This window comes from Mangifera indica, chromosome 15 (genome assembly GCF_011075055.1).
Source record: "Mangifera indica cultivar Alphonso chromosome 15, CATAS_Mindica_2.1, whole genome shotgun sequence".
NCBI lineage: Eukaryota > Viridiplantae > Streptophyta > Magnoliopsida > Sapindales > Anacardiaceae > Mangifera > Mangifera indica.
In genome coordinates this window covers 11,189,282-11,333,460 of record NC_058151.1, presented here as the reverse complement: position 1 = coordinate 11,333,460, position 144,179 = coordinate 11,189,282, and the positions used below count along the sequence as shown (strand labels likewise).

The window sequence follows — 144,179 nt, the reverse complement described above, 5'->3', positions numbered from 1 at the left end:
GTACAAGACACCATGAGAAAATCTATTGGAATAGCATTCCTCAGAAGAATGAAGCTAAAGTGGTAAATAAGCAAGAGGTCAAAAAACAATTGTTTGTAACCACATGCTTTGTTGATTACATTTCCAGTGTAAGCTAGCTCATTGACAATGGATGCACTAACCACATGACTAATGATCAGAAAATTTTGAAAGAGCCTGATGAGTCTAAAGTGTCAAAGGGCAAAATTGGTAATATGGAATATATTGTTATCAAAGACAAAGGGACGATAGCTATTAAAAGCTATACAGGCACAAAACTTATCACTGATGTTTTTTTGATATCCAAAATTGATCAAAATTTGTTAAGTGTGGACAACTTTTGGAGAGAGGTTGCAAAGTTATTTTTGAGAAAAAGAAATGTCTAATCAAGTATGCAAATGATCATGATATGTTCAAAATCAAAATGAAGGGTAAAAGCTTCTTATTGGATCTAATGGAGAACGAGCAAGCTGCATTCCCTAGTTTAGTTAATAATATTAAGCTTTGGCATAGGAAGTTAGGGCACTTCAATCATGAAACACTTTTACATATGAAAAAAATGAAATTGGTGCATGGCTTACCTCCATTGGAAAATTTTTTATCAAATTGTAATGTATGTTACTATGACAAGCAATCAAGACTGCCATTTTCACAAATAGCTTGGAGAACATCATAAAAGTTGCAGTTAACTCACATTGATCTTTGTGGACATCTAAAAACTCCATATTTAAAATGGCGTAAATATTATATTGTCTTTATTGATAATCTAACTAGACTGTGTTTGATTTACTATCTAAGATTTAAGTTAGAGGTTGCAAGAGTATTTTGGAGGTTTAAAGCATGGATTGAAAATTAGAGTGGTTGCAAGATTTAAGTTTTAAGATTAGACAATGGTAAGGCGTATAAATCATAACAGGTCAATATATTCTGTGATGAGGCTGGCATTAGGCATCAATTGACAACCCTCTACACTCTTTAGTAAAATAGAGTGAGTGAAGGGAAAAATAGAACCTAAGAGAGATAGCAAGGTGTTTGTTACATGACAAAGGTTTGCCTAAAATATTTTGGGTAGAACCAGCAAATACCACTATTTTTTAAATAGGCTTCCCTTTAAGGCTATAAAAGGGAAAAATCCATTCAAGGCTTGGTATGGCTACAAACCATATTTAGTAAACCTTAAAATTTTTGGTTGCATTTGTTATTCACATGTTCCCTAAGTGAAAAAGGACAAGCTGGATAAGTAGGTAAAACTAGACATTTTTATTGGGTACAACACTGTCTTTAAGACTTATAGAATTTTTCAATCTCAAAATGGGAAAATTCTTTTAAGTAGAGATGTTCAATTTATGGAGGATAAATAATAATGTTAGGAATCAGAAAAAAGGAAATCAAAATATTGTTATCCCATTGAATCATGGAGAAGAAGTTGATCAGCTAGCTATCAGAGGCACTAGATGATGTGTGTATGAAATACATACAAATAGGGTTATAATAGTATAGTTTTAAAGTGAATTTTGGTCCATTTTGTCAAATTCTTTAAGTTTTATTTAATCTTGATGGCTTGATCTTATTTTATTCTTTGAATTATATTTTTAGATGATATGGAGTCATTCAAGCCCTTTTTAGAGTGAAAATGGAAGCTTAAAGAAGCAAATAAGAAGGGTTTACATCAGGAGGCAGAGAGTAATTATGGGCAGTTTTATAGTCACAATTGGTGCTCATAATTACTAGGTGTAAATAAAAAAAACAAAAAATAGGGTTAAATGACAGGTATAAAAAGAAAATTACATCTTCTTCATGGGGGGAACAAAAAAATACAGCAGCCCAAAGGATTTTTAGAGAGAAAAAACTCCAAGAAACAAGTAGAAGAGGGAAGATCTAAGATTAAAGATAGAAGACCCAAGAGAATCAAGATTTGAAAACCTTAGAGTTTTTCTTATCTCTCTTATTATCTTCTTTTATTGATTCAAAATGTCTCTCTCTCCAATTTTATTTTGTAGTTTGAACTTTATAGCCATGAATAGTTAATTTCCTTTGCTAGGGTTTATGATGAATCTATAAATTCTCAAGGATTATGTAATGGGTTTTGATTTTTAATTAATGATGATGAATGTTTGATTTAGTAATTGTGATTTTAACTTCTTGTTTGGTGTTAGAGCCCAATACCATGTTTGTTTGTAAATTGGAGTGTGATATTGAGAAATACATACCTAATTAGTTCATGCCTTTGCTAAACCTAGGGATTTATTTAGAGATGAATATAAATCTTTTGTGGGCAAATTGATTGTCATAGAAATTAATGAGTTTTGATTAATAACATACCACGAAAGTAGGTAAGCTTTTAATCTTAACGCACCTAATTAACCTTGAGAGAGGAATTGGGTAAAATAGGATAATCAACCATCAACAATTCATCTTATCATTGATTTTAATTGGATTCGTTACTGATTTTTGAGTAATTGATAGTGAAAGCATAAACCCTAGGTTTCTCTATAATTAGTATTTCACTTTTAATTTGCTAGGTGATTATTTTCCTTTGTTAATTTTGATTTAGTTAGTTGCTTTATTTTATTATTTTTAATTCAATCCCAATCCATAACATTTCTATTTCTCTAGCTAATTTAAACTACAAAACAAGCTAGTATTCGACAACCAATCTCTATGGGATCAACATCTTTCTATATTACTTGATTGACTCGTATACTTGCGAGCCATTGACAATAAGTTTTTGGCACCGTTGTCGGGGATTGGTGTTTTGTTGATATTAGTATAATTTGTAGTTTAGCTAGACTAGAGTTTAATTTTATTATATTTTTGTTCTATTTGATTTCTAGTTGTCTTTGTTCTTTCTTTGTAGGTACTCTATTGGTTTATGACCAAATCTCAAAATCTAGAATTATTGGATTTTGACCCAGAAATCGAGAGAACCTTTAGAAGATGTAGAAGAGAAAGACGAGTAAGACAAAAAGTTTCAATGGAAGATAACATCAACAATTAGCGAGCTCTTTGTGATTATGTTGTACCTACTACACATGATGGTTATTCTAGTATAGTGAGGCCCACTGTGGTTGCTAACAATTTTGAGATTAAACCTTCTATTGTTCAGATGGTGTAACAAAACCAATTTAGAGGGTTAAAAAATGAAGATCCACATGTCTACCTGTCACATTTCTCTCAGATATGTGACACTTTCAAAATGAATGGAGTTTCTGAAGATGCAATCAAATTGAGGTTATTTCCATTTTCTTTGAAGGATAGGGCAACATCTTGGTTGGATTATAGGGCACCTAGTGCATTCACTACTTAACAAGCACTTTCTGAAGCCTTTCTTGCAAAATATTTTCCACCTGGTAAAATGGTTAAATTGAGAAATGAGATTGCCACCTTTTACCAAAGGGATGATGAGTCTTTATATGAAGCTTGGGAAAGGTTCAAAGATCTATAGAGACAATGTCTCTATCATGGTTTGCCTGACTGGCTAGTTGTTCAAACCTTCTATAATGGTCTTTCTCACTCGTTGAAAAGTATTTTGGATACAGCTGCTAATAGGTCATTAATGGGTAAAACATCCGACGTAGCTTTGCATTTGATTGAAGAAATGACTTCCAATAGTTATTGATGGCCTAATGATAGAGCTAGTTAAAGAAGACATTTGGGAGTACATGAAGTGGATGGAATTACTATGGTGAATGCTAAGTTGGATGCATTAACAAAGAAATTGGAGAGATTAGATATGAAGGTTGTAAGAACTTCTAGTTGTGAGAATTGTGGAGGGGATCATGCGAGCTTTGAATGCCAAATGGGTACCCACTATGCACCTGAGCCTACAAATGAGCAAGTGAATTTTCTTAATTATAACCAAAGGGGACATGGTAATCCTTACTCAAATACATATAACCTAGGTTGGAGGAACCACCTAAACTTTGCATGGTCAAACCAAGCCAATACTTCTAACCCAAACTAGAATTTTAAGCAGCCACCTCCCGGATTCCAAGCTAGAAACATTAACCCCTATCCTTTACATCATCTTCAGCCTCCTCAAGAGCAAAAATCAAATATAGAATTGATGATGGAGAATTTCATTCTTGCCCAAAAACAAAAGGCTGATGCTTAAGATGAAACAATTAGACAACTTACTACTAAGGTGGATCAATTGGCCATACATAATAAGATGCTTGAAGTACAATTGGGCCAACAAGTAAGTACTTCCAATTCTAGGGAAATAGGAAAACTACCTAGCCAACCTCAAAATCCAAGGGAGCATTATAAGGCAATTGTCACCAGAAGTGGTAAACAATTAGGTGAACCTATAGGCAAGGTTGAAAATGAGCTTGATAAGCAAAAGGACGTTGAAAAGTCTAGTGAAGAAGATACGTTGAAGAAAAAGGTTGAGAGAAATATCCAAGAAGCCCCTGAAAAGCAAGTTTCATCCAAAACATATTCAACACCTTTGTCTTTCCCTCAAAGGTTCCAAAAGGCAAAGCTTGATCAACAGTTTGGAAAGTTTTTGGATGTTTTCAAGCAGATACATCTTAATGTTCCTTTTATGGAGGCTATAACTCAAATGTCGGTGTACGCTAAGTTTCTCAAAGATATCCTCTCAAATAAAAGGAAACTTGAAGAATTCGAAATGGTGACTCTCTCAAAGGAATGCAGTGCTATTTTACAAAATAAGCTACCACCAAAGCTTAAGGATCTAGGGAGTTTTTCTATTCCTTGTGTAGTTGGTAAAGAATCTTTTGAAAAAGCTTTATGTGATCTTGGTGCAAGTATAAGTTTAATTCCTTTATCTATTTGCAGGAGATTGGAGCTTGGAGAATTAAAACCTATAACAGTGACCCTGCAATTGGCGGATAGATCCATAAACTATCCTACAGGGATAATGGAAAATGTGCCAATTAAAGTTGGAAAATTTTATATCCCCGTAGACTTTGTGGTTTTGGAAATGGAAGAGGATATTCAAGTTCCTCTTATTCTGGGAAGACCATTCTTAGCCACAACATGAGCAATCATTGACGTTAAAAATGGAAAACTCACTTTTGAGATTGGAGATGAGAAAGTAGAGTTCAATATTTTTCGAATGTCAAAGCAACCTAATATTGTGAATTCTTGTTGTAGGGTTGACATTATTGATGATTGCGTGAAAGAAGTCTTTATCAAGAAATACCCTGAGGATCCACTCGAGTTGTGCATTATTCACAGAGCTTTAGTCAAAGATGAAAATATGGAAATTGCAGCCTGTGCTCAGCTTATGGAAGTAAATCCTAAGGTTGCTCCCATTTTGAATTTCAAGTATGAAGAACTCAAGACAGGTAACCATTCTCTTCCTTCTCTTAAAGCGGAAGATGCACCTAAGGTAGATCTTAAACCACTTCCTGCTAATTTGAGGTATACTTTTCTTGGCCCTAATTCTACTTATCCTGTGATTATAAATGCTGAATTAAATGATGAACAAGAAGATAAATTGCTTAGAGAACTTATAGCATATAGAAAAATCATTGGTTATAACATTCATGATATCAAGGGAATAAGCCCTACTATTTGCATGCATCGCATCCATATGCTTGATGATTTCAAACCTACCATTGAACATCAAAGAAAATTGAATCCTATCATGAAAGAGGTAGTAAGAAATGAAGTCATTAAATTATTAGATGCAGGGATTATTTATCCCATATCTGATAGCTCATGGGTAAGTCCAGTACAAGTGATACCAAAGAAAGGGGGTGTGACTGTTGTCAAGAATGAGAATAATGATTTAATACCAACTAGGACAGTCACAGGGTGAAGGATGTGTATTGATTATAGAAAGCTTAATAGTGCCACCTGTAAGGATCATTTTCCCTTTCCTTTTATTGATCAAGTTTTGGAGAGACTAGCAAACTATTCTTATTTTTGCTATCTATATGGGTATTCGGGATTCTTTCAAATCCCCATTCACCCAGAAGACTAGGAAAAGACCACTTTCACATGCCCTTATGGCACATTTGCCTATAGGCGTATGCCTTTCGGTCTTTACAATGCATCTACTACCTTTCAAAAATGTATGATATCTATATTTTCTGATTTTGTTGAGCGAATTATGGAAGTGTTTATGGATGATTTTTCTGTGTATGGAACATCCTTTGATGATTGTTTGCTTAACTTATCTAAGGTTTTGTAGAGGTGCGAAGAGGTCAATTTAGTGCTTAATTGGGAAAAATGTCATTTTATGGTGAAAGAAGGGATAGTTCTTGGGTATAGAGTCTCACAAAGGGGGATTGAGGTAGATAAAGCAAAAGTAGAAGTAATTGAGAAGATGCCTCCACCAACATCCGTAAAAGGAGTTTTGAGTTTTCTTGGCCATGTTGGGTTCTATAGGTGTTTCCTTAAGGATTTTTCAAAAATTGCTAAACCTTTGTCTAATTTACTTGCTAAAGATGTTCCTTTTAACTTTGACCAACATTGTCTTAATTCTTTTTGCAAGTTAAAGGATGCATTGATTTTAGCTCCCATTATACAACTGCTAGATTAGAGTTTACCTTTTGAAGTAATGTGTGATGCTAGTGACTTTGCTGTAGGGGCAGTTTTGGGGCAAAGGAAAGATAAAAAGATTTATGCAATTTACTATGCCAATCACACTTTGGATGAAGCACAAGTTAACTATGCCACCACTGAGAAAGAATTTCTTGCAGTTGTGTTTGCTTTTGATAAGTTCAGGTCTTATTTAATAGGGTCTAAGGTCATAGTCTACACAGATCATTCAACCATTAAATATCTCTTAAATAAGAAGGATGCAAAACCGAGGTTGATTAGGTGGATATTGCTTTTTCAAGAGTTTGACTTAGAAATAAAGGATAAAAAAGGGATAAAAAATATTGTTGCTGATCATTTGTCCTGTTTGGAGCAAGTTAAGAGTGGAGGTTTTGACAAAAGTCTACCTATTGATGACTCTTTTCCAAATGAACAACTTTTAAAGATATCTCATTGGGTAATACCATGGTATGCAGATTACGTGAATTATCTTATGTGTAGTGTATTACCTCCAGAGATGAATCACCAACAAAAGAAAAAGTTCTTGTGGGAGGTGAAAAACTATTATTGGGAAGAGCCACTGCTTTACAAAAGATGTTTTGATGGGATTGTGCGACGTTGCTTACCACAAGACGAGATGGAAAGTGTTCTAACCCATTGTCATTCTCTTGAATGTGGAGGACATTTTAGCGCCACCAAGACAACAGCTAAGGTGCTCCAAAGTGGGTTCTATTGGCCAACTCTTTTTCAAGATGCGAGAAAATTCGTTTTAACATGTAATAGGTGCCAAAGAACTGGAAACATTTCAAGGAGGAATGAAATGCCTTTAAACAGTATACTTGAAATTGAAATTTTTGATGTGTGGGGCATTGACTACATGGGGCCATTTCCTACGTCTTATGAGAATAAATATATCTTAGTTGTTGTAGATTATGTTTCTAAATGGGTTGAGGCACTAACAAGTCCATCCAATGATGCTAGGGTTGTGGTAAAGTTCTTAAAAAAATATATCTTTGCAAGATTTGGGACTCCAATAGCTATTATTAGTGATGGTGGTTCTCACTTTTGTAATCACCTATTTTAGAAATTATTAAAGAGATACGGAGTTACCCATAAGGTTGCAACACCATACCACCCTCAAACTAGCGGGCAAGTTAAGATTTCTAATAAAGAGATCAAGAGCATACTTGAGAAAACCGTAAGTGCTTCAAGGAAAGATTGGAGTTTGAGATTGGACAATGCACTTTGGGCATACCGCACAACCTTTAAAACTCTCATTGGTACATCCCTTTTCTGCTTTGTCTACGGTAAGTCTTGTCATCTTCTAGTAGAGCTAGAGCATCGAGCTTATTGGGCTGCTAAGTTTTTGAACTTTGATTTAAAGAAAACCGATGAAAAATGTCTCCTCCAACTAGATGAGTTAGAAGAATTTAGATTGGACGTTTATGAGAATGCCAAAATATACAAGGAAAGAACCAAAAGGTGGCATGATAAACATATTTTAAAGAAAGACTTCAAAGAAGGTGATCAAGTGTTGCTTTTCAACTCAAGATTGAAGCTTTTTCCAGGAAAACTTAAGTCAAGGTGGTCCGGTCATTTTAAAATCTTAAAGGTATTTACCCATGGGGCTGTTGAGGTGTGGAGTGAAAATTCTGGAACATTTAAGGTCAATGGGCAGAGGTTGAAGCCATATTTTATTGGTGACCAAGTGGAAGTGGAGGTGTCACAACCATTGTCCAATCCCCCAAATTAAGTCTCACAATCGGTCAAGCTAAGGACCCTAAATTAGCGCTCTTGGAAGGCAACCCAAGTTTTTCTTCTCTTAAAGAATTTTCTTTTAGTTTATTGATAAATAATTTTCCCCACATTTAGTTTAAAATTGTTCTTCTTGTTTATTTTAGGTTGATTTTGGAATGTCTAGCAATTGGAGTACAAGTATGGACATGAGGAGTATTTTCAAGTCAAAAGGGGGGTACAATTAAATCTTGCTCAATTTGATGTTTTCATTGGTTGTGATTTGTTTGATTAATTGTGTTCTTACCATTGATCGCATTAATTGGATTTTGTGATTTCTTTGTGGTGTTGAATTGGTTGATAAAGAATGTGAAATTTGAATTTCCTCATAAATTCTATTTTGAGTTGAAGAGAGCAGTGTTTATAGGCACCAAATATGGGCATAAAAGTGCCCGTAATTGGTCTCTGGAAAAAAAATGAGGAAAAGTGTGTTGGGTTGTTCATCTTTCATTTTTTTTACTTATTTATATTTATATTTTATTTTATTTTAGTTTTATTTTGTCTTTTACTTTATTTTATTTTATTTTATTGTTTTATTTTATTTTCTTTCTATCCATATTATATATATATATATATATATATATATATATATATTCGTATATATACGTATATTTGAAACCTTAGTCTTTGTTTTATTTCTCCCATTTCAACGCCGCACTTTCCTTCTCCGTTCTCCCGACAATGACATTTTCTGCTCTCATCTTCTCTTCCAATTTTCACCACACAACCTCCCTTTCTTACTGAATCACCACGTGTCAGGCCCTCCATTCTTGTTGAATAAAAAATTGTCACTTCCAACCCCACCACTTCACCCATCTGAAGCACGCTGACACGTCAGCCTGCTCTGCACAACACTGTAGGTTCTTTCTCTATTTTATGTTGTTCCAGCTTCATCGCAATTTGTTTCTTCTCTGCGCAGCCCCACCATTTCGCACATTTCAAGTTGACGCGTCAGCCTTCAAATTTTTTTCTTAGCTTTAACAACGGCCTCACATTTCCTCCCCTTCAGAACACGTCACTTGTTCCCTCAAATTTTCAATTTTTCCTCCACAACCCAGCCACGCTAAGGCCACACATCAAATTCCAGTTTTTCACATTTGATTTTTCTTGATGTGGATCAAATTTCAGAATGGATACATGTGAGCAATTTATGTTGATTCAATGTGATGTTTTCCTAGTTTAATGATGATTTAGTGTTCAATTTATTGGGTTGCATGTGGTTTATTAATGTGGAGATTTGATGAAAATTTTGATATACAAATTGTTATAATTGCAATATCAAGCTTATTAGAAAAGTGTTGTTGATTTATTCATTATTTGATTTTTTCGTTGATAGAGATTGTTGCATATGTGGATCCATAATTGTTGATAATGTTATTATCTTTCTCTTTTCATTAGTTGGATGTGATTCTTTAGAACCTCTTTTGCTAGATAGTGCAATTTTGTTCATAATTTACTCATTCTAATTTCAGAGACAATGTTTGCATTTTCATCCAATTTCATCACATGAGCTTATACTGATCTAGGGAGTTTTCATTTTTTTTCTTCTTCTCTTATCCATGCTTAGTTATGTTTTCTTTATTACATGTTGAATAAACATTGAGGACAATGTTTGTCTTAAGTGTGGGGGGGAGTCTTTAATGTTAATTTTGCAATTTTATTTTCAATTCTTAGATTAGGTTTATTTTTTATGCAGTTTTTATTTTCAGTTTTAAATTAAGCCCACATTTGTTTATCCCTTCTTTGATTTTGGACTAAATTTTGCAAATTCACTTTTAGTACCTTGAAAGACACATTTGTGAAAATATTTTCAGGTGATATGAATGATTAGAGCACCTTTGGCAATCGAACCCACTTTTTGTTCATAAAAGGCAAAGAGTGTTGAGACATTCATGATTGGTGATAGAGTTACAATTGTTACATTTGTCGTTCAGAGTTTGTTGTGCATGTGGTCAATTTTTTTCGAAATTGTTTATGCTTACTTAGAGAGGGTTTATCCATGCTTAGACATATTTTCTAGTGTCTCACAAGTCCTAGAACTTGTCACTCAATCTTTCGAGGCGAAATAAAAGTTGCTTGCATTGATAAGGGATATGATATAGGCACTTCTTTGATTCTTTGTATACCCCAAATTGCCTTATTCTCTTAGCTAACCTTTATAAATTTTTAATCTCTTGTTAGCCCTTTGAGCCATTTTCTTTTGTCTTTTATTTACAACCTTTTACATTTTCTTTGTTTTAACCCTTAATCACCCACCTAGCTAATAAATATATTAAACATACCCTTTACATGAGTTATATTATTAATGAGATGAGTGGATTTGCATGTGATTTTTAGATCAATTGAAAAGGAAGAATGAAGAAAAATGAGAAAGTCATGGCATTATCATTCTATATGCCCCATGTACAAAGAAATAAGTTTGGGGGATTTTGAGAGAATTATATATATTCATACATGTAGTAAAAAAGAAAAAAAAAAAAAAGAGATATTTAAAGAGGAAAAGAAAATAGAAAAAAAAATCTTTTCACATATTATTAGTGCAATTTATATTCACATTTCTTCCCTATTCTTTATTTTGTAATCATGTAGATCTTTACTTCCTCATTAATAGTATATTCATGTTCATTTGTTAACTCATTTATCCCTTTATTCTTGAACCCATACCCCTCCCCACGTTACAACCTAAATAAAGACCTATTGATCCTTTTGAAATGCATTACACCTTCATTAGTGGAGATAGGTTGTTTGATTTTGCGTATAGGATTTGGTTGACTTTATTTAGAGATCATGAAGATTGCTAAGTACGTATATGCCTATCTGAAGTGCAACAGTTTTGGTGAGACTGATCACTGCACACATTTTCAGTTTGATTTTTGTGACTCTTGTTTTCTTTGGATCCGAGATAGAGTGTTTCTTGCACTTAGGGCTTTTGAAGAGCAAGTTTTGGCTTTTGATTGCATAAGGTCACTTTAAGAATTCAATTACCTAAACCCTATTGATCCTTTCAATTTTCCCTTTTGTTTCACTTCTGTTCCTTTTTGCTTGAGGACAAGCAAGTTCTTAAGTTTGGAGGAGTTTGATGTGTGTATGAAATACACACAAATAGGGTTATAATAGTATAGTTTTAAAGTGAATTTTGGTCCATTTTGTCAAATTCTTTAAGTTTTATTTAATCTTGATGACTTGATCTTATTTTGTTCTTTGAATTATATTTTTAGATGATATGGAGTCATTCAAGCCCCTTTTAGAGTGAAAATGGAAGCTTAAAGAAACAAATGAGAAGGGTTTACATCAGGAGGCAGAGAGTAATTATGGGTAGTTTTATGGTCATAATCGGTGCCCATAATTACTGGGTGTAAATAAAAAAAAAGAAAATAGGGTTAAGTGACAGGTATAAAAAGAAAATTACGTCTTTTTCATGGGGGGAACAAAAAAATACAGCAGCCCAAAGGATTTTTAGAGAGAAAAAGCTCCAAGAAACAAGTAGAAGAGGGAAGATCCAAGATTAAAGATAGAAGACCCAAGAGAATCAAGATTTGAAGACCTTAGAGTTTTTCTTATCTTTCTTATTATCTTCTTTTATTGATTCAAAATGTCTCTCTCTCTAACTTTATCTTATAGTTTAAACTTTATAGCCATGAATAGCTAATTTCCTTTGCTAGGGTTTATGATGAATCTATAAATTCTCAAGGATTATGTAATGGGTTTTGATTTTTAATTAATGATGATGAATGTTTGATTTAGTATTTGTGATTTTAACTTCTTGCTTGGTGTTAGGGCCCAATACCATGCTTGTTTATAGATTGGAGTGTGATATTGATAAATACATACCTAATTAGTTCATGCCTTTGCTAAACCTAGGGTTTTATTTAGAGATAAATATAAATATTTTGTGGGCAAACTGATTGTCATAGAAATTAATGGGTTTTGATTAACAATATACCACGAAAGTAGGTAAACTTTTAATCTTAACATACCTAATTAACCTTGAGAGAGGAATTGGGTAAAATAGGATAATCAATCATCAACAATTCATCTTATCATTGATTTTAATTGGATTCGTTACTGATTTTTGAGTAATTGATAGTGAAATCATAAACCCGAGGTTTCTCTATAATTGGTATTTCACTTTTAATTTGTTAGGTGATTATTTTCCTTTGTTAATTTCGATTTAGTTAGTTGTTTTATTTTATTATTTTTAATTCAATCCCAATCCATAGCATTTCTATTTCTCTAGCTAATTTAAACTACAAAACAAGCTAGTATTCGAAAACCAATCTCTGTGGGACCGACATCTTTCTATATTACTTGATTGACTCATAAACTTCCTAGTCATTGGCAACACTAGACTATTTTTTTTATGTTTATGAAAGATGCAATGTTGCTATTTTAAAGCTTGCAAGGTATGAGGAACTTGAGATGGATCGAAAATGGATAACTACAATGTAGGAAGAGTTGAGAATGATTGAAAAAAGTCAGACATGGAAGCTGGTTGAAAGGCCTTTGCTCAAAAAGATCATTGGTGTTAAATGGGTATTCAGGCCCAAGCTGAATGCTAATGGTTTCATCAACAAACACAAGACAAGACTTGTGATGAAGGGTTATGCTCAAGTATTTGGTGTTGATTACTCAAAAACTTTTGCTCCTATTGTATGTTTGGATACCATCGATTGTTGCTGGCACACGTTGCTCAGAATCAATTGAAGGTATTCCAACTTGACGTTAAATCAACTTTTTTCAATGGATATCTATAAAAGGAGATTTAAGTTAAGCAACCAGAAGGATTTGCAACAAAAAGATTAAGAAAATAAGGTTTCTCTTTAAGAAGACCTTGTGTGATTTAAAGCAAGCTCTAAGGGTTTGATAATTTTCCACCTAGAGTTTTGAAACTGTTACCGAAGACAACGAAGTTTGTTGTTTCCACTGATTGTTTCAAAACCCTAGTAGGGAAATAATAACTTTTCAAACTTTGTGTAAAGAAAAATTATTAAATTTTTAAACCAAAAGAGAAAAATGTGATAAATTTTTATTTTTTTTAATATTTTAAATTGGGAGAAGGACTATTTCCCACCTAACTTTTGATGCGTTTTCAAAATGCCACCTACGACAGATGAAAATCCACTTTTTCCACCCATGACTAAACTGTCGTCCAATTTTTCAGTTAGGGATAGGGGCAAAATCATCATTTACTATTTAAAACCGTAAAACTTTAAAATTTTACCATTTCCCCCCTTCAGATTTTAAAAACTAATAACTAACCCATCCTCAAAATTTAAAAAGTTTAGATTTCACCCCTAGGGTTTGCTTCTTTCTCTGGCCACCACTGACGGCCGACGCAATCGATCGATCTCTCATCTCCAACTACAAAGGACGACGAAGGACGACCCTTTGTCGCCCAGATTTGGACGACGAAGAGTCGTCCAGATCTGGAAGAACAGACGAAGGACGACGCTTAGTGGTCCTTCGTCGTAGCGTCTGGACGACGCAAAGAGCGACGAAGGACGGCGAAGAGTCGTCCTTCGTCGTCTTTGTCTCTTAGTCGCATCGTGCGACGAAGAGATCTCCGTCTCTTCGTCGCACCATGCGACGAGGAGATGAAGATCTCTTCATCGCACCACCGCCGTCACACCAGGAGGAGGAGGCCGGTGACGACGCCGGAGATGAAGTTGAAGAATAGGGGTGAAACTGTTAGTTTTGAAAGTTATGGGGGGCGCTGTATTTTGAAAAATATGGAAACCCTAGGTTTGGGGTGAAAATGTTAGTTTTCAAAGTTTAAAAACTTTAGGTAAGGTGAAATGTTAGTTTCTAAAACCTAAGATGGATGAATGATAAAACCCTCACATCAATTTTGGGATGAATTGTGCAGACTAAATTGAGGGGTATTTTGGTCATTTCATCTAACAAGGGTAAAATTGACATTTTACCCTTATGCAAACATATATCATCTATATTAACGGCTCATGGGTAGGAAAAGTGGATTTTCATCTACCGTGAGTGGTATTTTGAAAACGCATCAAAAGTTAGGTGGGAAATAGTCTTTCTCCCTTTTAAATTAAATGACATTTTTATCTTTAATTTTAACAGTGAATTTAAATAAGAGGGTGGATATTTTGATTTTTAAAAGTTAATAGGTGAGAATTTAAGATTTCACTAAACCTTGCAGGAGAATAAATTTTTTGGCCTTATAATTATTATAGAAAAATTTCGTCATTCAAAGCACATATTAGGGGGAAAATAAAAGGCGTTGCTTCTTGCTAATCTTTATTGCTCATCATAAATACAAAGTACTACTCTCAATTTGTAATTTATTTCATTGATTGATTGATTATTTATTGTAACAAAATGTATAATATCCTTTTAACTCTTAACGATGCTTAAGGCAAGATAACCATTGCTCCGTTCTCTCCTCCAATTCTTGTTTTTACGACTGAATTTTTATTATTTTCCACTGTGAAATTGCAATTTATTTCAGTTTCATTATATTATATTAACATTTTCAATAGGAAAATTATAATAAATGGCCAAAATTAAGGGGGTCTAAGCGAAATTACCCAAAATAACCGGGTTTAAGTAAAAATACCCAACATTTGTGAAATGACCAAACTGCCCCTATATATAAACAAGGCAAAAATTTGCTATTTTCCATGGTGAAACGCCACGGTCACTATGCAAATCCAAAGAAAAATCGTGCTCTCTCCACTGTCCCACAGTCATCCCACTGTCACGCAGATTTCTGACGATTGTCTTACTTTCCGATGACCGAAAATGGTCAAGAAGGTTAGTATATATTTTGTAATCTTGTTTGAATCAAGTTATTGTTCATATTATTGAGATTTGAGTGAGATTTTGCGGTTTGAAATTTTAGGGTTTCGATTTTGAACAATGCTTAAAATGTTTTGATTCTTGGCTATTTTCGTTGAATTTGCTGAGGGGTTTAGTGTTATAGACTATGTAGATTTGATTTATGTCGAAATTGGAGGCCAAAATGATGGATTTTTAACCGAAAAATCCATTCGAAGCGTTCAGCAGTCTGATCGTGGGAACAGTGGATCCCACGGTCGTGACGAATAATCCCACTGTCAAGAGACATTGACAGTGGGTTAAGGGGGTTAAGTGGTTTTTCAAAACATTAGGGAGCTGACCGTAATAGATTAGTCTACTGTGGGCGCTTCTGAAATTTGCCATGTCACAGTAGGCTGCTACCATGAATACCGTGGATTGGGGGGAAAATTTACTTTTTTGAAACTACAAGAGCGATAAGAGATTCGGAAATTACTGAGGGGACAAGGGATAAATATTGGACCTGTTTGTAATAGAAATTTTCTAGGGGCGAAATTGATAGTTTTTATATCTAGGGTTTCTCAACGTATAGTTTTCGACTTTTATATCCGTTTTTTCTGTTTTAGGGTTTTTCAATATGTAGTTTTCGAATTTGAGATTCAATTTTTTGATTTTTGTGCCTTTCGGACACATTTTCCGATATAATAACCAATTTCACTCAATATTTCAGTTTTTTCGTTTATAGGATATATCGACTCGTATTTTTGAATTTCAATTTCGTTTTTCTGAATTTTGTCGTTTTATGATATATCGATTCGTATTTTCTAGATTTCCTAACAATTTATTCTATTAGTGACATTCTTATGTATTTTATCTGATAGAGTTCGAATTTCAGTTCCGTTTTCTCAATTATTCACATTCTAGGGTATATCAATGTATATAATTCGAATTTCATTTCCGTTTTTTCGAATTTCACCGTTTTAAGATATATCGATTCGTATTTTCCATATTTTGGAACGATTTTTTTATTGTTACCATTCTAAGGTATTTCAACGTTTAGAATTCGAATTTCAGTTTCCTTTTTTTGAATTTCACCGTTTTAGGATATATCGACTCATATTTTGAAGATTTCTGAATGATTTTTTGATTATCGAAATTTTAAGGTATTTCAAAGTATAGAATTGGAATTTCAGTTCCGTTTTTTTCGACTTTTGTCCTTTTAGGATATATCGATTAATATTTTGGCCAAAGGACTATGTCCCACCTAAGGTATGCTGCAATCTCAAGTTTCCACCCTTTAACTATGGAAATACTGTTTACCCACCCATGGCCAGTTAAATTTAACAGAACCCTAACGCCTGAAAATTTTATCTCTTTTTGCCCCCCTAAACTTTAAAAACTAAAATTTTCCCCCAACTTAAGTTTTAAAAAATGACAGTTTCACCCTAGGGTTTTGTTTTGAAATCTCCGACGACATCTCCGGCTCCATTGCTGACAGCCTCTCCCTCCTGAAGCATCCTCTCCTTCTGGCGATTTCTTTCCTCCCATTTGGATGCCCAATCGACGTCGGAAAAACCTTGGGAGATGAAGAACTTCGTCGAAGATTGTTGACATTCTAGGGTATTTCAACGTTTAGAATTAGAATTTCAGTTTCGTTTTTTCAATTTACGCTCTTCCAGGATATATCGACTCGTATTTTCTAATTTTTCAAACGATTTTTTGATTATTGACCTTTTAGGGTATTTCAACATTTAGAGTTCAAATTTCAATTTCATTTTTTCGATTTACGTTCTTTCAGGATACACGACTCGTATTTTTCAGATTTTCAAATGATTTTTTGATTATTGACCTTTTAGGGTATTTCAACGTTCAAAGTTCAAATTTCAATTTCGTTTTTTCGATTTACGTTCTTTCAGGATCACGACTCGTATTTTTCAGATTTTCAAATGATTTTTTGATTATTGACCTTTTAGGGTATTTCAACGTTCAAAGTTCAAATTTCAATTTCATTTTTTCGATTTACGTTCTTTCAGGATACATCGACTCGTATTTTTCAGATTTTCAAATGATTTTTTTATTATTGACCTTTTAGGGTATTTCAACGTTTAGAGTTTGAATTTCAGTTCAGTTTTTCGAATTTCACAGTTTTAGGATATATTGACTCATATTTTTCAGATTTTCAAATGATTTTTTGATTATTGATATTTTAAAGTATTTCAAAGTATAGAATTTGAATTTTAGTTTCGTTTTTTTTTTATTTTCTTCCTTTCAAGATATATTGATTAATATTTTAAGATTTTTGACTGATTTTTTTATTGTTAACATTCTATGGTATATCAATGTACAGAATTCGAGCTTCATTTCTGTTTTTCTGAATTTCACCGTTTTAGGATATATCGATTCGTATTTTTCAGATTTTCGATCGATTTTTCATTTGTTGACATTCTAGGGTATTTCAACGTATAGAATTAGAATTTCAGTTTTATTTTTTTATTTTAACCGTTTTAAGATACTGAAATCTTATTTTTAAAATTTTTTCATTTCCTTTTTGATTGTTTTGTATTTTTGATCTTTTTATGTTTTTTTCATGAAAACATGTGTTTACATATTTGCTATTTATGAATGTCTGACGAATTTTTAAAATTCTTGTAGGATATTTCTCCCAAAAGAAAACATGTTGAAGGCGAGTTGCGAATCCTCGATGAGTCCAGACACTTTCGAGTAGATCTGATATACCGTGCACAGTGTATCGCATTATCTAGGATTATGTCTACACTGACCCCGGATCAACTATGCCTATTTGAGAGGACATGTTTTGGGTATCTCCTTCGTTTACCCGAAACCAAATTCTCTGGGATATTGGTTCATGCATTTTTACTACGACAACTATGTCGATCCTCTGTCAGAGACGAGTTTTGGTTTAGGGTTAGCAGAGTTGATGTGAGATTTAGCCCGTTTGAGTTTGCTTTGGTCACGGGCCTTTCATTTAGCTGATGCACCGATATCTCTTCATATATTCCTCGTTTCTCCAGATATAGGATCAGGGATATGCACTTTCGAGGTTGTCTGAAGGTGCAGTATCATGATTTAGAGCGTGTTTTCTTGTTGAGGCCATAGGGGGATGATGATATTGAAGCTGTCAAGATGGCCTTGTTGTATGTTCTTCACATGGTTTTGTTGGGGAATGATTGATGAAAGAAGGTGTCTCTAGACTATTTACAGTTAGTTGATCATATGGACGGGCTTAATTCATACCCCTGGGGCATTGTCATATGGCAGATGACATACGAGTCTATGTCACAGGCGAGTGACAGAGTGTGCTCCGGACGAATGCCTGAAATGCGTAAATACAACCTCTACGGATTTTCTTTTGCATTTCAAGTTAGTTTTAATTTATTGATTATATATATTTTCACTGTATCGAGTAGCTCGTAGGTGTATATTTAGTTAGCTCGTTTTGCATTTATCCTTCTTCATATGATCTTATGCATATGTTTGTTGTATATATACTTTATTTGTCATTATGTATAGATATGTATTTGATTCCATTTTTAAAATAACTTGTCACAAAAATAATTATATGTGATTTGAGTGATGTTACTATCAAACTTTAGATGAAATAAGGAAATACTCAAACAACTTATTCTAACAAATATAAAATGAAGAAATTATTTGCACTAACGTTATTACATCACATATCAATACAATTACACATTTGAAACAATAATAAAAATACATCGGTTACATATAATTGAAGTACAACAATGATGAATCATATAACTAACAAAACTGATTACACCGCATGTCAAGATCTTGTCCCTTTGCCTTTTTTAGATGAACATTATGGGGCGGAGCTCGAGACAGGTGTTGGGCTTTTACATTGAGTTCGTACGTGTCCTGGTTCATGGCAACGACTACAAATCCTCAGTGTCACATTTTCTTCCTGTGAAGGACGTCGATTTCTGTTTGAGGGATGACCTAGACAATGACTATCGAGGACGGAGGGCAGAATAACTATTTCTTCTGGTGAGTGCAACCAATCAGATTGGTTTCTAAGAGGATTGACAAGTTCCTAATATATTGCATGGTAGATATCGGTCCAGAAGAATGGATGAACCTATACATTGACATTCGTGAGCCTCATATGTTGTGCAACGGTAATGGCATGCTTGCACAGAATATGTGAAAGCCGAAACTTTCTACATGTGCAGGACATTTCACCGAAGTCTACAATACCCATGAATCCACCAAAACCAACAACCTGATACCGAGTAGGTGTAATCAGTCAAACTTCCAGACATGCAGACTTTGATAGACGACTACTAATCTTCTCCTCCGTCCAAGGGTTGACAAAGTTAGGACATTCATTTGTAATTTGAAAAAATATTAACAACACATTTGATAATAACCAAAACTAAGGGGAAAAAGTACATGAGAAAAAACTTTTAATTAATAACGATTTGATACTTACTTGCATGGTTTCTCCTCTCATAAAGTCATCGCTGCATGGTAGCACGAATGAACTCCAAGAGCATTGTGATAGGTAGGTCTCGTGCATGTCTGACAAGGGCATTAAATGACTCAACAATGTTAGTGGTCATGATGTTGTAACGATGTCCCGGAAAGTATGTTCTACTCTAACACTCAAATCTGGCATCACCTAGATAAACTCCAACTTGAGGGTTCATTGAGTCAAGAGATTGCATCATCACCCCAAATTCTAATTCTATGTATGATTTTATGGCTTTCCAATATGCCCCCGCAACCTGTAAGATGGAAAAAAATATGAGAACTGATTATAACCAAAATGTATGAAAAGGATAAACTGTTACAAATTTAATTACTTATTTAAACACTATACCTTTAAGTCTCGTTTAAACTTTGCACGCATGTTACATAGAAGATGATGATAACAACATCCATGGCGGACATCTGGAAAGACTTTAGCCATTGCTGAGTATATAACATGATATCGATCTAAGATTATTGCCAACTTAGAGAGGTCATGGATACATTCTTTAATCCTTTTGAGAAACCAACACCACGTGTCGTGATCTTTTTTTTTTACTGACACCAAAACCAATGGGATATATCTGGTTATTACCATCAAGAGCTACTACAATGAATAAATGCCCCAGATATCGACCTTTTAGAAAAACAGCGTCAATGCAAATAATAGAGCGGAGATATTCTCTGAATGCACGAATGGGACATCCTAATGCCATGAAAAAATTCTTAAATCAATGGTCATCATCCGTTTCAATAGCAGTAACAGTGCCCGGATTAGTACGCTGTAGATTATAGCAATAATCTGGTAAAAGCATAAATGATTCCTCTGGTGAGCCCCTCAATGAATTTATAGCCCAGTTTCTCACCCGCCAAGCTTGTGAATATGAAATATCAGTTTTATATCGATCGACAATGTCCGCAATTACTTCCTTAGGTCGATAAGTTCAATCAATCATCATAAACTTTGACCTCATTAATTGACCTAAAGCTTGGGCCCCAGCTTGTCTATGATTTGGCATGATCTGATCAACTGAACATATGTGGGTAAGATTCATAAAGTTGATTTGAAACACTTCACCGATAGTAGACTTGGTTGCATGTATATACCATTCACAATTTTCAGCCTTACACTTAATTTCCCATCGTTTCTTGTCAGACTTTTTTACCATGAATTGAAATCCTTTAAGTAAGGCGAATTGTTTCACAAAGTCTTTCAATTGAACTTTATTATGGAAAATATCACCAACCTTTACACCATTCTCCTCTCGAATCGATCTGGAACCATCTGATGATGTTGATGACTATGGAGGAAAATCAGGAAGCCACCTAAACGGATCAGTAGGGACATTGTCAAAAAATGGCCCAAAATAATTTTCACCACCTGAAATAGGATCTTCAAGCTGCAAACTATCCATACCCTCGGTAACTGATGTCATATACTCAAGCTCTACATCTTCAGAAGGAATATCAGGCATATCATTTCCATCAAAGTCACCCCAATCGGGAACTCTATCTTTTTCTCCATGAGCCCATAAGTTTGCAATGTACAACAGGTCATTACTAAAATCAATCAAGTTTTTCAATTCATATTCTTTTTTGACCCCACTAATTTCTTCTTCATCTTCATCTTCATCTTCTTCCTCCTGCCCTTCAATTGGGGTACATTCCTGTAAGTACTGAGACATATCAATAAGACCGTGGACATCTTCATCATTTTGGATCTATACGGGGCAATCGAACTCAATTTTTCTTGGCTTCATTGATAGTTGAAGGTAGTTTTTCATTAGATCAATACTGCAAGACTCCTTCAAAAGCTCAATAAATCCCTCGAATGTTGTTCCATAAGGAATTTTAATTAATTGTTTGGATCCTTCAATATATTTCATTGTGTTGTTGCCACCTTGAATCAATTCTCCTTGGTAATGAACTGATGCATAACCATCTATTTTAATTATCAATCCTACAATGACAAGTTTTTGGAAATAATTATTCATTTATAACAAAAAAACTGTAATAATTATGTTAAACAGTCTTATAATTATTAATATCAAAAAACCCCTTATATTTTTTTAATATTTTTTTAACCCATTTATAATTATTTAACAATTTATATAACACCCTCGTATGTTATCTTATATCAAAATACATCTGTCTGTTAAAAACGTTTCATTTAAAACGTTTTTATATTGTTTACTATCAAAATATCTCATATATTTTTTTAAAATTTAATTTAACCCCTTATACTTATCTAATATTTTATTAAACATCTTTGTATAATATCTTGTATTAAAACGTATCTATCTATTTTTAATATTTCATTAAAAACGTTCTTACAATATTTAATATCAAAAAACCCTTATATTTTTCTAATATTTTTTTAACCCCCTATATTTATCTAACAATTTGTTTAACAACCTTTTATGTAACCTTGTATCAAAATGTATCTATTCTTAACATTTCATTTAAAGCGCTTTTACAATATTTAATATCAAAATACCCCATATATTTTTTAATATCTTTTTAGCCCCTCATACTTATTTAATACTCTCGTATGTTTTCTATTATCAAAATATATCTATTCATTCTTAACATGATTTTAAATCCTTCATGACATTATGAAATATCAAAATACCCTCATGTTTTTCTTAACATTTCATATAACCCCTTATAATGATCTAAACTTTCATTCAAAACACCATTTTGTGTTCTCTTACATCAAAAAACATCTATCCACTCTTAACCTATTATTTATTTGCTTCATATATTATGTAATTTCAAAATACTCCCTATATTTTTTAAATATTTTTTTACCCCCTACAATTACCTAACATTGCATTTACCACCCTTTTATGTTGTCTTATATCAAAATACATATATCTATTCCTAAAATTTCATTTATAATGCTCTTACAATGTTTAATATAAAAATGCCCCCCTATTTTAATAACATTTTATTTGACCCCTTATAATTATCTCTTTATTTATTTAACACCTTTGTATGTTGTCTTGTATCAAAGTATACCTATCTATTCTTAACATGTTATTTAAATCCTTTATATATTGTATACTATCAAAAAACCCCCTATATTTATCTAATATTGATTTAACCCCCATATTTATCTAACATTGCATTTAACCCTCCATATTTATCTAACATTATATTTAACCCCTATATTATAACATATAAACTAGATTTAACAAATAAAATTAAGTTTTTAGGCTAAGATTGGTATAAATACCTTTTTCCCACGAATAGTCTTTTTCGAATCTAATTCAGAAATACGAACTTTTTCTGTCAGAACGAACTCTTACTAATTGATCTTGAATAAAAATGAGAGTGAGAGTGAGTGTTTTAGTGATATGAGAAGTGTGTATAATAAGAGTGAGTGAGGAGGGTTTATATAAATGAGGGGAGGGGTAATTTTGGTATTTTAGGAAAAGCTATGGGCATTTTTGCTTAGAAATAGGGAATTAGAGCATTTTTGCTTAATGGAGGGGTATTTTGGGCATTTTTAATAATTTCCCTTTTCAATATTCTCGATTAATATTGGCTTTCATTTTTAACATTGGACTTCAGTTGGACAAACTAAATGTGATGGGTCAGGCCGGAATTGAACCACCTATTTTAGCGGGCCAAAAATAGGCCCAAAGTCCAACACTAATATGATCATTCTCAATTAAGCTTTTTTGTTTTGACACTAATCAATATCGAAAATTTTGTTAATAGAGTAAGGGTGGGTATGGTCTAGTTAAATACGATTCAAGACTATTTTTAAACACAATTTAAAAAAACAATTTAAAAAATTTTCCATCCGAATTAAATTATTTTAGATTTCAAATTAAATTAAAAAAATACGATTTAAGTGAGTTTTTTAATACAGTTTAAACATATTAAAATTATTTATTACTAAATATATATTATTTAATAGAATTAATTAATTATAGTTTTATAGAATATAATATAAATAAGTAAAATAAATATGAAATACATATATATTTATGGTTTTATATATATATGTAGACACGTCAATTGGGACGGACCAAATGGAGGCTCGACGCAAAGCACGAAAAAGTTTGGGCACGATAAAGCCCGACCCAATACTGTAGAGTACCGGGCCAAACCCATGGGCCTATCGGACCGGGCTTAGAATTTTAATATTAAACCCATGTGTTAGCCCAGCTCGGTACTATTTATAAATTTTTTTTTTTTCTGGGCGGCATAAGTAAAAAGGCAGTAGAAGCAGATTTATACTTCTGCCACTTGGCAGAAGGGGAGATTGGGCTCTGCATAATTTTTTTTATTTTTTTTATTTTTTTAAATAAATCTATTCTATTTTCCTTTATTTTCACTTTTATTTATAAATCTTTTAATCTCTCAATTTCAATTATTTCATTATATTTTCAATCTCATTTTCTCTCATTAACTCTCTTTCGAAAAATATTTGAATTCATAAATAATAATTCTTTATATTTACAATTTCATTTTTATTTTAATTTTATTATTATAAAATATTATAAAATATCTAAATTCACAAATAATAATTATTTATTTTTGAAGAATTCATAGATTTAAATATAGAAGATGAGTAGATAAATGTTATATAGTAGATATATTTTATTTATGTTTTGTAATTTATACTGTATATAAATTAATTTATTTATACTATGTTATCAATTTATAATATTTTTCATCATATAACCACGGTATTCCTCTGCCACAAGTGAGAAATTATAAATAAAATATTCGGGATACTGTTATCGGTTTTAATAATTGAAAAAAATTTATGTTAAAAAATTGTAATTAAAAATTTTTTTAAAAAATTGATTAAATGGGCAGGGCCGGCCCGATTAAAGCCCAACCCAGCCCTGCCCAATTAAGGCCCGTTATTATATGGGTTGGGGCTTGGACCTTTATATTTCAATGGGTCGGCCCGACCCAAAGGCCCATTACTATTTGGGTCTTGGGCCCGACCCATTAACCCAATGGGCCGAGCCAGAGCCAGCCCGACCCGACCTGACCCATTGACATCTTTATATATATGTAAAGAAAATGATACAATATATATAAAAAAATATATATTTAATTGTATATCAAAATTTTTTGTTAAATATAGTTATTTATATGCATTTAAAAAAATAAAGTTTATAGTTTAATTGGGTTTGAAAATTACTCAAACTGTAATCCAATCTAAAAACTATTTTTAAAATATATATTATTTCAAATCAAATTAAACAATAATTTTTAAACAGTTTAATTTAATTTTATAATTTAAATAGAATTATATGTATATTTATAATTAAGCTTTATTATTGGCTTTTTTTTTAATGGCCCATGACAAAGCCCACGCGCCAATGTAGGGAATTCAATCTCCCCGATGGCTCTCGCCTTCCACCACTTGCTATTGTTCTCAACTAGACTTTATACTTCACCACTTGAATGGGTCATTTATGATATCCTCAACCAAAAAATGGACTCCTCGGAAACTTGAAACACGCGTACACGGTGAGCTATCTGTAAAATTTTCATTCGAGGTTTGATGTATTTTTAGACTTTTATCTATAAAATTTTAAAAATTTAAAAATTTATTCTTTTATTAAAATTTTCTGTTATGATTAAAGATAAACGACAATTTTATCTTTAATGCTAATATAAAAATTTTTAACAAAATGGTAAAGAGAATTTAACAGAATGATAGATATTTAGATTTTTAAAATCTTGTATATATAAGTTTAAAAATATATTAAACCTTGAGTGGGAATAAGTCATTTTTTTATAATTGAAGACTTCGTCTGTATTTATTAGATAAATAAATCTGAGATATAATAATCAATTCAATCATTATATTAAATAAATCAAAATTTAAAAAATATAACAAAGACTCAAACTTAAGTGTTCTCGTTTCAAAGTTTTAATGCACTAGATTGGGTGAAAATAAGTTATTTTGGGAATAAGTCTTTTGGCCTAAACGTAAATGATAGAAATAGGGGAAAAAAAGCTCTGTCATAATTTATAGGACAGCCACTGCGTACTTGTACTTCTGATCATATATTCACATTATCAGTGCTGGAAAAAGAAGTAAAAATTAAGACAAACACACAAAGGTACATTTAGATTCAGTCTTTCCAGTACTTTCAGCCAAGAATCCTGTGAATCCTCAACCAAATGACTCTAAACAACGCATCTGCCTTCTCATGAGTGCGAAGAGTCATTTTCATTAGTTGACAAACCCATGAAGCATTCTTCCAGGACTTCTGTACATATCTGGCTCATCATCAGATAGAAAGACATGAGATCGGATAACCTGTCCACTGTCATCTTCCCCCCATCACATTTCCAGCTATTCTGTCTCTCTCTTCATTCAATTTCAGTCTCTCCAGGTAGGAATTTGCATTCCTCACTGTTGCACCCATTTGCTTCAGCCTTTTCTCTTGCAGCAAACTCAACGCCGTGTTTGACTGTCAAATTAAATTACACAAAATTATAAGGTTAATATTCTGAAAAATCTCTACCGTGTTTTATATATACATACCTCAAGCAAATCTGCCCCGGTTTGAATTAGTTTAGATTCTTTTGATAGATTCATCGCACGGCTAGACATGCAAATGTCTCTTGCTAATGAGAAACTCTTGATTATAGTTTTTCTTTTGTTCTCCATTTTTCGGTTTAGAAATATAGGCTCTGGGATACAAGTTGAATTAGTATTAAGCTTCTTCTGATAAGCTATGACCGCTTTCACAAATTCCTGCACAATTTACACCGGAATCCAAAATCAATAATTTTTACATTATCTGTATATTGGAATGTTAGAATATTTTTTAACGTGGGCAAACATTAATTATCATTTTAATTTAATAAAATCAGATAATTGAATAATTTAATGTCAAATGAACAAACTTAAGCGATCAAATAAAAATAAACTCAATAAAAAATTTGGTTAGATGACACTAGTGTGGGTTTTATAATTCAGTGAACTTTTGATGAGATTTCATTTTCTCTTAAATGAATACAATATAATTTTTTTTATTGAAAATTGTTAGAGGTTTCAGGAGGGAAAACATTCTAATTCAAGTAATTTCGGGAGTTTTATAGATTTAGATTGTATCATGGTGTTCCAAATATTCCTATAACTTATCAATTTCATTAAGTTTTTTAAAATAAATCTTACATAGAAATCTAATTTAATTGGATAATTACAAACCTGATAAGCAGATGGGCATCCTGGATAATCAAATTCATCTGAATAGGGCTGCCTCATTCGTTCGGGATGAAATTGGAGTCCCATTATGAACTTACCCTGTTCAGGATTATAAGCATAAGGATCATAGAACCCCTCTATCAAACCATCTGGAGCAAAAGCCATAGGCACAAAACGTTGAGCTAATCGCTTAACACCTTGGTGGTGATAACTATTAACCCAAATCTCAACTTTTCCTTCCTCCAAAGAATCCTTAAACCAATCATGCAAAGGAGTTTTCTCCACCACCTTTACTGCATGCCTGCGCCCATCATAATTATGATAATCAATGTGCCCAACTCTCTGACTTTCAGCACATTTTTGTGAGACTTCCTTCTCTACATCCTCGTAAAGGGTGCCTCCACTGGCAACATTTAACACTTGGGACCCTCTGCAAATACCCAGATACGGTATTTGTCTTTCCAGGCAAAGTTTTGCGAGCCTTAATTCGATTGAATCCTTTTCCTTATCGATAGCAGTATCACTTGCATGTAGTCGCCGGATTTCTTCCAATTCTTCCGGAGAAAGACCTGACGTTTCATCTTCGTATAACGACGGGTCAATATCTTCTCCTTCACAGGGAAGAACACCATGAATCGGCTCAAAGCTGTCTAACAACGTATGCACGCCATTAACTCGAGGTACTATGATACGAACCTTAGGACAACCACACCTCAAAAGCTAGCTATTGAGATGGGAGAGCCCAAGGCCATATAAACCCCACATTAGTTGCCCATACTTTCCAATGTGGGATCCAAGTCCCATACCTTGCATTTAGGATCGTAACATACCACCACGCTCCGCAGCCCCGACGCCCACGCGGGCTGGCTGTGCGCTAGCTCCCTGCTAGCCCCGGGCGAACACTGCAATGCCGGCGTCACCACCCGCGCCGCACGATTGCAACTGAGAGACATGGTGATGGCTCTGATACCAAATGATACGAACCTTAGGAGAACCACACCTCAAAAGCTAGCTATTGAGATGGGAGAGCCCAAGGCCATATAAACCCCACATTAGTTGCCCATACTTTCCAATATGGGATCCAAGTCCCATACCTTGCATTTAGGATCGTAACATACTATAACTGGCACTGCACCGTAGCCAACTATAAGATCAAGATGATATTCACCTGAAAATCAATCACAAAGTTTCAAAAGTTTTCATCAATATTTCACAAACTGAATGAAAATGATTAACTATGATGTACTAAGAGAGAAATGGAGATAGTGTACCAACGAAATCTACAAATTTGTTCCTGCGAATAGTTCGTCTGGAGACGATGAGAACTCGAGGGAGAATTACAGAGAGATCAGGAGAAGCCATAAGGATGTATTGATTAGATATCCAAGCTAGATCGCCGGCTTTTTAGTGTACGTTTTGGTTCTATTTAAATGAATTTAGAGTACAAAATCGATTAGCGTTTGATTTGGTGCAAATATTTGTTTATAATGGAAAGTTGGAGAGTGAGACATGTGCACAATCTCCAGGCGCTCCATGCGCAGCGTCTGATTTCATTATTATTTTTCACATAACTTGGGGGACGGTTTTTAATTTGGGAAATTGAAATTTTTACCACTATTTTATTCCATGTATACAAAAATGTCACCTATCCTAAAATTTTAACAAATATACTACAACAGTAATCACCTTCCCCAAAATATCCCTCTTTAATCTTTCATGCACAAATTCTCTCTCTTCTTCTCTGCAACTTTTTTTTCTTTTCTTCCAAAGTGATAAAGAAATTATGTAGAGAGATCCTTACTTTCTTTATTCTCATCTTCAAAAACAAAAGAAGGAAGGAAAAAACTGAATTCTTCAGATTAAGAATTCTTCAAAGTGAGGATATAAAAAAAAAAAAAGCAACCCACAAAAAAATTCAACCACATCCACTTTATACTCTGGAAAAAATGACCATCAAAAAAGATCATTTAGTAGGATTTAACTGGAAAAAAAAAATATTTAAGGATTAAAACTGAAAAAAAATACATTTAACTGAAAAAAAAAAAAACGTTGGCTGAAAATTGCTGGGTTAGCGTTAACGCCAAGGGTTGGCGTTTACAAATAAGGGTTGGCGACGCCAACCCTTATATGTATATTATAATACATAATATTATTATATTAATATATAAATAATATTATAATATTAATATAATATATTATAATATATTATAATTATAATTATATAATATATTATAATTATTATAACACTATATTATATTATATTATAATTATAATTATAATATAGTATAATTATAATTAAATGATGACGTCAACCATATTTGTATTATTATTAATAATTTTTTGGATATAAAATATATTATATTATATTTTCATCAGTCTTTGAAATCCCACAAATAACCATAAAATATATTATATTATATCAATATGGAGTTCAACATTTTCATAATTTAGACATGAAATTCAATTACTACGACCAACTTCCGAACAATCATTGGCTTGAGATTTGTACGATCTAAAATAGAGCATCTTGATAATCAAACGCTCTCCATATTTATACGGATTCGATCTCCACCAATCAAATTGAGAAAAGACATTTTCTCTATCTCTAACAATATTAGGAGTAACTTTATCTAAGATAAAGTTATTATTATTCTGGAATTTTTTTTCAGAATTGAAGGCTCTGGAATTGAAGACATTTTTTTAGAATTTTTTTTTTAGAGTCTTCTGGAATTGAAGGCTCTCCATAAAGGAGTTAACGCTAACCTGTTCATCATTAATCTGGAATTTTTTTCAGCTGTATTTTGGTTTTTTATAGCCATCACAACAACATTAAACAATAATAACAACTTTAAACAATGGAAACAATATGAAATAATAGCATTAAACAATCTAACAACATGAAATCATAATAAAGTTAAATTTTACATGAACATGAAAATACTATACTTATTTCATTTTTAATTATTTATAAATAAAACAAATAACATACGGGGTTAAGTCAACACTAACCTGGACGTGGATGATTTTGCTATGAATTCTTTGCAGCAGATGTTAATTCTCTTAATAAATTTAGCAATTTTCATCTCTCCCTCCCTTATGTCCAATTTGAATCTTTTATAATGGATTCTCACGGGTTTTATTATTCAATCACATATTTTCTTCCTTCCATTAATACTAATATTTTATTGTCATGCTGTTGGGATTCCTTCCTTAAATGAGGAAGAAAAGAGAATTACAGAGATTCTCTGCATGAGTCACTTCAGGAGCGTCAATCATTTAATTATACTATAATATAATTATAATATTCTAATTAAAAATATAATATAAATATAATATTATATTATATAATAATATTATAATATTAAGAACTCTTCAGAATAATATAATATAACATATTATATATATTTTATTATATATAATATATTATATAATTATATATTATAATATATTAAATATAATATATTATATATTAATATATAATATAATTATAATTATATAATATATAATAATATAATAATATAATTATAATATTAATATATTAATATAATAATATTATTTAATAATATATATTATAATATTAATATTAATATATTATATACATATAAGGGTTGGCGTCGCCAACCCTTATATGTACACGCCAGGGTTGGCCTTTAATACCCAACCAACGTTTTTGTTTTTTTTTTAACGCAAATTTTTTTTTTCAGTTTTAATCCTTAAATGCTAATTTTTTTTTCCAATTAAATCCTACTAAATGATCTTCTTCAATGGTTATTTCTTTTAGGGTATAAAGTGGATGTGGTTGAGTTTTTTTGTGGGTTGCTCTTTTTTTTTTTATATCCTCACTTTGAAGAATTCTTAATCTGAAGAATTCAGTTTTTTCCTTCCTTCTTTTGTTTTTGAAGATGAGGATGAAGAGAGTAAGGATCTTTCTGCATGATTTCTTTATCACTTTGGAAGAAGAGGAAGAAGATGAAATAATAACATTAAACAATCTAACAACATGAAATCATAATAAAGTTAAATTTTACATGAACATGAAAATACCATACTTATTTCATTTTTAATTATTTATAAAGAAAACAAATAACATACGGGGTTAAGTGGACACTAACCTGGACGTGGATGATTTTGCTATGAATTCTTTGCAGTAGATGTTAATTCTCTTAATAAATTTAGCAATTTTCGTCTCTCCCTCCCTTATGTCCAATTTAAATCTTTTATAATGGATTCTCACGGGTTTTATTATTCAATCACATGTTTTCTTCCTTCCATTAATACTAATATTTTATTGTCATGTTGTTGGGATTCCTTCCTTAGATGAGGAAGAAAAGAGAATTACAGAGATTCTCTACATAGGTCACTTCAGGAGCGTCAATCATTTAATTATACTATAATATAATTATAATATTCTAATTAAAAATATAATATAAATATAATAATATTATAATATTAAGAACTCTTCAGAATAATATAATATAACATATTATATATATTTTATTATATATAATATATTATATAATTATAATTATATAATATATAATAATATAATTATAATATATAATATTAATATATTAATATAATAATATTATTTAATAATATATATTATAATATTAATATTAATATTAATATATTATATACATATAAGGGTTGGCGTCGCCAACCCTTATATGTACACGCCAGGGTTGGCGTTAACGCCAACCTTTAATACCCAACCAACGTTTTTGTTTTTTTTTTTAACGTAAATTTTTTTTTCAGTTTTAATCCTTAAATGCTAATTTTTTTTTCCAGTTAAATCCTACTAAATGATCTTCTTCGATGGTTATATCTTCTAGGGTATAAAGTGGATGTGATTGAGTTTTTTTATGGGTTGCTCTTTTTTTTTTATATCCTCACTTTGAAGAATTCTTAATCTAAAGAATTCAGTTTTTTCCTTCCTTCTTTTGTTTTTGAAGATGAGGATGAAGAGAGTAATGATCTCTCTACATGATTTCTTTATCACTTTGGAAGAAGAGGAAGAAGAGAGAAAAAAGTTACAAAGAAGAAGAAAAATAATTTGTGCATGAAAGATTAAAGAGGGGTATTTTGGGGAAGGTGATTACTGTTGTGGTATATTTGTTAAAGCTTTAGCATATATGATATTTTTGTATACACGGAATAAAATAGTGGTAAAAATTTCAATTTCCCTTTTAATTTCAAAAGTAACTATCCAATTTGAATAGAATTCTTTGTTATCAAAAAAAAAATTTCAAAAAAATAAATAAAACAAAAATTGATTATCTATGGGAGAATATTCATTTATTCTGGCCCTATAATTATGTATTAATTAGTTTTGAATAACTCGAATATCCTCTCTGAATGCTTAAATTTATATAAAATGAAGTTGGGTTTGGTAATGCAAAGAATGAATTGTATTGACACGTTGTCATTTATGTTTATCATGGCATTGAGAGTGGCATTTCTGAGACTGGGTCAAAGCTGAGCTGGAAACAAGTTAGAATTTTGTAGAAATGAGATAACAACATCTAAGCATGGGAATTTCTCTCAGTTAAATAGCAAACTTTTCAATTTTCTGAATCAAGTTTTCTGATTTTGATAATTTATAAGATTAAATTTTTATTATTTTCTATTAAAGATATTAAATTATTATTTTTTTAAATAAAATAAAAATGGCATAATAGTTTTTTTTGTTAAAAATATTGATTGAGTCATTTGCAACCCATAAAGACCTTACATTATACACTTTACTATTTATTTTTCTTGCAAAAATCACAAAACATTGTAAAATCTTACTAGAATTAATTTGTTATTTATTTTTATGATAGAGATATTTTAAGTTGAAAATTTGAAGTTTATTTATTATTGGAGCACTCATAGACAAAGATAAAAAAATATATACTTCGGATTTCAATAAAATATCTTTTTGAATAATTAAAAGAGTTTAAAATAAATATATAAGATAGAGTAAAACTATGTACACAACCTATATACATAATTTTATACACAAATAATTTTATGTTACTATGTAATTGGATAGTTTTAAATTAGAAATAAAATAATATCTAATCATACAGTAACATGTTATTGTTTGTGTATATAGTTTTATTGTATAAAATATACTTAAAAAATAAAGAAACAAAGTTTAACATTAATAAACATAATTCTAATTAAAAAAATTTCAAATTGATATTAACATAACAAAGAAGTTGTAAAAAAGACATAATACATATTAAAAAGGTTAAACCCCATTTTTGTTAGACAAAATTCAAGTTTAATACTTTTAATAGGAAAATGTAAAAGTTTAGTCTCTAAAAAAATACAAAAAGTTTTGATTAGCCAAAAATTGTCCACATCAAGCCAAGAATTATTCTAATCATCATCAGAAAAATGTATGGTTTAAAGCAAGCTTCAAGGGCTTGACACAACAAAACAGATCAACATTTGCTGAAGTTAGGTTTTGTGAAAAGTTTGAGTGAGTTTACACTTTTATGTTAAGCATGCTGATGAGAATATTCTGATAGTTTCATAGTATGTGGATGATCTCTTAATGATAGGAAGCAATGTAGTACTCATTGAGAAATTCAAAGAAGAAATGACAAAAGTCTTTGAGATGATAGACTTAGGAGAAATGACATTCTTCTTTTCCATGGAAATCAAACAAAATCAATAGGTTGTTCATTTGTTAAAAGAAGCATGCTAAAGAAATTTTGAAAAAGTTTAAAATGGAGGATTGCAAGCCAATGAGTGCTCCTATGAACCAAAAGGAGAAGCTCTACAAGGAAGATGAGACTGAAAAGATGGAGGAAGCTAACTAAAGAAGTCTCATTAGAGGCCTAATATTCCTCACAGCAACAAGACCTGATATACTATACGTTGTGAGTATTTTGTCTAGATTTCAACATTGCATTAGTGAATTGCATCTAAACGTTGCTAAACGAGTGCTTAGATATGTCAAAGGAACTATTGATTATGGAGTTTTGTTTTAGCATAGTCAAAATTTCAATTTCATGGCTATTCTGACATTGACTGGGCTAGTAATTTTAATGATATGAAAAATACATTAGGATATTATATCACCTTTAGCTCTGGCTTGTTGTCATGGAGTTCTAAGAAGCAAGAGAAATTGGCTCAATCAACTATTGAAGTTGAATTCATTGTTGCCACAACAACTATACATCAAGCTTTGTGGCTTAGAAAGGTGTTGACTGATGTGCATATAGAGTAGAAAGAGAGCACAAAAGTGTTTGGCATTCAAACAACAATTGTAATATCCAACAATCTTGTTTTCTATGGAAAGACTAAGTATTTTAATATTAAATTGTATTTCTTGAGGTACAGAAGAATGGTGAAGTATGCTTGTTGTATAGCAAGATAAGTGATCGCATTACAAAATGTCTTCACCAAAGCTCTCCCTACAAGCCGATTTGAGTTTCTGAGAAAAAAAACTTGGAGTTTGCAACTACTGAAGCAAAGAGGAGTGTCGAATAGTTGGAGAAGTTATTGGCAAGACCAAGTTTTAATTTTTTGTTATGTTTGTTCTATTTTTTTGTTGTATGTTGTTAGTTAAGTTCCTCTTCTGCATTTCTTTCAATTTTTATGTTAGTGGCTAAAAAATTGTTTATGGCTAAATTTGTGTAACCATATTCCATTTTTGTAGCTTTTCAGTTATTATTGAGTTTGTATTTAAGCACAATTTGATTCAATGAAATGATATATTGGTAACAAATTTGATTTAAAGCAATTGCTGCCGTTTCTAAAAAGGCATTTTTGTTATTTCTTTTACCTTCAGCTTCAACATTAGAATTTCTCTTTCCAAGAAATTTAAAATGATAAATCAGCATTAATTTATACATTTTTGGGTGTTGGATTCAATGTAATCATATATTATTCTGATAATCTAGTTTTTATATATCTTTTATTTGATTTATTCTAAATAAAAGATTTCAATAAATTTTTTATTATTAATAGTAATGCAACAGATAATATAATAAATAATCAAATTATCATCTCTACTTTAAATATTATAAAAGTATCAAGATAATATTTATTTTGTTACAATTATCTCTCAAATTTTAAAGCATTTCACATTTGGAAGCAAGTTGTGTTGATGAGGATGCCACTGAAGAAAGTTTGGGGGATCTTGGCGGAGAAGACCAACAAGGTTTTGGTGGAATTTGTAAGTTCTGTGGCCTACCTTCCAACATCTCCACAACTTTGGTAATTGCAGGTCTATGAGATGGATTGGTTTGAATGCACCACAAGCTCACCAATATCATCCTTTTTGCTATCTCTTTTTCCTCTTCAGTGACAACGCTTGGAAGATCAAAATCGTTATCCGGTTCAAGAAGGTTATAAATTGAATCTGGAAAATATATTTCACTCATTTGTGATACCCTGGCACCAATATTCTTTTTTGCTCCAACTATTTCTAAAATCATCATTCCATAACTGTAGACATCGGACTTGTGAGATACTCCTCCAAAGCTTCTACAGAACATTTCTGGTGCAATGTATCCTATAGTTCCTCTTGTGTTTAACATTGATATAATACTGTCTTTCTGGTTGGATTGTTTAGCAAGCCCAAAATCAGAAATTTTTGGACAAAAATCTTCATCTAAAAGAATGTTGTGAGGTTTTATATCAAAATGCACAATCCTTATGTTACAACCTCTGTGCAAGTATTCTAGTCCTCTAGCAATGCCGATTGCAATTTGGTAAAGTGTTTTCCACTCTAAATTGCAATTTGTAGTCGAAGATTCTGTATCACGTATAAACTTATCCAAAGATCCGTTGCACATGAATTCATAGATTAAAGCTCTTTTATTCTTCTCACAGCAAAAACCCAGGAGGCTTACTATATTTACATGGGATGTTCTACTCATGCTAGCCACCTCATTGATGAACTCCTCTCCATTGCCCTTAGATTCTTTCAAGATCTTCACTGCCACAAGACGACTATCGGGCAGTTTTCCTTTGTACACATTACCATAGCCTCCTTGACCAAGTTTTTCACTGAATGATTTTGTAATATTTCTAACATCAGAAAAAGTATATCTTCGTGGAGCATGCGATCCACAATTTCTAATAAAGGCCTCCATTCTTTGATCATCTTCTGTTTTCTTCTTCCACAATTGTCCCATGCCAACCATTGAGAGGATAATTATAATCGTCCCCATGCTAAGCATACTAGCTATAATTCCTATGATTCAAAATAGATTGTGAAGTCAGTCGTGTTAAAAACTGAACATTTTTGAATTACTTTTAGAAATTATCATTGCATAAGTAACTGTTGACTCATGGTCGGTATTGCTAGTGGAAAAATACACCAAGTTTCCTGATGAAAATATTACCTACAGCAATCTTCCATGGGTTGTTGAAGAATGATTTCTTTTTGGAAGATGCTCCTGCAGCATAGCCAAAGTATCATAAGACTCCGTTGAGTAGCAACAGACTAAAAAAAAAAAAAAAAAATCTAAAATGAAGTTCACGAGGACTGCTGTAACAAAATAAAATCTAGAACAGCTAGAATAATTATTGGACTGATACATTCTTGAGTCCTGACCAACAAATTTAAGTTTTTATTTTAGGTGAGATATCAACTATGTACATTCAACTAGGTAAAGACAGAATGAAAAAAAAAATCCCAAGTTTTATGTATTGGACTCCTCACCTACAAGCTTCGATTGACTCAGTGCCATATAGATCTTTAATTTCTACCTACAAAAGAGAGGTGCATACCCAGAGCTGGGGACTCATATAAGCCTTGGTTGGACAGTAAGATGTGCCATGGTGCAGATGAGCTAAATTGTCCATTTCAGCCAAAACAAATTGGTCTATTGAAATTTTGATCGTAACTACAAAATCCCTGAAATTCGATGCATTTCTCACAAATAGTGTTATTTACATTCCATTTCACCCAAAATCCGCCTCAGAAGGCTTGTTTCAAAACTGACCAATTCTCGTTAGCTGGCAGACTTAACGATTTAGGAAAGGGAACAATTATGCCAGCATCACTTGCCCCAGGACCTTTACTTCCTATTTCTATATAGCCATACTATATAGTCTGTAAATGTGTGTTTGCAGGCTTTTGTGAAGCCCTGGTACGTGCAGTCTATTCTATGTGCTTCTTGAGAATTGAGATGGCTATCAAATTTTCTGCTGAAACTGATTACTGTATTAGTGTATTACAAACACAGCAGTTTCAAAATTTTGTAGGCTCATCTTCAGAGATCTGCTTTATTCCAGCAGCTTAAATGAACAAACACGAAACAGAAACTGGCCTAGAGTTCAGTTCATAGTGATTTAGTTCATGGGGTGCTATAGACCATATGGGTATGAGAACCTTGCTTTTGTTAGGCATCAATTTTGACATTGCGATTTAAACAAGACCAGAACAAATATTTTATAGGCAAATAGGACAAGAAATAGCCACTGACTATTGACAGATTCCTTAATAAAACATCAGGACTTGGCTGCCAATTCGTTTATGTTATAGTGTTAGTATTTGTTTGACAGTTTTCCTTAACTTGATTTCCTCTTGGTCAATGAAGGACACCGAGCACATTTTCCATGTTTGATCTTGGAGTACTAAAATATGTTTGGTTTAAGAGTAATTTAAAAGTAGCCGCCTTATTTGGAAGCATAGCTTGTAGATTTGGTTGGAGTGATCAATAATGACAACGTTGAGGGAAAGAGCTGGTATGAAACAATGGGCCTAAAACAATAACTTTGAGGATTGCCTTTAAGAGTTATTGAGAGCAAAAACAAGTAAATGGAAAACAAAACATCAATCTGTCTTCTAATTATTTTTCTTCTGGATTTGGTGGAAAAGGTCAATACTTTGAACAAAAAGGGAGAGTTTCCTACTACCTTCTATAATGAATTATTTTTAAACGAAAGAATATAGCATCAATATAAGGAATATGCTAAACCTTAATCCAGTAATGTTGCGGAAACTCAGTGATGCAGAAGTAATGAAATAGAGATGGGAAGTACCTTTTGAGGAACAAGTCAAGGGATAAGGTTTATCACGACAATAACAAGTGAATTCATCAATATCAGGGTCATATCCACACAGTCCACCCAAGTTTTTACATTTGTCACAAAAGCTATTATTTGCATTCCATTGCAAATCAAAACCCTCTCTAAGAGCTTCACTCACATTTGCCGCAGCTGTATAATTTAAGATCGGAAATGCTGACAGTCTCCCCGGAATAGTAACGTTTCTGACACAACCTCCGAAGTAAATTCTAATGGCTGCTATCACGTGACCTGTTAACATACTATTGGCAGCATCGTCGCCCCATATGAAATAGTAATTATTGATGTCTGTCCCTTCCGGGCTGCAATTAAACTTTAAGGGAAGAAGCACCGAGGTGTCATTTCCAAGAGAAGGACAACCATAATACAGCGTTACATTTTCTGTATCGGAGGCATAATTAAAGAACCTGGGATCTATAGTACCGGTGACAGGGCTTCTGGGACAAATGTTATCCCAGTAATCTTCTATGGCAACTGTGAGAGTCCAAGAATCGTTATTTACTTCCAGCACTCTGTAGATTACTCCGTAGTTGTTCGCCATGATAGTGATCTCTGCAACCTCGCCTTGGCAGTTCAACTCATAAACCGGGTGCCCACAATACTCTGGCCTCCCGGCTCCCCAAAAAGGGTATTCGAGATTCTCCAAGTTTGCACAGAGAAAAGGGGTGCTACAATTTTCGTATTTCGCATCGATGGTTGACACAGATGTTGGGACTTGGACTAAGATGAAGATTATGGCGATGGTGGAGAACAAGCGGAGGTCTGGAGAGAGATGAAGAGCCATTTTCAGAGAGAGACAGAGAGATATGAAGTTAATATTGATATCAATTATTTTGGCGGTAGATAAGTCAGCATTTCACATCTTCCCGTCATAGAAAATTAATTGTTGAATTTGACTCAGTAAGGTCTTTAGAATTCCTGATGGGAATCTTCTGTTGTAAGTTAGTGTGCCTGCTCACGCCAGTTGAAATAGCCTAGAAAATTAAATATTCTAAACATTGGCCATCTAGTATTTACATAGTGATGGTGTCTTTTCTATATTTCCAGGCGTAGCCTGGAAGAAATCAGCTATATCTAGTTCTAACGCTGAGATCAGCTGTTAAATAGACCTCTATATCAAACCTGGAGCAAACGAATTGAGCTGATGAAGGAGACAAACTTGGAGGCCCTGGACTAGATAAACATTCAATTGCATTGGGCTGATCACGGCAAAAGCAAACGAATTGACTCTCGGTAGAGTTGTATCCACAAACCCCGCCAGAGTTGACATGTGTTCCACTGGTCTTTCGCTAAATTCCATTGCACTTCGAAGCCTTCATCTACCGTATCATTGATGAAATTTCTACCTTGTTCAAGTTCCTGTGCAGCTGTTTCAAGAACTGGAACAATGACACTGCAATAGCAACTTCCTATAAGTGGGTCAACCGGAGAACTCAGGGGCACATACAAGACATTCGTGCTGGTACCATTTACAGAACAGTCGGAAGAGACAATATAGGGGTCAGGGCGAATAGGACAACCATAGTATAGGGTGAGGTTCCTTTGTCCCGGGGAATAACTGAAGTGGGTGAAATCAATGGTGGTGTTGAAGAGATTAGTCGGACAAATGCTATACCAGAAATCATCTCTAGCAATCTTAAGAGCCTGTATGGTTTTAATTAATGCCAAGAATTCGAAACATTTTCGACTACCCTGATAGACCACAGTAATCTGCACGGTTTACGCCCCAGAAAGGGTAGTCGATATCTATGCTTTGATTTCCACAGTACACAGGAAGACTGCAGTTTGTGAATCGATAATCATCCGCACATGAAAATTTTTTAGTATTGAAGATGAAAATGCGGAAGACGATGGTCAAGAGATAATGAGGGTGCATCATTTGAGAGAAATTGAAGGAGAAAAGAATAGGAAGATGATCCAAATAAGGGTTTGAATACAAAACTACCAAAGCTCTTATGAAAGTGAAGGAATTGAGAGGACTTTGCAACAGCTCTTAGAGACTATGAAGCTTGATTGGTAATCAGTCCTGGGTGTTAGTTAGCTAACATTAAATAGACTTAGATTGTAACTAATCATGAAAAGTCTACATTCTATTGAAAATTTTTTATGATATAGACACAGGACAGCTACCATTTAAAATAGTCTTCTCTATTATAATCATAGAATACTTATATTATCCTTAAATCTGACTTGACAGGGAAGGAATTAAGATGTCTTACCAGTTATAATATTAAAGCAGTGCTTCCTACTTGAACAAATGAATTAATATTTGAACAAGGACTGCCAACCTAATTTTCTAGAATATGAATATCTCTACACATGCTTGTAAAATAATTAGTAGTTACCCAGCAGAAAAAAGTGGCAAATAATATACCTAAATGACATCAATGAGCAGAGCTTTTACAAAATTTATCTAATTCAACTGGGGTGACTTTGTTTATTGAAACTGCAGTAGCTAAGACGGCCATAGTTGTGAGTTTATATCTGTTTTTGTTTTTGAGCAAGAAATCCTACCATAAAGGCAAACTTATGAGCTTATCTGACTTTGCAGTCGTATGGACTCTGTCGAAGTTTTAACTACTCTCTATGATGACACACATATTACTTGTAATGCTTTATTATGATTGCTAAATTGAGGATGACGATATTGAAAGAGATGGCCTAACTTATTCTGATTTCTGCATAAGAACAAGCTAGTTTTAGTTCCGGAAATGTGTATTATGTACACAAGCTGTTTAGCTTTGCTCCTCTTTGGTCATATAAAGTAATTTTATGTGCACCCAGTTTTAAATGCTAATTGAGTATTCAAATGATATACCAACACATGATTCCATTCAGTTTATTATGTGAGTATCTAATTGATTATTTAAAATTGAGTGCATATAGTTTTATTGATTGTGATAATAATAGTATATCTACTACCAGTTTATATGTGCAAACAGAGAAGTCACTTTGAGGTACTGACCTGCTGCTGGATTAAATCCTGGGGGTTGTTCTGCAGGTGGGGTTGAACATGGTGATCCTATGGAGGGGTTGAAAGGTTGATTTACGCAGTAGCAACTTGGATACGAAAGCCAGTGATTAATTGGATCCGGAATCAAAGGATAACCGCAGCTTCCACCACCTTGCAAACATTTATCACAGAATTCCAAACCATTCACCTTCCACTTCACCTCAAATCCATCTCTCAGCTCTTTTTCCAGATATGATACACTTTTTCTAAGCGCCCCAACTGAAAATTCTGCTGGAAGTGTAACATTCACACTAACATAACGCGGCAGACCAAGGTCTCTTATTGTTATTGTGTCATGATCTTTGACGATGATGTCTTCAGATGAGCAAGTAAACTCTTCTGCACCATTTTTGAAACCATAACGTAATGTCAGCATCTTTTACCGCTTCGAAATTTCGAAATGTCCAGAAATGCTGGTATTGGGTAAATTAGATATATTGGATTGACAGATTCCATTGTCGTAGATATCCTTTCTTGCAATTTTCAGACCTTGCGATTTCTCGTCGATACTGAGAACGAGATACTCTACTTCGCCGATCATCAAAGTAGTCCTTTCATTCTCACAACTCAGTTTGAAGCCAGGAATCTGACCACAATGAACTGGAAGATCATCTCCCCAGAAAGGATAACCGGCGGGGATGTGCCCACAACTGAATGGACGGCTACAATCTTCTTTGACGATATCAGCATTGCCCAAAGATAACTGAATATTGACAGAAACAACCAAAAGGATGCAAAGAAAAGAAACAATAGGCGACGGGGAGAAGAGCTGGAAACTCATTTCTCATAGAAATGGTGTCTAGCGAGAATGAATCATGAGTTAACTGAATCAAATGATGGTAAGAAAATATAGAAAAAATTACGAGTCACATCACATCTTTGGAAGATTAAAGGAAAGAAACACAAAGACTTGGAAATTTTGGGTGTTAATTGACTTGAAGACTTCGTTTTAAAGTACTCCATTTTTTTCCAACCTTGTTTGCTTTTGGTTGCAAAGACTTAGAGTCCAACTACGACAGGGTCTTGACACGTAAAACTACACCAAACCAGTTATTGACTTTACCACCACTATATCAAATTAGTAGTTTGATTTTATATGTTAACAATATTAATTCAGATCATGTTTTTTTTTTTTGACAAATTATATCTTTACCACTCAAGTTATCTCTCACATAAATAAATCTTCCGCAAAGGATTTATGGTCGTTCTTTTATTTTTTTCCCTTTATAACCAGAAATCTTGTCCAACTTCGCTGAACATGAAAAACCGGGGTGCAGAACTTGTAGTCTTGGCCTTGGCGTATTTCACAAGTGGGTGGAAGTTTTATCCCTTTGCCCTTACTCTTTTGTAGGAAAAAATAACATAACGGACTGAATAAGTTATGTTGACAGAAAAAGCGAAGCACGAATTTAAGTGATGTGAAACACGTTAATACTCAAGACCAAAGTCGTGAAAGCACAGGAGACCTTTTTCTTTTATTTCCTTTTTCTTTTTTTAATAGTGACTAATCCCACAATTATTTCATTAGATAAATAAAAAATTTAATTTTGAAATACTATCTAAAAAGATTTGAACTTATATCCTCTAATACGATAAAACTCTTCATTACCACTCAAACTTCTTCTTAAAAACAGCATAAGGAGACCTTGATTCAGAGAGTCCTGCATCGTGCCCAGGGCCTAACCATGCTTGCAGGTTGTTCGGGCCTACAAGGCTTGCTTAAACCAATGGGCATGGCGAGTTGTGCCGAATTCAGCCCAATAAGACCCATTGTTGTGTTTATCTACGTACATATTGTCTTGAGGTCTTATCAAGAAATTTAAAATGGTAAACTAGCTTAAATCTACACAAAGGACATAAATTTAGGGCGAAAACGTTTATTCCCACTCAAGGGTGAGTACAAATCTCAAACTTTTATTTTATTAACTTTTAAAAGCTCAACTATCCACCGTTCTGTTAAAATTTACTGTTATAAAAATATTTTAAAAAATTAAAAATTTATCATATTTTCTCCTCTTAGTTTAAAAATATAATAATTTTCTCTACCAAAAGTTTGAAAAGTGACAATTTCTCTCTTAGAGTTTTAAAACCATTACCAGAAATGATGAAATTTGTTGTCTTCAGTGATGATTTTAAAACTCTAGTGGGAAAATAATGATTTTTTAAACTTTAAGTGAAGGAAAATTATTAAAATTTTTAAACTAAAAAAGAAAAATGTAATAAAATTTTATTTTTTTAATATTTTTAATTAAATAATATTTTTACCGTTAATACAAACAGTAAATTTAAATAGAAGGTTAAGTATTTTGACTTTTAAAAGTTAATAAGTAAGAGTTGGGAATTTAATCAAACCTTGGGTGGAAATAAATCTTTTGGCCTTATAATTATTATAGAAAAATTTCGTAATTCAAAGCACAAATTAGAGGGAAAATAAAACGTGTTGCTTCCCGTCAATCTTTATTGCTCATCATAAATACAAAGTACAACTCTCAATTTGTAATTTTATTTCATTGATTGATTATTTATTGTAAACAAAATGTATAATATCCTTTTAACTCTTAACGAAGCTTGAGGCAAGATAACCATTGCTCCGTTCTCTCATCCAATTCTTGATTTTATGACTGAATTTTTATTATTTTCCCCTGTGAAATTGCAATTTATTTCAGTTTCATTATATTATATTAACATTTTCAATATTCTCGATTAATATTGGCTTTCATTTTTAACATTGGACTTCAGTTGGATAAACTAAATGTCATGGGTCAGGCCGGAATTGAACCACCTATTTTAGCGGGCCAAAAATAGGGCCAAAGTCCAACACTAATATGATCATTCTCAATTAAGCTTTTTTATTTTGACACTAATCAATATGGAGAATTTTGTTAATAAAGTAAGGGTGGGTATGGTCTAGTTAAATATGATTTAAGACTATTTTTAAATACAATTGAAAAAAGCAATTTAAAAAATTTTCCATCCGAATTAAATTATTTTAGATTTCAAATTAAATTAAAAAAATACGATTTAAGAGAGTTTTTTAATACAGTTTGAATATATTAAAATTATTTATTACTAAATATATATTATTTAATAGAATTAATTAATTATAGTTTTATAGAATATAATATAAATAAGTAAAATAAATATGAAATATATATATTTAGGGTTTTATATATATATGTAAAGAAAATGATGCAATATATATATATAAAATGTACACTTAATTATATATCAAAAAATTTTGTTAAATAAAGTTATTTATATGCATTTAAAAAAATAAAGTTTATAGTTTAATTTGGTTTAAAAAATAATTTTTAAACAATTTAATTTAATTTTATAATTTAAATCGGATTATATGTATATTTATAATTAAGCTTTATTATGGGCTTTTTTTTAATGGCCCATAACAAAGCCCACGCGCCAATGTAGGGAATTGAAATCTCTCCGATGGCTCTTGCCTTCCCCCGCTTGCCATTATTCTCAACTAGACTTTATACTTCACCACTTGAATGGGTCTTTATGATATCCTCAACAAAAAATGGAGAAACTTGAAACATGAGTACAATGCGACCAGGGAGGGAAAGAAAGAAAAAGGAAGAGAGGAAACAGAAAATAAAGAAAAAAAGAGAAGAATTTAAAAATACAGTGAATTACATTTATAACTTTAATATAATTAATAAATGTTATGATGTGAAAATTTTAGGAAAAATTATCTCTATATCAAATTAATCTTTTACATTGATAAAATTAACTTACCAATGAGAATATGGTTTTTCAAATTTAAAGGTGAAAAATAGTCATTCTACCTATATATTTTTAATAGTTCCCCGTTTGTAAAATATAAATTAAATGTAAGACCAAAAGACTTATTCTTATCAGAAATTTAATGTATTCTTAAACTCTTATCTATAAAATTTTAAAAATCTAAATACTTATTTTTTTATTAAATTTTATTGATAAGATTAAAAGTAAATAACAGTTTTATACTTAATTTTAATAGAAAATTTTAATAGAATGGTAAATATTTTGATTTTTGAAATCTTGCGAATAAAAGTTTAAAAATATACTAAACCTTAGGTGAGAATAGTCTTTTTTTAGTAATAAAAAACCTTGTTTGTATTTATTAGATGGATAAATCTAGAACACAGTAATTAAATCTATAATTATTATTTTAAATTTTATAAATATTGTAGAGATTTAAATTCAAACTTTTATTTTGAAAATTTTAATGACTTATTGGTATTAATAATCTTTGAGGTCTAATAGGAAAAACTCATGTGGCCTAAATGTTAATGATAGAAATAGGGAAAAAAAAAAAAAAACAAGCTTGTCTGTCATAATTTATTGAACAGCCACTACGTGCTTGTACTTTTGATCACATATTCCCATTATCTGTGCTGGAAAAAGAAGTAAAAATTAAGACAAACACACAAAGGTACATTTAGATTCAGTCTTTCCAGTACTTTCAGCCAAGAATCCTGTGAATCCTCAACCAAATGACTCTAAGCAACACATCTGCCTTTTCATGAGTGCGAAGGGTCATTCTCAGTAGTTGACAAACCCATGAAGCTTTCTTTCCAGGACTTTGTACATATCTGGCTCATCATCAGATAGAAAGACATGAGATCGGATAACCTCTCCACTGTCATCTTCCCCATCACATTTTGAGCTAGTCTTTCTCTCTCTTCATTCAATTTCAGTCTCTCCAGGTAGGAATTTGCGTTTCTCACTGTTGCACCCATTTGCTTCAGCCTTTTCTCTTGTTGCAAACTCAACGCCGTGTTTGACTGTCAAATATATTACACAAAATTATAAGGTTAATATTCTGAAAATATCTACTGTGTTTTCTATATACTTACCTCATGAAAATATGCCCGGGTTTGAATTCGTTTAGATTCTTTTGATGGATTCATCGCACGGCCAGACATGTAAATGCCTCTTGCTAATGAGAAACTCTTGATTATAGTTTTTCTTTTGTTCTCCATTTCTCGGTTTAGAAATATAGGATCTGGGATACAAGTTGAATTACTATTAAGCTTCTTCTGATAAGCTATGACTGCTTTCACAAATTCCTGCACAATTTACACCGGAATCCAAAATCAATAATTTTTACATTATCTGTATATTGGAATGTTAGAATATTTTTTTAGATAAACAAACATTAATTATAATTTTGATTTAATAAAATCAGATAATTGAATAATGTAATATAAAATGGACAAACTTAAGTGATCAAATAAAAATAAATCCCAATTTGGTTAGATGACACTAATATGGGTTTTACGGTTTAGTGAATTTTTGATGAAATTTCACTAACCTATTATAAATTAATTAGATTTTTTTTGTAAAACAAATATGGTATAGTTTTTCTTATTGAAATTTGTCAGAGGTTTCAAAAGGGAAAACATTATAATTCAAGTAATTTCAGGAGTTTTATAGATTTAGATTGTATCATGGTATTTCAAGTATTCCTATAACCTATTAAATCAATTTCATTTAGTTATTTAAAATAAATCTTACATAGAAATCTAATTTAATTGGATAATTACAAACCTGATAAGCAGATGGGCATCCTGGATAATCAAATTCATCTGAGTAGGGCTGCCTCATTCGTTCAGGATGAAATTGGAGTCCCATTATGAACTTACCCTCTTCAGGATTATAAGCATCAGGATCATAGAACGCCTCTATCAAACCATCTGGAGCAAAAGCCATAGGCACGAAACGTTGAGCTAATCGCTTAACACCTTGGTGGTGATAACTATTAACCCAAATCTCCATTTTTTCTTCCTCCAAAGAATCCTTAAACCAATCATGCAAAGGAGTTTTCTCCACCACTTTTACTCGATGCCTGTGACCATCATAATTATGATAATCAATATGCGCAACTCTCTGATTTTCAGCACATTTTTGTGAGATTTCCTTCTCTACGTCCTGGTAAAGGGCGCCTCCACTGGCAACATTTAACACTTGGGACCCTCTGCAAATACCCAGATACGGTATTGTTCTTTCCAGGCAAAGTTTTGCGAGCCTTAATTCGATTGAATCCTTTTCTTTATCGATGGCAGTATCACTTGCATGTATTCGCCGGATTTCTTCCAATTCTTCCGGAGAAAGACCTGACGTTTCATCTTCGTATAACGACGGGTCAATATCTTCTCCTTCACAAAGAAGAACACCGTGAATCAGCTCAAAGCTGTCTAATAACTTATGCACCCCAGTAACTCGAGGTACAATAACTGGCACTGCACCGTAGCCAACTATAAGATCAAGATGATATTCACCTGAAAATCAATCGCAAAGTTTCAAAGTTTTCATCAATATTTCACAAATTGAATAAAAATGATTAACTATGATGTACTAAGAGAGAAATGGAGATAGTGTACCAACGAAATCTACAAATTTGTTCTTGCGATTGGTTCGTCTGGAGACGATGAGAACTCGAGGTAGAATCACAGAGAGATCAGGAGAAGCCATAAGGATGTATTGATTAGATATCCAAGCTAGATTGCCAGCTTTTTAGCTTGCGTTTTGGTTCTGTTTGAATGAATTTAGAGTACAAAATCGATTAGCGTTTGATTTGGTATAAATATTTGTCTATGATGGAAAGTTGGCGAGTGAGACATGTGCACAATCTCCAGGCGCCGCGTCTGATTTCAATTTTTTTTTTTTTTTACATAACTTGGGGGACAGTTTTTACCAAATTTTGCCTACAATAAATCAATATTTTTTGAAATCGATCATTAGATCTGAGATTTATTTTGTTCAATATAGTTAATTTAATCCCAAAAGTAATTATCTGGCTCGAATAAAGTTTTTCGTTACAAAAAAAATAATGTTTTCCCAAAAAATCACAAGTAAAACAAAAATTGATTATTTATGGGAGAATATTCATTTATTCTGGTCCTATAATTATATATTAATTAGTTTTGAATTATTCGAATATCCTCTCTGAATGCTAGTTTTATGTCAAATTTTGTATTGGGATTAAAGTAAAAAAAAATATTTGATTATATGCTTAAATTTATATGAAATGATAGTCACCCTTAAAATATGCGCGATGGTTATCTGGAATGAAGTTGGGTTTGGTAATGCAAAGGATGAATTGTATTGACACGTTGCCATTTATGTTCATCTTGGTATTGAGGGTGGCATTTCTGAGACTGGGTCAAAGCTGAGCTGGGAACAAGTTAGTATTTTGTAGAAATGAGATAACAACAACATCTAAGCATGGGAATTTCTTTCAGTTAAATAGCAAACTTTTCAATTATCCACTTGTGTTTGGTGGCAAAATCAGTGCCTCCTTTTGGTTTGGTGGTGCACTTATCCACTTGTGTTTGTCACCTTTTATTTTTTCATTTCAAAGATGCGTCATGCACGCACGTAAAAGCTATCGAGGGAATGACCATTTTCTATCCAGGGGGTTTGCCATGGAGACATATTTCTACTCGTGTTTGAGTGAAATATGTTAATCAGAATGCTAGAATCATTAAAAAGATGAAAATACTCTTTATCATCTCTGAAATGTTTCTCTCATACCTTTACTAAATGTTTTTGGTTATGGTGTATATTAATTTTATAGTTAATAATTTAAAAAATAAAATTAAAAAATTTGTCTACAATAGAAGTTATTGACCAATCAGTTAAGTGTTACCTCGATCATATCACACTTAAGATGATGCGATTTGATTGGAATTACACTAAAGATGTTTGTTTGAATCATATTATCCCAGTTACGATCGGGCTTGAATCACAAGTGTTACCTCGATCATATCATACTTAAGATGATGCGATTTGATTGGAATTACACTAAAGATGTTTGTCTGAATCATATTATCCTAGTTACGATCGGGCTTGAATAACACTAGGACTTGTGATTCAAGCCTTTTTTGGTTGGATCGCACCATCCTAAGAGTGATTTCAAGCAAACCGCATCATTCTAGGTGCAATCTTACGAATGTCTCACCTGACAACACTATTTTGACTATGTGGAATAGTCTTAGTTAAGGTTTTGATTTTTGTAATTGCATATAAAGATCTAAGTGATGAATTTATGAGTCAGCAAAGAAAAAATGTATTTTGACTGTTTTTCGGGGAAGTGATATTAATCTTGTAATATATGAAACTAAAATAGCTTGTAATATATGAAAATAACTAAAATAGCCTTAAATTAGTTTATGGACGTCCTTCTCTATTAATTCATGGTGCTTAGAATCGAGACGTATATATAATATAAGAACACCCACTAGTTTATTTTGCTTTTTATTCTCATGAAACAAGTAAAGCAAAGAAAACACATTAAAATTTTTTATATTTTTTGTTGAAAAATATAAAAAAGTTTCTTTTTTCCATAAATTACTATATTCTACACATCTCTCGTTGGAATTCAAATTAATTTCCAACTATGTTTTATAGTCAAATGTGATTTCAAGTTATATTTTTATAGTTTTTAAAGTATCATTAAATTGCCAAACATGTTCTATGTGTTCCTTGAAATCTGAGCCCCTTAAAATCTGCAATGGCATCCATATGTCATCATGAACTAAGAAAAGTCCGATCAGTCTCTCTTGGGTCTCCATGACTAACGCTTGTTCTACGCCTCCACCCTGCCGAAGACACCTCTCACAACCCTCAATTGGTTGGCAGGCTCCCCTGACGTACACGACTACTTTTATTTCATCACCTTCATCACCATCAATCAATAAATTCTGCCCCAACTTGCCTGAGTTAAGCTAGCTCTATTATTTTGTTTACTTCTTTAGATTAAGAAAATTAGGCCAGCATCGTAAGCATGAAGAGGGTCTGTAATGGTTTTGTTTTGGTGGTGGCAGTGCTGATGGTTGTTTCGATGGTTTCAAAAGAAGTGCCTGTGGCGGAGGCAGCAGCGTGTAGTCCCCAGGATCTGATGCCATGCTTGCCTGCTGTGGCATCGCCTGCAAACCCGACTGCACTGTGCTGCAGCAAGCTGAGGAGTCAACAGCAGTGCCTTTTGTGATTACATGAAGGACCCAACCTACGGGCGTTTAATTGATGCACGCGTAGCTAAGAAGTTCTCCACCGTGTGTGGTATTGCAATTCCTAAGTGTTGAGCTCGTTGTTCATTGCTTCACTTAGAGGAGTGTATCTTGAATTAAATAAATATAATATAATTAATATTTTAAATCAGAAAACAATCATCAATGTTGTTCCTTATAAATTTTTCTTGATCATCACCATTGAATAACTCTTTTAAATAAATTAGTGGACGACTAAAACTCAGAGAGAAAAAAAAAAAAATGTTGTGCAGAAGATAATTGGAACTAAAACGACCGGCACCTGATGTTTGAATTCCAACTTTCACTTAGAATTGTTTGATTTTGGTTCTAAAAATGTTGGGTTCCAATTTTTACTTAAAATTGATTTCAATAGAGTTGGTTTAATCGAACTTAAAATGAGTTATTATAGCTCGAGTCTGAGTTTGAGTCATGCTAAAAGCTTTAGTTTGAAAAAAAATTTAATTATGAAAAATTATTTTTAAATTTATCTATTATAATAAAAAAATATATATAAGAAAATTGAAATATGATTAGAAATAAAAAAAGTAAGTCTGTTTACAATAGGTAGCAGCTATGTGAAAACTCATCAACCTTGATTCTTATGAATTGAGCTAAACTTAAGTAAACCAAAACTCTAGTTTGGATTGAAGTGAATCCACCCCTAACTGTAATTGAGTTTTCAACCTTGAAATCGACTCGGCCATGAAGCACTCTTCGAAAAAAATCACAAATCAAATATATCCTTTTCAAAAAAATCACAAATCAAATGTATCTCGAATTGATGACAAGAAAATGGGCACCTTAGTTTTGCCTTCTCTAGCTCTTATGGCAGTGAGGAGATATTTTTTTGGGCCGAATGATTATTTTCATTTTTTAAATTTTAAAAAACTAATTTTTCACCCATATATTAAAGTTAGCTGTTAGTTTTACTAGTAAAAAATATATTTATGTTATTTTATTAAATTATTATAATAAGTGTGTAATTAACTATTATTTTATTTTAAAGGTTTACAATATTATAAAAACATTAATATCATACTATACTATGACCAATATTGTAGGGATGTACTTGTCATTTTTTAAAACAAACAAGGGGTAAATGAATAAATTCCACCCCAAGGGATAACTTAAATAACAAAACAGAAAACTTCATTTATAAGAAGGTATAAATTCAAATCTCCTTTATCAATATTCCAAGAACAAACTCTTGACTTAGTTTAGTGTTGTGAGGTCGATTACTAGATTCGAGAGTTGACCACCTCAATATGGTTGGTTTTGTTGCCAAGGGATGATCCGGTTAAGGTGCATTCCTCATTAACACCACCCCCCCCCCCCCCCCCCCCCCCCCCCAAAAAAAAAAAAGAATATATTCTTCTACATCTTGTTTCAGAATTTTATATCCACCCCACATAGGTTGAAGATATAACTACAGCCCAATTCGTAGTGTAGGAACTAAAACTTTGGTGGTTTAGTAGATACATATTAAACTTGTAGAACTTTGGAAGCAATTTTTCTCTCTAGTATAATGAACATCAAGTTAAATGTTATAGGGAGGCATAAAGGGGACCTTCTATGATGTTTATGTTATGAGTTTCTATAGTTTATGTATTATGTTATGCACATTTACCCAAGGGGTGTTTTGCTATGTTTGAATGACTAAGGACACATTTTATAGGGAAATTATATCAAATATCCATTTTACCTTTTATTAAGCAAAAAAGCTCATTTCTCCTATTCCTAAGTAAAAATGTCTATTTTTCCTATTCCTAAGTAAAAATGCCTTAATTTTTTTTTTAAAATACCAAAATTACCTTTCATGACATCTATATAAACCCCCTCACTCTCATTCTCATTACATGCACTTCTTATATCACTTAAATACTCACTCTCACTCTCATTTTTACTTAATATCAATTACTGCGGGTTCGTTAAGAAGAAAGAAGTTCGTATTTCTGAATTCGAATTGAAAAAAATCAATTCGTGAAAAAAAATATTTATATAAATTTTAACTTAAAACTTAATTTTATTTGTTAAATCTAGTTTGTATGTTATGTAAAGGGGCATTTGGATATTTGATAATAATTTAGGGGATATGGAGGACATTTTGATATTACACAATATATAAAAGAATTAAATAACATGTTAAGAATAAAAAGATATATTAAAATACCCTAGAATATCAATAATCAAAATATCACTTGAAAATTTGAAAAAACATATCTGAATTTCGAAAACTACACATTTGAATAGCTTAGGAACGAGAAAATCAAAAAATCGATCTAAAATTTTGTAATTACATCGCAAAACATGTCTCCAAAAGCACAAAACTAAAGAAACAGATGTTAAATTTGAAAACTACATCTACAAAAAATCTAACTTAGTCATAAACAAGCTCAAAATCATAAAAACCAAAAATCCTAAATTTAATGAAACAAAACAACTGCATAATACACATTGAAACAGTTTTATTTGGGCCTCCAAATTGGGCACAACCGATGAAATGGTCATTGTTATAGAGCTCGAAATGAGCTTCACGTTGATATATTATAGGCCCTTTATCTCCTCTCAGATCAAAAGTTATGGTTATTCAAAGTCTATCTCCTATAGATCCTATAGTTTAAAAAAGTTAATTTCCACCCGGTTTTCACGGTTCAGTGTAAAATCTCCCACGGACCCCATGGATCTCCCCCTCTTCCCCCAACGCTACAGGCGCCTGTAGGAGGTTAACATAGCGCTAATAGCTCTAACCCATTTTCTGGCCAAAACTCATCATTTTAGTCTCTAATTTCAACACAAATCAAATCTACATATCCAATAACACAAAACCCCTCAAGAAATTTAAGCAAAACAATCGAGAATCAAAACATTTTATGTATTGTTCAAAATCAAAATCCTAAACATTCAAACCTCAAAATCTCCCTCAAATCTCAATACTCCTAACAATAAATTGATTCAAATAAGAAGTGGGATGATGTACTATCCTTATTTGTCATTTTAATTGTCAAAAAATCGACAGAAAAGATCGAAATCCGTTACGCCTGTGAGAAATCCGAATTTTTCTCTTAATTTAAACAGTAAATCTGTGGGAAATGTGGGGTTTATATATAAGGGCAGTTTAGTCATTTTCCAAATTGAAGGCATTTTTGCTTAATTCTTAGATTTTTGAGTAATTTTACTTAACACCCTTTAATTTTAGGCATTTATTATAATTTCCCCATTTTTTACGTTGTAGATATAGTTTCATTTGATGCTGAAGTTAAAGTCCTGACAGATTATAAACGATTTCTTCTTCTGCTAGGTTTTACAAGAATGATGCACATGATAAGCCAAATAAGTTATCACTTCCTCTTCCATCATGTAATCTCTTTGGAGGGAATTCGCATGAGGATGGGTGCCATATAAGTCTCTTAGTGGGTGGCGGTTACTGAGGAATTGTTAGATAAATGCTTGGTAATTTGAAGAAATTTTCCATGTAGTTAATTTCCCACCCAACAAATAACTCTCAACTGGGTGGGAGAGATGATGATGATGATGAGGAGCTGATTGAGAATGTAGTACACATAAACATATCACTCTCTTGCCGTCTATTCCTTTTGTCGATTGGGAGGAGCCTTTGTGTTATGTATGGTTTTAAAAATCTGAGCAGTTAGGTATTATATTTTCACCAAAAATTATGTATTTTAGGATGTATTTGCCTTTATTTCATATAAAAAAAGAAAAATATATGAAATTTGTGTTGAATGTATTACAAAGTTGATATTGAAGAAGAAAAAAATAACAGGTAACTCATGGGTTTGTCTATTTCGTCTGTAAAAACTCATTATCCATGAGTACAAGTCTAAAACGGATACGGATTTAATAATCTAAAATTCATACTCCTTTTTAGAATGGTTAATTGTAAGTCTTATGGATACCTTATTGGTTTTGTAAGTAATCCATCTGTTTTGTGAGATCTAAAAAGTAAATACTCTATATTTAAATAATCAGATTTTTTAGAAAATTACGGGTCAATCATGAAAAAAAAAAAGGTGAATAACTAATAATATGGCATGATTAATTACAGTAAATTAAACATAAGAACAAGACAACCCAAGCACTAGATTTATTCATAACTGCTATACTAATTACTTCACTATATTTTTTCTATTTTTCAGTCTCCATGAGTAGAGATGTAGAGTACACGCATGAATACCATTCTTTATCCAATATATTAATTCTAAACACACCATGGATTATGCATAGTCCTTATTCATTAATCACGTAAACTTCTAAGGGAAAGCTTCAATTGATTAACATATAGGGAACGAAATACCACAGGTACCAACAACCCTCCTAGCATTGGGAAAGTTGACATACTTCCTCAGATTTGGGTCCCTGAGGTACCCACAAAGGCATGACTTCTGCTTCCTCAGCGTGCTGCAGCAAGCTCGCGATGGTGTCGCTGCAGAGGTGGCCGACGACGCGCATGAGGTCAGCTCCATTGGGTTACATGTTGCCGCTGCACCATGCACTTCCTTAATCAATGCCATTACCACCAAACACAGCATAAAAGCTACTTTAACCTTCTTCATTGTTCAAGCTTAAATTGATGGGGAGAAAGGGAGAGAATATTGAAACAAGTAAAAATTAATTAAAGAGATTGTTGGTGATGGTGGTTCTGGCTAGGGTTTGTCAATGAATTTATAGAGGGAGCTGGTGAATTGAATAAGATTAGCCCCATGATGTTTCATGCAATTATCGAGTATCATATATATAATGAAGATTGAAAATTAAACATTTTGTGGGGAATCCAATTACTATTTAATTCTTTTAATAGATAGTTTATTATTTCTTCTTTGAAACTTAAACGTATTTAACTCTTTAAATCACAAATTGTGATGACTAATTATGAACATTATTGATTTAACACATTTTGTTTTTGTTTTTCACCAATATCATCATCTTTTCACTTGGAGCATGATATTAAAAAAAAATCTATTGAAGTTGCCACCCTTAGTTTTCATTTGTAGAATCAATGTTTTTAAAATTAAATCAAATCAATTAGTTTGACTGGTTAAATCATGTAAATCAGTTTATAATTTGATTTAGTTTTATAATTTGACCCCGCGTGTATATTAATATTGATTTATTTGAAATTCTATTAAATTTGATAAATCCTTTGAACTGAAAAAACTATTTAAAAGCAATAATTTATAATTGGTTTTTCATATTATTTATGTAATAAAACATCAATTATTTAATTAATCTATTTCAAATTAGGTTATATATGTTTTATGTTTAAAAAATATGATAAATGTTTGATATTATTAAAAATATATATAATAATTTAACAATTGATTAAATTGATTGATTATTTGATTAAATCGATTGAACTGTAAATTAATAAAATAACCGATTTGGTCATTAATGTGATTTTAAAACATTGAGTGTATCTAGAATTTCAACCACAGAAATATTATCTTAAGCCTGACCTGCCGTGTTTTAACAAACCCATAGAGATAACGAAAGCTTTTTTAAATTCTTACTGAGAGAGGAAGCCTTTTCTATTAGTTTGATTTTCTTCTGAGTATATGGGTTTACATACCGTTAAGCTGCCTTCGAATTCCGGAGAATTAAAAAATTATTCTAATAATTTATATTTTATTATTATATTAATTTTATTATATAATAAAATATTAAATTAATATTTTATACCAAACCAATATAGTAAATAATATAGAGTTGATGTGATTAATACATTTTCTTATATATTAGAATATTATAAAAATAACTTTTCTATTAGTAAAGTTAGTTTAATATATTAAAAATATTTAAATGAAATAATATTTCAACATTTTTTTATCATTAATTAAACACAAGTATAGTTTATTAATAAAATAATGTATAATTTTATACATAAATTATGACGTGTTTTTTTATAATTGTGAGTTAATGTATTTTTAATTTTTAACTATCCAATCATATAATGACATATAATTATTTATATATAAAAATTATATATACAATATTACTCATAATTTATATATACTTATTTACTTAAACATAATATTGTAGTATAATTATTAATCTTTTAAAGGATACATTTTATGATAACCTTTCGGTTTTAATAATAAAAATTACTTAAACTAAACATATACTTTTGCTTAATTCCAACGAAAAGAGATGTGTGCCAATAAACTCATTCTCTCTAGTAAAATGTATTTTAGTGATTTTCTTAATATAAATATTCATCCATGTCTATCTATTTATCGAGGTTCACGAGTAGACTTTTGTAAAATTTTGAATACCCAATGTTTTTATTTCCATTTTGCTATGGTTGATGGAAACATATTGAGGGCTACTTTTGGTCGTACATAAACATGGGGGAAATTACTAAAATAATTGTATTATCAATAAAATTATATGTTTAAATAATATATATAATTTTATATATAAATAATAACATATTATAATGTGATTGTGTATTATTTTTTCTTTAATTTAAAATTACTTAATTATATAATGATATATTATTATGTCTATACAAAATTATATATAATATATATAATTTTATATATAAATAATATATACAACTTTTGCAGAAATTAATTACATTTTCACCTATTAGGTTTGGCCTGAAAATGTTTATTTAATGGATTGACCATATATTGGTCTTACATTAGAAAGGGAATCAAAACATGAGGAAACCTTTAAAAAAATCATATTTCTCAATTGCCATTTTAACCCAGAAAAATGGCAAACAAAATCATTAAATAATTAAATAAATTGGGAGATGAGAAATACATTACTTGTCTTCTGCGGTCTTTGTTTTGCCCCTTAGCATATCTGTCAAACTTCTCCTCATGATTCGCCTGAATCTAGTGTCCTCGGCCGGAAGAGATGGCACAGTGTTTGTGGCTGGTGGCTCAACTGGCTCAAGAGGTGGTGGTAGCAGCCCTGCAATTTCTTTCTTGCCCAGAAGTCCGCCTTCACCGAAGAAGCTGGTAACAGATGATGCAATCCCAAGATGAGCACCCGTGGCCTTACTGATAGTGTCATAACTTACACCAGTCCTTTCTTTCAGTATTATTTCAAGGGCTTCTTTATGTGCCGGGTCCAGTGCATCGGGATCCTTTAACAGGTTTTGTATGGCTGGTAACAGGAAGTCCTGGACACTAGTCACAGAAAGATCTGAAACAAGCAGAGCATTGCGTAAAACACCAAAAATGTAGGAACTCCAAACGCAAATGTGCATTCAAGGCAGTTGACAAAAGGGCAATGTAGTTTGTCCAGCATGCCTATTAATGATACATCTAGCCATAACAATTAACAACAGTGAGCTTTTGGAAATCAGAACAAAGTTAAAAGCACCTGAACGAAGAGACAAGAACATAATAAGAAGTAAACCTGAAGCATCCAAAGCACGAATTGATTCACAGAAAGCATTAGCTCTCTCGCGACGATGCATCAGATCAGTTGAAGAAGTTGGCATTGCTGAAAGATGGAAAATCTTGGACAACAAATGTATGTAAAGCTTAGGAAAAACATTTTACACTTGTGGCCAGACATCAGGAGCCTATAAGATACTAAAATAACTAGAACAAAAGAAAAAATAATGACAAGAAAAAGCTTTACTAAAGCAAGAATATATCTCATTAAGGATATAATCTCTGAGTCTATCTGTTGTTTGTGGTACTGCCACGACCAATGCACGGACCACAGCAACAGTTGCCTCCTGGGATCCATCTTCAAGAAAGGCATCCATTTGAACTCGTATCTTATCAACAATCTAAAATATCCAATTTATTGGGACAGTGTAAGGAGAATGCAGCATTAAGTTTAAACCATGTAGTCAAATAAAAAAAAAAAATCATACTGTGTCATTTTTGAAATGTTGTGCCACAGCTCCAAATGCATCTATGCTTGCATACTTCACATCCAGGTCTTGCTCAGACCCAAGAGTAACTAATGCAGGAAGAACATGAGTAGAAGCAACTTTTGCATCAGTATACGGTACCTATAGGATTACTGAAGTCAAAATAGTTGCAAAATATTATGTTAGGGGTAACTGACAATGATACATCATAGGAGTGTAACTTACAATGACTTTCAAAAGATTGGCAGCATTGATTTTCATATCCGAGTTGGAGCTGACAACCATTTCCCATAAAATATTAAATACCACACCATGATATTCTTCAAATGTGCTGCATTTAGAACACCGGTAAGTTGGAGTGTAAATAGAAAGTAATTAATACAGAAAGCTGTCCATCACTAAACAAACCAGAGGAAGCGGACAGCATAATTAATCTCAGCACTGTGCTTCAGTGAATGATTCTCTTTCATGGTGCCTTCAACTAACAGCTTTCTCAAGTAGTCCTCTAATTGATCACGTTTGCTGGGAGAACCTAAAACACCAGCCAAGAGAAGTGGCAGCACACACATAGTAGCAAGTTTCTCAGCCACAACAGTTTTCGGTCTCAGACCTGCATTCAAATAAGGATTAGAGAACATACCATGATCAGAAATAGTACCATCACAAATACCGAATCCCTTACATTTGATTCTTGAATGAATGGTTAAAGGAAAATATGTCAAATCTGCATTATCCCCGACTGCTACCAAGAATACAGGCAGCATTAAGTACGTTAGGTAAGAATCCCCAAATTGTTCAGACACAGCCAACAAAAACTGCAACATTATTCTCTGGGTTACCAATAAATGGAAGAACAATTCTCAAGCGCAAAGAACACAAGCACAATTAGACAGAATACCTTAGTAACTCGGTTCCTCAAATTATCTTCTTTCTGAGGTAGCATGCAGGCCAGCAGTATTAAATCAGGAAAGCAGTTGGCATGCATCCATTCAAATGCCGGCCAGTCAACATGTCCCCTAGCCAGATATAAGAGTCTCTCAGAAAGGAATTCAACGTTGTAATTTTTTCAAAGTTCAAATAATTTCTCCTTGAGGAAATGAACAATATAATTAGGATAACTAAATAGAAAGAGAAGGTTACCCTGCATATAATTCAAGCAAGGTACTAGGAAAAGCTCCCCGTGCCAATGAAGCAGACGAAAATGGGCACGTCTCGATTGCATTCTGCCGCACAAAAGGAAGCAATTCTACCAGCATTCTCAGTAGAACTTCAATTTTCCAGTGGTCTCTATCACCTAAAACACGCAGCTGTGACTCCATAGACCCTTCAACCCCAGAAAGAGCTGGACAATGCTGAACATATTTGAAGAGGAAATGTTAAAGAGGATAAAGCATTACAAACCATTTGTGGAATCATAAATGAGAAATCAATGGCAACAAACAAGGTACCTGAGCAGAGCTCAAGATGTTAGAAAGTAACACAGTCAAAATATGGTCCAATTTGTTTCCCCATTTTATCACTGCAGGAACTAGTTCTTTAAGTGTTGTTTCTACCACCACTCCAGATAGATCGCCAGTCAATTGGAACATCAAATCCTCCACCTATCATCAAATAGAATTGAGATATTGGAAAAGCTTCATATATGTATAAATTTATTCTTTTTTACTTTTTTCTTGTAAGCCATCATATTAGGGTAAGGGGAAAAGGCTCCATTCCCTAGACCATGTGTTATTGACCTGTTCTAGAGCTTACATTGTAGTCAAACTGTCAAGTCAGAATTCTTCGCCATGATTGCCTCGAAGCATATTTAGTGAGGCTGACCTTGAAATATTTGTCCAAATTCCGAAAGAGTGGAAGCAGCATAGCCAGATTACGAGCAGCAGCCTCTCGGACAACAGTCGCTGCATCTTCTATTAGTTGTTGCACAATAGACAAAATAAGAGAATCACGAATCTCAGGCCGGACAAATTCTGCAAGCTGTCCACATGATTGTGCAACAAGCAACCGACGTTCTTCATACATGTGGTTTATCTGTGATCCATTAAAGAAGAAAATTGAAACCAAAAATAAAAAATATGAGACATATAAGTTAACTATGAGGTCCTAGCCAATTCATGACAGAACTCACCTGTTCCCAACACTGTGGAAGCAATTCCATTTCTGTTCTCATCTCTCCAACGTTCTTAGCAAGGGTAACACAAGCCTGAGATGAAGCCAAATGAAGCACGATTATGATCAACCTACAGAATTATCGGACCATATAAATATAATACTTCAAACAGTAACCTACATCCATAATAATTTTTCTCTGCTGTTCATCTGGACGTTTGATCAAATTAAACAGTGTGTGGGTTAGGGAATCTCGCATGCTGCCATCTGGATGGCACTCAATCGCACACATTATCAGAGGAAGAAGCTCCTGTAGTTGATTAAAATATGAAAAGTAATTCTCAAACCAAAAAAATGGCTAGAGACAGATGCACTCATATAAGTAAATTAAAATGGATCAAGGCAAACCTCTCGATGGTTTATTAGGACATAGGGAACAATCTTGGGCAAGGCATCTGCAAGGATGTGAATGGTTCCTAAACCCTGTTAAAGTACAGCAGCATTTCAGCTATAATGAATCAAAGAAGTTTAGATTTAAAAAAAAAAAAAAAAGAAAAAGGTTTCAAGGTTTTAGATTTTTTTTCCTGTTTTTAGCAATGGCAGGTCAAGATAAATATTCCCAATTTTGACACAATTTCTCAAACACCGCACCCCACATTCCTCACCAAACAAAGAAAAAAGATAAAAACAAGATGACAGAATATGATATCCTCAATATGGAGAATGTACTTGCCGCTTTGTCAGCTTCACTGCTAAGACTGCCTGATTTCAGATTGAGCCCACTGTCTTCTGGAGGTGGCTCATCATTCTGTTTGGGAATACTTTGAATGTTTGCTAAAGCATTATTTTCATATGAAGGATTTGTCATTGACTCTCGTAAAACATCCTTAGTTAGTTTAATACTGTTATCATCAAAGCTACGAGTTGCGAATGACTGAGCTTCTTCACTTTTAACCAAACTAACTGGGTGAGAGATTACAGTTTTGTTTTCATCCACTTCAACTACTTTTTCTTCAGTCTGCATAGACTCGGAATATGCAGAAACTACAGAGTCAGGAGCATTTGTACTTTTTTCCTTTAGTCTTTCAATTTCCATCTGCAAAACTTTTATCTCTTCTTTGTATTTTTCAAAGGGCTGAGATTGGACAACATCAACATCAGTAGCTACCAAATTCTGCAAAGAACGGGATACTTCAATGTGCATTTTGAGTGCAGCGATTTCAGCTCTGCAATCATAAAGTTCCTTCCGTTGGTGCTCCAAAGCTTTCCTCAAATCTTGCACCTGCAAAAGTACATCAGCGCATATGTTTAATATGAGTATTAAGAGAAAAATGCCAGCAAGAGTGTAATAAGAGTGAACTTACCAAGTTCTCCCTGTCCTTAAGTTCCTTATGAAGCACTTCTAATGACTTGGTTAATACACTTATTTGGCCATTGGAAACTTCTTTTTTTTTCAATAAGCTCTCCTTTTCTATTTTCGAACTCTCATTCGCTTTTAGCAATGATTCATTTTCTCGAAGTATAGCAATTTTCTCCTGCAGCATGAGGAGCCTTTACATATATAGAGAGAGAGAGAGAGAGAGAAAGATAGATAGATACTATACATGGATAATGTTGGAAACAAAGCTTTTCAACTATATTAAAGAAGAGATTGAGGTTGGTTTATCAATGGACTAGATATCTATAAAAATATTAAAAGAAAAAAAAAAACCTGATGTGGAACAATCCCAGACAAGATAGTGACCAAAAAAAAAAGGAACAGATTCTCTATATATACAGGTAATTTAACAAAAGCAGAACATCTCACATCCCGTGACAGAGATAATTTTTCAAAAAAATTAAATAATATAATGAAGAAAACTACTGAATATCACTCATCCAAGACTACAACCTTGAAAATCTAAGGGCAGTTAACTTCTGCATTCCCCAATTAAGAGACTAGCCATCGTATATAAAATAAAATTCCGTCAAAATGTAATAAAGTATTTACAAATTGGCAACATACTATCATGAACAAAAAACATATGGCATAAATCACTGTTCAAAGTATCAATTGCCATAGGTTTAGAAGGATGGTTGTATATTTAGCTTAGTATCTGTAAACCACAGGCGCAAGCTTCACAAATGAAGTAATTTTCATCTTAAGAATGATTGCTGCCCATATTTTAAGGTTTTTGAGTGTTCACCAAGATCCAAGTAACCTGAAAGACTGATGCCAGATTATAGCATCTAAGTTGATGGGAATATCGTGTCAGTTTTATTAATTATAAGAGGAGACATAAATTGGAAGACTACTTCAAATATTTGAGTAGAACATTTTCTCCCATTATAATACACAAGTTGGCAAAAATCTTGTAATAAACACATACATTCCGATGCATTTCTCTATGAAAAATATGTTAAATGTCCTCTTTAATCTTGAAATCAAGATAATATGCAATAATTAAACTCAAACATCAGCAAGTTCCGGTTATAATCAATACCACAAAATAAAGCACATTGTCTTACAGTGAGCTGTTTGTATTACTCCCAGTGGACCAAAAGAAAGCACATTGTCTAAAACTGTTGAATACCATTTCTAAAAAAGCCTAAAGATCAACTAGCCTACTCAACTCTTGTCTTAAAATATACCTCAGCAGCCTGTGAAGTGGATGAAAGATATTGATAATAATAATGCCGTAAGGCATCTGGTACACATGCAGGTGTGTTGTCCCAAACATCTAAGTTTTGGTCTGTAACCTGAAGTAAGAGTACTGACAAGTTAGGATCATGTTAAATAAAAGCTACCCAAATGAAGTAACAGACACACACATTCACCTACGGACACAACAAAATTTCAGCAAACTCTCCTAAGGCCATTGAATTGTTTACATAACAACCACAAGTTTTGAAGATAAACATGGACCCTCATTCCAAATTGTTCACTGACTTTCTTTTTGACGAATGGTATGTAAATATTACCTTTCTGGAGAATAAATAAAAAATAACACTTAGATTTTATTCAAGTCAAAAGGAGGTCAATGAACAATTTGCATACTCAAGAGGTCTCTGTCAGTTCTCATAACTTAATGGTAACTATGTGAACGATCACAAAAACGTCACCGGAGATCAACAAAATCTCCCCTAAATAATTAGTTTCCAAATACACCTCTCACAAACAAAATTTAAATAAAAAATTTTTGAAAGGAGGCAAGCAAATGACGTGAAATATAAATTGAAATCTAACATACCTCTTCATAAAAAGTCATTGTTGTAAGCCGGTATCCTGCTAGAAGTAAATATTCCTTTATAGCAAAATTAAGATCTCTACGTTCATTATCCTTCAAAGGACCCAAATCAGACAAACAAGCATCGCTCTTCTTCCATTGAAAGTCAGTTTCATGATTCACATTGTCAGCAGCAACTGACTCAGCAAATGCATTTAATATTAAAGAAATCACAAAAAGCCAAAGCATAGAGCTAGCTAAAAAAGAAGCATAATGAGTATAATTAAATCCAAAGGACAATCATTACTTGAAGAAGTATTAGTTTTTTCTAAATAAGGGCAGAAACATTGATATCAGTCTTCAACTGCTATGCACTACTTAGCCTGAAGAATGTATAACTAAATTATGATATAAGACCAGACAAAACTGCATGAGTGTCAATTTTTTCTCTAAAGGATGTAGAAAGCCATCATTATTTTGCAGACAAGCTTCTAAATGTGCAGCTATATAATATTGGGCAAACATCATTAACACTAGATTGTGTCATTGAATCCAAAATTATAAGACATCACTATTTTCAACAAGTGAAGTAACCATGCAGAACGATCCACAATTAACCAGATAATGCAGAAAATGTGTTAGTGCCATTCAAAATGGAAACAAATCAATTTTAAAGCTCTAATTACCATTTAAATTATTCTTCGGTAAATCAATCTTCTTGTCTATATCAGTCTTTAATTTTGTAATGTCCTCTTGTGCTAAACGGAGTTCATAATCACTAATTGCTAATTTCTCTTCGAGCGCTAATTTCTCTTCCAGTAAACTCTGTGGATCTGCAACTGCAATTAAAAATAAACAGAGAGACCAAAGCATCAAATTTGAGTTTTTGAATCATAACTTGTAAACTTAAAGTCAAATATCAAATTGTCATTGAGGCAATGAAAGAACTATTGACTAAAATAGAAAACAAAAAAGGTTTAGAAGCGTAATAAATTATAATCACCAACTCTTACTCATTTATTCACCAAAAAATAGGCATGAAACTAAAATCAAGCTCTTCTAATGATCAAAATGCCACCAATCACTGAGAACATCATGATCTAAAGGTGAGAATATAGACTATTATGGAAATTTTGTCTCTGAATTGAGTCTTACACTCTTATTGGCTCTTTGTAGAAACAAATCCCCAGAACTAAGTCAGAATGTCCCCTCTAATGTATAGATGTTTAACCACATCAAACAAAAGGAAAGCACTTCGTTGGACTATCCCATCAAAAAATATATTTTAGTAGAATATCAACAATGTATATAGTTTGCTGCCATAAAGGTGTGAATGTTATGAGAATTCATGTACTTGTCTGACAGTTCATTCCAAAGTTTGTGTGAAAATAGTTGGTTGTTGATTACTGAAATTGCAAAAAAAAAAAACAAAAACACAAAAAAAAAAAAAACCTCTTCACTCCATCACAGACATTTGAGCTGCTTTATTAGTGAATGCCATCCTATTCTTCCTTCTGCGCAGCTACTACTAATTTCTCTGTGAATAATTATATTAAATAGACCCTCAAAGAAAGGAATTGAATTTTCCATATCCATTTGACTACACTACTCATGTTGCTATCAATATTGAGAAACATATAAGGTTCATATCCAATACTCAAAGACAGGAAAAAATTTTGGTTTAAATTCAAAAATATGATTAGAGATCATCAAATATTAATTCAGTTTTTTCACAATCAACAAGTAATCTCCCTTTGAATGCCCCTTTAAAAAAAATGAAATTTTACCTGACTTACGTTACATTGTCACTGAATAATGAAGGCCTCACTCTGTAAAATCAAACAGTGTTGATCCTGATTATCATTTTACTAACAGCTTCAGCTCTACATTACAATGAATCTTGAATAGAAAAGGTTTCGTAAGCTTTGAATGCTCAAAATAAGAAATAATGATCGGAATGTCACGAAACATCCAGTGTTTTCACTTTTAAGAATTTAGAATATATTAATGCCTTAACTAACCAATCTCGCAAGCTGCACTACATTTAAACATTCATTGTAAACATGGTTTCAGATCATGAAAAAGTGAAGAAAAAAATTCTGATCACAGATTCTTAACGTTATAATTTCAAACTGTCAATGCCATTCATTTGATCAGTAATTTTCAATTCAAATCCAAAGATTTGCGCAGCAAGTATATAAAGATACAGAAGTTGGAGGAACCTCGGAGAGAGTTGAAGCGAGAGATGAGATTGGGAGGGAATTGAGCTGAATCTGAAAAGAATTCTCTGAGGCGAATGGCCTGATCGTCTCTGCCATCTTCAAGAAGCTCTTGTAAGAGCTCGAATGCTGTCAAAAGGTACTTCTCTTCCAACAAGAAATTCACCACGCAATTGCAAAGCGACGATCTCTCGACATCCATGCTTCAGTCTCTGGTAACGGTGCTCATGCCAACCACATTCCAAACAAAATGGAAATGAAAGTTTCTTCGCTAGATCCAAAAGCAAATATTCCAAAAAAATTTCAGGGCCGTTGTGAGCCGTTGAGAGAAATGAAGCGGTGATTGGGTGTTACCCGGAGTACCAACACACAATGAACTGTCAAATAGTTTTATTTTTTAGGACTATTTTCAAAATAATTTAAAATTCTTGAAAATAGTCTCCAAAACATACCCAAAAAAACATATGAGATAATATTTATTAACTTATTGTGTTATTAGATTTGTCAGTTTGAGTCGTATTAATTTGGGTTCTGTATCAAAGACCTTAAACCTTAATCTGACCCGAAATAAAATTATGTAAAAATTTTTCAATCGTAAACCAAATTAAAATATTTTTGGGTTGACTTGATCTAACCTGAATTAACCGAAACTATGTAACAAAAAAAGTTATGTTAAAACATAATATGTAACAACACAATTTGTTATAAAACAACACATGTTATCAAATGTCAAGAAATAACACAATTTATTACAAAATAATATATAAAAAGATATATTAATAAAACGATATTTTGTCAAAATGAAATTGTTTAATTTCATGTTAATATGAACACTTTGCTTGTTGTCTTCATGTATGATAATCAATAACTCAAATAAATCTATAATTTCAACTTCAAAATAATGCAATTAATAACCGACAAGATTTATATTTACTTGTCAAATATTTAAGAAATTTAATTTTCAATTTTTATGATGAATGTAATTATTATACATATTAAAACCATTAATAAATATATAAATCTATCATACCGAATATAATAAGTTTAAATCAATAGTACTTCTAATACACCAATAAAAAAAAAACAAATAAACTACAATAGTTTTTTACAAGTTTATTAAAAAGAGTTACTAAATTAAAATTAATGTCTTTAGATGATGTAGATTTGGTATTGGTGATGCAATGTTAATTTCTTTGTTGATTCGAATTAGAAAATAAAAATTTTGTGGATCGAAACTTTTAATGTCAAATGAAGAAAATTACGGATATTGAGGATTTTGTTGTCATGATGTTATAAAATATTTTATTTTAAATTTTCAGGTTAGTTTGGATCAATTCAATTTAATTTCATTCAACTCACTTGAATTTCGTTCAACTCTAATCCAATCCTTTTTTTGTGATCAACCCTACCTTGACCTAAAATACTTTTCGTGTTGAAAATCATAACTCTAACCTAATTTTTTTTGTGTTATATTGTATTGAGTTAATAGGTCGTGTCAAATTTTTTCAGGTCTATAAATTATGAATCTAATTTTTATGAACTAGACTATATAATTTATCAATAAAATTATATGTATACACTTTGAGTATACGAGATGAATATATAAATGATGTGATAACATATAATTAAATGATTTTAAATTAAAGATAAATTAACACTCAATCACATGATAACACATTATTTGTGTACTCAAAGTGTGTATATACAGCGTTGCTTATAATTTATGAACTTATTAGGCCAAAGGACTATTTCCCAACCAAAGTATGATGGTTTCCCAAAGTATGATGGTTTCCCAAAGTTTCTCCTGTTAACTTTGAAAATCTCAATTTACTCATCTATAACCGTTTAAATCTGTTAATTTTAAGGGTAAAATCATCATTTTATATTTAATATTAAAAATAAATTTAGATATTTCATTTTTCTCCCCTAAATTTAAAAAACTAATTTTTCTCCCCTAAACCAAGTTTGAAAAAATCACATTGCCCCCTCTAGGGTTTAGTTTCAAAATTCGTTCACTTTCTCCAACCCCATCGTCAGCCATCTCTCCCTCATAATGGTTTCCCTTCCTCCGATGGCTCGCTTAAACTCCACCCCAACCCCTCTGGCATCGAGAAACGTCGTCTAAGAAGATGATTGTCTTCCCATATGAAGACAAGTCGTCTTCCCAGATGACGTCTCTCAACGCCGAAGAGGTTGGGGTAGAGTTCAGACAGGTCGTCAGAGAAAAGGAAACCACTAGAAGGGAAAGACAGTCAGCGATGACATCGGAGAAAGTAATGGGATTTTGAAACTAAACCCTAGGGGGGAAATGTGATTTTTTTAAAACTTGACTTAGGGGATAAAATTTTAGTTTTTAAACTTTTAGGGGGGAAATGAGATTAAATTTTCAGGGGTTAAGTTTTTATTAAATTTAATCAGCCATGGGTGGGTAAATAGTATTTTTCAAAGTTAACGGGGGAAACTTTGAGAAATCAGCATACTTTGGGTGGGAAATAGTCCTTTGGCCAACTTATTATTATATATGGTTTGCTACTTTATTTATGCCAACTAGAAAGTATCATTTTTTAAAGCCAAAAGACTTATTCCTGCACAAGGTTTGTTGAACTCCCAAACCGGTACTTGCTATGTATTGAAGTATCAAACTCTCACCTATGGCTACTAAAATTAACAAATTCTATTAGTTTTAAGGATAAAATCATTATTTCATCATTACCATTTAAAAAAACAATTTATATCATTTTCCCCTTTAGTTGAAAAAACTAACAATTTCTCTAATATTAAGTTTTAAAAATTCACATTTTTCCCTCTAGAGTTTCATTCTCAGCCCATCATTTCTAGTGACGGGTATCTAGTCATGACCTATTTTTCTCTACCACCAACAGTCTCCTTCCTGACTCAATCTCTTTTGGATTCACCACGAGCTACCTTCCGACGTCATCTTTGTTGTCGATGAAGACGTTTCGTCTTCGTCTTCATTTACATCTTCATTGACAACAAAGATGATGTCTTTGTCCACGCCAAAGAACAGGGAGGTCCAAAAAAGGGGGAGTTTGGTTGCCAGAGGGAGAGAGCACTAGAGAAATTTTATCGGAAAAATAGAAACCTAACGGAGAAAAATATAACTTTTTAAAATTTAACTCTAAAAGGAAATTATTAGTTTTCTAAACCAAAAAAAGAAAATAGAGTAAGAAGATGATTTTACCCCTATAACTAACCGATTCTGTTAATTTTAATATTTCATAGATGAGAGTTTGGTATTTCAATATTTAATAGGTACCAATTTGAAAATTCAAAAAACCGTAGGGGGGAATAAATCCTGCCTTTATTTAACAAGTTTAATTTCATTTGCATAAAACAATACATCACTTAAAACTTGTTCGATATGAAGGATGACTCCTCACATAATTATATATTAATTCTAAAGATTTTGAAATGCCTCATCAAATAAGTATTTACAAATCAATATCACTGTGATTTAATTATTACGAAGTTCTTTTTATGGTTAAATTTGTGTATTGGCCCTTTTTTAGATGGCAATCACTAGTTCCTGAAATGCGCCCATAATCCTTGTATAGTTTCTTTTTTTTTTTAAATAACAATGAATCTCATCTGAACTAAATTACTAATTTTGACATCGAATCAATCACATTAAATAGAATAAATTTCAAGTCCAATGATTGATTCCACAATTACTGAACTAGGTAAATCAAGAGTTTAATCTTGATATACCAATAGAGAAGACTTATGTATTTTATACATTGAGTTTTCTATTTTGTCACTCAAGCTATCCCTTGATAATTATAATTCTTGTATAGTTGTATTAGGTTGGGTTGAGAGATTATTTTTCATTTTTGATGAAATAAAAATTTGAAAAAATCAATTCTAACCGATCAATCACTGAATTATATTTATTTTTTGGAAAGGATTGTTTACATTTTTATTAAAATATAAAATTATCATTAACACTAATATAGATGTTAAACTACTAATATATCCATATTAATTTAAAATTTTATTACTTTGACTTTTAAAAAAAATTAAATATTTAATCAACATTAAAATGTTAAGTTTTGTTATATTTTTTGGGTGTGTAATCATGATTTTTTAAACTATTAAGAGAACTATTAAATTTTAAAAAATTCAAAAACACTTTAAACTTTTTAAAATTTTTAAAAACCTTTGAATTTTTTTATCAACACTCTTACCATTTTTAAAAATTGTAATTTACTCTAAAACATAGGTCATTTTGAAAAAAAATAGAAAAATCACTAAAAAATAACATTCTTCTCATTTCATTTAATAAAATTCTCTAACGGTAGACTTGGCCACGGGACGGTTTGGCCCATAAACCAGACCGAAACCAACCCAGATAAAATCAGAACTAGAACCAGATTGAACCAGAATCGGAATCAGATTTTGATAGTTCAGTTTCGGTTTATCTAATTTTAAACTTTGAAACCACCAATTCACATCCAGTTTATGAACCGATAGTTAAACCGACAGTTCACATCTTATGAACCAGAACTTTTAATTTTTTTTTTTGAATTTTTTTATTTTTTTTTAATTTTGAAAAGGGCACCAATGGTCCCCTGCATATTTCATAAATTTTGCTGGGGACCATTGGTCCCTTGCAAAATTTCAAAAATCTGTTTCCACCCCCCTTTTGTATTAAATTTTCTCTATATATATCTATTCAATCTCTCAACTCTTCCACTCAATCCTTCAAATTCTCTTATTTATTCTCATTTCTCATTCTTTCAATTCTTAATACTCTCTCAATCTTTCAATCAAATTTTATCAAATTTTCTCAAATTCAATTAAATTCTTTCTTTATTTTTTATTAATTTCAATTTCTATTTATATTATACAATTCATAATTAATTGTATAATTTATTCATATAATTAATTTTATTTATTATTTATTTATTATCTTTCATAATTAATCATAAATTTATTTATATAATTAATTTTATTTATTACCAAAAAATGACAAGTAGTAGAAATTATTCGAGTAGGAGATTCGGTCAATATTCACATATCAAATGTGAATGAAAATCAATTTATAGATTATTTTTCAACACAAAAAAGTGGAAGCCAATATGTAGAAGTGGAGTAGCAACAACAACATCAACAACAGGTGGAGATGGAATAACACTTCCAAAAAATTCCTACCTCCGATATTTTCGAGATTCATTTCAAGAAAATATAAAAAGAAAATAGTAATTTTGAAGTTGCTTGCAATTATTGTAAGCAAATTTATAAATTCAAATAAGGAGGTGGATATAGGACATTCAAAAGGCCCTTGGAGTCGAAACATGCAGAAAAAATAGAGCAAAGTAGAGGTCAAACACAAATAACCGAATATGGTTCTCCACATAAATCCTTATTTATTTATAGTGATAATAAAAGTAAGAAAGAATTTACAAAAATGATAGCAATAGATCATTTAGCATTTAGTTTTGATAAAAATTTAGGTTTTAATAATTATTGTAAAACTGTATTAAATCTTGCACATAAAACTATTCCAAGAAACACATTAAAAAAATCATTATTTAGTTTATATAAAAAATAAAAAAACTTAATTCAATTTTTTATAAATTTTGATGGACGTGTATCTATATATAGTGATATTTGAAGTGAACATTGACAAGTTCACTTTTATATGGGTATAACTTGTCATTGGATAGATGATAAATTTCAATTAGAAAAAATTTTTTTAGTATTTAGGGTGTTTGATGACAGACATACAACTGATAATATTTATAGAATAATTAAAAGAATATTAGAAGAATATAAATTAGTTTTTAAAATTTTTTCAATTTCATTTGATAATATACGTTCAAATACGGTCTCAATAACTGATTTAACTAAAATTTGCGAACCCAATTTAGGTGGTAGATTTTTTCATATTAGATGTGCATGTCATGTATCAAATTTATGTATACAAGATGATTTAAATTGTCTTAATAATTATATTAGTTAAATAAAAATAGTAATTTCATTTTCATGGACACATCCCTAAACTATAAAAAAATTGGGTAAATTTTGTAAACTATATAATAGAAGACCAAAAATATTTCCTAAAAATGTGCCGACTCGTTGGAATTCAATATATGAATAAATCAACAAGTCTTTTAATTATAGGGATTTATTGTGCACATTTATTTCACAAAATGTGTCACAAGTTACATTATATCCCCAATATTGAGATATTTGTAAAACAATTTTAAATGTATTAAGAAATTTTAATAATGTAACTTATACTTTAAGTGGGGTTTATTATCTCACTTCTCATTTGTTTTTAAATAAAATCGTTAATATTATTGGGGTTTTTACAAGAAGCCAAACAAGATGTTATTCTAAAAAAAACTATTTTTTAATGAAAACAAAATGGTTAACTTACTATAAAAAAATTCTAGAAATTTTTCTTGTTGCTTATTTTTTTTATCCTTAGATAGTGTTAAGATTATTTAACATTATATTATGAATGTATGCAATTAGATTGTGAGGATGAAGTTAATATTTCATTAACTATAATTAACATTATAAATTTAATTAAAGAAATTTATGCTGAATATTCATTAATTTATGGTAACCAAGGTGGTTCTTCTTCCTCTCTACCACTTATTATCCCATCATTAACCCAAAATATGAGTTATGATGATCGTATTATAATGTAAAGGGACAAAAGACCAAGAGGAACATTAGACTCCACCTCGGAGTTTGGTGATAACAATATAGATAAAGACTTTCCAATTCTAGAATGGTGAAGTCGACATGCATCAACTTTTCCAACATTAGCAACTATTGTTAAACAAATCCTAGTAGCACCAGTATCAATTGTCGTAGTAGAACAAACTTTTAGTCAAGGGAGCAATATATTGCATGAGAGGCAATCAAATTTGGCTCTCGAATCTATTAAAGATCAAGTATGCGTGGACGATTAGACAAGACCTAAATTACGATAACAAGATATAAAAGTGGACTTAAATGAAGAATCGTTTGATTTAATTACGGATAATTTGATGGCGGAAACCAATAGTCAAGATAGCGTAAGTGAATGATAAGGTAAGAGGGTACTGCTAGCTATCGGATACGCAAAGGTAAAAGAACTACGTAGACTTTAATTCTTCTAAACCACAAGAAGATACGTAAGAAGCTTAATTAAAAAATTAAGTCCAAGTCTTTCTTTTAATTTTCAATTATTATAATTAATAATTTTAAAAAATAAATCAGGGTCGTGTATTAGAATTGATGGTTCAATGTCGGTTTCAAATCGAAGTCATGAACTAGAACTGTCGGTTCAATGTCAGTTCCGAATTGATTACAAACCGTCTTATAACGATTTTGGTTCAAAGTTTTTATTTTTTTGAACCGTGAATCAACAGTTTCAGTTCATGAACCGTGGCTAGGACTATCTAGCAGAAGTACATGGTAGGTAAAAATTTGATTTTTTGAAACTTAAAGGATAAAAGCTACGCTTTCAATAAACCTTAAGTGGAAAATAGTTTTTAACCCTTGTATTAATAGCCTTTTCACGTGAGTGAAAATCAGTTAGTTTTGAAAACGTGACCCTAATTTGAATTTTTTTTATGAGCGGTAACTTGCCAAAATTTTGTCTATTGTTGAAAGGAATGAAAATTTCAAATTTTGAGTAAAAAATATATTTTTTAATCAATGGGTACCATCAATTATGAGCATTTTTAAATTAATAAAATTATACATATACCTTTTGATACATAAATAAATATATATTTGATAGGCATTATCATATAACTGATGATTTTGAATAAAAAAATAAAAAAATATCTAATCATATAAGTATATATAAATGTTTATATATTTATATATTCAAAATAAATACTTATAATATTACTCTTTTTAAATTATAAAAAAGTCACAAATTTTATGTAAAAAGGAAAAAGAAAGAGAAAAAACTATGCACATATACAAAATTTTTGTAGATATTATTATATCAGGTTGTATGGATATATTTATATATTAAATTTGTAATAAAAAAAATTTGGTTCCCATTGTTGTGACTGAAAGTATAGTTATCAATATCTTACGATATATAATACTTATCTAATGATACAATACGATATGATACATATAAAAAATGATACATATTATAAGATATATCAATTAATATAATATAATAAACATATCATACGATACAATATATATTACTAATTCAAATCGATATAATTATTAAAAAATGATATAATAAAGATATAAATAAAATAATTTTTAAATTTTTAAAAATGTTTATAATATTTTATAAAATATTAACTTATCAATTAAATTTTTTTTTTATTTTTATTTTTTATTTTAAATTTATATAATATAATATAATATTTAATATATAATTAAAAAATTAATTTTTTAATATATAATACGAAAGGTAATTAAACTACCGTGGATGGAGGGACAAACACGTAGCAACTTATTAGCCTTTGATGTCCTGACAGTGATAACTGTATCTTTCCAATCCTCCAAAACGCCTGCATTTTTGTATTGTACCTTGTCTGTTCTGTCTTTGATTTCTTCATAACTCAATTAAACCAATGCTTTTCTAATCACAAAGCTTTAGGTTTTATCATTGCCCGGTTGTTTTTAATCTTGTAAAGTCTTCTCTTTTATCAGTTAAACTTTCCTTTTGGATAATAATATATGATATTGCATGACAGGTAGAAGTGTGGTGGAATGTTTCGACGGATCTTTCATAGTAAAAAACAAAATAACAGAAAGCCTAATCATGGAATAATTTGATGGCTGGTGGCGGTACATCCAACACACCTTCTTCCTCTGCCGTTCGATCTTTTATTCCTTAATTCTTTTTTAATCTTGCTGCTCAACTCAGCTCACTCTGTCAACTTCAACACCAGTCTCCGCTTATTCTCCTTTGTAAGAATTTCTCGGTATGTCTCTCAGTTTCATGCGACTTCCTGCATGCATTTCATATGTAACCCATGTGTTTTCTTCCATGTTCTGACCTTTAAAAACTGCTTATCTGAGTGTTATGGAACAGGTTAAATATGGATAGAAGAGAGTTTGATGATAAAACAAGAAATGGGCCGGTGAAAGCTGCAATTGATAAGTATGGAGGAAGGTTTGTTGACGGGACTTCTTCATTAGAGAAACCCCAGATGGAGTCTCAAGAGGTATAATTATCTGGGTGATTTCTTTTTAGTTGTTCTTTTGATTCAGTATGATGGATTTTGTTTCCCTTTTGCTGTTTGATTTATTGTATTATGTGTTTATCCTTTTGAAGAATTCTTCTTCAAGAACAAGAGAGCTCCGTAAGGCCAGAAGAGGTATCGGTAGGTACAGAGAGAGCAGAACTGTAGCTGAGTCAGGGAAAGCTCAAGCTGAGCCTGAGCTATCTGTTGCAAAAAACACAATCAAAGATGTTGATGAAACGCTAGAGAAGTCCAGTAGGAGTATGGAGAGTTATCAGTATGCGGAAGTGATGAGAGAATTGGAGGCTGTGAAACAAGAATTGAGTAAACTTAAGCTGGATATGGTTTCTGTATTGGAGGAGAAATCACGGGCGGAGAAGGAGGCTGAGCTTACTACCATGAAAATGTGGTCAAATTCCACTGTAGAGACACTCAGGAAGGAGATTGAGGAAGTTAATGAAGAGCAAGTGTCGCTTGAGTTGGCTCGAATTGAGGCCTTGAAAGAATTTGAGGAGGTTGAAGCTCAGAGAGAGAAGGAAGCCAGTGAATTTTCATTTGCAATGGAGGAAACAAAGAAGAAAAAGAAAGAACTGGTTGAAGAGATTGAACAGTCTAAAGAGCTTGAAAATAAACTGGCTGTCACACTGCGTGATGTTAATGTGTTACAAAATGAGCTAAAATATGTCAAAGGATTGGACAAAAGGGTCCAAAGAAATGACAGTTTTAAGAATACAGAAAGCCATTTTCAAGAATTGGAAGGTTCGCCTTTGTTGAGGTCAATCACAGAAGAATTGGAGGAGGCAAAGAAGGAATTAGCTTCAATAAGAGATGAGGGTTTTCAGTTTATGGCTTCAATGGATGTAATAAGGAATGAGTTGAAGCATGTGACTGAAGAAACGGAGCAGTTAGAGAAAGCAGAACATAAGTCGGACTTAATTGTTCAAAGTCTCAACTCAAAGCTACTTAGAGCAAAATCTAAGTTGGAGGCTGTTTCTGCAGCTGAAGAAAAGGCTAAAGCAATTGCAAGCAATCTGTCACTAACTGCTGAACAGTTAAAGGCAGAAGCTGAAGCTGCAAAGAAGGAGAAGGAGCTAATAATGCAGGAAACTGCATCCATCAAAGAAGAAATTCAGAAAACTGAGTCTGAAATTGACTCAACTGAGGAGAAGTTGACGGCTGCAATGCAGGAGCTGAATGAAGTGAAATCATCAGAAGCATTAGCTCTTGAGAATCTTAAATCTCTCATTGAAAACACAATGCAATCAAGAGCTTCTGCATCGCAGAATAGTTCATCAATTACCATTTCAAAGTTTGAATACGAGTACTTGACTGGACATGCTGCCGGGGCTGAAGACCTTGCAGATAAGAAAGTGGCTGCAGCTCAGGCATGGATTGAAGCTTTAAAGGCGAGCGAAAAGGAAATACTGATGAAAATCGAAATGGCTCACAAGGAAATCCGAGAAACAAGAATGGACGAAGAGAAATGGACTGAGAGATCACTTTCAACAAAGCGAAAGGTTGAGGGAGAAATAAGGAACAGGAGACAAAGGGAGGAAAAAACCCCAGAAACCAAAATCTTTCAGCCCAGATTATCAAGAAAATCTATGAAAGCCAGCGGCAATTTTACACCATCGAGACGAGCAAAGTATCAGATATCAGCCTCCCCTTCAACTAGGATGTCGCAGTCGACTTCCTTCAATGTCAAGAGGAAAACAAAGGTGATGCCAAGTTTTGCCAAGTTATTTAGTGGCAAGAACAAGGACTAGGATATCAAAGCTTCTTGAAGATCCATAGTGTATTCAGAACTCACCAATACAAGCTCCCTTATTGTCTGTTTAGGACTGTAAATTGAATATCAAGCAACAGAAATTTCAGAGTTGATCAGCTGATATTTATGCAATAACTGTTTGTCTTTCAAGTTTCATCAATTCATACTTTGACATTTTTAGAAAAGTTGATGAAATTCTGGTTGAGTGTGTTGGGCATTCATGTATAATAATTGAGAGTTTGTTTTGCATCTCATATACTTAACACATGAGAATAAGTAGAAGTAAATTTGGGTGAAAGAAAACTGTGTGAAACTCAAATAAATCTGTTTGTTATACTGGATGTTACATTTTAATCTAAAACAACTACTATGGTTTTTTTATAAGTTGGTGTTTTGTTATAGGGTTCTTGTTTTTTGTTGACATGTTTTGACTCTGTAATATTGCCATTGTAGCTTTCCCAGTTGCAGGCAGTATTAATGGAGTTAAATAATTATAAGAGTTGGTGTGATTACCTTCACTTTGGGGGAACTTTCATGTTGATTTGCCTAACAGTGATCATCTGAACAATCAAGTTCGGTCAAATTTGTGACCTTTATTAAAGTTATGGAAGGTCTAGTTCTGAATTTGATGAAGATTTAATAATGACAAAGGAAGTCAACAATGTTTTTAGGATCCAATGATTGCGATAAATAAAAAACTTATTTACAGATCAAAATTCAGCTCGCAGAAGGGAGGTTGCAGCTTCTTTCATCTGTACATCAAACTCTCATTTAGAATTCTATTTTATTTCATCTCTATCTGCCTTTATGGCCCTACATCAACCAGAAGGAAGAGTTAGGCAGCATATCGGTAATAGTTGTGACAAGCTTTTTCCTTTAATAACTTCAACTTGGCATTTAAAATTCATTACCCAGTAAAAGCTTCTAGTCTCATCTAAGGTTGGATTCGAGCAGAACCGAACCCAAACAAGGTAAAACTCATTTTGGAGCTCCGGCTTAGCTCGACTTGTATTCAACTTGCTTCATAGAATGGGAGTTCACATTCGGTTTGAGTTCATGTAGACAAGTCAAACTCAAATCGAACTCATCAAACTCGTTCGCTCGAATTTGATTCACTTGTAGTTTATGTAGTGTAGTTTAAAAATTTTTTTAAATATATTTTAACTCGGGCTCAAGTTTGAAAATGTCAAGCTTGGGTTTTAGCTTATGATTGATTTTCAAATATATTTTAATTCGGATTCGGGCTTGAGTTTATCTATGTCAGACTGGGTTCAAATTTATTAAAATAAAGCTCATATCAAGTTCGAGCAAACCCACTTCGAATCTACCCTTAGTCCCATTCCATTATACATTTTGCCATTCCAAAAGGTTCCTGATATTGTACTGTCCAGAAACCCAATGGATTTGACCACGTTTATCTGGAAGATGCAGTTGAATTTATTAACAACTCCAATTGTAAGGTTTCTAGATAATATATCATAAACTGAAGACCACGCCAAAACCCAAGTCCACAAAACCACAAATACAATGCATTAATCAGTCAATTTCTTAACAATTGGTTGGACTATGGAGTCATTAGTTGTTGTCAAGCCGTCCCTACCGGACCATTTGATTGCTGACTTACCCAGCTATCTTTATGCACCAATCATCGCCTTAACTCACGCTATACACAACAATATTACAACCTCATCCTCCTTCTGTCAACCATCTCAAGCATACGATCACTATTCCGTCTAAATTTCTTCACTACTTTAAAACTTGAGTTTGCGTTTAGAAAAAAGAAGCATGAAGCTATCTTTTTTAATGAGCAATACTTTGCATACCTACTTTTTGATACACAAATACATATACATATGATATGTCTATTATGTTATTAGATATTAATTTATTTTTAATTAAAAATTATCAAATCACTTGATGACACTTATTTGCATACACAAAATAGATATACATAGTTTTATTTTTTTTTAATTTCACTGCTTAAATTTTTATTACAAGTTTGGAGTATGGTGCTTAACTTCCTATTTATCTTTGTCTGGAATCAGAAATGCCAAAAGTAGCTTTTCAGTCTTGCAGTCTCGAGATGACTTTGCACTTTGCGTGAGCTGTATTTGCCCAGTCAACACTTTGAACTTACAAAGGGCTGCTTCCCGCATAAAAAGTCATGTAAAGTTTATAAATCACGTAGAATCCTCTTTGTTTTCTCTACAAATCCCCACAACTATACCTTTTGAATTCGTAGATTCCAGATTATGTCTGCCAGAAGAACTCTTTTTTATTCAGCTTTGAATTTCTTCAGTTACTCCTTCACAGAGATGGTTTTTCCATTTGTTTTCTTGGTTTTCCTCCTATGCAATTGTCTTTCTGTGGTGACTTCTCTTAATGATGAAGGACTTGCTCTTCTATCCTTCAAACAAGCCATACAGAACTTCCCAGAAAGCTATCTAAACAGCTGGAACAACTTGGACGATAATCCATGTGGACCAAATCCATGGAAGGGAGTTGTATGTAGAGAAGGAAAAGTGTTTTCTCTCATCATTCCAAACAAGAATCTGTCAGGGTTTCTTTCGCCTGGTCTTGGAAAGCTCTCTTTTCTTCGCTGTCTTAATCTAAAGAATAACAACTTCAATGGAAGTTTGCCATTCGAGCTCTTCAATGCATCAAATTTACAGAGTTTGGTGCTTTCAGGAAATTCATTTTCTGGGCTTGTTCCTACTCAGATTGGGAATCTAAACAATCTATTAGTTTTAGATCTTTCACAAAATGCATTTAGTGGCTCCCTTCCAGATGGTTTTGGAACCAATCTAAGTGCACTTCAAAAGCTCAACCTTTCTTTCAACAACTTGAGTGGTTTGATCCCCAAAGACATAGGCGAATTGTCAAGTTTGAACGGTACTCTTGATTTGTCTCACAATCTCTTCAGTGGTTCTGTTCCAGCAAGTCTAGGAAACCTGGGAGAGAAAGTGTACATAAATCTCAGCTATAACAATCTCAGTGGCCCCATACCTCAAGAAGCTTCTCTATTGAGTTTAGGACCACCTGCTTTCATAGGCAACCCTTTGCTTTGTGGTCTCCCTTTGAAAGTTTTATGTCCTCCACACATTGTAGCTCCATATGCTAAACCCTACCCTTCTGAACCCTCTAATATACTAAAGAAAGTACATCATTCAAATTCCTGTGCAGTGATTGCAGGTGTTTCCATTGCCACAGTTGTAGGCATCTGCACCGTTGGTTTGTTGTTCTATCACAGGTACAAGAATGCTTGTGCCTGCAAGTGGGGTGATGATGTTGGCAGCTGCCCCTTTGAAGAAAAGTTGACTCTTAGACAGAAGATTTCCTGCTTTACCAAAAATGACTTTGAAACTTTATCAGAAATTATGGAGCATTACGAATTTGTGCCATTAGACTCACAGGTTGATTTTGATCTTGAGCGACTTCTGATAGCATCTGCTTTTCTTCTGGGTAAGAGCAGAATCGGCATTGTGTATAAAGCTGTTCTGAACAATGGGCCAACTGTGGCAGTGAGAAGATTGGGGCGTGGAGGTTGGCAAAGGTTCAAGGAGTTCCAGAGTGAAGTAGAAGCAGTTGGAAAGATTAGGCATCCAAATATTGTCAGTCTCCGTGCTTACTTCTGGTCTGTCGAGGAGAAGCTTCTCATCTATGATTATATACCCAATGGTGATCTTTCCACTGCACTTCATGGTAAGCTTGCCCCTTAGAAAAAAGAGCAAATTTTGATACTTTCTTCTTTGCCATCCCAATGTTTATAAAGATCTTCCATGATAATCATACATGTTTAACTTTATTAGGGAAAGCTGGAATGTTACCTGCCAGACCTCTCTCTTGGGCCATTCGTCTTAGAATCATAAAAGGAATAGCAAATGGCTTGGCCTTTCTACATGAATTCAGCCCCAGAAGGTATGTCCATGGAGATTTGAGGCCTAGCAATATTCTGCTTGGGCAGAACATGGAACCTCACATCTCTGATATTGGACTTTGCCGCCTTGCTAATATAGCTGAAGAATCAGAAGCAGGCCAATGCGAACAAGTGACCCCTGGAACACCACAACAAAGTTCAACACCACAAAAGAATTCTCCATATGAATTTACAGCAATAAAGTCTACCTTGAGCAGTTCTTATTATCAGGCTCCTGAAGTTTCAAAAGTCAGAAAGCCAACACAGAAGTGGGATGTATACTCATATGGAGTAATCCTACTAGAGATGATTACTGGGAAGCTGCCAATGATTCAGATAGGTTCCCTCGAAATGGATCTGGTTCAATGGATTCATCTCATGCTTGAGGATGGGAAGCTGATGATAGATATCTTGGACCCCTGCTTAGCTTGTGATCTCAACAAGGAAGACGAGATAGCTGCGGTGCTGAAAATCGCTCTTGCCTGTGTCTGTAAGAGCCCTGATAAGAGACCTTCTATGAGGCATGTCTTTGATAGTTTGGACAGACTAATATCATCCATTGAACAACAGAACATGCTTGATGAAATAGCAAATTTTGCTCAATAAAAGAAATGCAAGATGAATGCTGCAATCAATGAAGGGAAATAAAGATTTTTTGAGTTAGTATCACAGTACATAGTTATAGATGTCCTAAGCTGGCTGAGCTTTGGTAAATAGGTCTTCCTTCCCAATATTGTATTAGATTCTTCTTTTCAAATTCTCTTGAATTATATATTTTCTAGTAACATTAGTTTTCATTTCTGATTCTAATGATTGGCTAGCTATTCTGTTAATTGCATCCAACAGTGATGCATACAATACAGTAATAAGTATTCAAGAAAATTCTGTATTTTTCAGTAGTTGAATTAGAATTCAACAAAATTGAAACCTGCTACCAAGTTAATACAGAAATATACTACTGTCTGCCAACACACCCTATGACCATAAAGATGTTACTTAGAATGACATTATGGGAACCAAAAAAGGTCCATTGCTTCAGAATCGTGTCAACTAATTCAAGCACTTATAGAATGATAATTCAAATATATCAACAAGTTACTTAACTGGTTGCAGAAAGTTTAACACAAAATCTTATAGAGGATGATGACCAGGGGAAGGAACTTTATGCCAATATGATGTTAAGAAGTGTCTCTTGAGAGGTAACTAAATTCTCATCTAAACTGAAGTGTGAAGAATAAGTTCATCAACAAGATGCAGGCACCAACAGAATATTGTTGGACAAAATAAACAGTTCTATCTAAGCATTTAAACAAAATATGCAAGATAGAAACCAAAAATCATAATTTGCAGAATATAAACACTAACCTCCTGCCATTGCTTGATGAATTCGCTGCTGAATGAACCACTGAAACGTGCTTGTATACTGTGTCTTCTGAGTGATTCAACTTTTACAGTAATGGTGTATGTATCTCTTTTGTTGCTTACCCAGGGACCTCTCAAATATATCCATCCTCCCATTAAGGATGGAAACTAAAGAAAGTGGAAAGGAGTTCCAAACCACTTTAGTGTTTCCATTAACTGCTTATACCAGTTACTAAATGGAGAAGAAACTGACAAATATGAGTCCGACCATCTCAAAAGGTTAAATTTTTGGTGACAAAGAACTCAAAAGAAAGAGGAACAAAGAGCCTTCAGGGTGAAAGCAAAATCAAATGCGTCGCTGACAGGTGGAATGGATAAGTTACAGTTCACAACGTTTCAGCAGATTCACAACTTATTTTCAACAATGCTTGTCAGCTATCATGTCCAAAACCACATTAATATACACAGGCATGTTCCAAATCAAGTATTTTTAATCACTATGGAAAATAAAACTTAAAACAAAAAAAAAAAAAAACCCAAAAAATTGTAAGTGAAAGATGTGTTGTCCCAGGCACAGACTGATTTGATTTTTTTTCACCACCCAAAACTTGACTGCCATCAATGATGCATATCCTGATCAGAGAAAATGCATAAATGCATCACAATAAAACTATACACCAGTTCTTGAAACACACACCTTCATTGAACTTTCACTATATAATCTCAAACACTTTAATCTAATAACATATGGAGCATTACATGACATACAAAGACAAAGAAAAAGGAAATGGAGGCCGATTTCTCTAATTGTATCTCAGGCAGACAACAAATACCCCGAAAATGAGAAAAAAGCGATAGCATTTAAAGTTACCCTGACTCGTCTGCCAAAATTGTTTCTTCTCTTCGGATAACCAACTCATTTTGGCTGTGAGGTTCTGGCCTATTGGTTGACGTCGTCCAAATGCAACTCATTTTGGCGCAGCTAATGAATTCGCAGAAGCCTGAACTATTTTAAGAGATGGAATCTCTGACACCGGTTCAGGAATCTTTTATATATATATATATATATAAATAATTTTAAATTAAAAATAAATTAACACCAAATTATGTGATAATATATATAAATATATATATTTAAATATATCTATATAATTTTATTAATATTTTTTTATGCATTTCATTGATAACTATAGAGTATATATAAATACAAATAAAATTTAAATATTATCTTAAAGATAAATTATTTAAAAAATTATCGGTTATACTCTTCTAACAAAATTTGGTCAAATTTGACAGTTATAAGTAAAAAAAATAATTAAATTACTTTTTTTAAGGGTAATAAATAAATTTACCTCTAATTTTGATATTGAAACAAAAAAACTCATATTTTAAAGAATTTAAACAAAAATATCTTAAATACTCAAAAAATATCAAAACTACCTTTCTTTTATTTTTATATAAACTATATCTCTTTCTTTATCTTTAATATATACAATTTTACTTATTATCTGAGAGAGATCTATGGAGAGAGAAAATAAGTTCATGATCGGGATTTCAAACGAAAAGAAAAAAGATCGTGATATCAAGGTAGTTATACATGCTATAACTTCAATCGTTATTATTTTATTGAGAATACAATTATATGTGGTGTTTTATATAATAAATTAGAGTTGTGTGTAAAAAGTAAATTGAAAAAAATTATAAGGGGTATTTTGTAATTATTAAAATAGTAAGGGGTGAAATAATATTTTTTAATAAAGGCTGTTAGAGATATATTAGATAATATTTTAGGGTAAAATGATATTTTACAATATAAGGGTAAAGTGATATTTTTACAAATTATTGTTACATCAATCAAACTATATTAATAATTATAATATGTAATAGAATTATGGAATAGGTGTAATTGTGCAATAGAAATAAAATCACGAAATTCAAACTTAATAATAAAATAATGTAACACGAATTTGTAAATAGTATTTTCGATCATGTTATTTATGTTGATTATATATTTTATTGAATTAATCTAAATAGCTGGACATGTTTCAATTAGATATAAAAGGAAATAGATAAAAAATGGTGATAATGTAATAAAATATATTAGAGATGATAGGAAATTGATTAAAATTCCAGAACACACGATATTCGAGAGATTAATCTAAATGGTAAGCAAAAGGTGTGACATAGATCGAATGATATTTAACATTAAGAAAAGTATATCGAATGATATTTAACATTCAGATTAGTATGAAACCAAAACATCTTGACAACAACATCCTTGTTAAAATTTCAAATAATGAAAATGTTGAGGTTTTTAATAGTCTGTCTAACTTCTTTAAAGAATATATTCTAGTTTTTGTAACAACTATAGTTAATGATGATAGTTATGAGATTCAACAAACAGATAAGGATTTACAAGGTGTTGAGCCAAATAGTTATCTAAAAGATCAAGAGATTGGTTTAGGAGGGATTCAAAATATCATGATAAATCTGAAACAAGAATTTTCTCAGGAAGACTTTACATACTTAAATGATGTTGATGTTGATGTTGATGTATTGTAACTTACTTACACCAGTGAAAATATGTCTTGTGAATCCGATCTGTGGCCTTTGATAGAATATATATATCAATATTAAATGTATGACTGAATCAAACGCTTGTCATAATGACAAACTTGTACGAGTTAAATTACATGTCAACTCATCAACTCAAAACCATAACTCTTCTCTCGAGTTCGTCTTATTTATCACTCTGAGGATGAAAGAGTGTATTAACATTCCACTGAATCGGCTATCATTCAGATCCAATAAGTGTATGAAACAGGTACATCGAAACATTCTCAAATAATGCTTTATTAATATTTTCTTAACTATGACTCTTATATCTCTATATCTACGTGTAGTAACTTGAGTCTTGAAGTGTTTTTTCATGAGAAATCTGATTTCCCTTTTTCCCTCATCCCTTTTTCTTTTTTATTGAGCTCTCTGTAACAAAATTAAATTACAATTATATCAATTTTATATTAAAAATGATTCAATTCTAAATATAGATGTATTATTCAAAAAATAGACTTTAAATTTGAATTATATGTGTTAAAAAACTTTAAAATGCAAAAATTTTATTTGCCCCCTTATATGAAAAATATCAAAAAAACCTATAATTTTACAAAAAAAATACATTCTATCACACCAAAACCTACCATGTGAATTTGCATGACATATAACTTTGGAAAAAAGCATTTTGCCCTCATCACACGAATTTGTGTGTCAATCACACTTATTCTTGTGGTTGACCTGTGAATTTATATGTCAACCAATTTCCCAAATTTGTAATTTTGCCCCACCACAGTATTTACTGTTTAAAAAACTTGCATTTTGGCCCCCAATTGCACAAATTCATGTGGTCCAGAGAGTTTGAAAAATGCACAAAATCTCCCCATCTCCAAGAAATCTCACTACATGAATTTGTGTGGTCAACGCGACATTCGCATGGTCGCTACCGATTTCGTGTGGTGAGATTTCACCTCCCAAACTTCGTTTTTCAAACACCATTTCAACAATAATCAACTTTACAACTAATCTAACACAAAAGCCTTAAGAAAATTTATCAAAATAACCAACAAATCAAACAATTTCATCAAAATTTTCAAATCGGGACCCTAAGTTTAAACACCCAAATTTTATATCAAATCGACTAAATCTTGAACCAAAATGCATAAAGACATGACAAAGATTATTTTACTAATCTTTTTATCCATTTTCGTTGTCGAAAAAGTCGTGAAAATCCCTTGAAAAAATGGCTCAGATAGAGTACGTGAATCATGTGGCTGGGTAGTTGTGTTTCGTGTGCCTGGGAATGATGTCTCATTGTTTTCTTTGATTTTAGCTTGAAGGGCATTTTGGTCTTTATAGTGAAATAGGGCATTTTCGTTTAAAGTTCAAAATTTTGGGCAATTACGTTTTGAACACCTAAATTTTGGACAGTTTAATTAATTTCCCTTATAAATAATTATTTTATTTATTTAGAAGTAATAAAAAAATATTTGTATATTATTTTATTTATATATTTTTTGATATAATTATTCTAAAATATATTTTATCAATATTACTTTTATAATTTTTTTAGATTATCTCTTATATTATCTATCATATCATAATTGATAATAAACAATTATAATTTTTTTATTATTTATAAATCAAACAAAATAATATAAATAATAAAATATAGATTATGAAATTAATCTTTATCTACTTTCAACTAAACGCCCTTCTAAATAATATATAAATCAATCAAATCACTTCATTTAGGAATTAGAAAAAATTTCCTTAAATTAAGAATTAGATAATAATATCTCAAATCAATCACGTGTCATCATTTAGGAATTAGATAAAATTAAATATTGTAAATTAGGAATTTAATGTGATCAAATATTTATAAGAATAAAAATTATATCATATCATTGACTTATACAAACTTAATGGTAAAATAATATCTTTCCTCTTATATGCCCCTCAAGATGGAGCACTAAAGGAGATTCCAATCTTGGTCTTAAGTGTGAGGAAACATGAACGTGGAAGAGGTTTGATAAGGGTATCAACTAGTTAATATTTGGAGGAGACATGAGATACTGTTAAAGCACCATTCTAAACTTGATTTCGAATTTAGTGAAAATTAATAGCAATATGTTTCATGCGAGAGTGAAATGCTAGATTGGAGTAAAGATACATCGTACCAATATTATCGCAATAGATCACATGAAAGGTAGGGGCAATGATACCAAGTTTAGTGAGCAAAGGGACATACCCAACTTAACTCAACTAGAGTGGTAGCAACAAACCTGTATTCAACTTCAACGAAAGAACGAGCAATTATGTGTTGTTTCTTGGAGCACTAAGAGATAAGGTTGTGTCCAAAATACACAATATAAGCACAAATAGAGGTAAAATCATCTTTACTACCTACCCAATCAACATAAAAGAATGCATGGAGAGATAGAGATGTGTTATAAGGCCATGATCAATTTTACCACAAAGATAGCATGGTACTCGTTTGATCACATTCTAATGATCGATGATAGGATGACACATAAACTAAGCTAACTTATTTACTACAAAGGCAATGTTAGGCCATGTGAGTAAGATATACTAAAGGCTACCAACAATTGTGTGATATTTAGTGAGATCTAGTAGTGTTGTTCCTAAGTGAAGAGAAAGGGTCTAGTAAATGATGATTAGTGTTGTAACAACTTTCGCAATGATCATGTTCGTGAGAGCAAGGCGATCATCAATATAATGTCATTAAGAGAGAAGTAACCCATTTAGATGTAGAGTAACCTTAACACCAAGGGAAAATGAGAAAGGCCCAAAATCCTTAAGAGAGAATCATTAGGCTAGGTGTTTAATAAAGTGTTGCACTGTTGCATCATTCATCTATAATAATAGTGTCATCAACATAGACATATAGATATATCATGTTACTATCAATGATGCAAACAAATAATGAGATGTCAACATAAGAGTTGGTGAAGCCAAAAGTAATAAAGAAGTGGCATAACTTATGATACTTCGAACGAGAGGCTTGCTTAAGACCATAAATGGCCTTACGAAACTTGCAAACATGTGTAGGATGATGATTATCAATGAACCATGATGGTTGTGCCATGCAAATATTTTTAGATAGATACCCTTGAAGAAAAGCATTATTTACATCTAATTGATATGGTGACCAATCACAACTGACTACAAGATTAAGAACTAGACGTACAGTAGTATGCTCAATTTAGGGCTAGACTCGAGCTGAGCCAGCTCGAGCTCGAGCTCGAGCTAGGCTTGGTCGAGCTCGAACGAGCTGGGCTTGGCCGAGCTCGATCGAGCTTGAGCTCGAGCTGGCTCGACAAATTTTTTATTAAAATTTTTTACATAAAATGACGTCGTTTTGACCAATATATATTAAAAACGATGTCGTTTTGATAAGAAAAAATACGCTAAGTCGAACTCGAGCCTGAAACGAGCCGACCATAGCCGAGCTCAAACTCGAGCCGCCCATACATGAATCGAGCCGAGCTTGAGCTCAACCGAGCTGAGCTTGGCTCGGCTTGAATTCAGCCCTAGCTCAATTATTAGGCTTAAGGTGTCATGGTCGTTAACTCTGAAATGTTGGTGGAATCTTTTGGCAACTAGGTGAGTTTTGTACTTATCAACAGAACCATCAAGAAGTCATTTTTTCTAAAAATCCACTTACACCCCACTAGGTTTTTAGATTGATCTATGGGAATATGCTCCCTTGTCCCATTTTGCATAAGAGCATTATACTCCTTAGACATGGCCTAAAGCCATTTAGGATCTTCAAGAGCTTAAATCACAATTATGGGTTCAAGGTCAAAATGTGGAGTAAGTTTGGTAGTGAGGTTTACTTTATGTGTTAGTTTATCAATAGCATTTTTGGCACAAGTGATCATGGGTGGATATTAGTTGAGTTAGATGTTTATTTGTTAGAGGGTGTTTAGTGTGAATAGGGCTTGGTTTTATTGAAATATTTTTCTACTAAGGCTTTAAAATGAATGAATACATCACACATGTGATTTTTGCTTGAGAGGGTAATACCAAATATATTTGGTATAGTGATCAACAAAGATAACATAATATTTAAAATCATTAACTATGTATATATGATAGGTCCACACATCAGAAAAGATAATTTCAAAAGCAATAGACAAGACAATAGTAGATGAGGTAAATGGAAGTTTATGGTTTTATTGCAATTACATGTATTACAACTAGAAGTTTGTGACAATTGACTCAAAATAGGTAAGGAAAAAGTAAAAACAATATGTTTTAAATTATTGAATGACTGATGACCTAATCAAGAGTGCCACTCGAATGAAGTGGTCTTGACACTAAAGGAAGCAACTAACAAAGTAGATTTGGTTAATGAGATCGACCACTTCTACATGTCATCCTTAGTTTCTCCCCTCAAAAGGATTGCCTTTGTGCAAAGGTCTTTTACATGAAAGACAATAGGTAAGAATGTTATATATGCATTATTAGGTTTACAAAATCGATAAATAGATATAAGGTTCTTTTTCATATTAGGAATGCAAAGAACATTATTTAGAGAAAATGTATGATAGATTATACGAAGAGAAGTAAAACCAATATAGAGGATGGGGAAACCTGTACCATTTCCAATCATGATGTCATCAAAACCAACATATGAAGTAAGAAGAGAGAGATTACTTAGTCGATTGTAGCATGATGAGAAACCTCACTATTAAAAAGCCAAGTGGAGTTTTTAGTGGTAGTAGTAAGGTGTAGTGCGCCCAAGGTTGCCAAGGTGTTGAAAGGCGTGGTACTAAAGGACAAGGAGTTGAAGGGCAATAGATTTAGTTAGATAGAGCATGGGTAAGGTAGAATGTGGGGCATTTTTTAATAGTGTGACCTTAAAGACCACAAGCTTGAAATTAGCCAAGATAAGGTCAGGGTTATAAACATTTTCCTTGTGGTGTAGTGACTTGTTATCTTACATTAAAATACAAGAGGGATTAAGGACTTGGCTAGGATGATAGGCATCAGGGTTTGTTGTAGTAGGCAATTGGATTCACAATGGCTAGACGAGAGAGTGGTGATGCTTGTGCTTGGTGTAAGGAGGTTTCTTTATTGATAAACTTTTCATAGGTTCTTTAAAAGAGATAAAGGTCTCACGAGCATTGGCTACCTTAACAATGGTTTTATACTCCTCATTAAGACTACTAAGAATCTTGTCTATGAGATCTTCCTCGTAAATTGGCTTCCCAAGAATAACCAATTCATCAACATGACTCTTAATGAATTGCATGCATTCAAATATGCCTTGAGATCCTTTGACATAATTTTTTGGTTGTTCCTTTATTTGCTTTATATGACCTTTGAAGGGTTTAGAATATGTATTTGCAAGTGTGGTCCATGCTTTTTAAGAAGAGGTGATCCTAATAAAAAAAGGAAAGAGAAAAAGCTGAAAGAGAACCAATTAAAACATTGAAGATAAGTGCTTTATAACCAATCTTTTCAATCATATAAATTCATAAAGAGTTATGTTTGAACATTCAAGTGGCAATCTTCATTTGTAAGTGCGTATGTTTGTACGTATGTTTGGATAAATATCATTAGGTTGATAGAATTGTGATGAAGGATCAATAAGGTGTTTGATCGTAAGATCCATATCAGCACATATGATGGCCAATCTAAAATGTTTGTAGTCTTATTATTATCTCTACTAAGGGCACAAATAATACGATAAGACTATCATAGTATTAAACAATCTTATCAAAGAGGAGTGACAAATCTTTTTCATCGAGCTTGTGGGTGTCAACTTGGTATAACACATGGGTGTGTGTTAGGAACATGTCAACTACACTGACTCGTCAAAAGGATTCCACATAGATGATAACCACAATGTTTATAGAACATATCATCTTAATAGACGGTGATATATGTGATCCTTGACTTAAGAACGTTAGAATGTCTTGTACACCAATTTGCTTAGTTTGACACTAGTCTAACGTAGCCTTTTCCAAAGGTTTATTAAAATGGTTGTGGTTGGCTATGTTGAAAGATGTAGCAAGACTATAGTAGATTAATAGAGGATTTATCATTCTTAGGTAGAATAATGGATATCTTAATGTACAGTTTGGTTATGACAACAAACTAAAATCTATAACTATAGTGAGAATAGGTTAATGTTTGATCTAATGATTATGTGGTCATTGTTTGACTACAATTATGTTAAAGATGAATTGAGATAGACATTACTTCTATGTCTCAGCCTTGACGAGATATCAGTTGATGAAAGGATTTGAATGCATGGTAATCATACTATTGAAAAGGTTAAATATTAATCTTCAATTGATTTTTTATCGATTAGATAATTATGATGTCTTGCTAGAAACTGTTCATGGTATGTAAATAAATAGATGATTATTTGTGACTTAATCATAAATTTAATTCATTGTCAACATGATAGGAAACTAGACATGGCAATGGATTGGGTTAGGTGGTGTCGTGTTGACCTCAACTCTTCCTATTGTGTTGGTGGGTTATGCCATGTCAAGGTCTACTACAATACAAGCCTTACAAGTTGGGTTGACTCATCATATCAAAGGACCTTGAGCTTTTATAGATCAATCCGTTGAATTTTATAGATATATAAATTATTTTTTGAATAATGTCTTTTAGGTTTCCAATATATTAATTATTAATGTCTTATGGAGAACTCAAAAGATATTAATAATTAATAGATATTATTTCATGTGAAACACAAAAGACATTAATAATCATTAATGCATTTTCAATTTCCTAAAAATATAATTTTGTTTTTTAATTTTTTTCTAATATCTTTTGGGTTCTCAATATATTGTATTTTTAGTTTCTTAAAAATATATTTTTATTATTATTTTAAAGTTGAAGAGTGTCATGTTGGGTCGGGTTGAGTCAACCTGCGAGTCCGACACAATTCATTACTATAGTAGCAAGTCATGCATTTTGCAGGTCGTGCCAAGATAAAGGTTCAAGCCAAGCCTTGGGTCGGTCCAGGCCATTTAACATGTTTACAAGAAACTTATGGGTCATGATTGAAAGGTTAAAGATTTATTACGCATAGAGTAGATCACATCATGATTTGAAACTCTATTAATTGATAAATATGAATCTAATCATATTTTGATGAATGTCTTGCTCATTGTTCGACCTAAGTGTATTGGATTAATACATCAAAGGTCAAACATAATAATCTAATTGTTTAGAGGTTAAAATGTAATTTGTGGAAGTTAGATTTTGATCTAATTGTGCATAGAGTGAATCATTTTGAGATATATGTAATATCTCAAATATAGAAAATTTAGATATTTGAAAATATGTATTAATATTTAAAAATAAATATTAAGGACATTTTAAGTCCAATAAATAAATTTGTCATAATCCACATAACATATCACTACATTGAAAGGTTTTTGAAACCTTAGCCATCCAACCTCGAGAGAAGAAATTCTCTCAAAACTTCCACTTCTTATTCATCAATTCTTAGTTATCTAGTAATTACTTGTGTTTCAAACAAACCTTTATATTATTGTATGTCTGTAGTTACCTTCGTGTGGATGAGTAGAGGCCTTAATATACTGTAGGGAGTAGTGAAATTGTTTGAGATGAATTCAAGGTGGATTCTTGATTGAAGGAGTCATCAAATATAGGTTTGCAATTCAAAACTCTCATTTTATATGTATAACAACCCCTAGATTTTCGAGATAGGGTTTAATGGTTTAAAATTTTTATTTTTCATCTTATTCCGCTACCAATATTAATTACAATTTGGATCATGAAAATCATATCCACCTCGTTCTAGAATTAAATTCAACCATTAAGGTATTTCATATTCTATTACCATCAATTTTCATATGTTTCCCTAAATACCATGTCAAAACAGTAAAAAAACTTGACATATCAGTCTATCATATAATATAATGATAATATATAATTTTGTAACTAAATTATCTAGAAATTTTATAATTAAATATACAAATTAATCTTAAAAAAACTTTTAGTATGAATATTGAAAAATATCAATTTACCTCCATATAGTAAAATATAATTTTCCCTTATATGGTAAAATATCAAATTATTCTCATACAGTAAAATATCAATCAACTCTTATGTTTTGAACCAAAACAATAAGAAAACTCGTAATTTCATCTATCCTATAATGATAATATATAATTTTGTACTTAAAAAAAATTATTACAATATTGGAAAATAACATGTTACCCCTACATGATATTTTACCCTTATACAGTAAAATATTAATTTTCCTCTATTTAGTAAAATATAAAAAGTCCTCCATAAATATAAAATATCAAAAGCCTCTTACATGTGTAAAATGACATGTAACCCCCTAACATTTTCCAGAAAAAATCATTTAAGTTTTTTTTATCATTTTTATTAGCCAAAAAATATATTCCCACCCAACATTTCGTGTATCCTAACCTTCAACCCGTTAACTTTCAAAAACTCAAATACCCATCCTTTTGTTAAATTATATTGTTATTTTCAGAGGTTAAATCATCATTTAAAAATTTTATTTAAACTCATATTTTAAGGTTATCCTTAAGTTTAAAAATTTTATTTTTGCCCTCTAATCTCATATTTTTCAGGTTTGAAAATTAACTCTCCTGCCCAATCTGGGTTTCAACACATATTTTTCGCATATATAGTCACCCTCTACCTTTTGAAAAATGACAGTTTCACCTCTTTTTCAGTTTCAATTTTTGATCATCGATAACATTGTCGACATGCTTCTCCTCCAAGACTAAGCTGTCAATGTCCTTCTCCTTCCCATGGTGACTCCTGTTGGCACAAAATGGGGTGAAATCGAGCGACATATCTCACTTGATTTCGATTAAATTTGTATCAACGTGAGTCACCAAGGAGAAAGTCTAGCGCCAACTACGAGAGTGTCACAATGCTAGTAAAGTTGAGTACATTGGACTTGTTTGATCTCGGTGGACAATAGCGACAAGAAACTAAGAAGGAACTCTCGATGATGATGAGAAGGAGAATAGAAATCGCATTTGGAGGCCACTGGGAAGGAGCTAACTTGTCGTAGACTAGTACTAGGCTTGATGATGGCTCAACCTCTGGTAAATTGGTGGTCGAAGATAGAGGAGAGGATGTTGGAAATGCAATAACAACTAGAAGAAGAGATTAGGGCGTGTGCGACAATATTTCAAAACCTTGGAGTGTGCGACAATATTTCAAAACCTTGGAGTGGCGACAGGCAGGGAGAAAAATACGTGGGGTGTTCTGGAAATTTGCCAAGGGAACCCTAGGACATTGAGGGAAAAAATCAATTTTTAAATCAAGAAAATATGAGGTTATAGGGCATAAATAAACATTTTAAAGCTTAAAGGTAATCCTAAAATATGAGTTTAAATAATGATTTTACCCTTGACAGTAATAATAAAATTTAACATAAAAATGGGTATTTAGATTTTTGAAAGTTAGAGGGTGGGAGGTGGGTGATACATGAAATCTTGGTTGGGAGTATGTCTTTTGGCCTTTTTAATTTTGAAATTCTCTTCAATCTTATCAAATAAATTCACTGCACAAGAAAAATAATACATAATTGTCAAAACAAATGAAATTTCAAGTTAATGAACATATAAATACCTAAATGTAATAAACTTTTTAATTTGATTTGGAAATCATGATGTTGGAATTTGAGTTGTAAAAATAAAAATGTTCAAAATTTGTAGGATTAGCATGTATCACGCATTAAGGTTTGTATAAGAGGGGGTCAGTCCATTTTTGTGTTTAAATTAGGTTTTGATTATATTCTGCAACCCCCTAAAGAATCGGTGAATTTTTCCACACCCCCTGTTTTTTTTTTTTATGTATATGTCATTCCATTTTGAAAGGGTCCAATTGTTATTTTTTTAACCTTGGGGGAGTTGAAATATCCCATTCGAAATTTTAGTAGTAAATCTGATGACCAAATTAACCATGCTGAGGTTTCATCTTAACTGCCAGCGGCCTTCGCGGCTTTCAAACCGAAGTGGCTTGCTCCTCAGTTTATGAACATTCACTACATGGTTCCCATGACTGCTATTTTGTCGTCTCTCAACTTTCTCTACCAAATCCCCAAAAATCACTGGTACTTTTTTAATTATCCTTTTTGTCACCTTCTCTATTATTATTTATAATTATTGTGTGAACCTAACTCACAGGAAGGTTCCTATCAGTATTCATTAGATTTCTGAAATTTTTATTTTTGATACTATAAACTCAGCTTTCGCTTGTGTTTTTGTTTGGTTTGATTGGTTCATACAATACAATGCCTTGGTGGGATTTTTCTTCACTTTCTTCTGTTCGAAATTTGAGAGTAATGTTTAAGGTCTGTGGGGTTTTTGTTTTCAGAGTTTTATACGTTAAACTAGTGTTAGAATTCGTCTCATGCGTGTGACCGTTTTGTTCAGAACTTCCAGGTGTAAGGGGAAACAGAGAAATGGGTTTCAGTTTTAGACTAAGAAATGAGTATTTAAAGGCTTTTGTTTCGAGCCAAACATTTTGATTTGCAGCTCATAGTTTTGTGAAGGATTTATGTATGCCAATGCAGAATTCTTTTCATAGAACTTCATATTTTAGAGCCATTGTGAATTATAATAGATTTATGTGAGTAATTATTATCAGAAGGTACGTGTACAGTTAAGATGTTCATGTCACTGAGGGTGCATACATTATAGACCAAATTTTGATGATTGCAGTTCTTAGTTTGTTGATGATTCTTGATGTCTGATTGATAGTTTTGGGTAATATATGATTGCTTTTTGAAGGTTTTATTAGATTTGGATAGATGTGCGAACTTATGCTTAGTTCTTTAAATTCTTTTCAAGCTTAAAATGTCCGCAATATACATCTGCAATAGTCAACTGTGTTCTAAGGATTATCTAGGATATATTAACTTAAGATTGAATTTTTTGCAAATGAATTGTGACCTTAAGATTGATTTTGCGGGCATTTTTTTAAGGATAACTCAAGTTGGAGGCTGCATATATCTGCAAATAGAAATCATTCGTTTACGGACATTGGTTTTCCTCTCATAGATCATCGGAACTCAGAGGTATTCTTTTCCTTGTGAATTTTTTTTTGAAAAAGTTAAACAAGTGCTTGCATTAACAGAATTTTGTCATGTTTTGTACACATAAATGAACATATGAAGTTTCTAAGAGATACCTTATGCAGTTAATTAAAAGTTGTTTCATCAGTTAATTGAAAGTTGTTTTAGTAAACTTTACTCCTCTTAGGCAGGTTAAAAATAGAAAAAGAAGATAGTAGATAAGATGATATAACTAGAGAAAAATTGCAGAGACAAGAACAAAGATAGGTCGATTAAGATTTTTCCTTTTTGATTGTGTTTGTTTTCATGACCCAAATCACCCCTATTTTATTCACTGATGAAAATTACAAAATTGAATTATGGAGAAAATGAATTTAGAGAACTTTAAATGGGTATGCTTGAATTACATTGTGTTACAGCTCCTACCTTTAAGGTGTACAGTATGAGACATGTGGCTCTTGCCAGGGGAGTGAATCAGGAAACAATTGTGGGGTTGACTGAGATTTTAGAAGATTCCAAATGAGAGGGGGGAAGCCTCGTGGGTTGCTTGGAATGGTGGATTGGGAAATTAGTTAGGAGGGTGTAATAAAAAAGAGGCAGGAGAGAGAAAAAATGAGGAAAATTATTATGATTTTGGTTTGGACAACCATTGATTGAGGGTGGTCCTGAATCCTCAGATTGCTGGTTATCTTTCAGTTTTATTTGTTTTTCGTTTTCTACTTCATAGAATTGGCTATGTAAATATTGTGTAGTTTTCTTTGTTAATTTATGAAATAGCAGTGGAGTTTTATTCAATTCTGGGTTCTGGTCTGCTTTTCTTTTTCAAAATCAATTCTATTTGTGTGTGCTGATTGTGTGTGTGGACTGGTTGTAAGATATTGTCATGTAAATTTCAAAATTAGTAGATAAGATGATATAACTGGACAAAATTTGTAGATTCACAATCACATACATTCCATCCCATGCACAGCAAAAATTAAGAACTGTCATGCTCCTTTTAATGAATTTAAAAGAAAAACCTAGACCATGCTCACAGATGGCTAAATAAAACAGAATAATTGTTTCATATCTGATTAATCTAAATTTATTCTGCTGTGTTTATAATGCACAGTGCAGAACGATGGAGGCCCAGAATGTTTCTCATACTGTCAAGTCTCATGGAGTTAGAGTTGCAAGGACACACATGCATGATTGGCTGATACTTTTGCTTCTTGTGGTTATAATTGCCATACTCGCACTCATGCAACCATTTTACCGGTTTGTTGGCAAGGATATGATGACTGATCTTAGATACCCCTTGAAAAGTAATACAGTACCCTTTTGGACTGTTCCAGTAAGTCCACTGTGTGGCTGTGCCTTTGTTTCTTAAAATAGATAAGTTTTAAAAATTTAATATTTGATTATGATGTCCTTTCCATTCCCCTGGATCATTAGTTGTATGCAGGTTTCTTGCCTTTGGTGATATTCCTCTTTGTCTATTGTTATAGGAATGATGTATATGATCTTCATCATGCGATTCTAGGTGACAATTTCGTTTGGTTCATGGATGCTTTCTCTATAAATCAATCCTTTGTGCAATTGACTGAAGCAAAGTATTACTGCTTATGCAGGCCTCTTGTACTCTCTTTTAGTGACACAGGTTATTACAGAGTCAATTAAACTTGCAGTTGGTCGGCCCAGACCAGATTTTTTCTGGCGTTGTTTTCCTGATGGAAAGGATGTATGTCTATCTGTTTCTGAATTGATGCGATTTCTACTTCTGTGTGAACACGGTTTGCTGCTTATTTTGTTGCTTTGTAACAAGTCATATTCTTAAATTTGTGACTTAATGTGTCTTTGTATTTCAGGAATATGATAAATGGGGAAATGTCATATGTCATGGTGATAAACATGTGGTAAATGAAGGGCATAAGAGCTTTCCTAGTGGGCACACTTCAAGTGAGTTATGCTAATATGAGGAATCCAATGGTGTGTTTGTAATCAAAATAAGTCAGTTGAATGCCGATATTAAAGCTTTTCATTTTTTTTTTTTTAAAGTGATCCATTATCTTTCAGGAATAACTTGGTTATTTTGTCAGTCTCTTTTGCCGGAATGGTGTTCCTATCACTGTATTTATCTGGAAAAATAAGAGTGTTTGACCGCAAAGGCCATATTGCAAAAATTTGTGTTGTCATTCTCCCTCTACTTGTTGCTGCTTTAGTTGGCATTTCTCGAGTTGATGACTACTGGCACCACTGGCAGGATGTCTTTGCAGGAGGTCTACTAGGTTTGTGTCATTGGTTTTCCAAATATTATTCTATATCTAACTAGTCTATTCATTCGTTGTACAATTCACCGACTCCCTGGAAGCGTCTTTGGCAGGGCTCACTGTGGCTACAATTTGCTATTTGCAGTTCTTCCCGGCACCTTACCATGCTGAAGGTATGTCCCTGGCCATGGTAGTATTGAGCTCCATTTTGGTGTCAATTCCCATGGAAGACAAAGTTTGATAGAACTTTCATAAAATTGGGCTGACACACCAACTTGGTTACCTGAATGGTGATCTGCATTATTGGTTGAATAAAACTATATATACAAATAATTTTTGTTCATTTATCTGTATAAATTGAGATGACAATTTGTGTTTAAGTAATGTGACTATTTAGTTTTTTTTTTTTTAATTTCAAATCCACCCAATCAGATATTACCACATTAGTTTGTATGAATAAGTTTATACAATTTGTTTATACATGTAGTATTACTCTTCTAGGTTTGCTCAAATTGAATTGTATTCTTGTTACTTAGCATAATCAAAGCTTTTGTGCGAATTATTCTGTAGGTTGGGGACCTTATGCATACTTTCACGTGTTGTCGGAGCTAAATGCAAGAACACAAGAAGCCAGTGCCGCAAATTCACACTCTGTACCTACCCTCCCTGCACCTACCATGGGTTCTCAGGCTTTGAATGAACAAGATGAAAGAACCAGTACCAGAATTACTGGGTTACCCTCAGCATTTAATTCTGGTTCATCAGATATAGAAACTGGTAGGAGATAAAATGTGAATATATATATATATATTCCACTTTCTGCCCCATTGCAAATTTGGATTCTGCAGGATATAGCTTGTTTACAGAACTTTAAAGTTTTGTTCTTGGTTGGTAGAGTAGAATTATGCACCTACAACGCGTACAAAGTTCAGTATAAACAATGATATATTATCGTGTAATTGAATATTATTTTGTCTCTAATTTAAAATCACTAAATTGTATAATAATATGTTATTGTTTGTATTCATGGTTTGTTCATATAGTTTTATCGTTGTTGATAAATCAGTTCTTCAACTGTCAAAATGTATACATTTCCATTATTCCAATCAAGTCCATTTTAAAATTAGAAAATACATAGTAAATGGACCTAATATTTCGTCTACTATTATAATATTTAAACTTTAAAAATGGATGGATATGAAACTGGAATAATAAAATTGGTATTTCATTAATATTATTCATAAAATAAGTAATATTAATTAGTTCTCCTATTTGTATGTAATAGAAGTCATTTTAAAATATGCTTCTTCATTAAACCTTTAAACGTAAATTAAATAAGATTACTGAAAAAGGAAAGCAAATTATTAATATAATTTCCAACTTAATACTTAAGCATTTCTCTGTCTACATGTGGTAGTGTGTTGGATTGATCCCAGTGCAGCCTATTAGGTTTACGTGTTGGGTCGGGTTGAGGTCTGGCATTTGGTGAGTCTTTGTGTTGGTTGGCCTAACAAAAACTTAGGGTTTGAGGTACAATCCAAAACCCTCAAGGTCATGCCTTCATATGTTTTTATCAAATGGATGCGGGGGTTAGCTTCCTAAATATAAAACTTTAATATTTTTAAAATTTTAATTTTTTTAATATTATTGATAGATCAAATCAAGTTTTACCGTGAGTTTTATCTCATAGATAAGAGCTAGCTCTATTAAGTTTGTAAGCTTGATACGACCCATATTTTTCCATGTTAAGTCAACGTAGGTTGTGATAAATTATATATGGCTGGCTTAGACTATGAGCTGTTTGACTTTCTTTGATGTCTCCAAACCTGTCCATTGGTATGTCATAAGAAGAATTTAAAAAACTATACGATACTTGTATCTAGGAAATTATGAAAGGCTACTACCATACTCTAACACCATTAAAAAAAAAAAAAAGTTAATGATTCAGGGACGTTTTAGTAATTTAACTTTAATTATTGTATACAATGACTAAGTTTATTTGAGTAATAAAATTTTGTGTACCACCATTATTTAGATCATTACTATCAATGTTTAAACCATATTAAACATAATAATTAAAAATAAACTAACATTTTTCTCTTCTTTCACTAAAAATCAAGTGAAGTGGTTAGAAATTATGAATGGTACGTAATTGAGTATGTATGGTTTTAGTTGATATGAATGGTGAATATTTGAGATTTCAAATGTTGAATTTAAGGGTTTTATATATGGGCATTTTAGTCAAAATGAAATATATTGGTTATATTTGTATATCACCAAAAAAGTTGATCAATCCATCCCGGTTAGCTATCTTGAATTTAGGCCATTTTGATTAATTTCCATTTTTAAATATCAATAAAATTATATGTACAAGCACAAAATTATTTATATTATTTGTGTATACAATATTACTCTTTACATATACAACCTCCGGTATTCAAGAAAAAATTTTTGAGGTACTTGTAAAAATGTCAAGCAAATATATTACTGTAGTACTTTATGCCTGGACGACATTATTAATTATTTTTATAAATTTATAGCATCAACATGTAATTTTAGCTGATTTAACAGCAAGGGGATGCATGAAGTTGGTGGTGTAAGTAAAGGATATGACTTTGCCTTGCGCCAGTGGTTTTGCATTGTTGATGAGACAGTCATCAATGGCTATGCGCTTGAATTGGTTGGGGTTAATGAGTGTTGAAGAGCTGAAGGCTCCACAGTGCAGATGAATATTCGAAATAGGGCACCCTGCAGCACACAGGTTGGCTATTTCCACTGAATAAATTGGTATCCCATTTGGCCTACGCCCTGTGAAACTCTGTGTGATTGCTAAATCCTTCGTTGAACACTTTCCTTTTGCTCTACTTCCTGCATGTTCAATAAGAAGTAATATCCATGAAACGACTACTCTAGGAAATTATAACATTCATAGGATAACCCACATCATCTATTTGTCAAATCAGTAAAACTATAAATAAAATTATCCGTACAAATAAATTTGTATTAACTTTTGTCTACAAACTGAAAACTGAGATGTTAGTTTGTAGTTGGATGATGTGATTGTATATTTTCATCTACATCTAGAAAACTATATGCTTTGAAAGAAGTTTGTACAGTTTGGGAAGGGGTTTTGATTGGTCAAAAAGACGAACCTACTTCAACCAATATGCCCTTAGGCACAGCAATACATAACATAAAAATCACAATAGAAAATGGTGGACAATTAGCTAGAGCAACGGTTGCTATAACAAAACTAATTCCAAAAGAGGGAAAATCGGCCAAATTAAAATTACCGTCTGAGATGGTCTTTCCTTTTGATATCCCAAAACTGCTCATCAACAGTCAGACAAGTTGGGAATGTTGGGTTGAACTAGAAAAGTTTGTGTAAAGCAGGATCGAAATATTTCAAAATCACTTAATTACAAACTGACACTTCAATTTATATACAAAAAATTAGTATAATATGTACATATAGTATTACTAAAACACTATGACATTAAAAATCATCAATCATGAATTCCCTTGCTTGTTTCCTCGGGGTTTTTTGTTTTGAGCCCTGTCTTGTTTATTTTGTTTATGCATACAAAATAAAATCATGCATTCACTGGCTTGAAACAACAATATTTATGTGCCGAACAAGAAATTCATGTATGCAAAATATAGGATTCATATCTGGACCTAAACAAATCAAATAAAAGAAACATTGATGGGGTATCAGAACAAACCGTCTGGAAAAGAAAGCAGCAACAGGCCAAGTATTATTATGGTGGCAACTGGAAACAGACTTCTCATTGTTGCTACCAAAATTTGTTTTTCTGTATTGATGGCGAAAAATTCCAGTTGAAATTATGGGGGAAACAATGAGATAAGAAGAAAGGATTTGTGTAGTTACTCAACAATATATACTTAAATTCACAAAATCTAAATAGAAACAATTGGTAAATAAAATGTGATATTTGATGGATATATTCTCCATATCTCCAAATGGAAATAATATTTCTTATTACTTGTATTCGCAAATATATTTTCTTATTAATATGTGACATTAATATGGAAACAAAGTGATAATAAATATAATAAATGATAAAAAATATGTTTTCACACCAAAACAAGCGATAAATTTTCTGGCATATTTCCTTGATTGTTCATGGATGGTCTAATACCCAAAACCATCTTTGCCCTTTGGTCCTGGCTGCGGGTTGGGTGGTGTGCTCCTCCTTGTTGGCTTCTCCTGGTTGTTTGTTGCTTGGTCTCCAGTTTGGCCATGTTGTTTCTTTGCTTCCTCTGTTGTTGCTTTGTTGCTTGGTGTTTTCTTAAGATGTTTTGGTTTCCTTTCCTTTCCCCGTCTTGCGTTCTCTTGAACACTATCTTTGGGTTTCTTTTGATAGTTTTCAAGAGAGTAACAAGTCTGTGTTGTTGGTCGTAACCTAGGGGCTTATTTAGTGATGCGATGTTTGTTTATTTCTTGTTGTATTTATCGGTTGTATCTTAAACAAGCTTTGATTGTGCTAGTCACTTTAGCCCTTTTTATTGTCTATTCATACTTACCAAAAAAGAAAACTAAAAACCATTGTTTGACAAGAGAAGAGAAATTATTTAAAGCCCAAAAGACGTATTCCCACTCAAAGATTAGTCTTTTCTCAAGTTCTTATTTATTAATATTAAAAAATTTAAACACTCACTCATTCGTTAATTTTTATAATTATTGTCAAGAATTAAATCATCATTTAATAAAAATATTTTTAAAAAACTAAAAATTTATCATATTTTTTCCTAGGTTTAAAAACTAACAATTTTACCCCCCAAAGTTTGAAAAAATGACCATTTTTCCCTAGGATTTTTCTAGTCACTACTATCAGTGACCCGAGAAGGTGACGACAACGTTATCTCTTTCTCCTGGCTTCTCTCTCTATTCCGATCAATGATCTATCTCTGTTTCTAGCTAAGAATTGAACCAAAGTGAAAAAGACGAAGAACTATAGAGTATCAAACTTAGATTGTCGTTGAAGTTTAGCGTTTTTGTCACGAGAACCACGACGATTGGACACAACTAGAATTGGAGAAGGAGAACCAAATCTGAAGTTTGATGGAGATAGAGAGAACTTCAAGGTCCAATAAACTTCAAGACTCACACTTGTGTTGTCTACCCAAATCATAATCTTTAAGTATATTAAATTTATTTTTGTTGATCACTGTAAATTGATTATTCAATTATCCAGTTTTATTAAACCAAAATATAATTAATATTAACCCACGTCAGAAAATTTCTTGCATGGATTAGTCTTTTCAATAATTCATGTGTCTATTGGATTATAAGAGAAAGAATAGGTAGAACTTAAATTTACCAATTCTTTCCATAGTCAATAAGAAGTTGTCTATTTTTTGGACTCTTTGCATTCCTTATTCTAAATGATTTATATTCGTTGATATTCCTACTTTTATATTGTTTAGGAAAGATTATGAAGTTAGCAGTTTTTACTATACTCCTACTTCATTTAGATTTCTGTATTCCAATTAAATTCGGATTCCTCATTCAACCTGTAAGTGTTTCTTATATATATGTTTCGACGAATATTATGTTCATCTCTTCAGGTTAGAGATGGCTAAAGAACCCAAGAAACTTGAACCAATAAAGCTTGAAAAAGCTCGTTTGGCAACCTTCAAGAAGAGAAAGAATAGTTTGTTGAAGAAGGCTTGGGAGTTGAAAACACTCTGTGATGTGGAAGCATGTATGATCATCTATGGCCCGAAAAATAGAGATCAGCCAGCGAAGCCTGAGACCTGGGCCTCTGAGGAAGGTAAGCTAACTAGTATTATCAACAGGTACAAGGGTAATCACAAAGCTGATCATGCTCAAAGAAATGCGGTTTCTTTGCTTAATTCAAATGAAAACACAGAGATGAAAGTTGATGATGGGGCTGAGCGCGCTCCCAAGAATAGTCGGAGACTAGAGTTTGCTACATGGGATCAGCGTTTTGACAGATTTTCAGAGGATCAAATGAAGAAAGTTTTTTGTAGATTAAACAATAAGCTAGAAGAGACAGTGAAAAAGATTGACACAATAAAGTCCGAATTAGAAACATTAGGGGACTCTCAGATTAGCCACAGCCATGCTCATCAGAATGTAGGTAGCCATCGCAAGGGGAAGAAATCAATTGATATTCAGCGGCCCATCAATTTCCAGGCTAACAATCAGGTTTATCAAATACCCTCTATAACTTTAATGGGGACTCCAATGTCGACGAGGCCTGATGCAAATAATCTGAATCAATCTGGGCGTGCATCAAGTAGCACAAATCTACACAGTCCACAGCAGTCTATTGGTGCATCCAGTAGCACCATTCCATTCACTCCACTGCAACCCCCAGTTCAGTGGAATCTCGCATCGGCACAGCATCCACTGCAGGGACCAGTTGAAGAATTGAAGCTTTTTGACTAATTTTATGGAGATTTGGAATGATCATTTTTTTAAATTTGGAGGAAATGTGTGACGAATTAAGGTGTCCTCTCCTTTCTTGATTAGGAATTTGGATCCTGTACTTTTCTTTTTATAAATACATATAAATGTATTTAGAGAGTAGAGAGTTCCCTCTTCATGTTTTCAAATCTTATATTTTCACAGGAATACTTGGATTTCTTAATGTTGAATTTTGATAGTTCCTTAATTGTGTCATGATTTTCCGTTTATTTAATAGCAGAACTCTCTGGGTGTCACTTTTTTCCTTTGTATAGTCCTAAAACTTCAACTGGGCATTACTCTTTAGACAGATTTTCTTCTGTTTATTTGGCAAAGCTCAGTGCATTCTTTTCAGCTCCAGAAATTATGGGTTTGTTTCAATATGTTGGAGTCTTTTGTTTTTTGTCTGCTCCCGTACAAACCTGCACTGCTGACTCTCAACAATTGGCAAAATATACCCTGGATTAGAGGCATCGCACAATGCCTATTCCTGCTATCTAACAACTCACTTGTTGGTTGTGGCTTTTTTTTTTTTTTAAATTTTGGTAACGAAGAACCTTGTCCGAGGGGGATTGCCACTTTTATGGGACCAAACCAAACCACACTAGGTAGGACAACTACCAAGTCCAATGACTAACTCCACAACCACTGAATCAGGTAAACCAAGTTTGATCTTGATATATCATCAAATAAGACTTGAATTTATGCTCTCTTATATATAGAGTCTCCTTTTTTGTCATTCCAGCTAGAGATGTCAATGGGCCGGGCCGGGCTGGCTCCGGCTCGGCCCATCGGGCTAATGGGCCGGGCCTAAGGCCCAAACAGTAACAGGCCTTCGGGCCGGGCCGGCCCATTAAAATATAAAGGCCCGGCCCATAAATAACGGGTTTTAATCGGGCCGGCCCGGCCCATTTAATCAATTTTTAAAAAAAAAAATTTAATTAACATTTTTTAACATAAATTTTTTTCAATCATTAAAACCGATAACAGTATCCCAAATATTTTATTTATAACCTCTCACTTGTGACGGAAGAATATCGTAGTTATATGACGAAAAATATTATAAATTAATAACATAGTACAAATAAATTAATTTACATATGGTATAAATTATAAAACATAAATAAAATATATCTAATATATAATATTTATCTACTCATTTTTTATATTTAAATCTTTGAATTCTTCAAAAATAAATAATTATCATTTACGAATTTAGATATTTTTCGAAAGAGAGTTAATGAAATTAAAAATATAATGAAATAATTGAAATTGAGTAATTAAAAGATTTATAAATAAAAGTGAAAATAAAAAGAAATAAAATAGATTTATTTAAAATTTTTTTTTTTTTAAAATTATGCAGAGCAGAGGCTTCTGCCTGGCAGAAGCATAAATCTGCTTCTGCCAAGGCAGAAGCAGACCAAGGCAGAAGCAGATTTCTGCTTCTGCCGCAAGGCAGCTTCTTCTGCCGTTTGCTTCTGCTTTGTTTCTGCTTATGCTGCCCAGCCTCCAGGAAAAAAAAAAAAAAATATATATATATATATATATATATATAAACAGTATCGGGCTGGGCCAGCCCATGGGCCTAATATTAAAGCCCTAGGCCCGGCCCGGCACTCTACAGTGCCGGGCCGGGCTTTATCGTGCCCGGGCCTTTTTTCGTGCTTCGGGCCGGGCCTCCATTTAGCCCGGCCCAATTGACGTGTCTAATTCCAGCTATCCTTTCGGGGTGTTGGTTGTGGCTTTTACATTGCCTTGGCTGCTCAATTCTTTTTGCCTGTTATAATTCACATCTATAGTGCCAAAGTAGTTTGGACATCTAATAGAGGCAATTTAATTAGTTTGATAAGTCTGTGTTCGAGAAGAAGTTTGTTAACTGTCTTCCTAATTTTCACAATCATGCTGATAATTTTTTTTAAATGAGAAATCCTTACTCAAATTAAATCGTCTTTTTAAGGTTGAATCAACCACACCAAACAAGCAAAAATTTTTAATTCAATAACTGACCCTGTAAATATTGTATTAAGTAAATCAAGAATTCAATCTCGATATGTCGTCGATGAGTTTCAAATCCACACTTTCTTGTTTGGGCATCTGGTACCTTTAGCATTCAAATTACCCTAACAATCATACTGACGATTGTTGTTATGATGTATGTCAAATTTTGGCATCACTATAAAAGAAAGAACCTAATGACTTCTATTCCTCAAGAAAACTTAGAAGAGGATGATTTCTTGGAAGAAATTAAGATAGTTCCACGATCAGGGTTTCAGAGATCTCAATATTAGGCAGCATGGACAAAACCGATACTCATTTTTGTGCTTTAAATGCCAAGCTTCATTGACTATGAAGTCAAACTTAGATTACTTCCAAAAGCACAAGAATATACAATCCTCACATACAGCTTAGCCCAATTATGGAGAAACCCATCAACAGGAGATGAAAAAATTCCAAAAAAGGGTGTTTGGGATTAATTAATAAATTTCAAAAAAAAATCTTACCCACTATTGATTAATAATTTGCAATATCTCTTTATAAATTGAGACACAAATAATATATAAAATTCTATACATAAACAATCATATGTCATTATATAATTTGATAATTTTAAATTATAAGTCTTTTTGATTTCCAAATTAATTATACGCATCACAAAGAGACGTTTGGTTGTGGGTTAATAAAGAATACTATGATAATCATGATAATCTTCAATTATCAATAATAATATGACAGATAATATAAATTATAATCTGATTAATAACTACATTTTAAATATTAAAAAATTATTAAAATTTTTTAATTTTATTATAATTATATCTTTATTTATTAATTTTTTTTAAAAATATTAATAACCTTTTAATTTTAATAATAAAAGGTCTCCCAACCTCCGTTAGGCCAAAGGAAAATTCCCGGTTGTAAGGTAAAAGCAAAATTCTATTGCAAGCTGTCTACATCAGAAGAAATTCAACTCCACGGCGTTAGGATACGGAATTCAGATGCCAACAGCTTAATAAAATACTGATAAATACTGAATTCGGATAATTTATTATTAAATAATATAATTATTTTTTTTTTCTTATTTAAAAATCACGAAATTAGCATATATTAATTATAATTAATATAAAATTCAACCGCTAAATTGACCTCATGATAAAATGCAAAATTCATATATTGATTTCGAACCTTTTTCACGAATCTGGACTATCCAGTTTGGACATGAAAGACTCTAAAGCATCCATACCAAATCCATATCCGAACCCTTGCCCGTATCCGAACCCGACGCCGACACCGCAACCCATTCCAACTCCAAAAACTAGGTTTAGCTGGTTCCACGGCCACCCACCGAAACCCACTCCGCCGACTAACCCAAACCCGACTCCAACACCACACCCAATTCCGGCTCCACCTCCAGGCCCCAACACTCTCTGCCCCACTTTCCGGTAATTTTCTTGCAGGAATTCTGTCACTGAAAACTGTTTCTTCGCATTGCTTTTCTTGTTTCTCGACCCATTCCAGTTCCAAAGAGAAGTGCCGTTGTCTGTTTTTCTAAGCCTTCCTTTGGTTCCCATGGTTTTTGAGTAAACGAGGAGGATAAGATTAGACGAGTCAACAATGTTTACTGTTTGTTTGCCTTGGCTGGCATCATCATTTTAAAGTATATTTATACGTTGTCGTTTAATGGAGATAAGTGTTTTTGGTCCGTCCATGTTTGTTCGATCTTATTGGCTTATTGTTGGGATAAAATATAGGCCTAAATGATCATTTCATGGATAGACCATGACATATTATTTTATGATTATATAGTTTTAAATTAAGTTAAAAGACTTATTTTTATTTAAAGTATCTTTTTGTCTTTAATTTTTATCTCTTAACTTTAAAAATTTCTAACATCCACCCATGAACAATTAAAATTAATGGTTTTAGAGACAAAATTATTATTTTATCTGTTATATTAAAAATAAACTAAAATTTAATCTCTTTTTTCCTCCCTAAACTTTAAAAACTAAAATTTAATCTCTTTTTCCTTCCCTAAACTTTAAAAACTAAAATTTTTCTCTTAACCCAAGTTTTAAAAAATGATATTTTCCTTCTAAGATTTAGTTTTCAGATCTCTGACATTAAATCCGATGTCATCGTTGATGACGAATATCTTCCTATGTCTCCTTTCTCTCTGACAATCAAACTTCTTTTATTTGAAAACTTGGATGACATCGATTGACGTCAAAAATGATTCTCAGCTTCATCGGGAAGTCGAAGAAGAGAGATCTTGTCTTTGTTGGGGAAGGCGACGAAGACTAGATCTCTTGTCTTTCTCGGGGAGTCGATATTTTATCTTCCCCGACTAAACATCGTTTTATGTTGGATAAGAGGATACTTTAGATGGAAAATAGTCCTTTAAAATGTTAGAGTTTCATTAACTTTAACTACTTATAGGTAGATAAATAAAATTTTTAAAGTTAATAAGTAAAAACTTAAGATAAGATAATACTTTAGATGGAAAATACTCCTTTGACCCTTAAATTATGGGTAAAATAACATCCAATTATACGGTAATATATCATTATTTTTGCATATTGTTTATATACATAGTTTTATTGTTTCTAGTTTTAACTATTTTGCTATTTTATTGAAATTACAAAATTGTCACTACCAATTAATTTAATAATAAAACTATATATATACACTTTTGAGTAGATAAAATAACTATATACAGAATATATCATTATATGATTTGATGATTTTGAATTAAAGATAAAATAATATCAAATTACATGATGACACATTATATATGTACATATTTATGTATTTAAAAGTTTGTACGCATAATATTTTTTTGATAACAGTAAGTACGCATGGTATTGCTTTTAAATAAAATGTTAAATTATCAATATATTATTACCAATTTTAAAATTTATTACTAAAATTCTTAAAAAATATCAAAAATTTAACTAATTTTAAAATATTATATTTTGATAAATTCTTGCTATTTTTTTAACTACTAAGTTATATATTAAAATTTCTAAAATTTACAAAACACCTTTAATTTTTTTAAAATTTCGTAAGCCCTTTGAAAAATGTTATCAACGCACTTCATATTTTTAAGAATTTTCATTGCCCTAAGCTTTTGAAAAAGAAAATAGGATAAATAAGGAGAAAAAAATAAAGAAAATAAAAATATATAAAATAAAAAGAATAAAAAATCTATATAAAATAACTTTTTAATTTCTTAACAATATTTACTAATAAAAGAGAATAATAAGTAGAAATTTGGTTTTTAAAAATTTAAAAGGCAGAATTTACCATTTTAACCAACTGTAGGTGAAAAATAACCTTTTGGCCAAAAATACCAGGGCGGAGGCTTAAAATAATGGGTCATGTGCAAAACAAGATTGACCAAAACTGGTCAAAACAGGTTCCTTTAAATGTCATCTAACACGGCGCCGGAGGTAAGGACATTATTGTGGGTCAATCAATCCATTTGACCGTTCTAAATTTATATTTTTTTTATTATGAATAATTTTATTTACGTTCGATCATTTATTTGTAACTAAATCAATTATATTAAATTAAAAGATTTAAATTTGGTGATTATTATCATTAGAATATTAAATAAATTAAGAGTTTTTTTTTAAAATATCATCAAAATGATTTAAACTCTTATTTAGAATTGGATCCAAATAGAGCCGGCTCGAGGTTCAAAAACTGGTTCAATTTGATTCAGTTTGATTCGAATTTATTTATTTTAAATATAAATCAAATTTGAGTTAAGATGTTTGATTCGTTTTGAAATTGAGCCAAACTTAAGATATACAGAGTTTAACTTGGTTAGATTTGTGAGCTAGATAGATGACTCAATTCGATTTAAACTTAGCTCATAATTCGATTTGAATTATATTAAATAATTATTAAATGATATTATTTTGTTAATAAATCACGAATTCAAACAACGAATTTGAGCTATAAATTCAATCCAAATTCGAATCAAATCATTTTTATTCGAATTAAACTTGAATCACTCTTAATGTTGACTTGATAAACTCTAATCAAATTATTTTTTATTCAAATTAAACTCAAATAAAAAAATATTTAAACTCGATTCGATTTATATTCACCTTTACTCTTACTCTCTCGTGTGTAAGGTCTCACTGTTTTGTTTTCAATCTCAGCTCTCAACAACCAGCCAGGCCTGTCCAATCAATCTAACAACCATGGTGGGAATTTGAAGCTGTCATTGTTCACTTAGTCTCAACAAATTCTTAACCATATTTCATTTTCTAATCACCATTGTTTAAAAAAATGCAGTTGAATAAGACCAAATCAATACAGACAAATTAATATTGACTCTTCAATTATTCAACCTGGATACAATTTTAATCCCGCCATGAGATGAAGGAGAGGTGAAAATTAGAAGTCAGAAATTGTTAACAGCCGAAAGAGTCAGAAACAAGTAACATCAGTCAGTCTGTTCTGTTGTCCATTTCATCGATGGAAATCTTTTAAAAAGTAAAAGGGAGCTTCGTTTTCCATTTGTCGATTTTGAAGAGTTCATCATGTGCTTGCGTCCGGGCAAGGAAGAACTGTCTTCTGCTTGCTGTGTCACTCAAAATGTGAATACATGAATTTAGTTTTCAAGGTTTTCTACCGAGTGACTGAGACATCATTTCCAACAAAATTAAATACATTGACTGAGACAAAGCTTGCCATAATATCAAGACAAATGGGTGGTGGTTAGAATTTTAAATTAGGGTGAATTTGTTTCAAACACAAAATCATTAAGTCTTGGCTGAAATTTGGTCTTTGACAATTTATGACATCAGATTATGTATGTATTATGTCATATTAAGTTTTGGTCTTTGACAATTTATGACATCAGATTATGTATGTATTATGTCATATTAAGTTTTCGGTTAAAGATCTTTAATGCTAACCTAATTTAAAATAAAATCATGTCTAAATCTCTCAATTATGACATGAAACCTACCATAATTTAAATTGACCTAAACTATTTTGGGACTAAATCATGCAAAGCTAGCTCTTCTTCAACTCGTTTAACCTTAATAATCTATAACCACAACTCTCCATGTGGTACACGGTCCACCTAATCTTATTAATTAGCCACCATATAACTTTGATTTTTCATTTAGGCTAAAGGACTTATTCCCACCAAAGTTTACATTTTTCCTAAGTTTTCACCAAGTATCTTCCATAAATCTAAATACCCACTGATGGGTTGTTAAAATTAATCAAATTTATTACTTTTAAAATTTTATTTCATTTTTCTTCTTAAACTCTAAAAACTATTAATTTCTCTCAATACTTAAGTTTTGAAAAAGTTATATTTCCCCCTTGCTAGGTATAGAGTTTCTCTGGCAATGATTTATCTCCCTTCTTTGGCTACCTCTCCCTTCGATGATGAACTCTCTCCCTTCTCCAATGATGAAACTCTTCATCAGAGATGAAAATATTATTGTTGTCAATGACGATGCTTCGTCTTCATTGTAGATGACAATATTTTGTCAACAACAATGAAGACGTTTTATCTAGAAACAAAGATGATTCATCTTTGTATTTAACAATGACCTTCGTCATCAAAGAAGGGAGAGAGTTTATTGTTGGAGGGAGAGGTCATCAGTGAAAGGAGATAAACCATCATTGGAGAAACCTTAAACTTAGTAGAGAGAAATATAACTTTTTCAAAATTTAACTCTAAGAGAAATTACTAGTTTTTAAAGTTTAAAGAGAAAAATGAGATATATTTTTTTTTAATATCACTGATCAAATAATTATTTTATCCCTAAAACTAATAGAATTAGTTAATTTTAACGGTTTATACACAGATATTTAGGTTTTTAAGAGATGATGATTAAAAACTTGTGAAAAGGATAAACTTCAGGTGGGAATAAGTCTTTTGGCCTTTTATTTATTGTTTATTTTCAAGTTAAAAATCACATTTCAAACGTCTTGGCGCATATATTTTAATGTCATTTGAATTTGTAGCCATGTGTGGACATCAATAATGTAACATTAAATTATGTTGGTTACTTGTCGAACCGGCTTTTCTGACTTGGATGCCTCTTATTATATAAATCCTCTTTCTCTTCTCTCTTTCCGCACACAGCACAACACAACACAACGCAACAATGGAGTTGACAGCAAAACCATTCTACGGCTCTTTGCAGAGATACTGGAGAAGGAGAAGATATCAAAGACTCAACGGCGAAGCCACAATCAGAAAGAATGTTAGACTGGCAAGGTTCCATGGCGGCTCGTCTTCACGCAGGTTTTGGAGGATCAAACTAGTGCCAAAGCTCAGGTTAAAAGTCGTTCGTTCAGTTGCTTCAAAACCCTTCAAGCTTTGGAGAATTTTGAAGAATGGTTATGTGGGCATGATGATAAATTTTTCTGGGAAAGTGGGGTTCTTGAATAACGAAGATCGTTTTGCAAGAAAAGGGATTACTAATACTAAACCTGGGAAAAATGGTGTTGTTTATTCCTATGACGAAGTTGAGAATCGGGTTATCTATGAGCTTTACCAGGTCTTAATGGCCACAGGAAAATTATCTACAGTTTTAAATCAGTTACAGTGACAAATCCCTTGGAATGTTGGGATTTCGTTCTAGTTCTTTTGTTGATTTCTTTGTAATTGTTGTTATAATTGCATGTTAATTACTTGAAAAGTAACAAGGAAGTTGTAGTTTTCAATTAATTTTTGGATGTACATTTTTTTTATTCTTTTATCATGATATGATGGAATATTTTGGTATAAATGATGGAATATTTACCTGGATCTCTGTGAAATCACATGCTGCACGGCAGATAAGTCCAGTTGTGGTAGATTGAACTACAGTCAACAAGGAATCACAGTAACATAAAATATCATTTTCAAACAGGTACATGTCCCTGATTTTGAGCTCCAGAAACAAGAGAGGGCTTGAACTTGGACCTAGTCATGAGGCCCATTAAATATATTAGGCCTCAGTCCTTCGAACCGATCCAAAAGAACGAGTGGTTCTTGTTGGCCTAATTAGTAAATAGGAGTATGAAACACGAATTATTTGTGTATTCTGTTTTATATTGTTTTACACGCGTGTGGTTATATTTTTAGATTAAAAAAACATGTAAAACGTGTATGAAATGAGTACTGAACAACTGTATTATATGTTTACCTTTTTTTTTTAACCGTTCTAGATTAATATGCCTATTCAATCGTAATTTTTTATTTTTTCCTTTCTTCATTTTCAGAAAATATGGCAGGGCAATAGCCACGATGGCCACTCTTATCTTTTCATTTCAACACCCTAGATTTGAGATTGTAAAAAAAATGGTGATAATGTCCCTATGTAGCTTCATTGGCGGCAACAAGATTTGGTAGCTTGGCGAGCTCAACATAGCAACTCAGAGTGACTAGCTTTGTGGCCTCACCGACGTTGCAACTTACCACGTTTTCCTGCCCACATCTTCTTGTTTGGTGCGCACTTTTGGCTTCATGGAACATTTCTTGTGCGAGTGGGGAGTGCCACTCCTCTTTTGACTCATAGGGTTTTGGCCACTTGTTTGATGCTTATAATGACAAGTTTTGGGCCTTTAAGTCGCCCAAAAATGCAAAGCTCGCAAGGTTGTTTTTCTACTTAGGTTAGTAGCCCACTTCTCTTCCTGCACGCGTGCCTACGTGTGGCCCGTCTGGATGTAGCGTGCGCAAAAGTTGCGCTAGCTGTCGCGCGTCCACTCTTGTTGCAGCTTGTCTGGATGGAGTTTACGCACGCTGGTCACAGCCCGTCTAAATGCTCACATGTGCAATTTGTCTGAATGCTCGCGTGTGCGGCCTATCCGAATGGTGTGCGCGCAGTCTGTCCAAGTGGTACGCACACCTATCTGTCCAGCCACCGCGTTGTGCCTATATTTCTCATCTCCCTTGTCTGAATTATGTATGCCTATTATAGTTTTCATGTTTCTTGAGTCTCTCGAGGCCATCTGAAAGTGCCGCTATGCATTTCCTGTGCATAGCGTCTATATGCCTGTGCCAGCCTGCGCACAGGTGCGTGTCATGTTTATTGGTTGTTGACAGCGACCCTCTAATTTTGTGTGACCTGGTTGTTTGTCACATAATTCTCAAGACAAAGTTATCGTTACATCTATTTTGTATTTCTAGATATGTTGTAGTCCTTCTAATTTGTTAGATTCTATTACAATTATTTATGTGTTAGTTTTCTCTCTCTTTGGTAGCGACTACATAATCCCGGTGGGCAGAGAACGAAGATTCTTAGTCCTTCTCGTAATGGAACGGGACAAGAATGAGTACACACAATATCACATGAGGATATGGAGACGGAAAATCGGATTCGTCGTCTACCACATTACAACCAAACCCTCCTCACCCACACTGCACCAGGCACCACCCGTGCCAACACCACCGCCAGACATAACAATAATCACAATGAGTACAACATAAAAAAAAAAGCCATTTATTTTTGTTTCTTTTCCTTTATTTTCTGAGTTTTTCATATTTGTTGGGTTTGATTCTTAGTTTTCTGCTCTGGATGAAAATGAATGTGTTTTGTATTGATATTTTCTTGATACTTACAATAATTTTATGATTTATGAATTTAGTTTTCTCACACTAAAAACATTTTTTTCATTTTATAAAATAAATTAGAGATTTAGAATTACTACTGATACTGTTTAGATATATATTATATTATATATTTTATTAACTTTAATCCTAAAAATGCTCTTTTATAGAGTTACGATAGACATATCAAAGGGGTTAGAGAAACCCACGACAATACCTATTAAAATTATTAAAAATTAATTAAAATAATTAAAAATTATAATTTGGTCGATGGTTCGTTAAGATTTTTGAAGGCATGACCCAAGGGGTCTAGGGTCATGTCGTTGACCCTTCAATACTAGTAGATCAATCCAATTGGTTAAGCTTGCTAATTGATAGACCTAGGTCTAACCTGACTCCTAAGCACAATGATCCATACCATAACTAATCTGATATTGTCTATTGTCATCTCTAGTTCCAATTAGCAAGAGTTTTTGTGACACCAAATTTACCCATGTTCAATTAATTTTTGCAATCTTAGACAGAAAAAGTGAGATAGATCCCTATAGCATATGGAGTTTAGATATAAAAGAAAATTTGAATAATTGGGTGTTTGGAGTATGTGCTCTCCGCTAATCTAGCCAGAAAAGACTAGTTGATTTTCTAATGTATTTGAAACTTTAGATTTAAGCTTGACTTTGTTATGCGTTTGAGACTATAATTGAATCTTAATTATATCTTGTTTTTAAGAGCTGCCAGATTATCATTTGAATCTCAATAATGTATTGTATTCAATTAAGTGTAATGATCAGTTGAATACTTTGTATTTGAAATGTGAATCATGTCTTTAAAAACATATTATTAACTACATATTTATTAATTTTTCTAGTTATTGATATGGTAGAATCATTTTTTGACAAAAATATTTAAGAAATAAAAATTTATTACATTTCTTTTAGGTTTAAAAATCTAATAATTTTGCCTCCATCTCCCCACCCAAGGTTTGAAAAGTGATAAATTTCTCTTCTAGGGTTTTAATCTCCTCTTCTTTGATAAACAACAACTTCCCAACTTAGTCATCATTTCGCCCTCCTCTGGCCATTTTCATCTTTGACATAGACAATTTCGTCTTCGTAGAAGAGGAAGATGAAGACTATTAACTACAGATGTGTCATTTTAAATTCATCTATATATGTTTCATATTTTTCCAAATTTGAATTTTATAATTGTATATTTACAAACGTATTATTCATCATTTTTCATAATATATTCATATAATTCTTGCATCCCCATATAATTCTCATATCCCATTTCTATATATACTACCTAGGTTGTTGGTAAAACAACAAAAGATTAGGCATTACATCTAGATTGAGGGGACCATAGTTAGTTAAAGTAGTGACATATAAGCAACTTCTACAAATAGTACCATTATTAACACCTCTTACTTTTAATTTATAATTTCTAAAACACCATGCCTTCATCCCATTCTTCATTGCCACTCTATCCCCCAACTACTCATTCATTTCATCATATATCTCCTTATGTATATTTCTTTATTAGCAATATTATATGTACATATTTTTTATACATAATTTCTGTATATAGATGAAATGTCATCATATGATTGGATGTTATTTTATTTTTAATTTAAAATTATTTAATTATATAATGATACATTATCTATATATCTAAATTATATATTGAAAATACTTTCGTATAGTTGTACTGTTTCTTTACATTATATTACTTTGGAATCATTCCGTTTCGGTATCTCTAACGGTTTCTCATCCCTTGGCGGGAAAGCAATTTTTGTTCCACTCTGATATCTGTTTTACAACCCAATCATCCCCTTCCACGTCTTATTTTATTTAATTACTGTGCTCTAACATGTAGATGATTTATTCTGTCCTTCGGGTTAGTTCTATATATATTACGAGCAAAAGCAACATTTTCAGGGTACCTTGGGTTATCTTTTCGACGTTAATGGATCAAGAGGGAGAGAATGGATTTCCGTTGTGCGATTTCAAAACCTGCTCCATGACTTCTCCCACTGCAACGTCGAATTCATCTCCCCCGTCCGATTTTGATGTTGATTTCAGTTCAATTTTCCACTCGATTTTTCAGCCAAGATCATCTACAGACGACTGCCACCACCATATCGCCACCGACCACCGCCTCAACCAAGCTCGACTGATCTTGGAATATCAGCAGCTCTGCGACCACTACGATCTCTGCTTCTCTCGCCTACAGTCGCTCAATAGAGAACTGGAAACTCTCCACAAGGAAAACGCAGATCTCCGACTTGCTAATGCCAGACTCCTCAAGCTTATCACTAACAGCTTCCACCGTCTCACAGAAAATATCTCGTCCGGTTTCACTCCAAAGAACGTAATGGAGAAACGTAATGTTTTGGAGAGAGATTCTCTGCCTAAAAGTATCTCCGTCCGGTCCAGTGGCTACCTCAAAACTAATCAAAATAGCGGTCCGAGTCGACCGGAAGCAGTGAGTCCGCTCAGCTCAGGATAATCAATTTATTTTATATATAACTGAATTATTTATAATAACAATCATCTAAAGGATTTGTTAATGTATGCGCGGGTGCAGCAAACAGTGAATGTTAATAAGAGAGAGGAAGAAGCAAAAGCGAAGGCAGTGGAACTGGAGGTGTATAATCAAGGGATGTGGAAGACGGAGCTTTGTAACAAGTGGCAGGAGACCGGCACGTGTCCCTACGGTGACTACTGCCAATTCGCCCACGGCGTGAAGGAGCTCCGTCCCGTAATCAGACACCCAAAGTATAAAACCGAAGTCTGCCGGATGGTTTTATCGGGAGCCACGTGTCCTTATGGCCACCGTTGCCACTTCCGTCACTCCCTCACCGAGCAGGAAAGGTCGCTGATGCTCCCACGCTAATCTGTAAAAACACAAATGGGATCGATGTACGCAAATCAAATCCAATCACAATTAATAACAAGAAAAATTACATTAAATTTGTAAGTAGAAATATAAAATAAGAATAAGGATATAAATACGATTAATAATTAATATATATGAAAATGATTTTTGGGTAAAGTATAATTTCCTTGGATTAATTTGAAATGATGAAATTTGTGACGTCGAATTGAAGTTAGTTATTTGTGTGTTGTGAGGTGGAAGATGATGAAAATGGCTGATTTGGGGGGCAACCGGAATGGCTGTAATTGGAAGTTTTCTTAAACAAGTAAGTGTCCAACCACCGTTAGTTGGCGGAGTTTGAATTTTTTGAAGGATCCGTTTTATCAGTTTAACATTTGGTTCATTCGCATACACACGAAACCGTTTCTTGACTGCTGCTGTTGCTGCTTTTGGTGAAACGTACATTCATACTGACTATCAGACACTTGATCTTGTACCCAAATTCTGTTACTACTATGACCTTTGTTATATTAATAAAAAAAATGTAAAGAGAAATTTAAAAAAAAAAAAACACTTTCTTATTCTCTCTTTTATCATATAATAATAAGTAATGATAAAAAAAATAGAAACAAAAGTGATAATTTATTAATCATTTCTCTTGCCTCCATTACTTTCCGTTCAAGGAGAATGTGTTATGCTATCATATGCATGTGTTATAATATGTCTGTGTATACTGAGTTATGTATGCGTATTGAAAGTAAGAAATAAAAGTAGGGCCGGTGTAACGTGGTTCAACAATAAAACTATGTATACCCATTTATATACACAATTATATGTATTATAATGTGATTAAGTGATTTTAAATTAAGGATAAAATAACATTCAATTATGTAATGATATTTATAAGTGTGAATATATTTATGTATCTAAAGTAGATACGCATAGTATTATTTTTTGGTTCAAACCATAGAAAAACTAACCTAAATTGTTCAAATATTGTGGTTTGGTTTATAAAATTTTTGATTTGGGTTGATAAATTTAATAATAAATATTTATGGTTTGGGTTACAGCTTCCAAACCAAAATAAATAATAATTTTTTTTAAATGCATATATAAAACCGTATTTGATATAATTTTTTAATAAACAATTAGATATATATACGTTTTTTAAAATAATTTGTCATTTTTACATGTTTATTTTATATGTATTTCATATATATTTTACATATTTTTTTCATATTCTATACACCTAAAATTCAATAATTATTTATTAAGTGTGAAATATTTGAAACTATAATCCAAATTAGACCAAACTGTATTTTTTTATTTGATTTGGTTTAAAATTTTCTGAAACTGTTTTTTTTTTCAAATTTGATTCGAAAATTTTTTTAATCCATGTCAAACCGTGCGCACTTTCAATAAAAGTGAGAAAGAAAGTACAAGGGAGACTGCATTTTTCATTGCTTCAGATTCAAATGAAAAGTTGCCCTCAGCTGAGAAGTTGTAAGATGAGAAGTTGCCCTCAGATTCAAATGAAGGAAAGACTTGTGTTAACTTAGACATAATGAAAATGATCTTGCGTTGTTCCTCTGACCATTTGTAGCTCATGGCACAGAGGTTCTCATGCATTATAATCAACACAAGCATCCATCGTAGGCGAACAATGACAATTCATTATATTCTTTTTCATTGCTTTGATTGAACATCAATTTTAGGTGAAATTAATTATTTTAATCATCAAGTTATTAATTAATCTTTCTAGACTTGCATTGATAGAACCATGACGCAGGACAAACACAGATAAGATTGTAATATCGTTTACAAAGTTACTTAGGGTTGATATCGTTCAACGGACTGTAACAACCTTGGTCCAATAACCTGGTCCACTGTCAAGATATTGTCCACTTTGAACACACAGTCCATTATGGGTTTGCTAATGGGCTTTGCAACCCAAAACGCGTCTTGATAGTTAAGGAGCTCACAGACTATTTAACCACTCAAATTCTCCTACCACTAACCAATGTGGGATACATAGACAGACTCAGCATCTCTCCCGTGCTTTGTCGATGTGGGATTCGCCTAAGGGTATCATATACACCCCCCCTTACGAGACTCAGCGTCCTCGTTGAGGTTTGCCCCACCATCGTTCAAGAGGACACGCGGAGCTGCTCTGATACCATTTGTAACATCTCTGGTCCAATAACCCAGCCCACTGTCAAGATATTGTCCACTTTGAACACACAGTCCATCATGGGTTTACTTCTGGGCTTTGCAACCCAAAACGCGTCTTTACAGTTAAGGAGCTCACAGACTATTTAACCACTCAAATTCTCCCACCACTAACCAACGTGGGATATATAGACAGATCCAGCATCTCTCCCGTGTTTTGTCGATGTGGGATTCGTCTAAGGGTATCACACGGACGTAAAAAAAAAAAACTGAAACCTGAATTTTATTGATATTTTAAATTGATTGAATTTATAATAACTTAAGCTCTTTTTATACCCTAATGACTCTTATAAATAAAATAGAAATCTTAAACAATTAGAAAAACTAATATTTATAAAAGACTATTAATTAAATTAGATGAGTACTCCTTATTTCAAATGCATAAGACTTTTGTATAACTCCCACATCATCATCCTTGTCCATGTCAGCATGTCACGTCGCCGAATACATTGTCATGTCATCCACCGTCCTTTTGATCGTTTCTTCAACGTTTTGAATATTTTTCACTCCACCATCCTCTTTCTATAGTCCTCCGTTAAACCACAAAACAGAATACCCAGAAATTATTAGATCATGAAATTCGGATGCAATCCATCTCCTGCTTTCCTGTGCAACTAAAGAGATAGGAAGAGCAACAATGTCTCTTACATTAGCAGACTTTTCACATCAATCTTTATGCACACTCCAAGCTCCATTTTCAGAATCAAAATCTTAAATTTGATCACAAAAAATCGAATTAATTGATTAACCAAGCCGACGGGTTACATGCGCTAAGTCAAAATTTGTAACTACTAAGAAAAATGTCAAGTATAATCTTAGTTAACAAAGGGGAGAAAACTATTTTCCACCCACTTTATACCAGCACGACAAGTTATCATCCTTAATATTGAAAAACAACAAATTTTCACATTCTGTCCAAAATTTCCCCAGATAGAGGACATCATTAGTCATTGTGTTATGTTGACAATTATCAAGGATTTTGTAATAAAAGGTAAACCATCAACCAATGAGGGGCAAACATGTGGCCACTGCTGTGGCCCGAGAGAGAAAATTATAGAAATAAAAATAAAATTTTTTCTTCTTCAATTTCATCTTAACACCACTGCAATTGGAACACGGCACCGGAGAAGCACGGTAACGGTTATGTGATTGAAAGAGTTGAAGACTTTTGAAAACTTTAGGAAAATGGTTGGTAAAAGAGAAGGACTGGTAATGGTTAAAAAATTTATTTAAGATCAAACTCTAAACTCTTTACTTATTTAAATTCAGAGTTTGTCATGTTTAGTGTGGTTAATTCAATTCTAAAGAGGTGGTCCAACTCAAATGAGATTCTAGTTACAAATAAAAAAGTTAAAGAATTTATTTTCTACTCGAGTCCACAGGACGTCTAAGAATGTGTTTTCTCAAAACATTTACCTCGCAAATATCTAGAAGAAGACACTATAGGTGTATGGTAAAAATCCCAGCTTGAGATCTCAAACTTATTGCTCATACCATTCATTGCCTAAAACTAATTGCTTATTGGGTTGCTTATATTTTATTTTTATGGGTTGTGTTTATTATCGCTATTTTAAGGACTATCTCTCAATATTAAATGTTGCATTTGCAGCTAGAGTTCTTTGACATGAAGAGGTTGAGTGGGATGAGAAGACCGCGGCCGGAAATAGATTTGAATCAGTCAGTGGATCAGTTGACACCTTCAACCCCGTTTCCAGAGGTGCATAACTTCATGCGGATGGCTCCTTTTGTGTTGCCCTATCACCATGAAACCAAAAATGATCTTGAGGTGAGGCTTTTCTATGATGAATTTCATGCATGTTTGATTAATCAGAATCTTATGTAGACTTTCTGTATCAAAGGACGAAGAAGAGGCAAGACATTCCGGGCTTATGGAGACGCAAAGGAATAATTTATGGTAAGCCCTTTAAGAACAATCATCAACTACCTCTGGCAAGATCAAAAGGATTATGCTAGAGCTTTGAGGAACGATGAGCTACTTGAATTCTTGGTAGATTTCGTTCCTTTTAGGTTTAACGAGGTTCTATTCCTTATCATCATCTTTTCCCTTAATTAATTGCTCTTGGATTCTAATCAATGGGTTATAATATATATACACAAATTGTATGGATATATCAGGGTTTTGATATGAAAAATCCTTGGAAGAAATTGAAATTCAACCTGCAAAATATATAGGCTTGGATATGATTTAAGTCGGCTCAGTTCGATTTAGTTTGGTTCAAATTCGTTTGATTCAAATTTAAGCTAAAAGATTTGACTCATTTTTGAAATTGAGTCAAACTCGAGCTATGAGGTGTTTTGGCTCAAGTTCACTAATTCATTGCTCGAATTAGTAATTCAAATTCGTGGCTCAATTTGGTTTGAATTCATGACGTGAATTCATAGTTTAAATTCGTGCTCGCTTTGACTCAAATTCATGACTCGAATCAGTAATTTTGAATATTATTTAGATAAAACAACGATGTTTTATCAATAAACTATGAACTTAAGCCACAAATTCGAATTATAAATTCAAACCATGAATTCAAACTGAACTGAGATATGAATTTAAACAATTTATTCAAGCTATGAAATTAAATCAAAATCAAACCAAATCAACTGAACCAATTTTCATTTGAGTCAAACTCAAATTGTACCTAATTTTGACTTGACGAATTTAAATTGAACATTTTTTATTTGAATAGAACTCGAGTCAAAGGGTATTCAGGTCTGGCCTGACCCGACCCAGTTCGTATCCACCCTTAAAATATACATAATTTAAAATCCTAGGAAGGTCATGTGATGTTGATCTTTTAATACTATTGAAGTAAATAGTAAACATACATGATTTAAAATTCTTAATTGTCTTTATCATGTAACTATAAATTAGAAAATTTGTGATTTTCACATAACAAACAAATTTGACCTTTAATACCGATAAACCAATGATTTGATTGGACTTCGAACTTTCTTAAATCTTGTTTTAATTGATATTATTTATTGGGAAATTGAAATTTTTACCCTCATTTGGGCCTACGTATACATTTATACCATACTTTTTACACTCTAAATATTTTTACCACTTTATAGGATAAGATGTCTAAATTGCCCTTATCTTCAATCTTGAGAAACCAAAACTAAGTTTTCAGTATTACTTATTTTTAATGCACTGTAGAGAGAGAAAATGTATCAATATTTAAAACAAAATTTATATTTATGTGTACTTGATATTGAATATACAAAGAATACATCAATATATATATATATCTGAAGAATCAAAACAAAAATGAATTACAGAATCTTGTAGGGAAAAATTTGTAGAAGCATGAGAGAATAATTTTTATTACAGAAGAATCTTGTAGGGAATAAATTGACTTGCAGGGAATTATTAGTGTAATAATTTGAAAAATAAAAAAATTGTCAGAAAACTGATTTTGGCTAGAGAGATTTGGAAAGGGGGGTTGGCGTAAAAATAAGGGGTTGGGGAAAATTTAAGGGGTTGGCGTCAACGTGTCAACGCCGACCCTTTTTATTTTAAAAGGGTTGGCGTCTGGCCAACCCTTTATTTATATTGTAAGTGCCAACCCTTCTTTTTATTTTTTTAATTGAAGGGTTGGCGTCTGCCAGCCCTTGCCAACCCTTTTTAATTTTTTTTTATTTTTCAGTTTCTTTTTTTCAGTCAAATAAAAAAAAAACTGAAGTTTTTTTTCAACTGAAGCAAAATCATACAACTGAAGTTTTTTTTTTTCAGTTAAACATGAATATACCATCCTTATTTCATTTTCAATTATTTATAAAGAAAACTTAACATAGGGGGTTAAGTCAACACTCACCTGAACATGGATAATTTTGTTATGAAGTCTTTGCAGCAGATGTTAATTCTCTTAATAAATTTAGTAATTTTCATCTCTTCCTCCCTTATGTCCAAGTTGAATATTTTATAATGGATTTCTCATGGGTTTTATTGTTCAATCACATGTCTTCTTCCATTAATATTTTATTTTATTTTTTTTATGCTGCAAGGATTTCTTCCTCAGTTGAGAGAGAAAGTAGCAAAGAAAGAGAAAATCTCTACATGAAAAATTAAAGAGAGGTATTTTGGGAAAATAGATTCTGTTGTAGTATATTTGTTTAAGTTTTATAATGAGTGGTATATATGTATACACGGTAAAAAAAAAAGGCTACCACCCTTAAAATATACATAATTTAAAATCCTAGGAAGGTCATGTGATGATGATCTTTTAATACTATTGAAGTAAATAGTAAACCTACATGATTTAAAATTCTTAATTGTCTTTATCATGTAACTATAAATTAGAAAATTTGTGATTTTCACATAACAAACAAATTTGACCTTTAACACCGATAAACCAATGATTTGATTGGACTTCGAACTTTCTTAAATCTTGTTTTAATTGATATTATTTATTTGGATCTTCTGGAACAGGCTTTTGTCTGCTTAATTAGTTGCCACGAAATTATCTTTCAGTAAAATTTCCATTATTTTAATTCTTTAAGGCCCTACTATTTTGTATATTGCCCGATGCCACCCCATTGTTTTTATTTTATTTTATTTAAGATTTGAGATAATTATTTGTTAATCTTCCAGTGTATGCAAATTCTAACCAAATGCAGTTGGAAAGGCCCGTTAATTATTTCATAGAGTTGTCAAAGCTTCAAATCCTTCATCCATTAATTGTCATATAAGATTTTTAAGCTAATCTGAACCGTAATATCAACAATAAAAAAAAAAAAGTTAATTGGGAGAATTATCATAATTTCAGGTTGTAATTATCTTGGGGATTCACTAAGAATTTTTAAGCTATGAGGTGTTTCGGCTTGAGTTCATGAATTCATTGTTCAAATTAGTAATTCAAATTTGTGGCTCGATTTAGTTTGAATTCATGGGGTAAATCATAATTTAGGAACTTGTTAAGTGGTAGAAGTGAATTATGAGCTATTGTACAAAGATTTGAAGTAGCTAAAGAGCATGGAGTCTCAAATGTTTAAATTGAATCTGACTCTAAAGACACAATCTACTTGGTACGTTTAACACATTGAAGTAGAGATCCTCTCCTTAAACTCTTCAACAACATCAATAATGTATCTCATGGGAATTGACAAGTGAGGTTTGCATATATATTTCGGAAAACAAATAAAGTTGTTAATTGGATGTTCAAATTTGTTTTAAATCCGTTTAATAAGTTAACATTTTATCAAAGTCCACCAATGGAGTTATAAGAGATTTTGTTGATAGAAAACATTAAAGTTTCAGACTTAGATTAATGTTTATATTTTTTGTGTATTTTTTTGTCTTTAACCACGATCTTGTATTTAAAAAAAAAAAAAACTCTTCAGGGCCTTTTCAAAAGCATCTAATTAATTTCAACACAAATTAATGACAAAATACTATATACCATGTAGACGTCAACCATTTTTATTTGTGTTTCCTCTTTTTTATTATAAAAATGCAAGCAAACTGGTCAAAGATAGACTAGTAAGATTGCACTATGGGAAAATCTCGTGGGCTCATTCATTTTTTTCTTTAGGAAAAGGAAGATTGGAGTTCCTGGGAATTGGAGTGGACTGCTTGGGAAGAAAGAAAAATTTTGTTTTTCAAGAAGAAAAATTGAGATAGTTTTTCAAGCTAGCACTCTCATTGTATACTTTCATTCTCAGTCTTTGTAAAGCTACACGGTGGATAAATATAGATGCAGATTTGAAATCTTTGATGGTTTGATTTGCTCTTGCTTCGTAAGGAAAAAATAATAGGAAAACTGTGCTTCGCTTGAAGATTTCAGGATCTAAGTTTTGTTTTAGAGGTTTCCAAAATAAACATAATTAAATAATTATTAGGATACTGTGGAGAGATTACGATCAACGTCCAAGGATTGTGATTGACTTATGGACTAAGACTAGCAATTCTTCATATTGCAATCTTGCCAAAAGAAAATTTTCATCCACTAGTCTTATGATCGATAAGTAGAAGGATCAGATTATGAACATATTACACATAATTTGAACCAACCATTGGGTGTCATTAGTAACCTACTCAAGTTGGAGGTTCCTTTGTCTTTTACCGATGAACCAATGTGCATATCACTCCTTAATCAAATAAAGGATGGTGTCAAGGTAACCCGCACGAGGCACACGGACTCAAAGAGGCAATACAGTTTGTTTATATACAAACTCGTGAACCAACATTCTAAGGTAACGAACTCCCCTTTACAAGCGTGATAAAACTAGTATAATTGTATGACATTTCATCCAAATGACCGTTACTGACTCATTCACAATTGCATGATTTAAATAGGCCCTTAAGATTGAAAAGTGCACTGTTAGCCAGGGGTTTTTCTACTGTCATTTCATACTCTAGTATATTTGTTTTAGGCTTCTGAAAGATCAGTGCATGTGCTTATTTATATAGATGACATACTGTTAACCGGACTTTATTCAACCTATATTCATACTCTCATACAAGATCTTAATCATGAGTTCTCTTTAAAAGGCTTAAGAGAACTCGATTTCTTTCCAAGTATAGAAGCATATAGGAACAATTCTTGTCTTCACCTTTGTCAGTCAAAATATGCTATTATTGTAAAAACTAATTCTGATTTAACTTAATCATGCATAACATATAAAATACCAAATTACATGTTTAATCTAAATATAAAATCAAGATTAGGGATGTAGAAAAATATGTTTAAGTCATGCCTCTGAATCCGAAGAACTTTAAAAATCTCTTGAAAATAGAAAACACATTATGACAGGTATTTCACTTTAAAAACCTCCTCATGACAACTTTCAATAAGTAAAATTGCATATCAAACTAGGTTTTGGAGTTAGGACCTAGCCAATTTATATGAGTGATTACTAAGACCCTCTCATCAAAGGTTTAATAACCTAATGATCGACATTAGATTGCCCACTTAGACCAATAACTTTTAAATGCATTGAGTTTATTTTTATTGATCACTCAAGTCTATCTGTAAACTGACATTGAACTATTTAATTACCCAATTTTATATCAAAACATAATTAATGTTTGTTTACATCAGAAAATTTTTAATATTCTCCCACTTGCGTAACATTAATTATTATTTTTATTATTTTAAGAAAGAGAAAGTAATTTTTTACTCTCGGATAACCAACATTTCTATAAGTGGTCACTATTTTAGAAAACAAAATAATCCAAAGATAAATCACACTATAATAATCAATCCAATTAATATGATTACCAACAATAAACCAAAACATTAATCATGTTCTATACTAATATAAGATCGTCCTTGATTACAATTACTACTAATCAAATCAATACAGATAAATAATGAGAGTGTGGCAAAAACAACACTCAAAAAAGTGATCACAAGTAGTATTCTATCTTTGTTAATTCCCTTTATGATTTCTCTTTAAAAGAAATAAGAGAAATTTCTTCACTTTCAATGAAGCCTGTTCATTTTAACCTTACTCGAGACTTATGAAACATACACATACAATTGTCATACTCAAGGGAAAACCTTACCTTGAGACACATGTTACATCAAAACTATATATATGCGCATATACCCATATACAAATATATATATATATATATATATATATATATATATATATAGAGAGAGAGAGAGAGAGAGAGAGAGAGAGAGAGAGAGAGAGAGAGATACACACACACATATCCATGTAACAAGTTTTGCAAAACCAATTATTATAATGAAACATCGAATTTAATATAATGTCATAAAGTCAAGCTGAAACTACTTTAAGACTCCCATATTCATCAAAGGATTCTAACCCATATTCATTACATGACTTTTAAAAACAATGAGTTTGAATCCTTTGGTTAGGGGATCAAGTAACATAACATTGGTACTAATGTACTCTACAATAATTTCTCATTTCTTTACAAGGTCTTTGTCTATAAGATACTTTATCTTTATATACTTTGACTTACTAATGACTTTATTGTTCTTGTAAAAGAACATAATTGCATAGCTTTCATAGTAGATCACAAGTGGTCTAGTAATAGAGTCAACCACTCGAAGCTCAAAGATGCAATTCTTCAACCATATTTTATGGGCAGTTGCCCCATTACAAACGATAAATTTTGTATACATGGTTTAAGATATTACTAATGTTTACTTGACGTTTTTCTAGGATATGACCCCACATTTAAGTATAAAGATGTACCTTGTAGTAGATTCGAAGTCATCAAGACGTCCGCTGAAGTCTAAATCAGAACATCCTACTACCTCAAGAGTTTCCATTATTCTATACACAAACATGAAATTGTTAGTCTTCTACAAATATCTCATGATTTTCTTGGTCGTTACCCAGTGATTAGAACTTGGATTAGCAACATATGAACCAACAACATTCACAGTAAAAGCTATGTTAGGTCTCGTGTACACTTAGACATACAAAATATCTTTTATAAATGCCCTTTCAACATCATTTTAAGGACACTGCTTGTTAATGAACCTATTTCCTTTCATAATAGGTATGTCGCCATCTTTACAATTTTGCATATTGAATCTCTTAAGAACGTGCTCAATATACACTTTTTAAGATAGGTCGAGCAACCCACGAGTTCTATCTTGGTGGATTTCATTGTTAAGAACAAAGAAAGTTTCCCCAAGATATTCCATGTCAAAGGATTTAAATAGAAACTATTTAGTCTTGTATAACATACTGTAATCATTGCTTGCAAACAAGATATCATCAACATAGAGTACTAAGAAAGTAATTTTGCTCCCACTAATCTTCATATACACACATTGATCAAATTTATTTTCAATGAAGCCATACGAAGTCACAACCTTATCAAACTTAAAATACCACTGCCAATAAGCCTATTTTAAACCATAGATAGACTTTTTTAGTTTGCATATGATGCATACATGGGTCCTTCTTCATTTTTGAGCTTCATATCTTCCTCAAGTCACCATGTCAACCAAGAAGTTAAGATGAATGAATTTCCAACAACATACAAGCCCAAGGATGCAATACCTCCTCAATTTTGGTCCAAGTCCACCTTTGGGTATAGCCTCCTTAAGTGGACTTAAGACCCACTTATATAATTGCTCCAATTGGTCTAAAAATGCAACTTTTGAAGCCCATCAATGGCCCAAATGTCCAAGCATCATTTTGAGAAGCCCAAAGAGCCCAAAATTGGGTTTTAGTTACATTGGAACTAAGTTAAAATTTAATTGTTTTAGTTAAGAAACATAATTGCTAAAGTTAAGGAAAAATAAATCACTTTTGTCTTTAGTTAATTACTATGTATGGACTTGATTTAAAATGTATGACTTAGCTTAATTCAAGGGATTTTTATATAAAAAAATTAATAGATTTCGTATTGGAAAGTCTATTTTGCCACCACTTCTTCCCTATATAAAAGGTGTTCATACTTTGTAAAAAGGTTGGTTAGCATTTTGAATGAAAATTTGAAGAAAAGCTTTGCTGACTTTTATCTCATTTCTTTTATCCAATCATTCTTGGTGGAAGATTGGTGGTGGAAGACCCCAAGGTTGGTGGAACTTTCCTTTATGCTTTGGTTACATTTTATATTTCTCTTGAAATCCAAAGTGTGAAGACTTAAATGTGTATTGTATGCCTCGGATTACTGTTCACAGTAAGTGTTTTTGCAATTTCCAGTTTTTGCCATCAAATTTTGAAGCTAGTTTTGAATACTTTGTTGATTGAGTTGTGAATGACATTATATACCCTTAGAAAACTCTTTGAATGTTTTTTCCAATGATATAAAATTTGCAAGATTTGGAGGTCATTTGATTAGTTAAAATTGAGAGACAAATTGTTGTTGTGCCAAATGAATAGTAATTTACAAACTTGAGTTTGTGTGTTGTTGCATTATCTTGATGGAAATGCACCAGCATACCATAAGTTGTTTTCCTTCAACCACAAAACCATCTAGTTGCTCCATATATACCTTCTTATTAAGATTACTTTTGAAGAAAGGTTGTCTTGACATCTATTTGATGAAGCTCCAAATCAAAATGAGCTACTAAAGCCATTATAATTTTGAACGAATCCTAGGAGGATACAATAGAGAACGTCTTATAAAAGTCAATCATTTCTCTCTGAATAAATCTCTTTGTAACCAGTCTTGTTTTAAACTTATCTATCTTTCCCTTAGATTTCTCTTGGTCTTAAAGACCCATTTACAACTAACAGCTTTGAGACCTTCAAGTAGCACTAGAAGTTCCCAAACTCCTTCATGGATTTCATCTCATCTTCCATAGGTTTCATTCACATATTTGAACTTGGACTCTGACTTGTTTCATAGAACAAAATTGGATAAGTTATATCCCTAATGTCATATCCATTTTTGGCCAAATATGCATTAATATATATCTGAAATGACAACCCTTATTTGCCTCATTGATCTCTGAAGAGAACCTCAACCCCAAGATCTTGTGTTATATTCTCGAGAATTTCAATTTGTAGTATAGAAAGTTCTTGAGCTTCAGTTGTTTCTTTTCAAATAAAATTATTTATCTTAGAAAAATGAGGTAAAGGAAATGTGATAACTTTTTTATGAACATCAATATGACAATCAACAATAACAGGAATATCAATAGATACTAAAGCATCATGAACATCAAACTTAAGGAACTTAGCAATTTGAGACTCTATTATTCTTGTATTGTGTAAAGAACATTAAAACTTATATCCCTTAGAGTGAGATGGGTACCCTAACACTTGATGGAGCAAGGATCAAGCCTTTTCTCATTGGGATTATAAATTCTAACCTCAACAAGGTAACCCCAAACACAAAAATGGTTAAGGTTGGGCTTTTTACCGGTCTATAACTCGAAAGGTATTTTGGGAACAAACTTACTAGAAGCTCTATTCAAAATGTATAAAGCCATTTTGATTAACTTACCCCAAAGGTATTATGGCAAATTAGTCCTGCACATTATGCTCCTTACCATATTCATATGTGTGTGGATACATCTTTCTATCACACCATTTTAGTCAAGACCCCTAGACATGATGTATTAGGCAACAATCCTACACTCTTATAAGTACTTAGCAAACGGACCCATATATTGACCTAAATCTCCATGTCTCTTATAGTACTCACCCCTACAGTAAGATCTTATTGCTTTAATAATTTTCTCTAATTGTTTTTCAACTTCAATTCTGAGGACCTTAAATTTTTCGAAGGCATCAATTTTTTTTTAATTAAATAAAGGAAACCATAATGAGAGAAGTCATTAATAAAAATAATAAAATATTAGCAACTACAAATTGTAGTAGAGTAAGACTCACTTATATCAGTTTGAATTACTTTTAATAAATCTAAACTACAAGTCACCCCATTTTTTAATCTTATTTAATTTGCCCCTAGTACAATCAGCACAAATTTTGAAATCCTCATAATCTAACAAATGAAGGATATGATCTTTTATCAGTCTTTCAATCCTTTCTTTAGATATATGACCAAGTCTATTATGCAAAAACAGAAAAAGATCTTTCATCAATTGGACCCAATTCAGATTGGCCAGGTAGATGCATATGCTACACAAGTCAAATGACTTAGTTTGACCAGACATGGCCTTCGGGTTATTCAACCTCACAGGTCAGGTAATGTGGTTAGGAAAACCCTACTTCGACCCACAATTCTAGAAACCTTAGCCATCGATTCCAAGTTCACTGATGCCTAATTCTTTCATGTTCAACCATTGATTTATCCCTGATAGCCTTATTGCAATTTCCCACACTTTTTTGACATCACAATGGATGCCAATGATGAAATTTGGCCACAAAAATGCAGCAACAACCAAGAACAAACTACCTAAATCTGATGGCTCCCACAACCATCTTTGATCACAAACTCCACTTTAGACATAGGGGGAATTGTCAGTGTGGTCTCAAAACTTATGCCAACAGCAACTCCAGCAGTGCCGCCACAAGTATTCATTATTGTTACAAATTTTGGGGGTTTTTTTTTTCCACCATCAATCAAGACTAAACCTAAAATTTTAATACAACTTTAAACCTAATTTTAATTCTTGGAAATTCATATTCTATATCTATGCCATTGTGTTTTGATACCACATGTAAAAATTAATTCTAATTTAGCTTAATCACAAATAGCATATAAAATACCTAATTATATGTTTAATCTAAATATAGAATCAAGATTGGAGATATAGAAAAACTTGTTTGAGTTATGCTTTTAAATCTGAAGAACTTTAGAAATCACCTAAAAACTAAAAACACATTATGACAAGTTTTTTGCTCTAAAAACCTCCCTATAACGACTATCAATGGGTAAAGTTGAATATCAAATTAGGTTTTGGAGTAGTGACCTAATTAATTTATATAAGAGGTTACTTGGACCCTCCCATCAAAGGTTCAATAACCCAAATGCCTACACTAAACAGTCCACCTAGATTAATAACCCTTAAATGTATTAAAATTATTTTTGTTGATTATTCAAGCCTATATGTAAACTGACAATAAACTATTCAATTATCTGACTTTATAAAATCAAAACATAATTAATGTTAGCTCACAACAAAAAATTTCTAGCAATTATATTATTGTTAAAGATACAAATGCAAGATTCTAAACTTTGTAAGACTCCTATGGCTAGTAGAACCAAGTTGTTTATAGGAGATTGTTCACCTTATTCAAAGCCTTCTCAATAAAGAAGTACCATTGGAATCCTTAAGTATCTTACTATGACCAGGCTAGACCTTTCTTCTGTAGTGAATACGTTTAACCAATTTCTAAAAGATCCCTTTCAACTACAATGACAAGCAAAATGGTCTTGAGTTTTATTAAAGGAACTCAACCCTTTGGCTTACTTATTAAACCTACCAGTATTTTTTTTTTCTATAGAAGCTTTTATTGACGTAGACTAAGTAAGCAGTATCGGTGGTAAGAGATCCACTAGTGGTTTAGCAATGTACTTTGGCTCTAGCATGGTACAATGAGGTGTAGAAAACAAAAAGTTGTGGCTCTATCTTTCACAAAGGGCTATCAGTTGAGCATTCACTAAAATTGCTTAGTTGGATAACCCATTGAATGGAATAAAAGTTTCTTGTTTTCTGTTCCTGTGATATGGTGTGATTACCTAAGTGTTGGCTCATTAGCCTTTAATGTTGTCTTGCACAGCACAACAAAACATATTGAGACTGAAATCCCTTTTGTGAGGGAGCAAGTCATAAAAAACATTTAAAGGTTCAATATGTATCTACACAATTTCAAACAACTGTTATTTTTACAAAATCCATGTATATCTCCAGATTTGCGGAATTAGGAAAAAACCAAATATAGTTGATTGGTTGGGCTGGTTCAATAACATAACCAAGGAAAAAAGGGAGCTTACTAATAGAACTGAATTAGGGGAGGAAGTCAGTTCTGTTGGAAGACGTGAAGAAGTCATGTGATAATGTTGTTTATCAAGAGTCAAAACTTTGTTTTGCACTACAATAGCTAATTGTGATTGATTAAGGTTACTAGATTTGTTAATTGTTTTTTGATTATGTTATTTTCTTTTGGAGATATTGATAGTTCTAGGGTGTTGGTGTATTGGTGATTGTTCGTTGATTATGTAGTATTTCTAGAGATTTTGGCGTATTGTTTTATGAAGATATTAGTAGTTTTGGAGGCATTGGTGTATTGGTAATTGTTTGTTGATTATATGATATTTTTTGAGGGATGATGATTGTTTACCGGTGAGAATTGTCTATTTTTTGTGTAAGTTGAAGTCAGTTGTGCATATGTTGAGACTGTTTTATGAGCAACTGTGTTAATGATAAAATTTGACGAGGTTGAGGTACTAATGATTAATTGGTGATAATGTAATAGGCTCTGTGACTCAATTGGAGTTATGCTGCTGAAGTTTTAATTGATGTAGTAGTTTGTGTTAAGGGAGGAGTTATTCAGGAGGTTATGTTTTGTTAGTCGGAGCCAAATATGGTGTAGAAAAAAAAGTAGCTTGACTGTTGGAAAATGAGAAAATTTAACGTTGAGGGAGGAATTAGTGTATCTATTTTCTGTACAAATAACTACAATAATTGTTGAAGTTGGTTAAGCAAGCTGTGGAACCAGTGCGTTTCGTATATTATTTACAAGCGGCCAAATGACTATTTCCCACCCATGGTTTGATGCAAACCCAATCTCCTCACCCGCTAATTATCGAAAACCCAAATATCTACCTATCTGTTAAATTTTGATATTATTGTTAGAGGTAAAATGATCATTTATCAAAATATTTAAAAAACTAAAAAATATATCACATTACCCCCCTCCTCCCCCCTTAAGTTTAAAAATTTAACAAATTTTCCTCCACCTAAAGTTTGAAAAATTGACATTTCACCCTAGGGTTTTTTCAGCCACCGATAGTGGTAGCTGGAGACAGAAACGACAATATTCTCTCTCCCTCCCGGCTTCTCTCTCTATCCAGCTCAATTCTTGGTCATCATTGATTGACAAAGCCCACTGATGATGACATTTTTTCATCTTTCAACTTCGTCTAGAAAAACCCTAAAGGGGCGTTTGGTTTGAGAAATGTTTTATTACTAAAATAGAAAAATTACCTTGAAGATATATTACTTAGAAGATTACTGGGTATAAATAATTACTATGTTTGATAAAATTTGATGGATATAAATAATTATTATGCTTAGTTAAAGGTAATAAAATATTACTAGTAAATTATTTTACTTAAATGCCCTTGAATATAATTATTTTTAAATATTTTTTATGTTATTTGTCATATTAATTAAAAATAAATTTATTTTTGTCTCAAAAAAATTAATAAATTATAATATAATTATAATAAAATCAAGATTATCTTGGTAATCTTTAAATACCTAAGGTGAATGTGGTAATCAGATTACCACCTATATTACCTGTCACGTCAGCATTGGTAATAGAAGATTACTATAATCTTTTATTACTGATAACCAAACACGGGAATAAAAGATAGATTACCAAGGTAATCTTTAAATACAGAAACCAAACGCCCCCTAAGGGGTTTTATCACCTTCTAGAAAAACTAAAATTTCATAGGCATCTAGAATCGCGTCTTTGTGGGTGGTTTTGGTCTGTCGGTAATGACCAGGAATGGAGGGAGATTGAGAGAGAAGCCAAGAGGGAAGGAGAACGCTGTCGTCTTTGTCTTCAGTTGCCAACAATGGTGGGTGAAAAAACCTTAGGTGAAGTTAATTTTTTAAACTTTGGGTGGAGAGAAATTTATTAGATTTTTAAACTAATAGGAGAAATAAATTTTTTAATTTTTTTAAATATTTTGATAAATGAAAATTTTACCCCTCGATAATAACAACAAAATTTAATAAATAGATGAGTATTTGGATTTTTGACAGTTAACAGATGAAAGGTTTGATTTGCATCAAACCTTAGGTGGGAAATAGTCTTTTGGCCTTTACAAGCCTGCAATAGCATATTGCTATTTTGGGTCGAGGGAGGATGTTAAAGGATAAAAATGTAACAACAATTTTTTATGTCTTATAAAACAAGCTATATTTTTTAAAAGAATTAAAATAAATCTCCTCTCCCTATTCAAAAAATTGCAAAAAGGGATTAGGGTTGTTCTTGGTTGCCGGTTGTTTTCTCTTCTCTCCACCGCATCAAAAGATCAGTGAATTGTTGATTATCAAACAATCAAGATTAGTTTATTTTTCCATTCTATTGTAAGATCAGATGAAAAGTTGGGATTATTTTTGGCCAGTTTATACCAGTTGACAATTCTTGATGTATAAATACTTTGTTTGTAACGTGTCTGATTTCTTAATGAAAAATAGAGTAATTTCAATAGTTTCTTTGTTCTTGCTTGTCACATTTTCAAATATTGTAAGTTTTATTAAGACTCACCATTTTACACTTCAACCAGAACTTTAACACTGTCAACATACAAAACATCTTTTGAGTTGGACTTTAATATAATGTTTTTATAAGTGGATCAACTATTGATCCAGTGGAGGGACAGTTTGGTTTAATTGGTGATTAGATCAGTTGATCGATAGTTAGACTAATTAATTGTTTAAAAATAATATTTATAAAATTTTTGTATAATTTATCATTAATTGTATAATTTGACTACATTAAGATAAATTTAGTTTGATAGTATATATATATATATATATATATATATATATATATATATATATATATATATATATGATAAATAAGGTCTTTAGTTTAAGTTTTCATATTAAATTTTTGAAAAAAATTAAGTTTTTATATTGGCCGAGTCAAATCCAATTTTATACTAATCAAAACCAGTTTAGCTAGTGGTTGACGGTTTAATCAGTTGGACTGCCAGTCCAATTTAATTTTTAAAACCATGCTTTAATCAATTAACTTTGACAATTATTTCTGCATAGTGCAACCTTGCATGATAGCAACTAGCAAGATCTTCTATTTTTCATCCTCAACAAGAACCCAAAAAAAAAAAAAAAAACCTTCAAAAAAGCGCAAGCCAATAGCTTGTCTATGTGAAAACCATAATTCAATACAAAAAGCTTGTTTTTCTCTTTAATATAATTTTTTTTTTTTTTGGTTTCTCTTGAATATGATTTTAATGTAAAACTAATTTAGTGCTAAAAGAAAACTATGAAAATGCAGTGTCCGCAGTATTGATTTTGCATTTGATGGGTTAAATGAATTTAGGAAGTCAAGAGGAATCCATTCTGAAGCATAAGTTTCTGAATAATAATAAAGGCTTAACCTAATTGATTTGATCCATGGATACCCACCATACTGAGCAGCATTTTCTTTTTAATAGTTCTTTCCTTTCTGGAATACCCACAATCTGTTCGACAGCCTATAACAATTAAATAGTGAAATCTCTATGCATGTTTATATTTTTGATACCAAATGTAATTAATAATTCTATTTGGTGTTCATGATAGTGTATAGTTTGGGTTCAGAAAGCTGTAAAGGTGATTCAATGGAGGTCCCTCCACTCCTTATAAAGATTATAAGGTGCAAAGTGCTCCATGCATGCCCACTTATGTATAAAAAGCATGTCAAAAGGCAGGGAGATACGTGCAGTTTTATTATACCAAGAAGGAAGTGGAGGGATCAGATTACCCAATTAGGAAAAGAAACTTCAATTCCAAAATAATGCCACCAAGAAACGTCTTGGATTATTATTCCCCATTTCTTTGGTCAATATTCTGAACAATCATCCAACAACTAAGCTAAGCTTTATTCTTTCTCGACGCTCCCTCTTACAATCTAAATTATCAGTCCTGATTTGGTGAATAATATTAATATAGTTTCATCAACAATGTCAATTACTCTACCTAATATGTTATCATTTTCTAAGGCCAATTGATAATAAGAGATGATTGAAAACTGGGTTTTTGAAAGAATGTCCCTCTTAATTGTAAGTGCTTCAAATGTTGTCTTGGAATATATATATATATATAATTATAAAATAGAGATGTCGTATCATTCAAATTAACCTAAAGTGAACTTATGTCATCGCTTAATATTCCATCCCTCCTATCCATAATTTATTTGTGATTCTATTTTATATATGCGCATGCAGTTTCTTGTGTTATTATGTTAGCAATAGGCTTTTTCTGTGTTGTCTTAGAAAGATAAAAATGGGAATTAATTCCTGTCTTTTACTAGTGGTCTAGTCTAGGTTTCAACTGAGACTGAGTTTACATGATCAACTTTGAGTTTGAGGTCCTCTTGTTAACCAAGTGTACTAGGAGGAAATCTTTGAATAATATTTGTATATACAAATAAAATATATAAACTTATTCATACAATCTGATATAATATTATCTAATTCCTCTCTTTTACTAGTGGTCTAGTCTAGGTTTCAACTAAGACTGAGTTTACATGATCAACTTTAAATTTAAGGTCCTCTTGTTAACCAAGTGTACTAGGAGGAAATCTTTGAATAATATTATATATATAAATAAAATATATAAACTTATTCATACAACCTGATATAATATTATCTAATTGTATGATTTTATAGTGAAAAGAAAAAATAAATAATCATATCGTCCAATTATGAATTATTACTTAAGTTTGTACAAATAAATTTGTATAAATTTGTTTATATGCGTAGTTTTATTCGAAAGTCTTTTTCACGCACTGGTAGGAGGAATTTGTGCTGTGAGGAAGAAAGGATGAGTAAGGTAGCCAAATGGGGAAAGCATAATGTTGTGTGGAGAGATGCCGCGCTCCCAAAAGGGATAAGTCTAGGATTTCGGATTTACATCATCTTCAATATTATTGCACACGCATAAAGAGACACCACCTCTTAAAGCCAGTTGTCGGGATTCTTTCTCTAGACCATCCCCATGACAACACACACTCTTTCTTCTTTTCAAACTATCGAAAGTTTATCTAATGAAAACAAAACTCAGAAAGATTCCACCACTTGTATTTCTTACCTTCTTACGCCACTTCAAAGATATTATTTACAGAGAAATTTTTAGTTTCTCTAAAAGGGGTCATCGAACTAGGTCTACAGTCAATGAACTCATGAGAACAAAGGCGATGATTAGACTGAATAAGAAGGTGCTAGTTGTCAAAATAATAAGAATATTATCTTCTTCATCAAGTGCAGAAGCAGGAATTCAATGATGATGAAAGCAGGAACGCAGGCCCCGATAAGAAGAATAAGAGAGGAAGCAATGGGGTAATGACATGTGGAACAGGAGTATCACCTCCCCATGTTGTGGCAGAAAAATAGCATGATTGACATGCAACGCTAGCTGCAGGATAAGGCTTTAGTGAAGGTGTTTTTTCATTTCAGCTTTCTCCTTTCATTTCCCATGCTTTTATGCTACCTTCTTCGCAACTTGCAGAAAATTTTTCTATGCTAATCCCTGATGTCACCCAGCACGTTTCGCCGTAACCTCATAAGAATTTTCCAGTTCCTTTTCATCATTTGATTTGAAAGATATACAATAATGTTTTCTTTTTCCGCAAAAAACGTATACTTGATAATGAGTATATTTTTATTTTCGCCGAATGAGTAAAACTTTTGAAGTATGAACAATATATATGAAATCTTATACCAAGTATATGAGTTTTTAACTGTATTTGAGCAGGTTTCTTCATAGTTGAAACTAGTGGATTCTGAATTCCACATACATTTGTATGCACAAAATATGGAAATATTACAACTAACATGTGCTAACATTATTTCCATATAATACTTTCTTGTCTGGTCTTTAGTTTATCTTTTCTAGCAAATTAAAAACAGAAAAATTGCAGTATAGGGAAGAAAACCATAAGAATAGTGCTACTTTTATTGTTTGTTCAAAGGTGAATATGCATTACATTTTATTTAGTTGGGTGGGCTGTTGTTGGCATATATTTAATTTAGGCCAAAGGACTATATCCCACCCAAGTTTTAATACAAAGACAAATGCATACCTGTAGGGTTTCAAAAACCCAAACGCGCATCTACGAACCAACTATTGTTAAAATTTTTTGTTAGGACTAAGAGTGAAATCATTATTTTATCAATAATATTAAAAAATATATAATTTTATCTCATTTTTTGAAAACTCACATTTTACCCCCAGCCTCAACTTTGAAAAGTAGCTCCCCTCCCTAAAATCTCTAGGGTTTGTTGCAAACTCCTACAACAGTGGCAACCAATCAGTTTTGACATCAAGTAACCTTCTGTGTGTCTCCCTCTATTGCCGACGATGCCAAACGAACGTCGACAAAGCTAGAAGGTGAAGAGGCTTTGTCAAATTGGCTTTAGACAACGAGAATTTGTCGCTTTTTTCATCGATTCAGCTCCAAACCTAGACGACAGTCAATTAAGACCCATTTTTCTACTATGAATGCAATGAAGACATGGCCACGAATGCATTTGTAATGCATCAGATTTGAACAACGCGTGACTATCTATTGTGTTTGTGACCAAAGAACGATGGTTGTGTCTTTGTTTAGGCTGCGAGAGGGAGCACCAGCAGATGAGAGATTGGTCAGAGAACGTCATCGAAGAAGAAAGAGAAGGAATGAAACCATAGGGGTGAAAAGGCAACTTTTTAAACTTTTGGGCGAAGAAAAATATTAGTTTTTTAAACTAAGGAGAGAGAATGAGATAAAATTTTAGTTTTTTAATATTATTGTTTAATGACGATTTTAATCTTATAGTTAACAACAAATTATAACAGAAATTCCATGATGGGTTATTATCGGGGTTTTTGAAACCCCACAAAAATGAGTTTCTCTTTACACTAAACCTTAGGTGGGAATAAGTCTTTTGGCCTTTAATTTAATTAATTTTTTTAGGTAATTTAAGAGTGATAAGATGTCAATGGGTCTCAAACCCACACCTTCTCTTGAACTTTGCTTGCGGATTCTATACCTTCTCTTGGGTTAGCTAACGGTGATATTTATATTATTCTAGATCTTCTAGAAACTCTAAACTTAGAGAGACAATGACATTGGCATTTTTGTCTTAACCAAAATTAACCATAATAATGTGACTTTAAATCAAAGGAACAATCACTACATGAGTTGTTGTACCTGTTAAAAAAATTAAAGAGCACATGCATAAAATGTTACAGTGTAACATTAACTAACATTAACAATCTATAATTACTGACGCTTGAACTTGTGAAATCACAAAATTTACTCTCTTTTCATAAAGTTTCATGTGAAATCAGCAAACAGTGAGGCGACGGGCAACTCCTTTTTCTATAAATAGAGCTCTTGGATAAGCAATGTTATCATCGAAAGCTCTCAGAGCTAACCACTCAACCTAGCTCTCTCTCTCTCCCTCTCTCTCTCTCACAATGGCTCAATAATGTTTTCATCTCTCTTCTTCTCCTGAATTAGCTAATTGGGTTCTTGGAGCACTGCACTTTTGTCTCACTTTAGTGTTAGAGGGAGGCATTGATGATGTTGTTGACAGAAGATAGAGAGCACAGATGATGAAATGCAATCAGCAATTAGCATCTCACTCCTTTGTGCTCTCTATTCTTCTGTCATCATCTTCAGCCTCCTTCACTTCTTACATTTTTCTATACATATACTAACACTTTGCAAAATCATATTAATATCATTTCTTTCTTTCTAGGTTAATACATTCATTATGTCATTTCCAAGTATTTCAAGGTTTGCTTTTCTTCCCCAAAACAATTCAAATTTATCTCACTGCTTCTGTTTCTCTCTTTCTTTCTTCTTCTTCTCCTTCTTCTTCTTTTCCTTTTTTCGAATGGTTGTTTATTATTATGGTCAAATAAAATTAACCAACTGCAATTTGAAACCACTGTAGGCTAATTCTAGTTATTAATTAAAAAAATATGCAACCAGTTTTGTTCTGAGATTGATTTCAAAATCTTGCTTGTTTGTTTTTGGGAGGATCAATTTGGTTTTTCTCTTCTTTTTTGTCTATGGAGGGTTTGATTGTGATATATGAACGAACAAATCCAATCATCATCGTCATCAAAACATCACATCTGCAGTGCTGACATAAAGTTAGATATGAATCATGACTGGTGTGGCCGATAATCCATGACATATCTTCTTCGAAAATAATCAATTCATCGGTAACATATATCAGTTCACAGAACTTTTTAATATTTGCAGTACTTACAGCATTTACGGAGAAGTTTCTGTCGCATGAAGAATTTATGATTTCTAAGAAGCTGCTATCAGGTCTCTTACATAAAATATCAATGCAAGAAAGTACTGCAAGCATAACTTTTAAGTAGAAGAGTTGGGTTTGAGCCTCTATCACGTTTGTAAAAACTTAAAAAAATTACCTAAAAGAAAAAAATACTTGCAAGTTTGTTTCTTGAATCTTTATTATGAGAAACTGTATTATTATAAGTTGTTTACACCAGTAGCTATATGTGAGTAAATTTGAAGCTCTAAATTTAGCTGTTGGCTGATGAATTGAAGTGACGTGAAACCAAAATGCTTATCTTAATCAGGAAGAAAATTAAGAACAACTTACATGTCTTTATTCTTTGCATTGCGTGTTATGAAGTGTTAATGTCGAACAAGAGTGGTAATTATAAAACAATAATTTTATCAATATTGAACAATTACAAAACTGTACAAACCCACGCTTATAGGAAAACTTACACCGTTCATTGGCAAAACACAAACTCACAGCTTAATACTTTCGCTCACTTAACACTCACACCACTTACGGGACACAGCCCACACTCTGATTTGCTGCACACACACTTTAGTTTTCTGCACTCACTCACAGCTCTGAATTTTTGCTGCTCACTTGTGCTTGGCTGGGACATGGTCCCTATTTACAATACTTGATGTCGGTTAAGTAACCGACTTAAATTTTCTGCATGCTTCTTCGAGAGGCGGCAACAACTTAATGCAAATTCTGGATGCTCTGGAAAGTGGCAGCAACTTGCAAGGGAAGAGTCTGAAGCTTTGGATGGGAGGCGGCACTTCTTCTTTGTGGAGATACTTCTGGAGAGAGAGTCGGTACTCTCCTTTTAACAGTTGATTCATGAGGTATCTAGTAAGTGTTATTTAATTCTATAACTGGATATATGTGTAAAATTTTAAGCAAATGAATTTCCCATCTAGTTTATGGATATCCCACTGAAATTTAAAGAATTGTGAATCAATTGTGTATTTGACTAATAGAGAATTGTAGAAGTTATACAACTATAATACAATCTACTAAGAAATCCTTATCCTACAAAAAATGAATAATTGGGCTATAATCAAATGAGAAAAAACATATAAATACACATAATCAAGGAAAAAATATATATATTTATTTAACACTCCTCTGTAATTGAAGAGAGAGTTCATGAACTATTATTGGAGACAAAAGAATGAAAGCATTCACAAGACAGTCCCTTCGTGAAAATACCCGCAAGCTAAGAGACTATAGAAACGTAACAAAGACTGAGACCTCAACAAGTGACCTACTCATGTATGCAAAGAATATCATTGTTGATATACCAACTGCGAGCATGAAAGATAAGATTTGTGACCATGTGAAGAGCAGACTAATTGTTACAAAGAATCAATGGAGATAACAAAATTATCAAAAATCAACAATAATATGAGCAAGGGCATGATACCCAAACTCCACTCAAGACATAGTACATAGCTTTCTTCTTTGTGATCTAAGAAGCAAAGTTATGACTAAGAAAAATACAACCGTCAATGATAGAGTGACAAGTAAAGACATTGAGAACCCAATGAACATCAAAATATGTTGGGACATGAAGACTAAAGTCTTGATGAAAGGTGAAGCCACAAAATAGGGTACCTTTAAGGTATTGAAATATGTGATTGATGACACATGTCTCAATGAGTAGGAGCAATCAATCATTGAGTAACCCAATTCACAACAAATGCAATATGAAACCTAATAAGAGCAAGATACTAAAGACCACAAACCATATTGCAACTGATTGCGGCATCAAAAAGTAGTTCATCATTAGTGAACAACAATGTCTTGGAAGAGATAAAGGGCATGCCACAAGGAGCACAGGAAAGCTAGAAACAATGTAGCAAATCTATCATGTAGTGATGCTAAATACGAGATAGTAGGTTTCCTAACAACCTCCATGGATGCCAAGAAAAAGACCGCATAAACCTAAGTTCTGACAAGCAATGGCAAAGACAAGGTATACACAATTTTTAAGTAGTCAAATCAGAAATAGTAGCAACTAGATCATTCGCGTATATAAGCAAGATCACATCAGAAGTGGAGGTGTAGTCTATTAACAAGGAGTCAGATTGTTGTTAACATATCCCATGCCATAGGGATGGTTGGAGTGTTAATTGTGCTGCTTTGATGATCATGTAGTTTTTTGCTATGCTGCTTGGTCCTTTTATGTAGTTGTCCATACCATAATGAATTAGATGTGAGTTTAATTATTATAATATCCAAGAAAGAAAATGTAAAGCAAATGAAAAAGGGCACTAGAATAGTGGAAAAAAATTGAAGATTTGGAAATGAAATGTCAATCCCAAAACTTAATGTAAAAAGTTAAACAATTTCAAATATTCTTCACAACTATCAGTTTGGTTGAGTTTGATCTACATTTTGTAAGTGATCCTAGCCCAAATCGATTATTCCAACTTGGGTAAAGCTTGGCTCAAGTATAAAATCGAGATGTTACTAATTGAGGGTGAATTTTGGTTTGTGATCTCTGATGGATTAAGCTCACCATATGTATAAATCCCATCAATCTCCTTAATCCTCTATCTTGTGAATTACTAAAAAATTTCTTCAATTATGGGTTTAGTTTAGGTAATGTTATTACAAAAATAAAATATTATCACAAAGATAAATTAGTTAAAAAATTAGTAGGTATAAATTATTACTATATTTGATAAAAATTTATAAGTATAAATAATTATTATATTTGATTAGATGTAATAAAATAATACTAAGATATTACTTTAATAAAATATCTTTAAGAGTAATTATTCTAAAATATTTTTAATATTACGTGTTATACAAATTGAAAAATAAAGTATTTTTATCAAAAAAATTAATAAATAACGATAGAATTGTAATATTTTAATATTGAAAGTTAATGTGATAATCAAATTACCCTTTATATCATTTTTTACATCACTATTGGTAATAAAAAATTATTAAAATATTTTATTACTTAAAAAATCAAACAACATAATATTAATAATAAAAAATA

General features: G+C 32.3%; 12 protein-coding genes, 1 long non-coding RNA gene, 1 other non-coding gene and 1 pseudogene across 23 annotated transcripts; 7 read left to right on the top strand and 8 right to left on the bottom strand.

Moving 5' to 3' along the window:
* Positions 1-3,379: 3,379 nt before the first annotated feature.
* LOC123198453 lies at positions 3,380-3,486 on the bottom strand. The gene has a single exon (XR_006498035.1). It is a non-coding gene; the product is annotated as a small nucleolar RNA R71 (small nucleolar RNA).
* Positions 3,487-4,189: 703 nt separating this feature from the next.
* On the top strand, positions 4,190-5,806 carry LOC123197489 (annotated as a pseudogene).
* Positions 5,807-25,925: 20,119 nt separating this feature from the next.
* On the bottom strand, positions 25,926-28,196 carry LOC123197712 (putative glutamine amidotransferase GAT1_2.1). Its single transcript, XM_044612048.1, has 5 exons — positions 28,081-28,196; positions 27,940-27,977; positions 26,813-27,505; positions 26,144-26,356; positions 25,926-26,069 (listed from the first exon to the last, which is right to left on the bottom strand). Exons 1-5 carry the CDS (start codon positions 28,169-28,171, stop codon positions 25,926-25,928), a joined length of 1,179 nt encoding a protein of 392 aa, XP_044467983.1. The 5' UTR covers positions 28,172-28,196.
* A 6,649-nt stretch (positions 28,197-34,845) lies between these two features.
* LOC123197711 (PR5-like receptor kinase) lies at positions 34,846-36,665 on the bottom strand. The gene is made up of 2 exons (XM_044612047.1): positions 36,157-36,665; positions 34,846-36,005 (listed from the first exon to the last, which is right to left on the bottom strand). The coding sequence occupies exon 2, from the start codon at positions 35,989-35,991 to the stop codon at positions 34,879-34,881; it is 1,113 nt and encodes a 370-aa protein (XP_044467982.1). The 5' UTR covers positions 35,992-36,005; positions 36,157-36,665; the 3' UTR covers positions 34,846-34,878.
* A 1,029-nt stretch (positions 36,666-37,694) lies between these two features.
* LOC123197488 (LEAF RUST 10 DISEASE-RESISTANCE LOCUS RECEPTOR-LIKE PROTEIN KINASE-like 2.1) lies at positions 37,695-39,319 on the bottom strand. The gene has a single exon (XM_044611811.1). It carries the CDS (start codon positions 38,628-38,630, stop codon positions 37,695-37,697), a length of 936 nt encoding a protein of 311 aa, XP_044467746.1. The 5' UTR covers positions 38,631-39,319.
* Positions 39,320-45,197: 5,878 nt separating this feature from the next.
* On the bottom strand, positions 45,198-47,400 carry LOC123198326 (putative glutamine amidotransferase GAT1_2.1). The gene is made up of 4 exons (XM_044613011.1): positions 47,243-47,400; positions 46,410-47,140; positions 45,716-45,928; positions 45,198-45,643 (listed from the first exon to the last, which is right to left on the bottom strand). The coding sequence occupies exons 1-4, from the start codon at positions 47,331-47,333 to the stop codon at positions 45,380-45,382; spliced, it is 1,299 nt and encodes a 432-aa protein (XP_044468946.1). The 5' UTR covers positions 47,334-47,400; the 3' UTR covers positions 45,198-45,379.
* Positions 47,401-56,472: 9,072 nt separating this feature from the next.
* LOC123197349 (RAB11-binding protein RELCH homolog) lies at positions 56,473-65,620 on the bottom strand. Of its 5 annotated transcripts, none has more exons than XM_044611603.1 (20): positions 65,284-65,613; positions 63,748-63,900; positions 63,086-63,264; positions 62,487-62,594; positions 61,220-61,390; positions 60,589-61,137; positions 60,264-60,338; positions 60,037-60,165; positions 59,875-59,949; positions 59,568-59,777; positions 59,195-59,347; positions 58,887-59,098; positions 58,645-58,762; positions 58,429-58,561; positions 58,155-58,356; positions 57,972-58,077; positions 57,747-57,887; positions 57,536-57,659; positions 57,278-57,394; positions 56,473-57,061 (listed from the first exon to the last, which is right to left on the bottom strand). In XM_044611603.1, exons 1-20 carry the CDS (start codon positions 65,480-65,482, stop codon positions 56,676-56,678), a joined length of 3,540 nt encoding a protein of 1,179 aa, XP_044467538.1. In that variant the 5' UTR covers positions 65,483-65,613; the 3' UTR covers positions 56,473-56,675. The 5 variants fall into 5 exon arrangements, 4 of the variants coding, with proteins under 4 accessions (XP_044467538.1, XP_044467539.1, XP_044467536.1 ...); XM_044611604.1 differs by having other exon boundaries at positions 63,086-63,258; XM_044611601.1 differs by having other exon boundaries at positions 58,155-58,561; positions 65,284-65,614.
* Positions 65,621-73,828: 8,208 nt separating this feature from the next.
* LOC123197824 (protein PLASTID MOVEMENT IMPAIRED 2-like) lies at positions 73,829-76,415 on the top strand. The gene is made up of 3 exons (XM_044612243.1): positions 73,829-74,201; positions 74,312-74,444; positions 74,555-76,415. The coding sequence occupies exons 2-3, from the start codon at positions 74,319-74,321 to the stop codon at positions 76,226-76,228; spliced, it is 1,800 nt and encodes a 599-aa protein (XP_044468178.1). The 5' UTR covers positions 73,829-74,201; positions 74,312-74,318; the 3' UTR covers positions 76,229-76,415.
* Positions 76,416-78,191: 1,776 nt separating this feature from the next.
* Positions 78,192-80,943, top strand: LOC123197823 (receptor protein kinase-like protein ZAR1). Its single transcript, XM_044612242.1, has 2 exons — positions 78,192-79,932; positions 80,040-80,943. Exons 1-2 carry the CDS (start codon positions 78,483-78,485, stop codon positions 80,750-80,752), a joined length of 2,163 nt encoding a protein of 720 aa, XP_044468177.1. The 5' UTR covers positions 78,192-78,482; the 3' UTR covers positions 80,753-80,943.
* On the bottom strand, positions 79,809-82,539 carry LOC123197825. Its single transcript, XR_006497929.1, has 4 exons — positions 81,512-82,539; positions 80,356-80,645; positions 80,058-80,285; positions 79,809-79,944 (listed from the first exon to the last, which is right to left on the bottom strand). It is a non-coding gene; the product is annotated as an uncharacterized LOC123197825 (long non-coding RNA).
* Positions 82,540-94,068: 11,529 nt separating this feature from the next.
* Positions 94,069-98,423, top strand: LOC123197598 (lipid phosphate phosphatase 2-like). Of its 4 annotated transcripts, none has more exons than XM_044611923.1 (9): positions 94,069-94,184; positions 95,058-95,150; positions 96,259-96,480; positions 96,582-96,669; positions 96,758-96,867; positions 96,995-97,085; positions 97,226-97,414; positions 97,510-97,569; positions 97,967-98,423. In XM_044611923.1, the coding sequence occupies exons 3-9, from the start codon at positions 96,268-96,270 to the stop codon at positions 98,182-98,184; spliced, it is 969 nt and encodes a 322-aa protein (XP_044467858.1). In that variant the 5' UTR covers positions 94,069-94,184; positions 95,058-95,150; positions 96,259-96,267; the 3' UTR covers positions 98,185-98,423. The 4 variants fall into 4 exon arrangements, with proteins under 4 accessions (XP_044467858.1, XP_044467854.1, XP_044467855.1 ...); XM_044611919.1 differs by lacking the exon at positions 94,069-94,184 and adding an exon at positions 94,256-94,424; XM_044611920.1 differs by lacking the exon at positions 94,069-94,184 and adding an exon at positions 94,270-94,723.
* Positions 98,424-99,886: 1,463 nt separating this feature from the next.
* Positions 99,887-101,496, bottom strand: LOC123197613 (protein TAPETUM DETERMINANT 1-like). Its single transcript, XM_044611938.1, has 2 exons — positions 101,122-101,496; positions 99,887-100,264 (listed from the first exon to the last, which is right to left on the bottom strand). The coding sequence occupies exons 1-2, from the start codon at positions 101,186-101,188 to the stop codon at positions 99,939-99,941; spliced, it is 393 nt and encodes a 130-aa protein (XP_044467873.1). The 5' UTR covers positions 101,189-101,496; the 3' UTR covers positions 99,887-99,938.
* Positions 101,497-102,959: 1,463 nt separating this feature from the next.
* On the top strand, positions 102,960-104,089 carry LOC123197612 (MADS-box transcription factor 56-like). The gene has a single exon (XM_044611937.1). The coding sequence runs from the start codon at positions 102,996-102,998 to the stop codon at positions 103,833-103,835; it is 840 nt and encodes a 279-aa protein (XP_044467872.1). The 5' UTR covers positions 102,960-102,995; the 3' UTR covers positions 103,836-104,089.
* A 7,905-nt stretch (positions 104,090-111,994) lies between these two features.
* LOC123197487 lies at positions 111,995-112,441 on the top strand. The gene has a single exon (XM_044611810.1). The coding sequence runs from the start codon at positions 111,995-111,997 to the stop codon at positions 112,439-112,441; it is 447 nt and encodes a 148-aa protein (XP_044467745.1).
* Positions 112,442-116,339: 3,898 nt separating this feature from the next.
* LOC123198204 (zinc finger CCCH domain-containing protein 14-like) lies at positions 116,340-117,836 on the top strand. Of its 3 annotated transcripts, none has more exons than XM_044612867.1 (3): positions 116,340-116,907; positions 117,010-117,344; positions 117,562-117,836. In XM_044612867.1, the coding sequence occupies exons 1-2, from the start codon at positions 116,389-116,391 to the stop codon at positions 117,316-117,318; spliced, it is 828 nt and encodes a 275-aa protein (XP_044468802.1). In that variant the 5' UTR covers positions 116,340-116,388; the 3' UTR covers positions 117,319-117,344; positions 117,562-117,836. The 3 variants fall into 3 exon arrangements, with proteins under 3 accessions (XP_044468802.1, XP_044468801.1, XP_044468799.1); XM_044612866.1 differs by having other exon boundaries at positions 116,341-116,907; positions 117,555-117,836; XM_044612864.1 differs by lacking the exon at positions 117,562-117,836 and having other exon boundaries at positions 116,341-116,907; positions 117,010-117,395.
* The last annotated feature ends 26,343 nt before the right edge of the window (positions 117,837-144,179 follow it).

Bases quoted from the DNA above. Each gene is read 5' to 3' on its own strand.
- LOC123198326 (XM_044613011.1), bottom strand. From the start codon at position 47,333: ATGGCTTCTCCTGATCTCTCTGTGATTCTACCTCGAGTTCTCATCGTC. The intron at 47,141-47,242 runs GTACACTATCTC...ATTGATTTTCAG, and splicing joins CAAATTTGTAGATTTCGTTG to GTGAATATCATCTTGATCTT. The intron at 45,644-45,715 runs GTAAGTATATAG...TATATTTGACAG, and splicing joins CCCGGGCATATTTTCATGAG to TCAAACACGGCGTTGAGTTT.
- LOC123198204 (XM_044612867.1), top strand. From the start codon at position 116,389: ATGGATCAAGAGGGAGAGAATGGATTTCCGTTGTGCGATTTCAAAACC. The intron at 116,908-117,009 runs GTGAGTCCGCTC...GCGCGGGTGCAG, and splicing joins GTCCGAGTCGACCGGAAGCA to CAAACAGTGAATGTTAATAA.
- LOC123197711 (XM_044612047.1), bottom strand. From the start codon at position 35,991: ATGCTTAGCATGGGGACGATTATAATTATCCTCTCAATGGTTGGCATG.
- LOC123197487 (XM_044611810.1), top strand. From the start codon at position 111,995: ATGGAGTTGACAGCAAAACCATTCTACGGCTCTTTGCAGAGATACTGG.
- LOC123197613 (XM_044611938.1), bottom strand. From the start codon at position 101,188: ATGAGAAGTCTGTTTCCAGTTGCCACCATAATAATACTTGGCCTGTTG. The intron at 100,265-101,121 runs GTTTGTTCTGAT...TTGAACATGCAG, and splicing joins GCTGCTTTCTTTTCCAGACG to GAAGTAGAGCAAAAGGAAAG.
- LOC123197823 (XM_044612242.1), top strand. From the start codon at position 78,483: ATGTCTGCCAGAAGAACTCTTTTTTATTCAGCTTTGAATTTCTTCAGT. The intron at 79,933-80,039 runs GTAAGCTTGCCC...TAACTTTATTAG, and splicing joins TCTTTCCACTGCACTTCATG to GGAAAGCTGGAATGTTACCT.
- LOC123197612 (XM_044611937.1), top strand. From the start codon at position 102,996: ATGGCTAAAGAACCCAAGAAACTTGAACCAATAAAGCTTGAAAAAGCT.
- LOC123197598 (XM_044611919.1), top strand. From the start codon at position 94,365: ATGCCTTGGTGGGATTTTTCTTCACTTTCTTCTGTTCGAAATTTGAGA. The intron at 95,151-96,258 runs GTATTCTTTTCC...TATAATGCACAG, and splicing joins TAGATCATCGGAACTCAGAG to TGCAGAACGATGGAGGCCCA. The intron at 96,481-96,581 runs GTAAGTCCACTG...CTGGATCATTAG, and splicing joins TACCCTTTTGGACTGTTCCA to TTGTATGCAGGTTTCTTGCC.
- LOC123197824 (XM_044612243.1), top strand. From the start codon at position 74,319: ATGGATAGAAGAGAGTTTGATGATAAAACAAGAAATGGGCCGGTGAAA. The intron at 74,445-74,554 runs GTATAATTATCT...ATCCTTTTGAAG, and splicing joins CCCAGATGGAGTCTCAAGAG to AATTCTTCTTCAAGAACAAG.
- LOC123197712 (XM_044612048.1), bottom strand. From the start codon at position 28,171: ATGGCTTCTCCTGATCTCTCTGTAATTCTCCCTCGAGTTCTCATCGTC. The intron at 27,978-28,080 runs GTACACTATCTC...ATTGATTTTCAG, and splicing joins CAAATTTGTAGATTTCGTTG to GTGAATATCATCTTGATCTT. The intron at 26,357-26,812 runs GTTTGTAATTAT...TAAATTGTGCAG, and splicing joins GATGCCCATCTGCTTATCAG to GAATTTGTGAAAGCGGTCAT.
- LOC123197488 (XM_044611811.1), bottom strand. From the start codon at position 38,630: ATGGCTCTTCATCTCTCTCCAGACCTCCGCTTGTTCTCCACCATCGCC.
- LOC123197349 (XM_044611601.1), bottom strand. From the start codon at position 65,482: ATGGATGTCGAGAGATCGTCGCTTTGCAATTGCGTGGTGAATTTCTTG. The intron at 59,348-59,567 runs GTCAGCCTCACT...ATTTGATGATAG, and splicing joins ATTTGGACAAATATTTCAAG to GTGGAGGATTTGATGTTCCA. The intron at 58,763-58,886 runs GTAACCTTCTCT...ATATCTGGCTAG, and splicing joins TTGCTTGAATTATATGCAGG to GGGACATGTTGACTGGCCGG.